General features: G+C 36.0%; 1 protein-coding gene across 1 annotated transcript; it reads left to right on the plus strand.

The window, feature by feature from the left end:
- Window positions 1–12,993: 12,993 nt before the first annotated feature.
- Window positions 12,994–121,676, plus strand: BCKDHB (branched chain keto acid dehydrogenase E1 subunit beta). The gene is made up of 11 exons (XM_021541604.4): window positions 12,994–13,153; window positions 15,592–15,669; window positions 18,212–18,280; window positions 35,744–35,877; window positions 36,554–36,709; window positions 40,725–40,833; window positions 47,181–47,278; window positions 48,075–48,185; window positions 76,358–76,444; window positions 116,219–116,371; window positions 121,238–121,676. Exons 1-10 carry the CDS (start codon window positions 13,009–13,011, stop codon window positions 116,357–116,359), a joined length of 1,128 nt encoding a protein of 375 aa, XP_021397279.2. The 5' UTR covers window positions 12,994–13,008; the 3' UTR covers window positions 116,360–116,371; window positions 121,238–121,676.
- The last annotated feature ends 220 nt before the right edge of the window (window positions 121,677–121,896 follow it).

The raw sequence follows: 121,896 nt of genomic DNA on the forward strand, positions 1-121,896 counted from the left end.
TGCAGAAGTCAGAAGGCTCTCACAGTTGCAATCTCGGTCACAACAGGTTGTGTCTCACACTTCCAGAATGATGTATAGTGCTGTAAACACTGAAAAATCAGTCTGTGCACACCTGAAGTGCAGGAAGCTTTCATTGACTCTAATCTAGGTGTTTTCATTCATCCTTTGTAAGAAGAACGGTGATAATAATGCCTTCCTTTTTTTTGACACATCTTTGAAGATTTTAATCAGTGTTTGTAAAGAGCTAAAAAATACTGTCCTTGAGAACATGAGGGAATCCCCCTGAAAATTAATAAATTCAGTGTTCTACACTAAATTGAGCAGCACAGAGTAAAGTGATGGAGAAGCCTACACACTACAGGGAAAGGATAAAAAGAGAGGATATTGAAGATCAAGCTTTAGTAAACACCAAATAAGGCAGTGATCTCATAGCAAAAGTAACATGACATTTCCAGTGGTGGGATCCATCTTGCAAGAGACTCACTGGGTTTTTTGTTTTTCCTGTGGAATACCTTTCTTACGTCTTTTGTAGAAACAAAGGCATTTAATTCAAAACCTAAAATTTCACTTTTGCTAGAAAGCACTTGCAAGTCATAATCTCAGACATAATTTTATTTGCAGACAGGGCACTGTTGTAGGGTACGGGTATGTGACATGTGCAGTTCTTCACTTCATATTAATACAGGCACACAAGGAAATATATGCTCCTTTTTTATCACAGGTCTGCTGATAAAAGCAACCTGGCTCAGGGGAAAAAATGGAGACAACTTTCTTCAATAAATGCATAGTATAAAAAAGTACCAAGTCCTGTAATGACAAAAAAGGGCCCCACTGAAGCCAGTGTTACTATTGTGCATAAATCCTCAATCTTTCCCAGTAGGCTAGGAGAGAGGAGGGTGAGTCAGTAGTTTGGTTTTGCTTGGGCTTGTTATCAACTGTTGTCCTTATGAGATTGTGATTTTGAAAGTACAAGTTGTCATTCTTCCTGTGTTCTCTCTCTCTTTCTCTGCCTGGGGGGGTAGCAGAAATGTTGCAAGATGAAGCACTCCACATCTCACCGGAGATAAGAGCATCTTCATCAAAGGAAGACATAGCCAAAGCTTTCTGCAAGTAATCTCACGAGCCAAGAAGGCAAAGCTTCAAGTAGCGTGGGAATGGTCCCATTCCAGTCACAGCGGAAACAGTGCAACACACGTCCATGCATAACCATAGATTTTTACCAAGAGGGAAAAATGGCAATCTAGTGGGAAAAATAAAGCTCTTATTTGTGCAGGTGACCTCACAGTGAAGTGTCCAAAGTTCTTGCTTTACCAGGATCTTATTAGCAATGAAAAGTAATTGGCTATACTCCTGTAACAGACAAAAATTTGCTTCCATATATTCAAATACCCGTTGGTGCCTTCGAACATAACTTGATGCAGTAGATGGCTGTGGTCACTACAGCATGAGCAGGGGGTTGCACATCTATTGAGGACAATGCAGCTTCTGGGAGCAAGACACAAAGTATGGTGACAGACAGGAATGGATACTCTAACGAGGAGGAACAGAGCACCATCTCCACTGTGCAGCATTGTCTAGGAACTCAACACAACCGGGAGGGCAACCAAAGATGTAAGAGCAAGTTGTCGTTCCTGGTGGCACGGTACACACTGGTGGTGCATCAGACTAGTCTGCCTCAAAACACCACAGTGTCATATAGAAGTGACTACAGAGATGTTGCATGTGGCTCCTGACCATGCTGCTGTGGCACCTGGACTGGCAGGTGTTGCTCCTATACTTCTGGGATCTTGAGTCCCCTTAGTTCTACTACATCACCCTGTACAGTCCTTGCATACCTAATCTACATAGTTTTCACTCTCTAAGACACTGAACAAGTGAGCTCTGCACAGCCTTCTAAGGGTGCATGGATAGGTGTGGAGCCCCTCACCCACACTCCAAGTTAGGGGAAAGCAAGCTAGTTCAGATCTGAAAGTCATGTATTTGCACAGGTTTAAAAACTTGTGTACAGCCCTGGGCCACTCCAGCTACACAAATTCCAGAAGTGGGTGGCATCCAGTTGGCTTGGAAAATGAGTGAGGCAAATGTGTGTCTGTCTGCACCTGTCCTGGTCAATACATATGAGTCAACAGCATCATTATTAGGAAAATAAGATTAGGGCAGGGACTTGGAAGGTCCACCTACAACATCCAATCTGGTCTCACTCATTGTGGATATCAACTATGTGTAGGATTGCATCCCCAGACTTATCAAGCTCCACCTGAAGATAATCTAGGATGTGTTTGCCTACCCTGTTCCTAATAGGACAGTACATAATGGGACAGAGCTTCCTGATACAATGGTTAGGAGCTTTCTAATTCCAGAATTTCCTAATTCCAATTCTAGATTACTAACATTTAATTATATGCATCTTTTTTCTACTACCAGTATCAATTCAAATTGCTTTTCCCACTCAAGGTGTTGGATATCCAAGATGTTTTTAGACAACAGTGGTGACCCCGATCCATCTGCCTCTTGCAGCTCCACCTGCCATCCCTACTCTGATAGTTTGCAGCTTCTGATCCATTTCTCACTCTCTTGGCTTTGACTGACGAGCTAATATTATGCTCACTTGACCCTCTGATGAAACTCTTTGATACAGAGGCGAATCTCAAATTTGCTTCCATCTGTTCTCTCCTTCACCTGGAGGTCATTTTGTTTCCTGTTCTATGCCAGTATCACATAAGGTTTCATTGCTCCGTCTGAGACTCCACCTCTTAGCTATCTCAACTATATCTCCCTCTCCTCTGTTGCAACAGTCTTCCCTAATTTTGTCTTTTGCCATTCCATCATCTGCCTGATTTTTCATATCCCTTTCCATTACTGCAATTTAATTTCTCAATTTTTTCTTCTCTATCAGTTAGTCTTTTTTTGTTTTCATTTTGCAACTCCATCCTTCTTTCTCTCTTATCCTTCAGGTAAATTTCCTAGATCCTAGCCTTAAAGAAAGGATGAAAATTCTCAAATCTCCTCCTACAAATTGCTACACAAGCCACCCTTGCTGTTGTTTGTTTTGGGTAGGTAGAAAATTCTTGCAAGAGTAATTTTTCCTTTGGTCTTGCCTGTAACAGTCTTTCACAAGAAGCTGAATGTGTGCAGTCGTAGGCAGTAGCTTTGACAATACATATGAAACCACCAGTAGGTCTTGTACCACCTCCTGGCACATTTGAAGGAAAACAACCTTAGGCATTCTTCTACTGCAATGTAAATCATTCCAGTATCTTCAGACCTGAGCAAAACCACTCGTGTTTTCTATCTCATCCTACTTCTTGTTATCACCTTTTTGGCATGCTAAGGAAAGTGTACTAGGAAAGCACAATTCTTTCTTTCCACTAACCTCATTTCTGGGTGATGTGAGAAGCCTATCAGGAAGACAGAGAAAGATGTTAGATAGTTTAAGTGTTCACGCAGTCACCATATGCCGAGGAAATACACTTTGTTCTGCTGACCTCCAGAATATTTTGTCTTCTCCAGCTCAATTGCTTTTACTGTGCTGCCTGAGATCCCTCTTTCAAAGCAAACTGTTTTCATTCATTAATCTGAATTAGTTCAGACCAATGGTTTTGCATTTTGAAATATGTTTGAGTTCACTGAGGTCTCTTCAAAAGAAAGCAGTACAAATCTACAGTTTATTATATGGGCAGTTTAAGAAAAACAAAACCAAACTGTTCGGTGCTTTCTATAAAAAGGCCATGATACAGAATATCAATAGGTTGGGGTTTTTTTTGAGTGAGGGGTAAGGGGGTTGAGGCAGATGATTTTTCAAGTTCTGTTTTATATTATATCCACCTCAGAAAGTAGATGGAAGATGCAAAGTCCTGCAAAGGGGCCTGAACTTTGTCCTCTTGGACACAGACTAGAAGAAATAAAAAATGTGGTTGTGCCCCCTCTTGCAAAATACTGTAAATTCTCAGTAGAATCCAGGGAGACCACTTGTTTAGGTCCTTACATTCTCAAAATACAACATCTCAGAATGTATTTATCCTCTTCTTGATCAGACTTTCACATCTGATTGTACAACAATGAAAGAACCAAAGGTACAAAAAGAAATATTCAGGATTTTGGCTCAGCTGTGTAAGCACCTCTTAATATTTCTGATAAAACTGTAAAGAACAACATAAGGAAAACAGGCTGATAACATATAAATAATGTTTCCTAGCTTCAGGCATATGGTAACCCACATTTGAATTGTGCAGACTGGAAAGACCTTTCCTTTGTGGTGATCCAAATACTTTGTACTACTTATCTGTGGTTTTAAAAGCATAAGGCACAATAAGTGATCATCTTGATGGTTATGATTTTTCCTCCCTTTCCCACAAAGATAAGTAAACCACCTCTGCCCCAGACAGAATCCCAGCATTAACCCATGTCCTGTTAGGCTCTGTGCTAGTGAAATCCCAGTAGAAGCATCAGGATAGGTAAACAGAGATCAGTTCATGCTCTATCCACCCCAGGGCTCACAGGCTTCTGCAGACTTCAGGGGCAAATTGCAATGTGCACATAGCTTGCATTGCATATTGCACTGCATGGCACCCACCTGCTCCCAGCAGTTTGTCCTTTGGCGAGCTTGAGCAGCCCCACTGAGCACAATTCCCTCTGAGAAACATACTTGCTTAGTGACTTATTGACTAGAGAGCCATCAGTCTCTCAAAGACAAACATTTTTGATTATTGAACAACTCACAATGCACCAGAAAAAATATTGCTTGTTTGATTTCACACAGGGTCCAAGCTCAATCTCCTAACACACTGCAGCTCCTCTTCCAGGCTATGCTGCATCTTTTCTGTAGGTCTGTAACCTACACAGATAGAAGCTAGAAACAGGACAGAGTGATCTACAGATTGACTGCTAGGCCGATCCAATGGGAGTACCAATACTGCTGTCAGATGCTAAGGCTGATAGCATGCTGAATTACATTCAATCCTGCTTGGCAGCTTTCTGAATTCTGTAGTTATTATTTGTGAGGGAAAGAAATTGCTGTTGAAGATGATCCACCTTTTATACCAACAGCCATGGTAGCCATGGGACTGTGATGTGCACAGGCATTGAGTGTTTATATCTGGAAGGAATCTGATTTCCTGCAATTCAAGTTAATACAATCTGTTGCTTAATTCATCTTCTGGTACCATTATTATTATTGGGTTTGGCGTTTTTAACTGCTGAAGGTTCCTGTTTGAGATAGTTTCCCACAAGATTGACCATGTCTGAACTCTGTGGATACAACACAACTATTAAAACTCAGAGACTTAAGACTAAAAGTATTGAATTCTAACTCAAGCAGACATGTGGACTTCACAAATAGTGAGGTTATAGCTTGTGTAGTTACTATCAGTGTTCTCAGGCAATGCCAGTGCTGAACAGGAGGAACATTGCTTCCAGAGGCAATTGCCTGACATAAAAGAGACACACTGTTAAGAGTTCTCTAATTTACTAACACACATGGATTTCCATCTCTTGACTGTCACTGCTATGTTAAAACTGCATTGAGCTGAATTTCTCTTCATATCAGACTAATCAATAACAAATCAACAAAGTATCTCTCTTGTGCTTCTCTTCCTTTCAGGTGTTAGCTTATCAAATAGGAATGGCAAACTGCAGCTGTATATTGCTTTCTGGAATTGTTATTTATTTGGCACTAGATTATCACATAAACATATGGGAAAACCTGCTTTGGGTCTTTCCAGCTAAGCATGTGTGACAATATCTGTGTCACAGTTCTTACCAACAGCGAGTTTGAGGGAACAAGAATAAATCTTTTATGGGATACCCTTGCAAGGGATTTAATTCCACATCTCTGGGAAATGCTGAGCATAGATTTCCTTATCTCCTACAGAGTCAGTCACTAGCAGTGCAGTTAACTTCCCATACATCAATCATTGAGTGAGTTATCAAGCAGACAAGTCTTGCCCTGTGATTGCTGACACCTACCCTCTCACCAGTGACATCCATTGCAATTCTAAAATCAGCAGCCAGCTAGATTTAGAGACATAAAAGTTGCTAGCAATATAAATTCCCTTTTTACTTGCAGCCATCTGTCTGTCAGCCTGGATATGTAAATCAGTTCAATCCTTTTGTGCCTATGCTATGTAAAAGGTCCCTATTTATAGCCAGACCCAGACAAAAGCATAGTCCTTACAACCAAGCCTCTCAAAAGAATAATAAACTTTCTTGCCTTCCACCAAAGCTTACCGAGTTAGACTGGCCTAGGAGCTTCTTCCAGCAGTCAGATTTAGCCTGACCAGAAGCAGAGATTAGAAGTAGATAGATAACAGTGCTGATGTTTAATTTTTGAGGAACTCCCAGTGGAATGAGTATGCCTTGGTTTTTTTATTTGCTTTTCCCTTATTTCACAAAAGGATTGCACAAAAATGAAATCTGAAGCAGTTTTGATGAAAGCAGTGAGCCCTGTTGGTAAGTCATTTAATAATTATCTAAACAAAGCTCTTGACAGTTCACAATAGGAAATCTGATTCAAAAAGGGTGGAGAGAACAATCTGATAGATTGTATTTCAACATATGTATTTCATCAAGTAAATAGTTATTGTTTCCTGCCACCTAATGGTATACATTAAAAATTACAAACCAGTAGACAATTCTCAATTTATGCTATTTCTAATAGATGTTGATATATTTATTTAAATATAGAGAAAAATGAAAGTAAGGGATAAAAATGTGAATTATTATTTCTGGCTTTCAGTGAGATCCAGGCTGCCTAAATTAGTCTAAATCCTGTGTTTTAGTGAAGCTGTATTTCTACATTAAATGCCTGTGCTGCCTAAGGGTACCACTGAAAACCTGTTTAAGTATATCCTATTCATCTAAATTAAACTTAGACAGAAGCTTGTAATATATGTATTTGAAGCAACCTTTTATATAAAAGTCAACTCTTTTACATAACAGAAAGCTTTAATGTACAACATTGCCACAAACTAGTTGTTTTTTGGTTTTTTTTTTTTTTTTTTTGAATGGGGCATAGAAATGCTGAATCCATCCTAGATTTTCCAGACACATGAAACTGCGTGAGTGTTAAGCATTCCTTCTCTTGGTGCTGACCCACAGAATTTTTAGGTACTCTGTGGTGATGAAAATTTTTAGTCAAAAGAAAATATAGAAAGATACACTCTATATTAAAATTAAAAAATGCATCTAGATATTTTTTGCTGGGATGAAGAAAATTTATTGAGTAAAGGATAAGAGAAGCAATAATAAATACCACAACCAGCTACTTTATTTAAAGACAGCTGCAAGTGTGTGAATGCAGTGGTGCAGACAGCAGTGCCACACTGAAAGCAACATTAGAATCTGAATGTGAACCAATACCTGAAACCTAGCCTAGAAAAAAATACCTAGAACATTCTGTAACTGCACAGATGGTCAAACTAAAAGGAAGAGATATGTAGAAGGAAAAAATCCCATGTAGTTTGGAATAAATTTAGGCAAACTGGCAGCTGAGTATGGGGTTTGGCTCTTATAAAATTAGCAGCACAGGTATCCCTAAAGTAGGATCTAATTTTGGGTAGCTTTGATTATTCACACTCTGAATACAGTTCTCTTCTCTCTCTACAGTTCTCATTGACAGCAATGAAACATGGGTCTGGATACTGCACTGACTTATACAACACTGCTTCTCTGGCTAGTGATACTAGTTCAGCACATGGCCATGTGATGCACAGAAATGGATGTCTCCAATGTAAAAGTTTGGCATATTTTACAATTATATGGCTGCAGTAGGACTTGTTCACTGTCTGGTAGAGTACACATTCGGTATGTTTAATTTCAGAAATTACCATTAACATTCTGGGGAGAGATTTATTACTTTTGTAACTGATCACAGCTCCCACTCTGATCAGCAGCTAAAGGCCAGTCTGTGGCAAAGTGAACATCAACTCAAACACTTATTTAAACCTCTTGAATGTGTTGCTTGGTACATGGCTTTCTCTAGAGTAGCACTGCCAGCAGCAGACAGAACACTGTGGAAACCTGTTGGGAACTCATGACATCCAAACGTGACTTCTTTAAATCACATAACCATTACTTAAAGCCATCTCTGTTTTTTGACCACTGCTTATAATGTCAGCTATATGTATATATATACACATAAACATATATACATATACACAAATACATTCAATATAACTGAAGAATCCATCACTCCACATATTTCTGAATCTATTAAGATTTTTGGCATACTTTCTTGACCAGTCAAAAAGCAATTTTCACTTTATTACTGAACAACAACAGCTATTTTAAAACTGCAAGGTATTAATAAGATTATTTCGGTATGACTTCACCTAGTAGTTTTGCTATCAAGATAATAATTTTTGCTTGAGCTACAGTACATCTTCTACAAAGAAATCTAGTTATGATTTGAAGAGTGGAAGTGATGAGAATCCAGCATGTTTTCAGGTAAATTGCTCCTACATTTAATTATCCCCAGGATAAAAATGTGATCCCCATTCCTTGCACAAATTGGATTTAATTATGACTTTTTTTTGGCATTAGAATTGTGAGCTGTCAAGTATTAGAAATCATTTCCCTGTACAGGTATTTCTAGATTAAGCTAGTAGAAAAAAAGAGTTAAATATGATCTGCAGTTTCAACTTAAAACTGATTGAATTAAGCAAAGTGGGACTCTCATCCTGTAATTATGAAACACTGATATGTCATATAAAGAAAGCTGAACAATGTCTCTATGGATAGACACCGCAGTTTCCAGCCTTGATTCATTTAATGTTATGAATTACTCATGCAATTTAAAATAGGACTGTCTTCAAATTAAGTGTGCAGTATTTAAAAATCTAAAAAGCAATTGGTGATGTAACACACAGTTACTAGTCTAGACTGAGTGGGAAGCTCTGTCTTACCACAGAGGTGGGTCATACAGCAGAAAAAATGGGATGATTTCTGACCTTACAAGAAAATGAGTGCAAAACTACGCCATAAAGGCTTCTTTTCCTTTTCCCCCCCTGCTCTTTGCCAGACTACAACTTGTCTGGTTCCAGACAGATTGCCCTGACCTGCTTTTTATTAAAGTGTAAAATAATTATTGGCGTTTATGCTACATTATTGGCATTTATGCTACCTAAGATGAAACCATTTATTTCTAAGTCCTGTTGATCAAAACCATTACTGCTCTGGTCTTGTTTAGTTTGTCTTACTCATTCTTAGGGGTAAGACAACCCTTTCTGTTCCCACATTTAATCTGTACAGGACTGACAATAAAACCAGCCAGGCCAAATGGTAAAACTCTTTTTCACATATCCAAGAAAGAAATGCCTGTCCCTAATCAACAAAAAACCCCATTTGTCTGAGGGAGGAGGGACGGGAGAAAACAGCTTCAAAGTATCAGCACAGAAAGAGAAGGACAAAGCAGACAATAATTAGGGTAGAAGGAAGACAGAAGACAGCAAACAAAACATGAAAATAGCTGTAGTGCCAAGACCTAGGATTAATGTGACAAGAGTGCTCACTAGCAGTTCCTATAAGAGGGGGTAAAACATCTAATCAGCTGTTGGGGTGGAAACATGCAACAAGATTCCTTCCATGAACCACAGAGCAGGGAGGAAAACTTACAGCAACACTATAACATGTCAGACAGAAGTGACAAGAAAACAGCTATGCTTGAAGGAATGCAACAGAAATTGCCTGGATGCTTCATCACCTATAAAAACATAATTTAAAGTAACACCTACTAGGAAATGTGATGAGTTTAAGGTTCAGCTGCAAGCTATGTAAAAATTTTGAGAGATTTTGAAACAGAATAGTAGACTTGGAGCCATATGTTTATGTCCAAATCCAATATTGCAGTTTGCTCACAGTTAGATCCATGTCAATCAGAGGCAACAACATGAACTTCAAGGGAGTTACATCTGATTGATGCTGGCATAAATATGGGCATAATCTGGTCTGGGACAGTAGGGTCTGCAATCATCAGATCCTCATTAATTGCTCTGTATGATTATTCACAAATAATAGTAATCCCTGCCAGAGTTTTTTAATGGCTGTCAACAATACTAAGGATGTGCAAAATGACTAATACACACAGATGGGGAATGTAGTTGATTTCAGCTCTTAATGTCTGCTGTACAGATTTAACAGAAGTGGCCCCAAGTGACTGAACAACTTCCAAAAGAGAAAAATGTATTCAAAATGTAATTGAAGTTGCTGGAATATCTAAGCATATATCAGGAACAACATGGATATAATTATTACCCCATCAGAGCTGGAAAGACATAAATGCTGGGACTAAACTCCACTAAAACATTGTTCAGCCAGTGTACATTTGGATAAACCTCTTTGATTGGCCCGTTAAAAAAGATTTATTTATTTATTTATTTATTTATATTACCAGTGCAAATATCCAAGGCCATGTGGACAAACCATTTTTTGTACTCAAAAGGCAACAACAATGCAGGTGTTAGTATCTATTTCCAGATATTTTTTTTCCCTTTCACCTATGAGGTGAACATCTTACTGCAGATATTTCTTCTTTCCACTGTTCCATCATAAATGCTGTAACTTCCTGTGTAAGATACTGGGCCACATGAGCATACTTTTCCTTTTCAAATTCCATGTATCACCAGGTATAGGAGACAAGAGTCCCAGCATGGCATCTACTAACTGTACATAAGCAGAATATACCTTACAGTTTATAGTATGAGTTTAGCAATTCACAGTAAGTGATACATTAGTAATAGATGTCAGACTCACATGTAAAATAATTCCTTTCTATACTATTGCTCTCCATTTTTAAGTTTTGCAGATCTTGCCACAATGATGTGAAATATAGCTAAATTCCTCCTACTCAGATACATTGTTTTCTGAAAGAAACACAAATATTTGAATAGTAAACGTGGATATTTTCCACTATTAGCAATACATATTACATGATTATGTATCACTTGGTGGTTATTATATTATTATGTTTTCCAGGTCCTAAACTTTATCAAACATCTATGTATTGCCTTCAGTTGAAGTTGGAAGCAACCTCAACTTTTGACATTTATACTCCTTGTTCATTGCAAAGATGGCATTCTATTGTTCGTTAAAATTCTCACCCCCTTTAGAAATTTAGATAGTGTCTTGTTTCCCTGGGATGTACTGGGATATGTTCAAACTTTGATCCCATGACCAATCACTCAAAATTTGAATGCTTTTTCAGCAGTCTCTAAGGATAAAGGGTGTGTTGAAGAGCAAGTAGATGGTCTCCTCAGTTAGCAGGAAGAGTAAGCCTTTTATTTTGCACAAATCTTAATGATTAAGAAATTCTAAATCAACATGAGAAAATATGTTTTCACAAAATACATAATGAAGCAATAGTCTTCAATGAAATTGAACTGTGGTCATTACAGGAATATTCAGTAATGGCTTGGAACTCAGATAGGAAAAAAAATCTAATCATCACAGCTATACATATTTTATGTTAGACAGGAAATCTATCATTCCAGTGTTTAAACTAGGCCCTGTTCATACAGGGTTACATATGAGCCCTCTCACTTGCAAGAGGTGATGCCATTTATATGTAATTCTAATTTCTAGCCTTTTTCTTTGAGGCACAGTACTGAGTTAGAGTTCTTGGAGCAAAGTAAAAAATGCTAGCCAGTATGGTTTGCCTTACAGATAATATCAAAACAGACAGGGAAGAACAACTTAAACAACTTAAAACAACTTGTCACATGCATTGGAGGCTGCATGACAGGGCTTGATGAAGAGGCATGCACAGGGACAAGATGTGAAACACTGACAAAAGGGAAAGGGGGAAAGGATTGACCTGGAGACAGCTGAAATGCAACAAGGATGGGTAAACAGAGGAAGAAATGGAGGCTGCAAAAGTAGACCAAGTAGACCAAGAAGATTCACCTGGATGATGGAAGTAATGTGAGGTTGTCATACTTTGATGAGGAGAACATTAGAAAGAATGTTTTTATAAAAGCTGACAAAGAAAATATGTGCATATGAAAGATCATAATTTCAATAAAATAATGTACCAAAGGTCTGAGCAAGAGTGTTTCAAAGAAAAGCCCTCAGAAAAAATTAAGTTAAAGCAAGGCAGACTGAAAGCCAGGATGGACAGTCAAGAGAGATTTTGAGAGACAGAGTGGAACAGGTAATATCTGCAGGTCTGTGAATTCCTTTCACCCTTCTGGGGCAGCTGCTGGGGTAGAATTTGAGGATTTCAGATATTTATGAAGGGAGCCTAGAAGAAAGATAGAGAGTTTTACAAGGACATGTAGTGACAGGAAAAGGGAGAATGGATTCAAACTGGAAGAATACAGATTTAGATTGGATATTTGGTGAATAATTCTTTACTGCAAGAATGGTGAGGCATTGGAAAAGGTTGCCCAGAGAAGCTGTGGATACTCCATCCCTGAAAGTGTTCAAGGCCAGGTCGGATGGGCTCTGAGCAACCTTGCCTACTGAAAGGTGTCCCTGCCACTGGCAAGTCTGCTGGAACCAGATCATCATCAAACCAGTCTGTGATTTGTCGACTCTGGGGTGGTGACACGACAACCCCTGCAGTGGAAGAAAAGAGAAAAGTTTAAGGGGAGAGGGGAAGCCTTTGGTTTCAGCTGCGACGGTGACAGTACCTAGGCAAAGCCTCCTGTGGCTGTGCCTATGACTGCGGCTATGGCTGTGGCTGTGGCTGTGGTCGCGGCCGTGGCTCGTGGCTGTCCCTGTCCCTGTAGCTGTGGGGGCGCACGGCAGCAGCGCGCTCCCGCCCTCAAAGCGCGCTCCCGCCCTCAAAGCGCGCTCCCGCCCTCAAGGCGCGCTCCCGCCTCCCGCGCGCCCCGCGCTCACCCGCACGCGCCCCAGGCCGCGCGCCCCCCGCGCAGGCAGGAACCCTCCCTCCCTCCCTCTCCTCCACCCACTGCGGAGCCGCCGCTGATTGGTCCGTGCCCCGGCGGCGCTGGCCAATGGGAGGCCGGCCCGGGACCCCGCCTCGTTAGTAGGCGCTGGCGGCGCCGGGCCGGCATGGCAGCGATGGCGGCGGCGGGGCGGGCGCTGCGCGCGGCGCTCCCCGCCGGGCTCTGGGGCCGCCCGGCCCCGCTGCCGGGCGCGCCCCGCCGCACCGCCGCGCACTTCGCTTTCCAGCCAGACCCGGCGCCCAGAGAGTACGGTGAGAGCGCGGCTGGCCGGGGTCCACCCCGCGGGCCGGTCTCAACCTCTCTCTGCCGCCGGGTCCGCCCTGTCGCCGTGCCTCCTTAGGCGGGGCCGCCAGCAGCCCGGTCCGGGATGGCAGCGGGCAGGCAGGGCCCGCCGGGGGCCCGCCGGGGCGCTGCGGGCCGGCCCCGGGCGGCGCAGGCATCCGCACGGTCGCGTGACCCCGCTGCGTCCTCGGCACTCCCAGCCGGGGGTTTTCCGCAGGAATCCTGGGCTGTGGGTGGGAATGCCCTTGTGGGCCGCTGGTGGGGCCGCAGGCCGCCTCGGCGGTGGGGTGGCGAAGTGTTTTGGGCTGTCAGAGCCAGAGCTGCGGTAGGTGGGCCCATCGTGTGCTCAAACCTGCACGGCCATCCTCGGCCCCTGTCCTCTACCAGGAGCTTCTAGAAGTAACTTACTGACTTGACATCTGTCCTGGTTTTTGTGTTGCATGCTTAGGTCATGAGTGTGATAACAAACATATGATGAATAAAGACTGCTGTCTGCTGAAAGATTGGAGGTCATCCTCGTGGTCACATGGTTGAGACTAAACACAGATAACTTGGAAATGAGCAGCGCATGGTGTTTGACTTTTATTTTTGGGATGTGTCCCTCCAAATGGCTAGTGCCAAGTTCTGAAAGAAGCCTGCTGGCTGCAGAACAGCTGCTTCTATCACGTGAACCTGAACCTAACTATCCTCTAGAAACCTTGTTACTTGGTTGGATACCTTGTTGTTGTATCTTGATCATGATCAACAGAAACAGAGTTTCTGCTAATGATAAAGATAAACAGGCGACCAAGGTCCCACATAGTGAAGCTTGTGTATGGCAGGTCCCTGCTTGAGGTCATGCGAAGAAGCTCTGGGGTGGCATGCCATTAATTAGTAGAAAGTTAATTCCCTGTGACTTAAAATACACTTCAAAATTCTGTGGAAAAGCAGTGGAAGTGAAATAAAATTATAGCAATACTGCTCCTGATATTGTTGAGATATTGCTTTTCCAACTTCATAGGTCAAATCTAAAAGATACAATTAGTTCCCCCTTTCCTCTGTGGGGTTTATATGAAGGCCTGTGTTATAAGCAAGAGAAGCAGGTTAGAACTATCGTAATACCCATTTATTTATATACAATACTGGAAGGATGTTATCTTGTAGAAAAGATAACCTAAGTACTAATGTGGATGGATGGCTAGGGAAAGAGGGAAACAGCTGCCATTCCCGAGCTTTTATTCTCTTTTTGTAAGTTTTGTTCATTAGGGCTTTTGTATAACCGGAACAGTTCTCATAACATTTTCTTTTCAGTATTTTCCTCTCCTTGAAGGGCCATGTAAAGTATAACAAGTCAAGTTACCAAGCACAGGAATGTGTAGGAATGCAGCTGCTCAGATGTAGCATGGCACTAGTCTTCAACAAAAAAATACTAACATTAATTAATGATTTAGAAGAAAGGGAAGCTGAATGTTTGTTGAGAGGTACTGTAACTACTGGGAAAAGGATGTAGTTCACCTTTCTGAATTCTAACACCTATTAGTTCATGTGGGATCTTCATCTAATTATCTTATTTATTTATTTAGCACACTGTGTGTGCTGGAGGTGGCATTCTCCTGGACTGTAGATTCTAGTCATGACTTAAGAGATTTTGCCAGTTAAAGAGCTACCAAATTAAAGAGCAGCCAAGCAATTTCTTACTTGGTTTCTTTTAAGAATTATTTTATTTGCTTGGAGAATCTGAATTGCTCATTGTAGTGAGGACTAGGCTACTGTTTTGGTCCATCTTTGCTTTCAGGTCTCCTTGTTTTTCACAAAAGTGCAGGAAGGAAGAAGGGCATTCTGGTAGCATTGTTCTAAATTAAACAACTTACTTTGCTTCAGCACCAAGTTTCTTTCTTTGAAGTATGAATTTGAAACTTCAGACACTTACTAACTGCAGTGCAGAGAGCAGGCCAGTGGTCTTGAAATTTTCTGATAATAATAGATGTCTGTAAATGGGAAAGGCTGGAGCTTAAAAAATGTGATTAAAGAATGATAAAGTAAATGTCAGTGAATTTTTTGGGGGGGAGGGAAGATCCCAGTCCTCAAAATGGTGATATGTTGGTTTCTTCTTTTGGAAAGGAAGACATTCTTCCCAGTGCTTGACTGAGCTTTGCAAAGCTTCATTTGCTGTAGGCAAGAGCATAGATTTTTGAAAAAAAAAAAAAAAAAATTGGAAGTGGAATTATAGTCCTTGGGAAGGCCAAGTATACAATGCTCAATCCCATCTATCCTATAATTTAAGTTTATTCAACAAATGAATCTTGGGTATTCCTAACAGGAATCTTGTTTTTGATGGTTAAATTTTTAGACATGTTTGCACCAGTGTTTTCTAATGTACTTCACGTTTTGAACCAAATTAAATTGCGGAATGATCACTTTCACACAGGGCAAACTCAGAAGATGAATCTCTTCCAGTCCATAACAAGTGCCTTGGACAATGCTTTAGCCAAAGATCCAACTGCAGGTACTTTATACTTGTTAGTGTATTTTGTTTTATATAAATTGTGTTTTGGTTTGCCTGTGTACAATATTTAATGTATTTCTCATGCCCTGTAAAGTTTGCTGATAAGTTATTACTTCACTTTGATCTCAAATCTTAAAAATGTGTTGCATTAACAGATTACTAATGGATTATATGGTCTAAAATGTAGTTGTATCTTCTGCATTAGCTCTGTGTATTTCACTTGAAAGTGAGGACAGAAGATACATTCTTTAACATGTTTAAAGTATTACTGAGGAGAACTGTCCTTGAGGGCAGCTCGAGTCCCACTAGTAGGAGTTTTAAAAATGTAAACATTACTTTTACATTTCTTAAACTTTCTGTTCCCTAAAACTGGTACGTTTTTAGAGACCATATATTCCTCTCTACATTCTGCTTTCTTCCCTACTCTCCAAAATGAATTTATAGGTTTACTTATTTCTGTTCATTGTTAAGCGTAAGATTTGCTAGGCTTTTGTGGTCTGGATAACCCATGACTTGGAATATGCTACTTCATAATAGCAGGATTTAAAAGGCTTATCGTAAACTATTACACAAAGATATTTACTCCACTTTTAATTCTTGTATACAGTGGGAGGCCTTTTGCTTCTGGTGTCCTAATAAAGGCATGATGATGGCCATTCAGAGATGCTTCATGCCATGAACACACCTGCTAAGGCTGCATAATCTTGTGTAATTTTGGGTTTTCTTTTTAGTTTGTTAGTAGCCCTTTTTGGCACTGCTTGAATCACTGCTCAACCTAAAGTTTGACTAATTGTCTAATCTGTTGGGACAAATTCCATCTTGTCTGTCCAGTACTGTGCCTGTGTACATTCCCTCTCAATCTCAGCTGTTTTAGATGCACCTCGATTAGATTAAATTTACACAATTTAGGGTAAATTAGGGCCAATAAAAGATTTTATTACCATTTCTGTAGAATCAGACGTATAAAAGCAAGTAGAATGTTAGTCCATCAGGAGCCTAGACTCATATATAATCTTGAGCCTTTAGAGAACCAGTTGCTCTAAGGTTCCAGTCTTGCTCCTCAGCTTTGCAGGGTGTAGTTTTTGTAAAGCAAGACCATGTTGGAGTTCTACAGTCCAGATATGAGTTCTCAGAATCACTGCACTTACTGAATTAATTAGGATTTTTCACAATGGAAAACATGTATTTCATATGTTTTTAGTTGTATAGGAATTGAGCAATTGTTGTTTAAATGTGGAAATCCTCATACTTGTGTTGATGAGTATTAGAATGTCTCCAGGAAAATACATTTCAGTGGCTGAACTGAATGAGTAAATCCATTCAAGTTTGTGGATATCAGCATTAAATGGGAAGATTTTTTGTAGATGCCAGCTGGCTCTAAAGTAAGGAGCCATATGGTAACAGAATGAACTTGCAAAGATTTTAAGTACGTAAAACCCCACTCAAATTATTGTTAAAAATGAGAGAAGTGATTTAGGGACATAGTTCAATCATACATTCCATGAGTGCATTCATTTTACATCTTTATAGAATTTATATTTTTTAAGTAGTGTCACTGATGTGATTAGCACAAGTATGTTAATCCCTTTTAGTGATTCCAATCAGAAATTAATTTTATTTCATTAAGAATAGTATTTGAAAGGCAAGAAGGTTAACTTATTATTTTGTGTCCTTTAGAATGTATAGAATATTGAAGAATTGTGGAATAATCAAAACTGACCCTGGTTCATGCAAACAGCTATTAGTGATATTGATGCACATCTTACATGCTTAGAAATTTGAAATGGGCAATAGTTGTTTCTGTGAAACAGATAATGGGTAACAAAACTGTTTTAAGAAAATTCAAAGAAAAAAACACAAACAGATTAGTTAATATGAAGCTAAGTTTTAAAGGCAAATACTTTTCATGATAAAACTTTATTGACTACAAGAATAGTAGTGTTAAATACTGAGAATTGTCCTAGTTATTAAATAGTCATCCTTTCTGTAGAGGAGTTCCTTTGAAGTCACTCTTCAGACTGCTTTGAAGTCTGGCAAGTATGTTTGGAGAAGACTTGACATATTGGATTGACATTTTGAAAAAAACTTCAATTTGATGGTTTTCAAAACATTATATTTATTGAAATCTGTGGATGGAGAATGAAAATGGTTACCAGTTGAAGCAGAAGGCTTAATTTCAGTGACTCACTTGTGACTGAGTGTAATTGCTTTTTGGAATTTTACTCATTTAGTTTTAGACACTATGTTACTATAGGATATATCAAAAAAGTAAATAGCTGATGAAAGCCTAACAGAATAATTTTCATTAATTCTGTTTTGAGACAGCTGTGTTAGTGTTCTGATTCCTAATTAACCTTGATTCTTCATTTGTTATTTTCTGGCCATGCATGAGAAATGTTTAGATCTAGATAAATCTTGAAGTGGAATGAAATGTTAGGAGTTACTTTTGTCAGTGTCTCATATAAAAGCTTTTGAAACATAATTATTTAAAAGTAAGATGTATTGGAGTAATGTTAGCCTCCCCTACTGTTCTTATTTTCAGTTATATTTGGTGAAGACGTGGCCTTTGGTGGAGTCTTCAGATGTACAGTTGGCTTGCGAGACAAGTATGGTAAGTTTATATAATTTATAAATCTGACATCAGTTTCATATTAACATCTCTGCTCTTTTTTTTTTCACCCATTTTGCTGTGAGAAGTGTTGTTACTGGAATGCTAAAAAACCGTAAAATCAATGTTTCATGTATGCAGGCTAATTAGTGTAGAGCATTTTACAGGTCTTGAAAGCTGGTTGTGGAGACAGTAACATGATACAGCTTTTAATTTGGCAATTGCTACTCCCCCACTGGGCTATTACAGAGAAGAAGAGGTTATAACATATTAAGTTTCAGCAGCTTACTTTCTTCAAGGTACAGAGATGACTTGGACCTTTTGAAGCAAGTGATTAAATTTACTTAACGATAATAATGATGTGTTACAGCCATCTTGGAGAACAAACTTCCACCTTTTTTTTGAGTAAACTAAAAAAGGGACAGGACAAAGACTATACTTCTAAGAAGTTTCAGAAACACAACCATATTTAGTTCTCTGCTTCAATTGTCTTGTGTTCTTGCTCTCTAGTTTACATGTTAATGTTCAAATAATTTGCATAGAACTTCTGTTAGCTGTGATCTTTAGTGTTGCTTGTTGAGACTGACTTACATTTCTGTAGCTGGTGTGATATGTTGACTGTGCGTACTAGACTCCACGTGAAAACCAGGCCTCTGAGACAGCAACCAGATGCTGGAAACATAGGCAACAGATGTTATTTGGGAAGTAAGTAACAGGAGCAGATGGTTGCGTAAGGGACCTTCTTGGGTTTTAGTTTAAAAGACAGAAGGGACAAACTTTATATTGTTAGGGTGGTGCTTTGAGGGTCATTTGATGGGCTTTTTTGATGTAAGACAGTCATATAATACTGGAACAAAGGAAAGAGGTTAAATAATCTTTGTAGTAGCATCTTATTGGTAGAATATTCCAATGTGCCAGTGCTGTTCAGAGACTCTATGATGGCCCTGACTGCCCTGACAGAGCACTGGGGGTTTGTTGAGGGAGTGCAAAGGACTGTTTGCACTGTGCTAATCTGGATGATAACCAGCAGTCACAGCACATCAGCAGCCTAGCTAGAGTCAGGTTTATTGCATGGGTATTATAACAAAGGTTTTAAATGAGATTTTTGAGGACGCTATGATGTGACATCAGGAATATTTGGAAAGAACCCCTTTAAAATATAAGAGGGAACATAAGAATTGTATTTATATGAAGTACAATTGTACTTATATGCATTGAACAAGGATTAATGAAACTAGTATTGCCATTTACTCAAAAAGGGTACTGACCTCTTCAGGGTGAATAAGAGGATAGGTTTGATGAAGAAAAAGTAAGTGTTCTTGTTTCAGGTGATTATAAAGTAAAATGGGTGAATATATAAAGTGCTGGTGAGATCAGATTGATAAGGTAAGAAGGTGTCTCTGCATTCATTCATACTATTGCAAAGATCATACTTGCTAGAGGAAAAGTGTTGTCAGCTAGAAGAGAAGGAAAAATTTGAGTAGCTTTTCACTGTTTTCATACATTAATAAAAAGTTTGTTGTACAGATTCTGGTGTTTAGGTCTAGTTAATAGTGATTAAGAGAGAAGGAGGTGGAGAAGGCACGACTTGATGTGGTGGTTTGACCCTGGCTGGAGGCCAGTACCCACCAAAGCTGCTCTAGCACTCCGCTCAAGTGGATGCAGGAGAGAAAATGTAATGAGAGGCTCTTGAGTTGCTACAAGGATATGAAGAGGTCACAAACTGATTACTGCCATGGGCAAAATGGACTTGACTTACAGAAATCGGTTGGATTTATTATCGATCAAAATCAGAGTAGGATAATGAGAAGTAAAAGTCATCTTAAAAACACATTCCCTCTACCCCTCCCTCCTTTCTGGGCTTAACTCCACTCTTGATTCTCTGCCTCCTCCTTCCACCCAGTGGCACAGGGAGACAGAGAATTGGAGTTATGGCCGGTTCATCACTTGTTGTCTCTGCCATTGCTTCTTCCTCATGGAGAGGAGTGCTTTCCCTGTTGTAACGTGGAGTTCCTCCCACAGGAGACAGTTCTCCATAAACTTCTCTAGCATGACTCCTTCCTCTGTGCTGCAGCTCTTCATGAACTGCTCCAGTGTGGGCCCTTTTCACAAGGTGCCCTTGTTCCTTCAGAACAGGCTGCTTCAGCATAGGTCCCACATAGGGTCACAAACTCTGCCAGCAAAGCTACTCCAGTATGAACTCCTCTCTCCACAGGACTGCAGGTCCTGCCACAAGCCTGCTCTGCTCTGGTGCAGGTCTTCCCATGGGATTACAACCTTTTTTTTTTTTTGGACATCCACCTACTCTGATGTGGTTCCTTGAGGGGCTGTAGATGGATTTCTGCTCCCCCATGGACCTCCATGGGCTGCACCAGCACAGCCACCTCACCTTGGGCTGCACCAGTCCATGCCATAGCTTTGTTTCATTCTTTAATTTACTGATCTTGCTGGTAGGCTCATCCTTGGCCAGAGGTGGGTCTGTCCTGAAGCTGACTGACATTGGCTGTGTTGGACATAGGGGAGATTTCTGGCAGTTTCTCACAGAAGCCACCCCTGTAGCTCCTTTCCCTTCTATCAAAACCTGGCCATACAAACCCAATACACAGGGAAAATAAAAGTTCTTTATGATGCTGCTGAGGTGCCCATAAGTAAATGAAAGACAATATCTGAAATACAAGTTTGAACAGAAAGAGAGTCTGAAGATAAGGTCCTGAATTTAGGACTCGTTTACAGAATGGGAATTCAGTTTTATAAGGCAGATAAGAGGACACAGTTTGGTCAGCTTCTTTCTTCATTGATAGTGAAATTCAGTAGAAAACAGGCAGTGGCTGAAGAGGGAATGGCAAAAATGAACTGAAGAATGTACTGAAAATATAGTTACAATGCTGAGGAGAAACAGAAAAGACTGAAAATGCAAAAAAACTGAAAGAATACAGTATTTTGAGGGATGTGTCTGCCTATCAGTGTAGTTTCAGAGATTAAATAAATTCTAGATGAAATGCTTGTTTTATAAAATACTAGACTCCCTGTAAAATAAGGAGGAATTCCAGATAGAAGTGACAACCAAACAACCTGATGACTCTTAGGAGGGAGATTACATACACTTAGTGACTCTTTCCCCATCTCCCTCCTGAATTTACCACCAAATTATAATAGGTGATGCAAGTAATGTAATATGAAATTATTTCTATATGTTGATATAAAATATGAAAGAATGAATGGGTTTTTTTCCTCCTATCCTCTCCTGGAAGAGAGACTGAGTTTTGTTTCATTTGTTTAGTTTCTTTTTCATTTTAGATGAGTAAAATCACTAGGTGGCAGTCTGTGCCTATAAGTTATTTTGATACAAACTGATAGTCCATTTTTAAGCACTTTATAGAGGTCAGGGTCTAAATATAATCTAATATTACAGTAGGAGGAACTTAATATAGTAATACTTAGTGGTAGTATTATAGAGATGTTGGCTGGTGTCCAGAATGTTACTGAAGTCTCTCTGGAGAGACAGAAAAGAAATTTTTCTATTAGAAGAAATTGGGCATTAAATATAAAAGCTGCTTTTTTTTTTTTTTTTTTTTGCAGTGGAATGTCACATTGTATAAACATAGCCAGAGGCCTGTACTAGTAAGTGAAGTTTGACTTTTTAAGGAAATAAATGCAAGCTTTTGATCAGATGAATTTTTAATGTGCTACCAGGAATTATGTTTAAAAATATTTAATTAATGAATTGTATGTAAATAAGTCAGTGTGTGGTAGTTTAATTTTCATGATGGTATGACTAAAGATAGCGTGTTTGTTCCTATACATCTTATGTCAAGGTCTGAAATACATTATTCCAGTTTTCTGGCATTGAGTTGAATGTTTAAAAATCTGTTGCTGTATAATTCTGAAAATGAGTAGACATTCTGAAATATTTATATAGAGTGCCCCTTTCAGATAAGGGAGATAAATGTTGTACAGTTTTTTTCCTTTGTCCCCTCTCTGTGGTCTGGTACACTGGAAGGCATATTCATGTTTTATTTTTTATCTTCTTCCCCATCACCCTCTGTCAAGTTTTTGATTTTCACTGTTTTGCAGAAGTTACATCCTCTAACCTCTAGAGTATCTTTATTGAAATAAGGAATGCCTGCTGTTCCATAGTCCTGCACTCTGGAGGTGTTTCCTGTTCTTAGAGCAGTGTGATGTAAACTGCCTACTGTATTTCTATAGCCTAGGTAATGCATGCAAACATTTTTAATTTTTTTTTTTTAGAGGGGAGTACATTATTATTATAATCCTTCAGAAAAAATGCTGTCCATTTGTCTTTGAGTCTGCAAATGGATTTGAAACAATGATCTTGAAATGGGAGTATATATCCTGTTGCTCCGCCTGAAGTGTGAAATAAAATTTCAACATGTAAAGATCAGTATAATCCACATGACAGAAATATAGAGGAGATCAGAGGTAGGAATTAGATAATAGAAGGTAAAGAAATGGGAGGAAAAAACAGAGGTAAAAACAAGGTAAAAGTGGAGAAAGTGGACAGAAGTGAAGACTGAGAAACAAGAATAGCAGAAATGGTGATGACAAGGGATGTAACTCAGAAGAATGCTAGGGCAGGTGTTTTTTGTGCAACTCAAAAAAAAAAAAAAAGACTTTTCTATCCTCCTGTGGCCAAGAAATGAAAATTACATAAACAGGGAAGTGGTGTGTGTGTGTGTATATATATATATATATATATATAATACTTTCCTTTAATGTTCTTTCTGCCATCCTCCAAACACCTACAGCTTATCTGTAAGTGCCTCTGTGGTGATTTGACCTCAGTGGTGATTTTTCTTTCATACCATTCTGGCCTGCACTTGAAGGGAGAATCTAGTGTGCACTTGCTGCCATGTCAAAAGATTGTCCTTAGTGAGGGTAAGGATCAGGAGCTTTCTGACTATTTCAGAGCTTGATGTTTTGAGAATGTGGAATAGGATCAGTCCTTCCTCAGAACTTTAAGAGTCCAACAGAAGAAAGGTGAGCTTGGCAGGTCTTTCCCCATAGCAGTGCTTGAGTAGGGGCTGAATTTTTTTGGGTGTATATGTTCACTTTTACAGATGAATTTTGCAAATCTTTGGAGGTTCTGCTAAATTCCCTATTGTGCAGCAACCTGCAAATCCTTGTCATGGAATGTCCTCCTGTTTGCCATCAAGGGAGTTTAGGTGACTGTGTAAGTTAGATTCCCAGTATTTGCAGGCCTGAAATGTTTTCGAAGTTTCTGAGCTATTGAAAATTATTTTTGACTGAAAGAATAGTGTAAATGAGTCTTTTACTTTCCAGTAGGGAATTCCTGAATAATGCCATTTTAATTGCCTTGCAACTATTTGCAAAGGCAGGTAGAATATGAATACTTTGAATGGGAGTTTTTATTTCAAAGATTCTCTCAGTTCCAGGAGGATGTCACTGTGCTATCTCCGACCAGAAGCAAATGCTTGCCTAGAGTATAAGAGAATTGGTCTAATGGTGTCCCTCGGGAGTTCTGAACTTACTCCACAAAGAGTTGACTGAGATTCCAAGGCTGACCTTTCTGGAGATAGAGCAGAAATGCTTTTTTTAGCAGTTGTTCTTTTGAGATGTTTTGGAATGAATTTGTCTTTTGCTCATGCGATTAATATGTCACTGTTTGGGATCTTCTGTGTGATTGCAGAGTGAACAAGAGGAAGATAGGTTTCTTCCTTTCTGGATTAATGCCCCATCACCAATTGGAGAGTTTTTGCCTCATGGCTTTTAATTTATCTGTTCTGTTTGGTCTCTGTTATTGCTGTTTCCCTCTTTTTGTATGTCAGTGCACACAGAGATGTACTGCCCACAGCAGCTTATGATACCCTCAAACACAGTCAATTAGAACAAAGTGCTTTTCCCAAGGTTTTTGTGTAACATTGCTGAAATGTTCTAGAGGGATGTTTGCTGCCATTATTAGCAATGCAGTGTTGACTGTCAGTTTGTGGCCTGACATAGTCCCCAAGTTTTTTTCTAATCTACTGCTGTGCAGCCACTAATTGATTTTTTGCTGGGTGGATGCTTGATAAAATGAAACTCAGCAAGAGCAGCTTGTGTCACTCCTATATGTACGTAAGATAAAACAAAATCAATCTCAGATCATTTCCTTTTAGGTAATACTGAGGTACATACATGGCCAGAGACATTAATACATGCAGATAGTAGTAAATGTGTAATAAGTAGCTTCATTTTTCTTTCTCCTTACTCATTTTACCGTTTTGTCATGTAGAGTGGAAGGGGAATGCACAAATAACTTGGAATTTAATTCTCTTTTTTCCCTAATATTTTCAAGCTTACAGGATTGTTTTATATATAATCCTTCATGTCTATTATTATAACTATTATTATTTTGATGCAGCTAGGAATGTAAATATAGTTACTAGGATTATTTTCTTCCAAACCATATTTTAAAGAAAGTGTGAAATAGATAGCAAGCAGATTGTAAATAGTAATTTCTGTCTATTCAGTCAGTTCAGGATATTTTCTTGCAAAATGATAAATCACATGCAAAAAAGGAACATCAAGAGAAGAGGTAACACTTGTATTGAATCCTATGAGAATAGGGAGAATTGAATCAGAAATTTCCCCTGTGGCAAATTTCAAACTCAGCAAAAAGCAAATGACTGAACTACATAAAAACGACAGTTGTAATTGTGAAAGAAAATAGTATCCTTATGTTCCTTATGTCAGGATGACCTAGCCACATTAGCAGTCAGCTGATGCTTTAAAAATTATTTTATCTCTTCCATATTTGTTTTTCTTTCCTTTTTGTTTGCCTTACAAAATTTTCTCTCTGAAGGACAGGGTATGTTTTGGGACAGATCAGCTGGCAAAGGCTGTTTTTAGCCTTCAGGGGTGAAGTTTCTCTGGCTTTCCTACATGCATGGTCCCAGTGCAGGATTATTGTTATGATTTGAAGCTTTTCTTTATTGATCAGTTTCTCTGAATGGTGGTTGCTGCAGCTGGAGGATATAGGGCATCCAAAACCGGATACTTTACTCTTGTATTTTACTGAGTAAAACATGGCTGCTTACAGCTGTTACATCCCATGATAATGCTATCTTGTCGTGCAGCAATAATGTTTATTTACAACACTTGATCCACTCTAATCCCTGATTGTTATTCTGTAGATCTTGTGTCTAAGGTGTAAACACTTGTGTGAGTTTTCAGGGAACACTTCATTCTCAGTAAATGGATCATTTATTTATAGTCCAGTAAACTAATTCATGAATCTTTGTTTATTTGACCAGGAGATGGCTGTACCTAGCTATGCCCAAGGGACACCAGCTTTTCTAAAAAAATAGTAGTAGTCCTTTGAAGATAAGTATTGAGCACGATATTATTCTGTGAGATGTAGCTGTAGAAAACTCCTAAAAGCAAGTTCTGTGTTTTAAGTGAAAGCCTATAAAGGAAAACATGGGTGGGAAGATAGAGCTGTCCCCATGTTGTTATGGTATTTGGTGAAGCTTGTTGGCTGAAGTTTGGATGCGCTTGCAAAAACTGCTTAATGTCCTGATGGCTTTTAGTAGCATGAAATGATGGGAGAACTTTTTGATGCTGAGCTAATAGAAGTAGATATAGTATAGGGTTGTTTTTAAAAAAATTCTGATAGTTTGCCTCCAAAATACATAAATTACCTTAAAATGTTTATATTGTAAATATTTTTGTTGGTGATTTCAGGACATTTTTTATTGTGTAGACTACACTTAATGTTACTGGTAAGGGAGCAGATATCTGTCAATAGAAATTCTGGGTTGTTCTGGTTGTTCTTGTGGTCCCAAATGTTACAGTAGCAAAGGTAAGTACAAGAACACAATTTGGATGGACTGTAATACAATATATTAAGGAAGTGTGTTCTGCATCCCAAAAGCTACTAATTTAGCTGGGTCTTAATTCAGCAAATGGGAAGACACTCTGAGGTTTTTATGTGGAATTTTGAATCAATCATGGTGTCTTTCACATTCTTTTAAAACATAACCGTAGGCTATTATGAGGAGGAGGAAAAACTCAGCTTAATGTAGCATAAGTGTTAGGACTTTACTGAATAAGCAGAGAGTAAAATGTTGTCTTGATGCTACAAAAGGAGGCTACAAGCTTGCTGGAGAAACATGGTGCTTCTTTGGCATAAGTCCTGGTCCTTCTTAAAACATTGCGTGTGGTAGAAGGAAGAAGTTCAGAATTTTTGACATCATGGACATAAGCTAAGGGTGGAACATTTTATTCAGAGTTCAAAATGACTATTGAGTAAATTGAGTAAAACTTAAACAGCCTGGGGTTTGGTTATTGTTATTTCTTTGTGCATAGATTTAAGTGGAGAATTCTGCAGCCTGCTTGCCTGGTTCTTCCAGAACAGTTTGGCAAGACCTGGATTTGTTCTGATTTATATAAATGTCTTTGAACAGTAACATCTGGAGAATGTGTTCCAGACTCATTACACAATAGTACATTTTGTTCATTTTCATCTTAAACAGCCAATTCTTTTTTGAAGATTTACATTTAGAAAAAGAAGAAAACTTGATAAAAAAACTTTCTACACCTTTTGTATCTCTGGGATAATTATATAAATCAGTCACTGTCAGAGCTACATAGCTTTTATTTTAGTTTGTTTTTTTTTCTTTCCTTTTTAATTGTTCTGATAGTGTGCCTGGTGTGAAAATTGTATTTTATTTATTTGGGGCTTGCTGATATTTATTATGTTTCTTTTCCTATGTTGTAAACCTGTTTCAGGGAAAGAGAAGGAATATATTTTTTAATATATAACTTGATACTCAGTGCAGAATAAAAAGAGAAAGCTGTTCTCACATTTTTAAGATATTTCAAGATACATTGCTGGGCAAAAAAGTATGTGCTGCTGAACTGCATAAAAATGGAATTTTCCACTTCAGAAAATACATGCAGTGAATCATGTAAAAACAATATTTTGATATGTCAAGGAGGATGAAACTTCATGTATTAAAGACCCAAGATGGAATTGATGAGTGTAACTAGTCTTTGCAGTCTGTATTAATACCAGGTCTGCAAGCACATTTTGCGTACTTTCTTTTAGACATCTCTATGCCTTTGCAATTCCTTAGGTGGAATTAAATGATTCTCAATTTCTTCGGTTAGTCCTGCATTTCATTTTTATGTTTATTTATCCCACTCATCAACTGCGGATATATACCATATGTCTGTTTTTTCAACTCTGAGTTTGGTGGTAAGAGGGTGGTAATTTCAATTTAAGAAGGTTCTGCAGGCTTTATTACAGGGAAGAAAACTCTCAGTTTTCTTGGAAGTAATTTGCTTGAAGCCTAAAAGGGTGAAAAAAATCAAGTCTATTATCCAAGTTTGGGAATTGTTTAACCAGATTTGCAGCAGAAGCACTTTGAGGTGCAGGTTAATTTTATTTTGACTTGATTCAGAGCCATCTTCCAGTGACCAGGTTGATATAACATGCTAGTCATTTATTATAAAAGATCTTTTTTCTTTTTAATTTGCAGAAGCATTAAATCATCAAAACCTGGCACAGGGTTTTCACACTTAGATGGAAGCACCAAGTATAGACTAATTTATTAAATTTTCTTTTGCACATGCTTTGTGTTATAAAGAGACAGGCATGGTTACCAGTGAGATTTGTGAGATGGTTTTCATTACTGAAATCCTTGCTGTTGTGTTGAGAATACTTGCTTCACAATTTCAGGTAGAGCCAGCATGCTTTCACATTTACTATAAAATACATCTACACTACTGATACTGAGGAATGTGACAGAAGGTAACTTGTATTTGGCATTTTCGCCTACTCCGTGATTTGTCATCCAGATTGTGTGTGCAGCTTATTACAGCAGAATTTTCATTAACATGTTGCAATACATAGCTTTGACAACTGTTCTCTGTTTCCTGTTGATTCTCTGTCATGTCATGTTGCAGACGATGTGAAAATGCATGGAACTGACCTAAGCCTTGTAAATTAAGCTGGTGTGTTGTCCTCTGCTTATAGCCACATATAAGTATTTGGTAGATGTCAATTTTGGGGCATATTTTTGCAAGTAAGCACTTGGTCATCTGGTATAGCTTCTTATATCAAACTGTGTATCAGTTATGCTTTTCTTCAAGTGTACTTCTCATGCAGTAAAAGTTTTTTGTAGTTGACAAAGGAATGTTATTAATCATAGCTGGAGGAATATTTGAGTGCTTTGTCCAGTTAGGCACTGCTCTCTTTTTATTTAGGCTGCAACTGGATGTATGAGCAGATTATGAGGAAGATATCAGTGTGGAGTGGGCAGTCTGCATGAATGTTTAAACTAGCAGTTCCAGCTCAAAGTGCTCTCAACAAGTCATTCTCTTACTCAAGATGATGTGATTTCCTTCCAAGAGCTCATTAGATCACAACTACTCATTCTGCATGAGTCCCTTAGAAAAGAAACAAGAAATTCTGGTGAGAAAATCTGCCACTGGGATATGAGCTTTTTAAAATGTTTTCCTAAGAGTGTGGGTCTGAATGAATACTATTTATCAATGTCATGAGTTGGACAGGTAAAAAGGACAAGCATAAAAAGTTCTGGCATGTAGACCTGCTTGGGGCTGTTAATAAACCATAGAGGATTATAAGGAGAAGACCTTGAAAGTCATCTGTTTCAAACTAGTCAGTACTCAATACAGTTGAGCTTAGTTTGTCTGTGGGTCTTGTCCAGGTGAGTTTTGAACATGTCCAAGGCAGGAACTTCTACAACCTCTTGGGACATCATATTCCACCATGTGTCTACTGTCATAGATTTTTTCTTTTTTATAATTTGTTTACATTTTTGCATCATTCTTTCACTTGACACTGTGTACCTGAAAAGAATCTGTTCTTCTCCATGTTCATATTCTTGCTTGGCTGCTCTTCCATTGTGGGAAGATTAAATGACTTGCAAGATTATCAGCATTCAATGCTAAAGCCAAAGCTTTGCATTAACCTCCCCCAACTCCTCCCACTTCTTCCCTGAGAAAGGGAGAGAATTACATAACATATTTTAATATTTTTATTTTATTCCTTAGCTTTTGTTGGCTGCTAGTTTGTCACAAATGACAGGAAATCTGAACTGTGGTAGAGGGCTAAAAATGTGATCACTCTTTGCTTTAGGAAGGCAGAGGTATCTATGGAGTTTTTCTGGGTCCTCTTTAATCCAAAATTCTGTAAGCCTGACAATAACATTATTAATGTTCTATTCATGCTGTGAACTTTCAGAATTTACTAAGTTTTAGTAGAAAGTTTTCCTTCCAAACCTGAAATTTGGTAAGTGTGCAGATTATAAGAATTTCTGTCCATGGTAATCTTTTCTTTGTACTTCAGCAGTTCTCCTGACATACTATTTATAGTCTGTGAGAGTGAGAGTTAAATGGAAATGTAGTAAACTGGCTTTTCTCCTGAAGGAATATTAGGGAAGAGGAGGTGAAAGTGTAGTTGTGATCTAATAAGCTCTTAGAAGAAAAATGCATCATCTTAGGTCAAAGAATGACTTGTTGAGAACACTTTGAGCTACAACTGCTAGTTCAAACATTCATGTTTCTTCAGATATATGATTTAGTAACTGGGGGAGACTTAAAATGTAAATATATATTTCAGCTGTTCCTAATTTCCAAATTACTTGAAGTGCTTTTCTAAAGTGTTTGGTATGTCACATATGACATGTGTTGTCACATATGACATATGTGATAAACCTGTGAAGAATTCCTGTTCTTACCAGTTGCCAGGAAGAATAGGTGTCCTTTACTTTGGGCAACAGAGTGGTTTAGAAGAATGCATTTTTTGTAGGATTTTCTTTTTTTGCCCAAATGAAGCATAATTAGGCCTCCTGTGAACAAGTGAAACCAAGTAAGAAAGACATATCTGCCGTTTGATCTTTAAAACTTCTGTCTAAAAACTTCTGTCTAAAACTAGAATAGAAAGTCAGCTCCTTTGTTGCAAAATAGAGCATGATAGTGGATTTTTCACCAACAAAATAGGAAGAAGATAATTTTGTTTAGTGTGTGCAAATCTCATTTCTGACCCTGTTGTCAGTTGCTTACAGATTTTGGCAGTATGTATCTTTTACTAACTTTTGTATCTTACTGCCATAATGTGACATTTTGGAATATTTATGGAAAATATAATGGGAATGTGATGTACTTAGTTGCTAAATAATCAAAATTTGAATTACTTTTTAATTCAAGGTAATTAAATGTTGAAATTGTTTTGAAGGCATAGAGACTGTATACACAGTGTGTGAGGATACACATATTTCTCCTGTTAACAGACCAACTCACTGCACTTGACTTGAGACTTTACACTGGTTTGACTGAGGGCTGAGACCTGGTCACTCAGCCCTGGGGTTGGCTGAGTTATGCCAGAGGCATGGCTGGGTCCTTGAAGCCTGTTATGAATGTTTGGGCACACACAAATGTTCTTGGCTTTTGCAGGATACAGGGTTGGGGAAGAATAGGAGAGGAGAGGAGTATAGCTAAATTCTGTGAGTTGTTATTCTACGCTCAGTAGGTAAAACTTCTAACTCAGAAGTTAAAAGCTACTTGCATGTGAAATCCTTTTCATTTCATATAATTACTTTTCATCAGTTAGGTGAAATAATGTATTTTAACATGGATAGCTCTGAGAAAAGCAACTTTTTTAACAACACAGCATGTAAATATGCAAAGTTTCAAGGCTGAGAGTTAAACCATCTCTGTGTCAATGAGCCTGAAGCCCTGCTTTGGACAAGTAGCTTTGAAATTTCTGTATTCAGGTGTAAAGTTAATGTATATTTACTGGTATTCCCTTTAGGCCTATTTTTTTAAAGCTGGAGAACTGTGACTAGATTATCAGTAGAAAAAATGGTAGAACAAAATGATTAAAACTAATAAGTTAGTAGAACTACTTTTTGTTAACCCAGGAGCTCCAAAAGAGCTGAGTAAATTTACTTGCTGTTTGTCTTGCCCTCTTGTATAGTAACAGAGAAATGGAAGACTACAAGTGTCACCAGTTGTAAAATGGGGCTTAAAAGGGATGGTGGGACCAAGAAGCTTAAATGTTGGATAGATTGTGTTAATTATGTTAAGAAATAAAATTAGTAGACTGATGTAGAAGTACATCTATGAAAAATCCTACATATTTTAAGGTTAAAAAAGGTCTTTAAAGGCAGAACTGATTTGAAATCAGTAATTCCTATTTGAATTTTCTACACAAAGTCCCTGGTGAGTACCAAAATAGTTCATCTTTTCTTTCCAGTCCATTTTAAATATGCAGACCTGACTTTGGTTGAACTCCTGATATCTTCTGAGATATAGCTTCTTAGACTTTTCTGTTTGACTTCTTATGGGTGTTTTAAATGGAAGTTAGTGAGATCATTGGGACAAATAAAATGCTGTCCACATATATGGTTAATACTGCTCAGTTCTGACATCTTTTAGGATGTGTTATGCATTTTTTTAACACCAGTGATGTAGAAGTATTTTGAAAACAAAGCACAGTTCTCCTTTCGCTAAATCACCAGCAGTACCCCTTAAACCACCCAAATGGTCCAGGGTGGACTCGTGCAGAGTGATATGAAATTACTCAGAGTTGGAGCATTGGGTGGTGTGTTAACATTATAGGAGATTTAATACTATTTGAATATCTCATTTTTGAAGTTAAATTAAGACAGGAACATGACTTGTTGCAGTTACTGAATCCTGAAATATTTTCTTCCTGATGGCTTGGAACAAATAAAGATGAAGCAGCCAAAATATTAATGCACAATAATCGATTACAAATGTCTGTAAACATGTTCTGTTAGGTTGCTATGAAACTCTTTATTCTTGGCAAACAAGGAGATGACTATGAGACTGCCTTAAAGCTTTTGTCTCACACAAAGGGTCAGTGGTAATTTGAACAACCACGAGCTACTCTTTGTTCTGAAAATCACAAAGATCACTCATTTTTTATTTAAGTAAAATTGAACCGAATATTGCTTTTTTCTTTAATGCTTGTTCTTCATAATTTCAGATGTTCCTTGTGAGGGAAGACTTCTAGAGTGTTTTTTTTTTTACTTCCTTAACGTGCATCTAGTCTTAATCCTGAGTTGTTGGGATGGGGGGGATGAGAAGAATCATCCTTTTTTTTCATGTAACCCTCCTTGTTTGCCGTATTGCTTCCCTCAGTAGCTGGCAAAGGGCACCGACCTGTTCAGATGGCTGAAACCAGGGATGTTTATAAAGCCAGGCAGGTTAATTGAAATGCACACCAGCGTAATGTCTTCCTGAAGAGGCTGATGCACCTGGCTCCAGAAAGTGCAGAGGTGCTACTTTCACCTGGGCTGACAAGTCAGCTCGTTGAGTTGGTGTTAGTTTGTTTTGAGCTGTGTGGCTGATGCAAATCATAGAACACATTTTAGAAAGTGTTTCTTTGTTGGTGAGGAAATGAAATATGGAAACACAAAGTATCTATGGGTTGTTTGTCTGCTTCAGTCAGATTTCAGCTGAAATCTGACTCAGCTGGTTTGCAGAGGGTGGTGTGAATGATGGTTTATAAAAATGGACTTCCTTTTCATGTTTTGAAAAAAAGTGAAAAATAAGAAAATGTGAAATAAAATAGATAAACATACATAGGCTTAATGCATATAACTGCTAAATGTTTAAATATTTAGTGCTATTTTTAGTAATGATTTTCATATTGTATCAATAAAAATAGAAGGTTAAAGCAACACCATACAATTTTTCATTCTTGGGGAAATTAATATATTTGTTTTATCCTAACAATGTGTGTGTTTTTTTGTCATAAGGGGCTAGATTTTATAAAGAAAGCCCTACTCCTTGAAACTCTGCCCAAAGTTGTTTTCTGATCTAATATATAGTAAAGTGCTTTAGGATTTGCTTTTAAGAGGCCAATATTATTGCTTTAATACTACAATCAAAACCATTCCTGAGTAATAAATTTCATTAGTTGAATTCCCTAACTCACTCTTCTCTGTTTTAAGTCCTAGTGCTTCAGAATTGTACCTTTAGTCCTGAAGCTCCAAATTAGGTGCTTCACACTCCTCGCATTACAGCTGTCTCGTTACACTTTTGCTTTAATGATTTTCACTTCATTTATTTCATCATACTCCATTTATAGCAGTGTGATACCTCTAATTTAATATTTTATTAGTATTTCAGCAGTTTTATTAGTATGTATTTTATATTTTGAATTCTAGTGTTACATGCTAGTGTGGTGGGGTTAACATGCTTTTAAATTAATTCACCACCCTAAATTGATATTAAAGAATTAATTTTCAAGTTTGTATCAATTATTAATTAAAAGCTCATTTTACAGGATTGTTCAAATACATTCCAATTTTTGTGTGAGGGTTATTTATTTATGGAACCTGTTCACTAGGCTATTTTAGTGTACTCTGAAAAATCTATTAATAAAGAATAAGGTAGGTAAGCTATAAGTCTTAGATCAAAATATCCTGTAAGCAAGTGAAGTGAAAAATAGTGATCTGCTAATGGACTTATAAGAAGCAGGAAAGTAGAAAGAAAATGACAAACATTACCAAATATCTTAATAATGTTAATTCATTTTTAGTTTATTATAATAAGATTTGTTTTAAGTTAAAATTAATTGTGTCAGTGCAAGAGAAGGTAATTGAGATGGCTAATTCATGGTATGCTAGATAAATAAAAGGGAGGGAAGGAAGTGTTTACCAAGTGCTTATGGTGTTATGGATGGACGTGGGTACAGGGCTTCTGCACCGTCACAATTGTGATGGTAAGGCTTTGGACAGCTGCATGTTTACACAGGAACTTTATTTTCCTCTTTTTTGTGGCCATGATGTCTGTCAACGGAGACAGTGCACCGGAGGATACAATATAGGAACTGAGATTACAGTGCCTTCAGGAATGAGAACAATTTACACAATAAAGAGTCTCTGTAGGGGAAGAATTAATCTTGGATTCTCTTTGTTTCCACTTTCTTGTATGAGAAATCTTGTATGGTGTGTCCTGCAATTGTGGCAGCTCTTTGGACTTGATGTTGGCTTGTGTAGCCTCACTGATGCCACCAATATTGTAGTATCACTTGATGGTATTTCTTTTTTTACTTGCTTTAAATGAATGTTCCTGGTGGAGGGAAAAAAAGGAAAGCAGAGAGAGAGATCCAAAAATGTATTCACTGCTCTGTATATACACATATATATATATTATATATATATATATATATTATATATATATATATATTTACATACACATACATGCATATGGACAGGATACAAGAGGAAAAATGTGAAAAATGAAAGATGTGTTCTTTAAAGATTTGTAAAACATACCTCTCTTTAGTATATTGCAAATACAGCCTTGAACAATGTTTTTTCCCTAATCATACCTTTCTGAAAAATGTTAGCTTTCCTTTTAATAGTTGAACTTACAAATACTGAAATTAGAAGTCCTTGTAGTAACAGCTTTCCCACTTTTTAGTTTAGTCTGTTTTTTTGGTAAGTTTTTTCATGGTTATTTTGTTATTGTTTAATTTGTTTCATAGCCACTGGTGTGCACTGTGTACATTTTTTCCATCCAATTTGAAGTCTTGGCATTTTCATGCATGATGGATTCCTATAGAAACCTACTGTCTACCCAGTGTTCTAAAGGGAAGAATTAATAGTAGACTGAGATTTTTCTGCTGTACTCCCTTGGCAGAAAATTACTGCTGGCAAATATTGTAAATATGTCTTATACACGATATTAGTAGTGGTGTTTCATCTTCTTCCTACTCCTTCTTGTTCTTAATTTCATGACCGAACAATTTTGTGTGCAACCATCTATTTGATGCATATATGGGATCTGAATTTACTGTGACACAGAAATATTTCAGGACTAAAGTAACCTTTTGCACTCCCACAGGGAAGAAAGGAAATCAAATGTTTTGGGTTTGTAGCAGGAACTGCAGTTCCTTGGAGACAAAGCAACTTATATAAATGTGTCCTTACCTTGGGAGAGAAGAGTGTTAAGAATGGGCGCTGCTGCTGGGGAGTGTGGACAAGAGGCAGTGTGCTTTTGTACAGGTGCTCCTGGACATCTGCCTGCCTTTGAGTAGGGACAGTTACTTGTCAGTGCCTGGAAAAAAAAAAAAGGAAGAAACAAGATCTATCTTTATTGTAAACTTTAAAAAATGCATGTTCACTCCCATATAAGCATGGGGGGTATGCATGTTTAAATCATGTTGAATATGTCAGAACAAATTTTCCTTCAAGTGTTCAGAACGTTGTAAATTATAGAAACTGTTCTTAACTTTCATTTAGTTTCTCCTTTTCTTTCTCTGAGTTGTTACAAGTTAAAGTATACCTATAATGGATGGCTGTTGTTGTTACACCTAAAAAAAAGCCCATCTAAACAGCCTTGTGCTTAATTGTATGTGACTTGTTTAATAGTAAAATATTTCTGGAACAATATTTTTCACTTAGAGCTGGTTGTATTAAAGGAATTTTTTTTTTTTTAATATAGGTAAAGACAGAGTTTTTAACACCCCTTTATGTGAACAAGGAATTGTTGGCTTTGGTATTGGAATTGCTGTTACAGGTGCTACAGCCATTGCAGAAATTCAGTTCGCAGATTACATTTTTCCAGCATTTGATCAGGTTAGTACTAAGAAATTTTAGAGCAGTTAAAATAAATCTTACAACTGTTTAAATTACTTTTCTGTTAGCATTAGTACTTGGTTTGAATATATAATTTTTGCAAATATAACCACAGCTGTATTACTAATATTTATGCATGCTTTAGGTAAACAGGCGTAAACTGCAAACAGTGCTAGTGCTGTACTCTAAACAGTAAATTGTACCATGGCCAATTTGAAGGCTTATTAAATAATGGAAATTAAAGATCTGGTTTGAGGCAAAATACTGTTTGTTTTAATTTTTGGTTTTGTGGCTGTGTTGGCTTCAGCAGCCATAAATTCAACAACCTATGTCTTCTGATCACAGTCTCATTTCTACATACAGCTGCAGCTGGCTGTGTCCACAGGACAAAGTACAGATCTAGACAGGGCTGACTGACAGTATAGAATGATGAAACAACTGGGTTATAAGGCTACCCCTGAGACTTAGGCATCTAACTTGAGCACAATAAATTATTGGTTTATTTGCCTTGGAAAAAGTTTTTCTTTGTGCTGACTTACAGTATTCCTTTGCTTCTAATTTCATCCTTTGAATCCCATGGAACAGATGATGTAGTTACATTGCATGTATTGAAGTGTCTTGATGCATAAGTAGAGGTATTGGACTGAATGTTATTTTTGTATATAAATCTTCCCAGATTGTAAATGAAGCAGCAAAATACCGTTACCGCTCTGGAGATCTATTCAATTGTGGAAGCCTCACCATTAGAGCACCATGGGGCTGTGTAGGTCATGGTGCACTATATCACTCTCAAAGCCCAGAAGCCTTTTTTGCTCACTGTCCAGGAATAAAGGTATAGTAACTCTTATTTTATGAAGATTTTTGTTTGTTTGTTTTGTAATGGACCTGACTAGCAATGACTCTGGGTGCAGACAGGGGAAGAAGAGTAGATGTCAGTCCACAACAAAATATCTGAATATGTTAATTAAAAACTGTCAGAAAACCTAAACTCTGTTAAATCTTCGAAAATTTATAGCCATTAATGAAGCAATCTTTGGTACACATCATTTTGTATTTGTCTGTTTTTTGAGCTACAAACACATATTTTACTTAGTTTTAGGTTCTCTACTATACTGTACACAAAACTAAGTACTAAGTACTTAGTACTAGTAGTACTACTTAGTAACTAGTAATTTCCTTTTTATTTATTAATTTTTAAATTTCTGCATCTCTCAAGTGCATTATTGAATTAATTTATATGAAAGACAGGGGTGAGCAGCAGGCACAAACTGAAAGACCAGAGGTTCTTTCTGAACATGAGGAAGCACAGATTGCCCAGAGAGTTTGCAGAGTCTCCATTCTTGGAGGTACTCAGAATTTGTCTGCATATGGTTCGTGGCAGCTGGATCTGCATGGCTCTGCTTGGTCAAGGGCATTGGACCAGATGACCCTCTGGAGGTCCTTGCCAAACTCAACTGCTTGATGATTCTCTGAGTGAGAACTTCAGGCAAGCTTTCTGCCTGAGATGGTGGCTTCCCTTGAAGTGAAGATGCTTAGTGCTTAGGTGGATAACTTTCTTAGAGAAAGCAAAATGCAAGATCTAGTCATCTCAGATCAAGAGAGCACTGTTTGTCAGGCTCTCTGTTTTTTCCTGACCAAATTTTTGTCCGTGAACTTGTGCTTCTGGGTTAGCTGGTATCCAGTCATTAAGAAATGACTCATGGCAGATTAATGTGGAAGATTTAAGCAGAACCAGTATTTGTAGTCTAAAGACACATGTTCATTGTTTATGTGCTGTTTATACTGTTGTCTCTGTATGATTTTGGTGTCCTAAAGCTTCAGATATTACTCATCTACAGGAGGTCATAGCCATTTCTCCTGCTTGTTCTTTTCTTAAATAAAAGAACGTATATTATTCACAGTTTATTTCATTATATTTGATGAATGAGATACATTGTCTTTGGGTGTGAGATACATTCTTGTCTTTGGGTGTTCTTTATAGTATTTGAGGTCCTCTTCTGAACTTGAAAGTATTCCTTGATTATAGACAAGCACTTGATTATAGACAAGCATATTCCTTGATTATAGACAAGCAATCTACAAAGTCTTTTGCCAGGTTATTGAATCAAATGTTTTCTAGAGCTTGTTTAAAACTAAAGTAGTTTATTATTGTATGAAAGCAAAACATAGCTTAGATAATAAAAATACTGACTCCAGGTCCAGCTAATTTCTGCTGATCTTGTAGGTCAATCTCAAATTTTTATATACTAAACCAGGGGATGAAGTTTAGTGGTCCACTCTGGTGATTAATACTCTTTCTGATTCATACCAACTACCTAGACTGATGGCTAGACTTATCAACAGGTTAGTAAGTCAGAATTTTATTTAGTCACTCCGTGTAATATAAATTCTTTGTTCCTAACTCTGATCTTTGTGTCAGTTTTTCACTTTCTTTCACTTTTCCTTGGGTAAAATGTTAAAATAGGTTGCTACCACTAAGATCTGTCATCTCAGTTAAAGGTAAAGGCACATTAATTCTGTGGAACTGATGGAGCAATCTTCTAGTTTTTTGTGCAGAGAAGTGTTTTAGACTCTATCTTTTGAGTATTATTGCTTTTTGAAAACAAAGTTATTCCTTTAATATTTTTTGCAAAGCTGTTTATTGGTGCAGTTCATAATGTTTCAAGATTGCAGGTATTTGTGAATAATCCTGACCCTTAAAAATGAAATAAAGAAGTTAAAATGAACCGGTGTTTCAGATGCATTTTCAAATGTCCCATATCTAAGCACATTTTCTTCATATTACAGGAGGAAAGTCAATGTCTTACATGCTGAGAAGAGTAGGGTTTGATCTTTGGAAAGAGTGGCTTTCAAAACAACCCTCTTATTAAACTTTATGAAAGGCTTCTGGCTTTTTATTTTATGTTTTTCTTAAGTGGCAGGTAGAGTTTGGATTGCTCAAGCCAAGGGGGATTTGTATAACTTTGGTTATTTAGGGGAAGGATTGTGGTCATTGGTACTTAGGCAAAGCTTATTGGGGTTTGAGAACACTACTGGGTGGTTGTATCTTCTGTCCACTGTTGTGAGGGTGTACATGGAAGACATTAATACTGATTCTCTGCATTCCATTGTACGAATATCTTCTCTTATGGTTAGAAGCTTTCTTTTTAATTTCCAGCCTAAATTTGTTCTTGACTAGCTTGTATATTTAACTTATCTGTCCTTCACCATCCCATTTATATCCTAAAGCACTTGTATTCTCTTTAGTCTTTTTGTTAGACTAAAGAAATCAAAGTATCAAAGAAATGTTGACAGCATCTGAAACTCTTTTGACATCTGTTTTATTCATTTTCTTTTCAAATGGTTGAAAGAATCATAAAGTACTCCAGTTGAGTTTATAGCAGCAATTTTTGCAATAGCACTAACAGTTCCTTGGCTATGTTGTTACTTTTTTTAGGACTTAACTGCATAGTATGCTAGTCATCTTTTGAGCAGATAATAAATTCACATCTGAACTTCTGCTCCTGAGTTCTAAATCTGTAACAAAAATTTAGTCCTTAAACATTTGACTTTGGGTATATATTTTTCAGTTTGTTTTTGTGAACTGAGTCTTTTTAGTATAATCCTCTCTAGTGTAGTGACTTCCAGCTTTGGAGTAGTCTTCATCACCTTGTTCTGACTTAACATCATGAATAAGGTAAATAAAGGCTGTCCTAAAAATGATTAATTCCTAAGGAGCTGTACTAGTGACATCCATGGGTAATTTCCCATGTATCTGTTACCAAATGCTTTGGTGAAATATTAATAAACTGCTTCTCCCTTGTTTAGAAAAATCACTTCTCAAGTTAATTTCATGTAATAGGAGACTTAGATTATGTTTTCACTCTTTTATATTATTTTTATGTAAATAAATATTACTCTCAAAATATATTTTGAAGCCATAGCTGTAGTTATTTTTTTTTTTAAGTGCTTGAACTAATGTTTTCAGTGACTTCTAATGTAACAGCTATAAAAGAGTTTGCTGATAGACATCATGCTGCATGTTCTAGCTCTTTGAGGTCTCTGGGATGGAAATCAATTGGTTCTTCTGATTTGAGGGAATTTGGCTCTTGGGTTCTATTTTCATTTAAACTGCAATAATTTGGTAATTTTCTTTTCATAATTGAAATTCTCTTAGATCATCCAAAGTTAGCTCTTCTATTGGCAAATGAATTATACTGTTTCCTTCCAAGTTTTTGAATTATGTCTGGAGGCCTTAGGTTTTTTTTTTTTTTTTTTTGCTTGATAATGATTTAAGGTATTTATTGGTTACTTATTTCCAAAATGAATAAATTTCAAGCTTCCGTCATAAGCAAAGAAAGTAATCTTTAAGTAACTATTTCATTTTGTAGCCTTCAAAACTTACTGGATTAAGTCTGAATACCTTTAAGGTCTGTTCTAATGAATCCTTAACTAAGTCACTGAGGATCACTCAGCTGCATTTTTTTTGTTGTACATCTATGCTAATTTTACTAAGTTTATGTATATATATATATTAATCTGACTGACATTCCTTTTTACCTCAAATGTTACTGTTAGGATGTTAGTTCTACCTTGTCTGAGCACAGTACCTTAGTATTTAAATCACTGTATTAAAGTTTATTAAAGCTATTATTAAAGCTATTAAAGCTTCAGCAATGAACAAAATAAAATTCAAAATTTGGAGTGTGCTTTAATAATGTAGCACTGATGTCAATTCACTTTGTAAGAACAGCTCAATCTGTACGTAGATTTATTTAAAGCAAATGATTGCTTAGTTTTAAGTATTATTGAGGAAATTTCTAGCAGAATTGCTATTTTAACAAATCTACTCTCAAATATTTTTACAGGTTGTTATTCCAAGGAGTCCTCTGCAGGCCAAAGGATTGCTGCTGTCATGCATAGAGGACAAAAATCCATGTATATTCTTTGAACCTAAAATACTTTACAGAGCTGCAGGTAAAGAATTGTATGTTGTATTTTCCAATAAAGCAACAATGTTTGGGTTTTTTTGCACATGCATGTTAATAGTCACAACTAAAACAATGCTTCAGTAGAAGTTTTGACTATTGTTTGGGCTCTAGCTATGTTGTGGGTTGGGTTTTTAGGGGAATTTTGAAAGCTGAATAAATTCTCAAAGTTTGACTGCAAACATAATTTATAGAATAATATATAAGAATATTTACCATCTGATTTATGCTCATTTAGCTTTGGAAGTGGAATGTTTTACAGCCTAAGATTAACAAAACAAGTAGAAATAAGAGGTATTATACTTTATCAAGTTCCAATATAAATTTGGCAGAATTTGAAATGCTTCCTTGTGGTAACTCTAAATACTAAAATAAGTTTCCAGATCAGTTTTATTTTTCCTAAAGAACTGAGCCCCACCATCGCCATTTTCTCAAAGTTAAAATTTCTTTGAAATGTTTAATTTCTAGGAATCTTCAAAATCTCCTCATTTAGCTTTCAACCTTATTTTAAAGGAAATATGATTGCCATTACTTTGTTTTTAGTCATAGTGAATTTCTGGTTCAGAGTAGTTTTAACAACTCTGTTATGCTAATGTATTGGAACAGTGGAAATTGACAATGATGGTGTTGTAATTTGTTCTAAAAATTAACTTGTTACTTCTTTGGACTAGAGAAACCTGACAGAACAGAAAATGGATGAAAAATTTTGCATGTGGAGACAGGCAGAGAAATAGGATGAGCGACTGATAAAATAGAACTGAAGCCCTGACCTACCAGTAGCATTTCCTTGTCCTGTGGCTTTATATGCAAACTATACTTGATCCATCAGTCCAGTTTATAAGCTGATTCTGTCTTGGCTGAATTTGGGTTACATACAAAATATTTCTATTTTGCTTTGGACCTTTTAACATCAGTTTTCCATCAGTGCATCCATTTTGTCAGTAAATTTATCCTCTTCCTAGAGAGACAGTAATAAAGGAAAAATTTAGAAAACAGACATCAAAGCTACAAAAAATAGTACTATAATTCAGGATCAAATAGGATATTTGGTAAAACTGCTTATTTGCTTTTATATTTTCAAAAAAGGCCCAGAAATACCATTAGCAATGTAAATTGAAAAGTGCAGCTGTTTTTAGTGTGGTGGGTGTGATGTTTCTGTAGGGGTGTTGCATTCCTTAAGTTCAGTGTGTTTTGAGGGCTTACTAAAATTCAACTACAAGGCCTCTGTCCATTCATTTAGAGGAAGTAGTTTGAAAAATTAACTTGAGTATGAGTAGGCCTTTATTTCTTTCCCTTTCCCCAGTATTTACAAGTCACAAGTATAGACTTTAGAGTTAATAAAATACTTGCTTTCATATTGGCATGAAAAGCTGCACATCAGTATCATACAGCTTTTGAGAATATAGGGAGGTTTTTGTGTTTGAGGAAGTGACTTGTAAAGCAACCCCACTGAATCATTTATTGAACATAAATCAGGCTTGTGATGGGTATCTTGAGTAAAGATGCGATGAAATAGTGTTTAATGTGATGTATGTGCTGGTCAGTAACCAGCTACAGTGTAGCTGTTGTTGGTAATTTCTGAAAGACAGTGATTTCCTGCGGTGTTCTGATGGCTATTTTTCAGAGACTTTACCAATATTTTTTCTCTTATAATTTCTAAGAACATCAGTTTAGTGGTGTAAGCTGAAATTTATAGTACATTTGCATCAACAAATGTACTATATGTACATATGACAGAGATGATTGTAACAGGTAACTTCTTTCATATACACAAATATTTTATTATTTCTACAATGTAAAGCAGGAATATTTTACTAATGGATAGGTTTTTATGTTTCATTTATTTTTGCTGTAAACTTTCTCTGTGTTATCATTAGTTTGTCATCTTTACTATCCTTTGTGGGTTGGGTCAGCTTGGACTGGATGATGACTGCTGTCTGAGAGTTTCTTCTATAAAATTGATCTGTCTTAGAGTTCATTCTTATACTCCTGCCCACAGTCAGGGTTTTTAGGAATTCCACCATAGAAACCAGGTGGCCTGGTGAATTCAGAAATGGACCAGGGCCAACATGATTAATAAGATCAAAATGCAGCAGCAATGAGACACAAGCCTGGTTGGTAAACAAGAATAAGATAAGTGGTGGAAAGAAGGATTTTAAAAATGTGACTTTCTTGTGTTTCCTAGAGAAAATTTTTACAATACTCCGTGTGAGTGTATTGATTCCAGCAGGAGAAAGAAAATCATACAGGTTCAGAAATTGACTTAGACAAGTAAGCTTGAACTATGTCTGTATTTATTGTGTCTTTCCATTAGTGTCTCAAAACAGTACAGGGTCTTCTGAAGGCTGGGAACATGCAGGCTTTCCAAAACAAGAACACAAAATGGTATCCATTCTCCTTTATTACTTAATTTAGCTTTTTTTTAATTTTTTAGCCTGGTATAATACTTCACCTAAGATTTGCGATCTTGTTGTTCCAGACGGAAATAATTTTCTTTATTTCTATGATGATGGCTCAGTAATTGAATAATGAAATTATATTGCCCCTTCCATAGCTATTTTTCTTTAGCTTTTTGTGAATAGACATATTTGTTCAGAGAGCTTTGTGACTGATGTTACAGTGGGTGTGTAGGGACTTAGTTGAAAAATTAAGGTATTGAGGATGTTAATGAGAAAGAAGATTTTCTATCTGTAAAATTAATGTAGGCTTTTGAGTCTTGTAATTTTCCTCTAATGGACTTCTTTCTGCCTATGAGTCCTCTAAATATTTGTCCATGATATTTTGTTTAGAGTTGTTGATGTATTTGAAATTACAGCTAAAAAGAAACTGTAGGTGGGATAGTCTTTAAAAAACAGGGTATCTGTCCTTATTCAGGGGGCCTGAAGCTAATAATGTTTTGTTTAAACAAGCAAGCAAAAAAAAAAAACAAACCTAACTAAAATAATGACAAAAATCCCACTCCCACTCCATTCCAACCACCAAAAATTTCTAACCTTTTCGGAGTGTTCCTGGCAAGGTTTATTTCTTGTCTTAGTTACATTTGTCTTCAGGTATATATCTGCATATTTTGTTTATAGCTTCTCCTTTATCTTTATCATCCCATCAGATAGTTTTACTGAAAGAAACACTCCCATATTCCCCATACCCTTATCAATAAATGGGACTGAGCAGTATTGATTCCTGTAACTGCAACCCTCAACCTTTGTGGTAAGGTTTGTGTCCCTGTGTGTTCTTCCCCATGGCTTTTCTCTCTTCCTGTTATCCCCTTTTATGTTGTAAAGATCCTTGTCTAGACACCCTTGGTGGAGCAGATGCTGTCTTCATTCACATAACCATACAAATGTTTATCAGAAATATTGTGTATGTTAATTTTCCTTCAATTACATTAGGAGGGAGCAAAGAAATGTAAAACTTTCTGAGTAAAAATATAGAGTTCAATCTGCAAGTACACGCAAAGAGAGTTGCTATTTAACTTACGAGATCATAATGTTATTGAAGGTGCCATAGTGACATCCCCCTAAATGTCAGAGATACTAAGAAAATATCTGAACTAAAGTGGAAAAGGAGGTTTTGATTTATAAAAAGTGTTAACAGCCTGTGCAGTGTCAAGAGAACATAATGGTTATGAATCAAAGGAGAAGATGAGTCACCTTGACATTATCAGGTTTAGACATCTTGTGGAGAACCTACTCTGATGTTTTTTGACCTTTTCAGTTTCATTTAATTGTACTATATATGACATTGGTGGTGTAGAAATAAATACAGCTTGCATCAGTGGTTGTTATAGAGACAAGGCAGGTAGGATGAGAAAACATGTATTTTCTTTCTGCTGTTCAGACTGCTCCTTTAGAAAATGCAACAGATGTTGTAACCTCTTAAAATTGCCATGGCCCTTTTTCACTGATAATTACAAATTTGTTAATTGCTGTATTTGAAATCTGTGTTTGAAACATTTGATTTCAAGTACTTTATTTCTTTAGTAATAGATGAACAGACTGCTTTGTATATAAACACTGTTATCCTGGATTAGATAATTATTATGAAAGAATATTAATAGAATAATTCCATATGCTATTTATCATCTCTATTAGTTGGAAAAGGGGTTTTTACAAAGGCAATCAAGAAAAATCCTTCCAAATTGGACTTTTCTATAATTTTTTGACAAGCTGAATTTTCTATTTTAAATTGTCAGGTATGATAGATGAGCTCATTTAATGGACATTTTGTTGCAGAATGGTTCAGCTATAGTAAGAAATTAGTAATTTGTGTAATTGTATGTTATATTTCATTTTCCTAAGTGGATAAAACCATTGCACAGTGAAAAAGCTTTTATTTCTGTATCATGTACATCTTCCAGTTCTTCCTCTGGCTTATCCCACTCCCTTCAAAACCTTCTCATTCATGTCAGTATCCTGGGTTTTCCCTCAAAGGTCCCATGGTATCTTTTTAAGTTTCTTGTTCTCCATGTCTCATGTAAGTGACCATTTCATGGCAAAAGCAGTCATACAATGCCAATTAGTGTAGTTGTGGGTTTAATTATCTTTCAGGATCTCTTTCTGTTGCTTGAGGGTTGTACAATATGTGAAATCCATAGAAACCTGGTCTGCCACTAATGTGCAGTGAGCAACTGCTGGATGTGCATTTCTTTCCCTTTCTTTCCCAGTCCTATATTTTTCTAGCCACTTGTTATTCAAAGGAATTATTACAGATCAGGATGCTTGGACTAGGTAATCTCCAGAGGTCACTTCCTACCTCAGCCATTCTGTGATTCTGTGATATATGTGGTATTTATAGATCATTATCAACAAGAAAAAAGAAAATTGTCTGCCAGGATTGAACATTATTTGCAACTTCATTTTTTGAAGTCACATTTGGAACTTGTAAGCCAGGAAAAAACCTAGGTCATTTTACTTTTGTTGTATCTACTATAACAGTGAAGGAAAAATACTAACCACTTCACTATTGGTATCACTCAGGGAGATTCTTTATTGTTACTTCAAGAAGCAATTTTGTTCAGCAGGAACTCAAAAAGTATTTATGAGCTATGAAATAAGTAAAAAAAAAAAAGGCATTTTCTTTATAATTTTTTTCTGTGTATTTAGAAGATCTTTTTTTCACTTGTCACTTGAATATGTTTCCAGAAGTATTATTTCAGTTGCTGGTGCATAGACAAGTTCATCTTTAGATCAAAATCAGTATTTCTTCTAAAATATGATATATAGATGTCTTTAATCATAGTTTTAGTCATTGAACCAGTGTATGCCATGTATAGTGCATTGGAGCACTGATTCAAAACTAGCACAACTGACCTAACATTTTTCCAGCTGAAAACTAGTAAATGAATCATGAATGGAGCTATGTTAAATGTTAAAGACGACAAAATGCCTAATTCTTGCCTTCTCTCTTGAATTGTGGTGTATTTTTGGTGACTAGTTAACATTTTTAAAGGAAAAAATATTTAGACTTATTTAAAACTGCTATAATCAGAAGTTCTTGCTGGCATTCCCTATGTAGGTTCTGAAAACTTTGCCTCAATTTAAACATAAAACTGCAGAGCACCATAATTGGATCATCAGGAGGATGCTGGCACAGATGATCCTTCTTGTCTCAGTATTAAAGTATAATTTCAAGACTCTTCTGATGATTACTAGAATAATTAAGGATTGTGATAAATTAGTGGTTATTTGAGATTTTTTTATCAACTGTAGTAGTGTCCATTTCCAAATCTGATGCTGATATTTTGACTTGATGTACACCAGAACTTATTACTATCTTTTGCGTGTGTATATATGCATAATCTTGTTGTGATATATAACATAAATTTAAACTCTACACTGAACATATGTGTAACAGTTTAATTAAAAAGAATTTGAATTGAACCTTTGAAATGAATGCCAATACTCAGTTATTTTGGTCTAATGCTAATAAAATCACACAATTCCTAGGGATAGAAGGGACCTTAGGAGGTCATCCAGTCCAACCCCTCTGCCAAGGCAGAGTTACCCTAGAGCAGGTGACACAGGAACACATTCAGGTGGGTTTTGAATTTCTCCAGAGAGGGACACCCGACAACCTCCCTGGGCAAGCCTGTTCAGTGCTCTGCCACTCTCAACGTAAAGTTCTTCCTCATATTGAAGTGAAGCTTTTTCTGGTTTTGTTTATGGTCATTGCTCTTCATCCTGTCACTGGGCACCAGTAACATACTGAATGTAATTTTAGTCTATTATTTTAGATGGCTTTAAGACTGAAGAAAAATTTTAATGTATGTTTTTTATGGTATAATATTGACTAATAAAGGAATCTAATACTTATTCTCCCCTGTTTCTCTTTTTTCAGTGGAACAAGTTCCTGTAGAGCCCTACAACATTCCACTGTCTCAAGCTGAGGTGCTGCAGACGGGCAATGATGTGACAATGGTTGCTTGGGGCACTCAGGTCAGTAACTCTCAAGCTATTTTGTCACCCATCAAAGCTAGGAGAAAAAGTAATTACTACTACCTGTAAATATCCAGTCCTGACCCCCACAATCAAGGCATATAGCAGTAACACGACATTGCAACCATTTATTATTATTGCTCTTCTAACACACAGTTTAACACCAGCGTTGCAAATGCTGCATTATCTGATTACTATAATTAACATTCTACTTTTTCTCCTAGCTGTTTATAAGATAATGCTTTGGAGATGATCACTTGGCTATGTTTCAGTAAGTTAGAGAAAGAGTAGTTACTGGGACTACTAGAACTGTTTCTTGGCTTTTTGGCTAAGATTAGATGTAGTGCAGTGTAGTATTTCTGAATGAACTTAATGAATCCTGCTTTTTGCAGGATTGCATGGGACTGCTACATTAAAATACATTACTCTGATGTATTTGGGTATTAGCTTAGTTACAGTCCTAACAAAAAATTTCTAAAACTCATTCAAACTGATTACACAAAAAAAAAAAATAGTGAGGACTGATACTATTCACTGAAAGAGACTTCTCTAGAAAGCAAATTTTGTTCTCAGTGATTCTTCAGTGAATTTAGTTTTTGGAGTGGTGCTAAAATACTGGGAATAATTAAGTACTAAATAAGAAGTATACACTAAATACTAAATGGTTATTATTGAATAGAAACATCTCTGCTCAACATGTAGGTAATAAGTTAAATTACTGCTTGTATTCCATATGTATAATTTAGATCAATTTGCATAATTTAGATTATTTGGTGATGATGCATTGCTTTTCCAGGTACATGTGATTAAAGAGGTGGCAGCAATGGCTCAAGAAAAGCTTGGTGTGTCCTGTGAAGTTATTGATCTGAGAACCATCTTACCATGGGATACAGAGACTATTTGCAAGGTAAGGAAGTGATGCATATTAATTTAAAAACAACCTAGGTTGTTTTAAAAAGACCAACATTTTTTGCTTTGTTTTGTATATATTGTTTGGCATTTTTTGTTCTGTATCATAAATGCAGAGTACATGCACATTACATGGACCAGACATTTGCTTTAGCATTGAAAGAGAATTATGTTTCAGGGCTCAAAATAATGTCAGAATACATGTTCTTTACTTTCAAGCAGAGGGTTAATCAGATTTCATCAGACTTCTGCCTGAAAGTTGCTTTTCCACAATTTCTGAGTCTTTGTCTTTCTGACATCCTTGCTGTCTTTGGCAAAATTTTTATCTTTTTTTTCTTGCTGTTTAACATCTTCATCTAGTTGTAGGTCTGCAGTATTGTGCCTTAGTGTTTATCTGTATTTTTAAAAATAAATGTTTTCATTTAAGGTATGAATTCTTGGGTTGGGGAGAAAAATCAGCATTTACTCTTCTCAGACTACCTAGTTTGAAATTCCTGGGTATTCACAAAAGCACAAAGAAGTGCTTCTCTTCTTTGTGGAAGTCTTTGATGTCACTAACAGAACACTTACTGCTTCTGCTAGAGCTGAGTGTTTCCTTAATCTGGCAAATCTACAGTCCTGCAGGATCATGGCTAACAACTCATTGGGTTCTAATTCAGCCTGAGCTTACTTGCTTATTTTATGCTCCTGAACAAATTACTCAGAAGATTGAGAATGTCTGCAGCTTTCTTAAGACAGACCTACTAACTGTAGTGTACTGAGTTAACCACAGGGATGAGAACAGCCATGGGCTTGGAAAAAGTTGTGTGATTCCATCAAGTACTTCATCTGCCTGCAGTTGCTAATTTAAGGCAATATGGTGTTGTATTCAGCTAACTGAGATTGTACAGATGTTTAAATAGGGCAGATCAGCCATATACCAGACTCTATATACTTGGAATATCTTAATTGTATAGACAAGTGTTTTGTCATTCTGTGTTTGCTTAGTAAGGGCCTTGCTTCTGGTCAGGTAACATATAAACACATTAAGTATGATAAAGGGAAAGATGGGCCATTGGTCTGCTACTCTATGGCAAAGCTTGTATTTCTCCTCAGTTTTATTTATCTGAGGGACTGCCAGTAGGATGGGATGGAATAGATTATGGGAGGAAAGATCTATGTTGTGCATTTGCTATTGGCTGCATTCTGCTGTCTGGTTGTGGATGTGTTACAAATTGTGTACTTATATGTGTAGCTATGATTTGTCTCATATAAATTTGATATTCTTGGTTGAAGAATTTGTTTTTTTGTTTGAAGTGTATTTCTTGTTACTTGGATGTACTTTCTAGTTCTAGCCGTAAAAAATGAAATGTGTTGAGTTACTGTCATCAGTATGAAGTGAAATTTTGGCCATAATCCTTTACAATTTCTTCTGGATAAGTAAAATTATTTTTTTTTTTTAGGTAATTCTTTTTCCTTCTTTGAAGATTTGAGATGTAATTCTTTGAAAATAAAGTATCTCTTTGAAAGAGCAGTTAAGTCTGTTTTGTTGGGTTGGATCTGCACTGAAATGCCATGAGGAAAAAATGTAGCTGTGGATAGGAAGTGCAGAGCTTTAGTTGTACAATATTTTGCAAATATATTTTTTAAATTTGGATATTCCATGAGGATTTTTAGCTCATGTTCTGTCCTGAGCATATTTTGATAAATAAAAATATCATATAATGGTTTGGGTCCAAAAAGATTTTAAAAGATCATGTAGTTTCAACTCTCCTGCCACAGACAGGGACATCCTCTATTAGATCAGGTTGCTCAGAGTCCCATCCAGGCTGGCCTTGAACACTTTCAGGGCTGGGGGATCCACAACTTCTCTGGACTGCTTGTTCAGTGCCTCACTGCCCTTGCAATGAAGGTTTTTTTTTTTTCCTAATATCTAATCTATTTTTTCCTAATATCTAATCTAATATCTAATAACCCTTCTCTCAGTTTGAAGCTCTTCCCCCTTGTTCTGTCAATACATGCTCCTGTAGAAAGTCTCTGTCCATCTTTATTGTAGGCTTCTTTCAGGTACAGGAAGGCTGCAATTAGGTCACCCCAAAACCTTCTCTTTTCCAGGCTGAACAATCCCAATTCTTAGTGCTTCCTTGTAGGAGGGGTTCTCCATCTCTCTAAAAGATGGAATAGATGGACCTGTTGCTTTAAATCTGCTAATAAGTTTATTATTAAGAATTAAGAGAGTAATTAAAAAAAATTATAGTGGCTGTTGGCTAGGCAGGTCAGCTGTTTATTATAATAAATACCAAACAGTAAATGTTTTTAGTTAGCACTGCTATTATGTTAGTTTGGCTGTATGCTGGCTGGTCTGATGGGAGAAATGTTAAATTCTCTTCTTTAGATCTTGTCTGTTTTGCTCAGCTGAAAATAATTTGTGGTTTGCATTTGTGCATTATTTGGTTACATTATGTAACACTGAAACTTTTTAAATTCAATTTGCATCTTGGATAGCTTTTAAGGTAATTGCTAGTGTAAACAGATGGATGGAACTACAGCTCTAGCTGCTTGCTCTAGTCCCAGCCCATGAGGAACTGCTTGTGGCAGCTGTTGCAGTTGACAGTGGCTTACAGCATCAGTCTGGGTAACGTGACTTGTTATTCCCATCCTGAGATGCCAGTGTCAAGGTCCAAAAGATCAGTAGAAAAGTTGGCCATTCCAGAGAAAGTCCTCAGCTGTCCATTGGTCTGCTTATGTTCTCTCTGTGGGGTCTTAAATGATAATGGAATTGCTTTTACTCCAGTCCAACCCATAAGCAAATTATCAGCTGCTACAGGTCTGACTATTTGCCTGTGACTGTTACTTATAAACATTAGGCCAGGTTTTTGTTTTTCCTTGTCACACATGTGCTTGAAATGCATCCGTTGTCTCTCTGTCCTGTTGGATGCAGATGATGGTGCACATAATATACTATAACCTTATTGCTCTTCTGCTGGTGCTGGAATGCATGGTCCATGGCTGATGGGAGCCTGCATGGTGGTGGAGACCAGGACTTTGGGTTTTGCTGTAAAAACACATCCCTCAGTTTCACTGCTGGGAATGGTATCCTTTGTGATCAGTAAAAGCTGTCATTTTATTCTAAGCTGGAAATACCTGCAACTTTAATTTGACAGCTGTGATGTAGGCGTGGAGAGGGATGGGCTGAAATTGTTAGTGCTTTGGAGATGAGCAGTAATACGCAAATTTTCACTGGAAATATAACTCCTTAGTTTGCTTTCTGTACCTTTTTTGAGACAGAAAATTATGTCATGAAAATTCATATTTTTTAGAACTATGAGAAGCTGTGCTTCACAACTGCCAGCAGAGGCCTCTTCTAGTCAAGTTAAGTGTCTGCTTTGACTTAGCACTGCTCCTATGAGCATGTTTGTGAATAAATGCCTCTGAGAGAAACATGAATAAAGAATGAATACAGTGAGCATAAATAAAAATTACTGTTTAATGTTACTGATATTTTCTTTGCATTTTTGATACTTTGAGATTTTTCTCAGTTTTGAAGTAGGTTAGCATTTGTCATCTGCATGAGGAGATGAGGTTGCACCTGCCTGGAGCAGACTGCCATGGACTTTGAATGGATCCCACCAGTGATAGAAACTTTTATTGTTACAATTCCTGGAATGGGTCAGCATACTCACAGGGGCTACATTTTTCTTTTGTTGCTCTTCAGATGTCTAAGAAGGAGAAATGAAGGTTGACTTAGTTTCAGGAGCTCATAGAGCTATTCTAGAGAAACAATATTTCCACAAGTGCATCAGTAGTCTTGTTTCTTCATGAGATAAACTGGCCTCTGGAATGGTCATGGTTTAAAAGTTTGGTCAAAAAAAAAAAAAAAAGGGAAACTGTAATTTTCCTAGAGTAAAGTTATGTGAGACAAATTGAACTCGTAATTTTGGAGCTGACAAATGACACCTGCTGCTGACGTAAAGGACATAAGTAGTTTAAAAAAAAATCTGACATTTTTACTAGGATGAAAGCAAAGAATCTGTGTTTTATATATGTTTCTGTACATTAAAATGCATGCTGATCTGTAATCTTTCTAAGGTCTTTTGCAAGAAAAATGGGGTAGATAGTACAGATTGTACATGCACAGACTCCCAGTATATTGCTTCTGAATGAGACATGAAGCAAAAGCAAACATGTACTTTTTCCTTGCAGGATTGAAAGTAAACCCAACATCAACTCCCAATATGTAGCTGTATAAATCAGCTTAAAAAGTTTTGTTGTTATGTGTCAGAAAAGTGACACAAGCTTGTTTAAAGAGTATATGTTGCCTTAGCTGCTTCCTTAGGAAGTGTAATAGCAAAGGCTTGTCTATGTATACATTTTCAAAGCACAATATCATTGTGGTCAGTGAGAAATTTGTTAGGTCTCTTGTTTACTTTGACAATCTTCACTGATTTCTGACTAAAGCTTTTGTTTTATTCATTAGGACTGGAGTATAAGACGTACAGCAGTTATAACTCAAAGAGATTAATTAACTGTCCATAGCATTGTTGGTTTTTTTTATTTTTTTATTTTTTGATGGAGAGAATGCTTTCCCTGTGCTTATTCTAACATTAACATCCTACATCTGTGTGTTTCATTCATGTATGAGTGGACTGGGATCAGGAGTGATTTGTTTTCCATTATACCTTCACCTGTAAACACGAATGCATGAAATGATTGTGTTTTTCAACATACCCTGCTGATAAAGAAGCCTCTGCCTTGAATGCCCTGCTGTTGCATGTGCATGCAGACATCTGCATTTAGTGCAGCCACAGCAAAGATGTCAGTACCTAATCCAGACAGATAACACTTTTCCACTATTTGATTGATTTGCTGCGTTATTATTGAAAGGCTAAGCTGCCATGAAGGACACTGCTCAGAAAACTGAAATATGAGCGATATATGAATTATCTATAAAAGTGGTTATTTATAAGCCACAAAACTGTTTCAAAAACTTTCTCCCTTTCAGAAATGACACTTTAAAACATAAATTTATTTCCTTCACTATACTTAACACATTTGCTTGGATACTTTGAATAGATTAGGCTGTGTGGACTTTCCTGTGTATGAACTGCTGGGTGATGTGGTATCGACTAAAAAGCCCATGGCACACTTCCCAGTGCTTCATTGGTCACATTCAGGGTAATATTCTGTAGTTGTTGTGGCTTTTATACTGAAAAATGTGTGTTACTGGAAGTAGGAAATCTAGCTCAGGATTAAGCACTCTTAAAGGATTGGGTAAGTTACTGTAGTTTTTTCACCCTGAATTAAGGCAAGAATGTTAATTTAGGTGTTGAACCAATTAGTATCAATCTGCCATTTTAACTGCAAATACACATTTTTATACTTTTGAATTGTTTAGAAGGCAAGTATTTGCCATGTACAGTGATAGCTAATTAGTCAACTGTCTCTGAATGGTTGCTACCTTCATGCAAAGAAATGTTGAGAATAGAATTTGCTTTTTAGGATACTATACTACAGTCAAGTGAAAAAGCATGTGTGTAGTTCTGGGCACTCCATGGTACTTTGCTCCTCTTCAGGAAGGATTCTGCAGACCCTTCATGGAGGTCAGCAAAAATGCTTGTCAGGCTGCAAATACATCTGCTACTCATTGGAAAGAGCAAATTTGAGCAAAAGAAATACAGAGTTCCACAGAAGAACCAGTGGGTAATACAGATTGGGCAAACTCTGTGCCTGTTTTCCATCTAGGCTCTTGACAGGAGCCTTTGTTTCCAGCATGTATTGAAGCATTATCCTTAATGCACAAGTGGCATTTTTGTCAGATATCATCAGTGATTAATTTTCAGTAGTACATCTTTCATGTCCTATACTTACTAGGCAGCATGTCCTAGCAGACCTATAGATCTACCAGCTTGTTCCATTCCTTTAAGTTTACTTAATCTATTTGGACTGTGAATAAAAGGAAAACCAAGATCAGCAACGGGGTTTTTTATGCATTAACTACACTCACCAGGCATTGAACTGTACAATTGTAGCACAGGTATCCTGGGATCAGATTTATGTTTCTTGGCTATCTGTTCTTGATCTTTTGCCATTTTATATGTTGCTCCTTGGATTTCTTATTGAATGGATCTTGTACCTATAAAATATAATTAAAGTTGTACAGCTTGCATGATGACAGTTAATTTTGTCACTGTTTCCATAAGAAACTTGTGCCTTTTGGTCTTGTAGTTTCAAGTTGCTAGACCATGCTGTGGACTGTTGCTTGGCTTCCAGAAGCAGAACGCTGGAGCCATACTTGGAAGCAGATATTTTAAAACTATGAGAATATTTACATAACCATTTTAGAAACTAATTATTGATATCTTTGTTCTTCTGTGTTTTAAGAAAGCTTTGAAGCCTTTTTTTTTTTTTAATTCCGATGCATCTTGTTTTTTCAGGGAAGTACCTTAGTGCCAAGGTGTTGTCTATTTATAATTCTGTTTTCTCCTTTCTTCCTCCCAATATAATAGTTCTCAGTCTTTTTGCCTATATATTGACAAGTGATACTTGAGAAAGACTCTGATTAGAAAAAAAACATAGGTAGAGAAAAGGCTTTTTTGTTAACATGTAGTATAGTGCTGATGATACTGTCCATCAGTTCTTCATCAGATCTTTTCCCTTTTGCTTACATTATGTATTAAAACCTTCAGATTTAAAGGCACTTATGCAAATAAATGGATAGTGGTACAGTCTATGGTTAGAAACTATTTTATGGCTCCAGTATGTGCATTTATTTTTTCCTTGCAATTGGTGCTGATTGAATTCTAATGGAAGTTGGGATGACGTCCCATGATGGTAATCATATATGAGTCATTCTTCCATAGATATAATTACTGCTTCCCTACAGTATTGCCTTTCTTTAGATGTCTGTAGCTATTTATCCTGCCATTATCACTTAGTTGAGCCAGCTGCTCTTTTAATCTACTATTTTTTTAAGATACACATGCTGTAGATTCTTTCTATTTGTGCTTTATTAACCTTTACCCCATGAAAATGTAGTTGTAAGTATTTCTGCAATAATTTTGTACTTCTAAAGATAATGTTGAAATTCATCATGTCAAGATTGTAATCTGTTTTTTACTGAATTGTCTAACAATATGCATTTATTAATAGCACAGTGCACTGTATGTAGCCTCTTGTAAGTATTTTTATGTTCACGGTGAAGGCAATCTGAAATGCTTGTAATAAAAGCGTAGACTACAGAGTTTTCCAAAGGTAAGTATTGTTGGAATGTTTTTTATAGGAAGGCTTTGTTTTTCTTTAAGATATATATACTCAGGTATTTTCCAAAGGTCTTAGAACTATACCTAGTATTACACTTAGTTTTTGTTATGCTGCTACCTCATCTGATACGACTACTGTGGGACTGGACAAATAATTTCCTATCCCTCTCATCTTTGTTTTGTGTTCAAGAATCTGTACTTGAAGATTGCTTTCATTTTTTGTCTGCCACACAACAGTGTTCAGCACAATCAATTTGTGATTGGGTTTCTTCTAAATAAACTCAATCTAATCTAGAATAACTTTTTCTGTCAAGCTATTATGGACCACTCCTAAAATCCCCCAAGTCTCTTGAAATTCTTTTAGGCTGTTTGACTCTGCTCTTTGCAACTAATGGTGGGCTGAACTAATGCATGAAATCCTGAATATCCGATTACCTTTTTGACTCCTTATGATAGAACAGTTACTTTCTTGTTATATGTATTATATCTTCTTGTTACCCAACTTTTGATAGCTCTAAGATACATTAAGACCTTTACCATATTGAAATGTTTGAAATTCTGGTTATATGTTAATGAGTCCTCTACTACTGTTTTTATCATATGAAGGTTGAACTGGTCTGAAAACCTTTCAATTTGCTTACTTTTTCTATGTATATAATTTGCACTGTCCTGAAATTTATGATATTTCACTTAATAATATGATAGAATAGTACAGAATTTGCTTGGACTTCTTGGATATTTCACTTTTGCATGTGGATATAGAAAACCAAAAAATTGCTGTTTTGTAATGTCACAGAAAATGTCCTAGAATGTGATGCATGTATTTAATTTTTGCATGGTTAAATAGTGGTTTAACATGGAAAAAAACCAGGCCTGCATTTTTTTTCTCTCAAGAAACAAATCAGACTAATTTAGTTTTCTTAGCTTTTTGTTTGCAAAATATGCTTTTGATATGTAAAGCTGTTTCTGCAGAAATAGTTTCGTTTGATGTGCAGTTTTGAGAATCCTAAACTTTGTACGTTTCAAAGTTCTTGAGGACTTTAACATAAAAGGAAATTATAAAACAAAATAATTAATTTTAATTTTCTGTGGTGCTACATTTTAGCAGTGTACTTCAGCAACTTTTCTCCCCTATCTGTGATTTCTGTTCAATTGTTATCTAGAACTAACCCTACAGAACTGAGAAGCTGCCTTCTGTGCAGAGTATTCTTTTTCAGATAACACACGACAGAATTTCAAGGGACAGATCTTAACTTTTACTCTTAGTCTCTTGTGCTTGAAATTTTGCTCCCAGCTAAATTACATATAGATTTTTTTGTGTTTGTATGTTGGATAAAGCAAGTGATTAGTGGTGCTGTGACACCGTGTGGCTTCATCTCTTGGGAGATGCTCATCTAATTTACCTTTAATATCTCTGGAGATCTTTGTGCCTGTTTTTGCCTGGCATCTGAGCATATTCTGTTTTCTGTGCTTAAAAAGAAAAAAAGCTTTGCTATTATTCAACTTGATTCTTCTAGGCACAAAGGGAAAAAAAATAAAAAGGAAAAGAAGTATCTGATTAGAGAGGTTGTCTTTGTCTTTTCCAGACACAAAGAGCAGGAGGAATGACTGTTGCAACATTTGCTACTGCTCTTGTTGCTCTCTTCAGGTACCCTTTTGGTGCACAGAGATGTGTTACAATAATTTTTAGCCTTTGTGCTTGAAGTACAAGCTAGTTAAAATGAGGAGCCAATTGAAAGGAAGTACTTTGAGCTGTGGCATGTATGCATCCTTACTTTGAGAAGAATGGAAAAAAATCAGGCCTTAAAAAAATTGGTAGGAAATGCAGGATGGACCAGTGACATCTGGGAAAAAGCAGGAGATTCCATTGGCAGTGCTAGAATGTTGTCATATGCTTGATTCATGTTTATTCTGCCAGTGACTTGACTAAAAACTACCTATCTGTGTAGTTCTGGAAGTGGTTTGATTTTACTTATCATAATGAGCATAATGAGTCTCACTACAGTGCTAAATCTGCTGGGAAATTGGGTATTCTCTGCTTTTTGTGAATATTAGTACAAAATAAATTTCCTGAACTGTCTTGACACTGTTGTTACTTACTTTTCTACTTGTGTGATTATTCTGCAAATGCTTTTGCCACTAATCAACCTAGTAGCTTGTGAGCTGGTGTTATATAGTTATATTGCCAATTTATGTTATTTAAAATAAGAAAGATTTATTAATAAAATTATAAAAGGTCTTTAGTGGGAACTATTTCAGACTGATTTTTTATCTCATTGATGAGACAATATGAAGAATAACATATAAGAAAAGTCAGAAATTAAATTAATAAAGTACTGGAAGTTCTTAATATGAAGCAATTTTAAATAACCATGTTAAACATAAAAATAATCATCAGTATTTTTTCAAATAGTGTGGTGTGAGGGGAATTGCTCATTCAGCCTACTGAGGAAGCTGTCAGCATTATGAATGATTACTATGATATAAGTTTAAGATTATGCAATTAATATGTTTTTTCAATTTGATTCAAATGTGAGGTATTTATTAACTTGCCTAAGCAGTATTCTGTTTAAACTGCAGTTGCATTACTTGGATCAGCAGTGAAGTGTGCTGTAAGTTGGAGCTGTGCTTTGGTTTGTGTCTTGTAGCTGAAGACTTGCAAAAGTTTACGGAGAATGCTAATCAAACTTTCCAGATGAGAAGAGAGGAAGTGGTAATTTAATACTACTTGGTTACTGTATAATCCTTGTGCTAGAAATGAGCATTCTGATTTCTCTGTCCAGCTGAAAACCCCCATATTGCCAGTTTTAATAAATTCCTTGCTTGCACATGACAAAACTGTAAAATCACTCTTTTGGCATGTGGTCAATAAGTACTAATGTATACGTACTAATGTATACTATATTATCACATCTGGCACTTGTGCATTTACTGACATGCTACCTAAACTTTGAAACTTACAACAGTGCTGTGTTTGGAAGGTTACAGATTTCTTAAGGAAGAAGGACATAAAAGGCTGCAAAATGGGACTCAGTTTTGAGTTTAAAGAGCAAGTGGCATCTATTTTTCATTTGCCATAAAACTGGTATGTTACTTAAGTATTAAAGGAAAAAGTTGATTTATTAAACTTTTTCAAGTGTTTTAAAACATTTCTCATAAAAATTTCAAATTTTAAATTTAGAAGATATGTATTTTCTTTTTGCTTTTTCTCACAGGGAAAATGGTATTGAGGTGAAAAAAACAAATTTGTGTTCTTAAGCTCAGCAGTGGGACCTAGTTTTTCATGTGTTAGTATGGAACTATTTGCAGTATGATGGGAACAATTGTTGCACTTTAACAAGCCCATGGAAACAATTTATTTCTGATTACCAGCTATGATGTTTTGCTGACATTAGAGAACTGTCTTGATACTATTGTTTTTTGGCTAAGAGCTCAGTGATGTTTTAAATAATAGATTGGCAAGGGGAAGATGTGATTTTTAGATTTTGAAACTGTCAGCAGTTTGTGGTAATACAGTTTTATTTTCCAGTGAAAGAAAATAAATATTTCAGAGTAATCTGTCTACATAGTCACTTGTAAATTGTCCTTTCTACTGGACAATCAAAATAGATTTGAAGTAGTTAATGCATATGTTACTGGGTATGTATATGTCTAGACTTAAAGTATCATCTTGATTGACATGTAAGTATCATCAAGATTGATGTATCTATGTTGAAATTAAACCTGAAGGATCTTGGCTGTTATATCTAATTGCGTAGATGCAATATTGAAGTGTTTCAAAATGTAGAGATTTTCTAGGGCAATTACTTGGGGTAATTGAAAAGCTAATATATGGACCCTTTCTTGTTTCAGAAATGGCTTAGTAACACACTGGGATGTGCTTAGTAGAAAACATAAATTTAGCTATATATTTTTTTTCTCTGTGACTTCAGTAGTTCTCAAATATTTAGTATAACTGTAACTTTTTTTCTCAAGTCATCAGTGTTAATTTTCTGACCTGTATCACACTAGTATAAAATACCTTTTTTTCCCGCCTCAATATTGGGAAAAAGTCAAAATAAATGTGGGTAGAAGTCTCACATTCCCCCTCTCTCCTGTATTAATTTAGTATTTATTTCATTATCACCTAAAGTAATATCAGAACTGACACAATTGAGTAGCTGATGATTCAGCAAAGTACAGAGGAAATTGCTGATGTGATGAAGTTTTGAGCTTTCACCATCTGTGTTCTAAAGAAATAAAGTATTTTTTGTCACTACAGAAATGCTGATCTTTAAATATATAAGAAACTGAGCAATCTAAAATTACGTAATTTAGGGGTTTAATGGTTTAATAAGTAAACATCATTAGAAACGTGGAAGTATAAAGGGAGAAACTGTGATTAGCATTAGTCAAATGACTTACAGATCCTTTAAGATATTTGTGAAATTACTCAATTTTTTTTAATGCTGTGGTCTTGCCTTATATAAATTTTGAATTCATCTTTCAAGTGTTGCCTGAGAAAAATACATTAATTATTTAGGTCCTCCAGTAACTTTTAAAGTTTTAGTTCTTTTGTCTCATTTTCTTCAAGGCATTACAATACAGACCCTTAGCTTCCTTTTCCAATTTTCTGAATTTAGCATGCTAACTGTTAAACTTTTGCTTAACCAATTCCCCTTTAAGGAAAAGAAGTGATCACAAAGAGTAAGCAACATTCTTTCTCTAAAATTATTACATTCCACTCAAGAAAATTTTACCTGAAAACTCTAGAAACTGTAATAAACTTGTTTCTGAAAAGCTTTTTGCAAACACTCCTCTGAAGAATATCAGAGAACACAGAATTTTTTTATGGGACAGTAAGTTGTTGAGCTTCTGTGAGAAGTGGTGTGCAGCAAGTGCTTTTCTGTAAGCAAATGTTACTCAGAGTAAAAAAAATGGAGAAACAGAAGGAAAAAACCTCATGTTTTTTGCTACCTACAGTGCTGGGTATTTGGTCTTCCCTCTGGCCCTTGCCCTAGCAAACCAAGGCTTTTAGAGATCCTTAACAGAACTACAGCTCTGCTAATTACTGCTTTCCAAAAATGAATTGACATTCTGGTTGAATATAGTTTTGCTCTGTTGACAAGCTTAGTTATGCTTCTTTCATTGTTACACTCCGAGATGTACAAAGCTCCTTGGTATTTCCTTGGATCTGTGTTTAATCTGCCTTCTCTCTCTGGTCCTGCATATGTAGAGGATGTAAATGAGGACATCTGTACAGTCATTTCAGTGATTACAGTGGTGCAGCATTAATTCCAGGCTGGGAATGAATGTTATTCAATAATATTGCATTTGGAAATTAAAGCTTTGAGACAAGAAGATCTGATTTGTGCCTTGTATGGTTCTTACAGAAACTTCATGGTTTATCTGTCTGTATCCCTCCTGCCACTGATCATAAAAACTGTCTTAGCGATTTGGGAGAAAAATATTATTGTGACACATAGTTGAAGACTATGACATTTCAAACTGCTTAGAGGAAAGACTGCCTCAGATATGCAAGGAGTACGAAATAAGCAGATAGGAGGGAACAAAGGCTCTTATTCAGCAATAGTCAGAGCTCTGCAGTGAATGAATTACAGGCTTTGATTATTTTTTGTGTCACATACAAAGATGACTGCTGTCTTTTAGTTGATAAACATTTAAAGGGTTCAATATCTTTTAAGCTGCTGATCTAAGTGAAAAAATGCAAATGCCTGTGTATCTTGTTGAACAGAAGCCAAATAGTTATTTCTTTTAGGAGTATACACAAAATAGATAAGGAATATTTGCAAACTCATATTTCCGATATTGTTTTCATGCTGCTGCTCATTGTAAATCTATGGTGATCAGTGATCAATTACAAAAATTTATACCAGGCTGTTTTTCCCAGATTACTTTCACAGTTTTTTTAGCTCACCAGGAGAGGCTATCTAAAAATAAAATGTATTTCTTGGTCTATAGATAGAATTTCTTTTGTCTACATTTTCAAATTACTATAATTAATTAGTGGGCTAGTATGTTAAAAGGTTCGATGTAGTGATTAAATGAAGCTCAGTTGTGTGTCAGGAAATACCTGTCTCAAATATGAGGCTTGATTCAGTGTGGGTTGCTAAAGAGATTTCCATTGAGACCAAGAGATTTCCATTGAGTGTTTTTGTGTGTGTTAATGTTTCATTGTCCTGTTCTAACCCATCAAATGTCATTGGCTTACTGTTGCTCTCAGTAGCCAAAAGACCATTAAACTTTATGGAAATTAATAATTGGAGGATGACTTTCATTGAGTACAAGTAGCACTAAGTGGCATATGATTCACCTCAATGTTTTTGAGCATTGGAAGAGGTTCTTATTTTAGTGTAGTCTAATCTTTTATTAGTTTTATCTTGGATATGGAAGACATGTGGACTGCTGGAAGATTATACTAGTGGCATTTGCCAGAAAATAGAATCATAGTTTCTAAAATTCAAGTCCATCTATTAAAGAAAAGATTGCTGAATATTAACCTTTTTTTTATATGACATTGTCAGACTTTTTGTTACATACAGTTGGTCCAGAAAACAGGAATAAGAAAACCTGCAGATTTATATAGACTTGAGTTATCATGTGATCTTATTCAGTTGATATTGAGAAATATTGTTTTATCTTTATCCCAAGCACTGCAGCTGTAGACCCTCTTCTGGGGAAAAAGAAGTTGTATCCAAATCAGTGGCTTCAGTGACAGACATCAAAAAGGTCAAATTAGTTGTTGTAAAAGCAGTAGAGTTCTTACTTAAATAGAAAACAGCTATTGTTTCATGGTATTTTCATGAAAATTTAAATGAAGAAATTATGGGCAAATTACTGAGTTTCTAAATCATCCACTCCATGTTGATGATTTAGAAATTCTAATGCCATAGTAGGACTGTTCCATGAAATGGAAGCCTGAAAAAAAACCTAGAGAACTCTCAGATATGTGTTCAATGGGTTTTGCATTTGGCCTTACCATCTTTTCCCTTCCAATGCAATGCTGTGAAGACACAAAAATGAATTTATTTCTTTACTTTGTCTAAGAACATTATGATAAATAATGAAAATTACTACATGAGGAATGAAACCTGTTTTTCTATGAATTTATATCCCATATTTCCTGCCTTCCACCATTCCATGTCCTCTGTTTACCCACATTAAGATGCTCAGCTCCGTTCTAAAATGGATGGCTAGACAAAAAGAGACAGGGACAATTTATTGGTGCTGACCAATAAAGAGCTGTGAGAGATATAGTGTTAAGTGCAGCTTGGTTTCATGAGGTTATGAAGTTAGTAGGGGTACTAATCTTCCTCATACAGACTGATTTTTACCAAGCCTTCAGGAATTTAATATTTTTAAGACTTGCATTTGGCTGCAAAATGTCTATCAGGATGCTGACAAATGGACAAAAAAATGAGCTGAGGTTGCAGGACCCTCATTTTTCCTGGCTGACAGGCAGAAAATTAATACATATCTTGAAAACAACTATTCCTTCTTCTGTAGGTTGAAGTAGGTGAAGTAGGGAGAGAGTGTAACTGATAGAAAAAAAATGGAGATTGTAGAAGAAATGACATGTGGAGTGCTGAGATGGTTTGAATGAAGAGAGCACAAAAGATAGAAGAGAGACTAGGACAAAATATGATGCTGAAAGAATGAAAGGAGAAGATGAATTGGTTGTTGATTTAGAAAAATAAATGGGAAGTAATACAGAAAAAATATATTAAGAACATAAGAGATACAGTAATTTTTAAAGCATAGATTTGAATGATACTTGGCACAAAATTTTGTAACAATCTATTATTCAAATTGTTATGTCTATCACTTCACCTGCTAATGCTTGTTTCTCAAAGGGGCTGAGGTGGCTCAGCTCTGATTTTCAGACCTCTATTTTATCATCCTGGTCTGCTTCATATTTTTGTTTGATTAGTTAGTGATTATTTTGCTCAGATCTTTCCCTTATATTGTCTCGTGCTTTCCAATGTAGTCTATGTTAGTTATTCAGATACTAAGTCCAATAAAGCCTAAGTGGGTTCAGCATCTGCAGTGAAATGAATTCAAATGTCTGTGATGAACTTTATGAATTTCTTCTATCAGAATTGAAAATCATTTAGGAAATAAGAATGAAGCAGTTGCTGGATGCAGAGATGTTGAAGCTCCTGCTTCTTTGAGATGTTTGGTGAAACAAAGTCTCACCGCTGTCCTGGTCATGCTGAAATTCCCAGTATGAGCCAGAGTGAAAAACGAGGGGTATACCACAAGTGGTATTGCCAGTACTTTCTCAGTTCCTTTCTCCATCCAGATATTTTCTTTCCAGAACTTGGCATGCCTTGCTATGGTATTTTCTTTTTTCTTGCTGTTCTTCATCAACATTCCTGTACTTTCCATTTTCCAGAATTCATGTTTTTCTTCTGTTTGTTCTGCCATGAACTTCTTATATTCTTACAGTCTTCCTCTTCATCTACAAATTTAAGAAACACCACTTTTATTTTGATCTTTCTCTTCAGGTCAAAGCAGGTTTTTTGCTGGGACACTCTAACTGTTGTTTGTCCTACATGGTTATTTGAATTGTGTTAAAAGCTACTGACCAATTCTGTGGGGGAAAATGAAAATATCATTGTCTTCAGCAATGAAATTTCAGTCTGTTTTACTTATTTTATTGGTGACCTGATGCTATTTTTCTCTTTTCTTTTAAAAACAGTTGTTGGCTTCTGACAAGTTTTCCAAATTATATAGTTACCTTCAGTAAAATTATTCTGAGGAGACTTGTTTTGTGGGCCATATCTGGCAGGATAGTGTTTTGCTTCTGGATGAATATTGCCAAGATTTGTTCCAACAGTGGTTTTGTGTGTGTACTGGGGCGTGAGTATGGCAGGGAATTAACTGGCCCATTCTTAGATCCTCCAGAATAGCTGGGGAAGTTCTTTATCTGGTGTTCTTCACAAAAAGTGTAGTACAATACTTGGATTAATAGAGGATTTATGGATCTTACAAATCACTGGATTGTCCATGCCTTTAAGAATTGCCCAGGATCCCATCTGTTTTTCTAGAATAAAAGAATAGCTGAGGCACAATTCATCCTCTTGTTTTATAACTTAGCTTCACTGTCTGCCTTTTTGATGTGACTCTACTTGAGAATCAGAGCATCTGGAAGAGCAAGCGTATTGAACAGAGAGAATGGTGGTGGTTGTGAAGAAGGGAGATAAATACGGCTAGCTAGAGGCTCTTAGTATTTCAGGGGTTTAGGTACCTTCATAGTCCTGGGGTTGATCCCTCTAAGATTTTAGGACATTTATCTTATGGAATGTGGGTGTTTTCCCTGCCTCTTTGGTTGTAGAAGACTCCAGTCTTTCCTCAAAGGTTATATTGGAGGAACCTCAAAAACACTCAGACTTAAAAGCTTGGATCTTATTTTTTTCAAAAAAGTATTATAAAGAATATGTACTATTACAGCCTGATTATTACAGGAATTTGAGGGACAGTTGAAATTTTCAAAACCTGAGAATATTGATAAACAATATGCATGTAGTTTCTGAAAGGCAAGAGGAGGGCTAGCTAATCTCAAATTTTAATTTATTAATAAACTTACAACATTTAAGGCCTAAAATAAGTGCTGGATTTGAACATGAATATAGAAAACTGAATATGCAAGTTAATTTACAAAGGCTCTATTTAGTATGTATAAGAATTAATTAAAACTCAGAAAAGGACTTTTCTACATGGAATATCAGCTGAATGTTGTGATGCCACACAGACTTGAAAGGTATCTTATGTGTCCATGAAGATTTTTGGGATGAAAAGGATTTCATTAGTTTAAAGGATCTCTTTGGTGCAGTATTGTTCATCTGTATTTCCTGAGACTTCCTAAAGACCTCCTAATTTTGTTCCCATAAACAGGGAACTAAAAGGTATTAGAGGGTGAAGGAAGGATAGGTCTATCCATGGTGTACTGGTGAAGGTTGGAAGCTGCTACAAAAGTTCCTGTTTTCTGAAGCCTTTGCTATTCACTGTTATGTTTTAGGTTATACACAAAGAAGGATTATTTGAATAGATGTATTTAATTGTGGTCAAGTAGACAAATACAGTTTAAAGTATTGAGGAGTCATGAGTTACCAGTCCAGTGGATTAATTAATATTTTCCTTGAGTTTAGTTGCCATTATACTTTAAATGTCTATTTAAGGAATCTGCTCATAGTTATTGCTAGAACACAATGACTGGGAAATCTAGAGGCATTTGGCTAAAAGAAGATTTTTTAGCATTCATGCTACTTGTTTCAGTAGTGTTAGCAGATTGTGTGTAGATTTCCTCAGAAGTAAACATACTCTTGAACCAAATATATATTAAAATTATTAATTGTCACTATTAAAGAGAGCTTCAAGTGCCAGCAAATAAGATGTGAAGAGGTAGAGTAAAAGAATGCAATAAAATCAGGGTAGTGTATCTGAAGTTATAAGAATGAGCCAGATGGGTTTTATTTTTAAATTTACTTTTGAATTCTGAATCTGTTTACATCCCTAACTAATTCAGTCTAGTTTGTATGTAGCAATTTGTCTTAAGGATATCAAAAATCCATGCTATGGAATTCCAGAAGTACTTTTTCTTTGCCCATCTCTTAATGAAGTTGATTAATGTGTTCTTAAATACTTTCAAGTTAAGTGGGAGTATCCATCTACATAAAACACCAATTTTCTTCACTGTCCCCACAATCCATGGCTGTTATTATCTCTTGTTTTCTCAGCAAATATCTGTTTTAGGTAGAATGATGTTATAAAATTATTACAATTTGTAGCAGTGTTTATTACAAGAGTAAGTTTACTGAAAGACATTGGAGAGTTAGTCACTACTTGACAGAATATTAGTCCTTTTAGCCTACTTTAACCCTCTTCTATTAAAAATTATACCAAACAGCCCAAACTTTATTGAGGTGCAACCTGCTGTGTGCCATACCTCATTTGTCTTTTCATGGTCTCAGCTATTTAAATTGCAAGTTCTTTGGAGAGGAATTTTCTGCTACTCTTCATATGCTACTTTACACACAGGGGATCTGTCTTTGGTTCTTGGCTTTGCAGGAGGCTTATAAATTTCAAGGTTGATCATCTCAGTCACACACTGATAATATTGTGTAGGACATAAAAGCCATGACTGTTTTATTATAATCTCTTCATTGTTTCTTAGGATGTTCAACTTAGCCTTGGAGCAACACCATTTGGTCTTGACTGCAATTTAAAAAATTTTCCATGTTACTTTGTAGTATCCCTGTGCTTGTTTACATTTTTCTTTATCTCAGCACCACCGTCTTTACACTACAGCATTGTTCTTGGTGCTACACAGGAAGAATCCACGTTAGTATTTTGGAATTATTTTTGGCATTTATAGTGTAAAATGATACATACTGGAATATTAAAATCCTGGTATGTTGAGTCAGTAAATTTATGGTTGTGTTAACATTTCTCTGCAAGATATTTCATATGTGCTTCCCTGCTGTGGTCATATTAGTTCCTTATGTACTGTTTCTGCCATACCTACAACTGGGGACAAGATCTGTTCTGATGTGGATTTCAGTATGCATCATCAGCATAACAATGGAAAGTCTGCCTCTGGGCACCACTGTGAAGAGCCTGGCTCAGTCTTGTTTGCACCCTCCCTTTGGGTGTGTACATACACTGATGAGGTCTCCTCTTCCCAGTCCCCTCATCCAGTCCTTTAATTATCTTTGTGGCGCTCTATTGGGCTCTCCAGTATGTCTATGTCTCTCTTACTGAGGAGTGCAGAACTGGATGCAGCATTCCAGGTGTGGCCTCACCAATGCTGAGCAGAGGGGCAGCATCACATCCCTTGTATGGCTGCCAGCACTGCTCCGAATGCAGCCCAGGATACCATTTGCCTTTGCTGCAGGGGCACATTTCAAGCTCATGGTCAATGTGGTGTCCATCAGGACATCCATCTCCCTTGCCAGGCTGCTTTCCAGCTGTGCAGCTCCCAGTGTACACAGGTGCCTGGAGCTGTTCCTCCCCAATGGCAGGATTAGATGCTTCCCTTTTTGAACTACATGAGGTTCCTGTCAGCCTATCCAGGTCTCTCCAGATGGCAGCACAGCTCCTTTGGCATATCAGCTGATCCTCACAGTTTGCTGTCATCTGCAACTCTACTAAGGGTATACAGTCTACCCCATTATTCAGATGCCCAAGAAGAAAACAGTAATATTTTCTAAATAATGATGTAGAATGCAGGTCTGAAAATGTGTATTGAGATTGCTGGAGTGCTCCCAGCTGTAGATCATCTTACACTCAGGCTGCTCACAGGTGCATGTCTTCTGCTTCAGTGAGTGCTTGGTTACCTTTTTGTGATCAAATGTAAGAAAATGTTATGTATTTCACAAAAGAGTTATCAGTACATGCTTTTAAGCTGTTTTTGATAAAACTATTGTACTTCATCCAAATGGAAAGTTTCGCGTGATTTCTGAGTGTGTTAATGAGATGAGGAAAAGTAAGCATGGCCTTGCTAAGGCTAAGTTGTGATTAATATCTGGATGTGTATGGATAAGGGATGAGCAGTGAATGACACCTTGACTGCAAGAAAGATTTTGATACTCTCAGAATACTCCTGTATCCAATGAACAGCTCTGGTCCAGTGGACAGCTGGGTAGGTAAAATACTCTTTGTGTGCTTGCATAGTCATAGTTAGTGGGTAGAGCACTATTTAAAGGACTGCAGGGATCTTTATCAGGGCCTGTCCTCCCTCCCTCCCTTCCTTCATCAATGCTACTGTTAGCATCATCCTCTTCTGCATTTGCACTGTTGAAATTATAGCCCAGCTTCTCTCTGTACTCTAAATTGTTTGCTTGTTTCTTCCCCTTCCTTTGAGGTCTCATTAGGATTTTCTTCCAGCTATATATTGCTAAGGAGTTGGTGAAAGAAGCAGCCAGGTAGAAGCACAGTTTGATTGATTGTTTAGGAGAGAACTGATTTAAAGGAGTGATGTAAAATAAACTTAAGTTTCTCTTTTTGAGCTTTGCTGCTTATTAGAAGCCTGTGTTCAAATGCATAGTATGCATTTTCAAAGATCTGAGTAGACAGCATGGCAGCTGTCTACAGCATATTACACTTGAGTACATGGTTTGATAATTTATTTGATGAAGCATTAATCATTTGGTTTCTGATAAACATCTTATTGGGCAGCAAATACACTTCTAATACTTCTCTTAATTTTCCTACATTTTTGTCCGTTGCAATAATACTTATCGTTGTAATGCATCAAACTTTGTTGATTTTCTCTATTATCTGGTCTTTTATTGTGATTTGCAATCAATTGGAAAGGAGGTTAGACTAACGAAATTTTGGGGTTTTGTGTGGTGGTTTTTTTATTTGGTTGTTTCTCTGGGGAGAGAGTGTTGTGGGTTTTGTTTTCATCTTTTACTCTAGAGAAAGCAGGTAAAGGTATAGAGACAGTGTCAGAGGAAGGTTGTGTAGCAGGACAGCTTCTCAACACTCTGTGACAAGGGAACTTTGTCACAGTTACCTGTTAGTGTTGTCTTGTTTGTTTTGCTTCTTCTTGATAGAAACCCAAATCAAAGTGTCTTCATCTTTAGCTCTTTGCAGTCTGGAAACCGTGAAGGATCTGCTTGCCATCATTCTTGACATATAAGTGAGTTATCTCAGATCATTTTGCTTTGGGGGAGACTCATTCTGTGCTTCCAAAGCTGGCAGCAGGTCTGAGCCTGTCCCAGCAACTTTGGCTGTGCCATCTGCAGTCAATGAATTCCAGACTTGTGGGTCAGAAAGCACAGACCTCGGTTGCGTCAGCTGAAAAAGGAGACAGGAGTGGATTAGAAGCCTCAATTTTAGTTAAGTAGTAACAGGAAGACTAAGATTTGTGCTCTGCTAATATGGGTTAGCTCAAATTGGCAACTGTTTAGCTGTTTGTCTCAAGCTAGAAAGGTGATGGACTTGTTTTCCATTCCTTGCTGTTATTCAGCATACTAGTTTCTTACAGAATTGCCTATGGTTTTTTCATTTTATTGTTTGAGAAGTTTTGGATAAAGATTTTTCTTTCCAATTAGATTTATCTTTGATCTTCATAGATGGTGGCCAGTGTTAGGCTAAGATTCTCTGCTGTACAATTTCAATACTGTGATATTTGTTATACTTAAGAGAATCTTAACAGAAGGAGGGTAAGGCTGACTGCCTTGTTACCAGTAGTTGAGAAATCTCATTCATGCTTTGGGCTGTTGAACTGTTAAAATAATGGTTTTTCATGTAATTTGTTTATCTGGGAATTTTCTTGGTTGTACTGAAAAATGACTCAATGAGTTTCAGTCAGTTTTTGGAAGTGTAGCATAGACATTGTGATAGAGTACATCTCTCATTTTCCTTCTCTGGAAATCTAGTTCTGTTGAAACCCACAGCAAATTGTTATTTTGTTTTCCTGTTTCATTTTTCCTTCAATGTTAAGAATTATTTTTTGTTGGTTGGAGCTTTAAAGAGGGCATGCTTTTCCTAGTTTTCCTGCTTCTATGAGAAGCCACTCTTGGGCTATGGTTTGCAAACTAGAAAATGTTTGTTAGGAAGTGGCAGGATTTTCTTGTGTCCAGGCTACTAGGACACAAACTGTTCCCCTTCCTTTCTATTCCTTTTCTTCAGACCCTAGGGGGAAAAAAAAAATAATGCTTGAGGATCTGTTTTTTTTGGTTTTCCAGAGATCCCAAAAATACAGTGGGATTTGTCCTCTGGGATGTCTGGAAATTGGGGATGGAATAGCTGCATTTTCTAATACTGTCAGTATCACATGCACAAACAATTCATTGTAGCTGGGATGTGTCATCCTGTGGATCTGCATGTGCTAAGTGAATGTAATCCTCAGTGATTTGTCTGGCAGATTATGTTACATATTACTCTGTGGGAAGTGCTGAAGAGAAATCTGGGATCTTATTTCTATTCCTGTGCTTGTGGTGTTCAGTACCAAGAATGCTGCTATGCAATTTGTTATTGAAATATTAAAGGGAAAGTAGAACTAATGGGTTGGGGAGAGTAGCCTCCCTCAGGTTTTATGTTTTCCAAGCACAAATTCATTAAAGCTGGTCTAAAAATGAAAAAGAAAAATGTTTTTCAAGACATTTGTTGAAACTTTACCAAGTAAATTTTTGTTAAAGCTTCCACATTAATTTGTTTTAAGCAAAAGTACATAACAATTAATTTTCTTTTTTATAGAGTTTTATAATTGCTTCATACATGCTCAGTACAAAATGGAATACAATAAAAATATAATTTCAATACTTTTCCCAGCTTTTAAAAAATTATTGTGGAGAGCTAGTTTTTTGTTTATGCAGGACATTTTTATAGTCTCTAAAGAACACAATCAAAAGTATGCAAAAATTTAAAGGGGAAAGTGAACATAATTTTAAAAAATCATTTTCTGTAAGAAATGGAAAATCTGTTTTTTTCTGAGAGCAGAATTTTCTTCTTAAAAAAATAGCTAGCTTACCATTGTGACAAAACAACAGCTGTTTATAAGAAAAGTTTGGCTTTGATAATTTCTCTAAAGGCCATATCTGTGTTAGTGAAGCAGCTGGTTACACTGGTAGTTGTGGTATTGCTGTATGTGGAGACCAGTAGTGTTACATGTGGCTTAGCATCAAACTCATTTTGGTTGGCTGCTTTCTCCTAAGTAAGGGAAGGACATGTTACTGGTAATGTCAGCACTTGGATTTCAAAGTGCTTGCAAGTGCCAGGCTTACGTTGTTTTCTTCTGTCATTGGTGCCTGTAGGAGAGGAGAAAACTTCCAACACAATGAATTGAGAGTTGAACAGAAAAGTGATTATAGAAATTCTTGGATAGAGAGTGTGGTCAGGGAGGTTGAAAACAATTTTTTCAACTGCCTCACTATAAAAACACTGGGCTGCATCTCAGAAAACCTTTGGAGTGCACCCTGAAAGCATTTGTTTTGCAGAAGAATTCGGGTTTTTTTTTTACATTTCCTTATCAGATTGTGCTGTTAGCCTTTTGCTCTGATGCACTGTCAATTGTCATTTTTGTGGATGACACCCATGTAAAACAGAAATGACAATGAAATTGAGGTGGAAAAGTATAGTCAGTATTGGTTTCTGTTTTTTGGGGGTTTAATTTAATTATTTAAAGCCCTAGAGTCTCTTCTCTACTGACTGAATACAGCAAAGGTGACATTGGTGTGCCATAACCTGGGTCTCTGCTGCCTTCCAGAAGGAGAGAGCACTGCTGAAGCTTTTTCTGTGCAAATCTTGATGTGCCTTCCATCTTGAAATCTGTCTCTGAAGTGGTGTTTGCTGCTCTGTGCTAACTGTACAGGATAAATCAGATTGTCCCCTTCAAGTGACTTGCCCAGTAACACTCTGAGTTGAGATGTCAGGGGTGAGCTGGGAAAGAGGTGTTCTGGGCAGGGTAGGACCTCTCCCTTTTGGAAGCCCAGGGTTTTATCATCTGAACTTGGCTGTGATAGCACAGAGTGACTATGGTGCAAAGAAAAGCCATGCTTTCTAAGTGCCTGGATGTTGCCTCTAACTTCCCTTTATGGTCTGTTACTGGACATGGCAAGAAAAAGACTGAATTTTCTTTTAATTTGATGAGATGTGATATACATGCAGAATCTCTTGGTGCCCTCTGAAGTATATGTGGACTTTAAAGATCAGCAAGCAACAACTTCTAGTTGTAAAGAAGAAGCATTTTTATCAGTGCTAATATTTTAAGCCATACCACACTTTTGAAGATACATTTTCAAAAGTACTCTTCATGAACTGCAGAATGTGCATACATTTCAAAACCTTAATTTTTTACTTGGGTAAGAAACTGTAAAGACTGTGGTTTTGGAAGACAGAATGAAAATGTTGAGAAAATCAGTCTCTTACAGAAATACAGGTTTTTGGTTGTGAGGGGACAAAATACATTGTTCTTTGAAAGATCATCCTTTTCTCTACCTAATCCAGACTAATAAAATCACTCCATCTGTCCACCTTCAGAAAAGGTGGTAAAATGATAGGATTCTATGCTGGCCAGTTTGTTACACTGTGCATTTTATGCAGTTTTCTCCAGTTTCATGCAGTGGTCTGAAGGAAGTCTGAAGGTTGAGGAGTCCCTTACCTGATGTTATTGAGCTGCATTTATTAGTTCTCTAAATGCTCTTCTGGATTTTGGGTTTTGTTTATCCTGGAGATGATCACCTCATCTAAATTAACAGGAGCTAATGTTTTGCCATAGATTTAAAAGGTGAAAAGAATGTCTTATAAAAGAGCAATGATACCTGCAAATAATCACTATGTCTGCTGTGCCCTGTAGATAGTAGAGCAGCTAGTTTTGAAATTTGCACTTTTAACTGGTAATTATTTTGCTTCCAGGAAGTAAGGTTAAATTTTCATTTGAAGATATAGAAATTAAATGTCAGCTATTCTAGAACACTATGAATGTATTTGCCAGGGTTTGCTCTAAGCTATGCTGACTGAAATATTTTTTCATTATAATAGATATTTAAAAATTGTGTCTACATGAATCCCATCTGCTATTGTCTGCTCTTTTTACTGTATTCTGCTGTCATACATAAGATAGAAAAAACAATGTAATAATTAAAATTAAGAGGGCATACAAAGATTAATATGTTTGCAATATGTTTGCTAACTGAAAGTATTTATTGACCAGGAATTTCTTAGTCTGATACCTTATGGATCAGTTTTTCCATCAAAAAACCTGTATTAAATTAATTGGGGAGAATGATCTGTAAGCTCAAAAGACACTAGCAAGAACAAAGCAGCTATTCAAAAATAATTAGAAACACAGTTCAGTGTTGAGAATATTTAATAGGTGCTCAAAAATAAATTTTCATAGTTTGAAAAGTAAGACATTAGTAGTGAGCTGATTCGTAACTGTGTGGCATAGAAAGGCAATGATAGTGAATGGAAATAGTCTCAAGGTCCTGCAAAGTTGGATTTTGCACCTGTTTTTAAAATATTTCTATCAAATATAAGGAAGACATTGTAAACATTACTGGTAAAAAGAAGTGTAAGAAACAGCTAAGAAACAGATAAAACAGACAGTTACTGATAAAGAGAAGATAAGCTCATTAACTGAGCTAAGTTCAGGCACATTCAGTATATCCAAATACGATTTTGTGTCTTGAAATAATAAAGGCACACTATATTTTCATCTTTATTTCAGGAAGCCATTATTTTAGCCTTCTTTCCCACAAGGAGGCAGTTGCAGTTATCACTAAAAGCTGGACTTTTCCTGTTAGGCTGCAGCTGCATTATCTCTGCATTTGATGGTGTTGTGAATAAATCTGGAATGCTGGTTCCAGATGGGTGTGCTTCAAGAAAGACATAGAAAACTGAAAATTATTCAGTGTAGGGTTTTAAGAATTATGAAGGAATTGGAAATGTGTTGTTTGCTGAAAGATTTAGAGCTCTTTCTGCTTAATTTAGCAAAATCATGGTTAAGAGACTATTTGATCACAGTCTTAATGTATTTATTTGGGAGCACAAATGTGGTAATAGAGAGTGCCTTCTTCTAGCAAACAAATCACGAAGCAGCAGCTTTGAAATTGTCAGACAAATTAATTTGGAAATAGGGTGCAAAATTTTAACCAGGAAGGAATGTAAAAATTGTAACAATGTACCAATAGGTATGACTCATTTACTAGAAATACTTAAGGTTGCTTATGTTCCTGAAAAACACTGGGTTAGTTTGGTTCTAAAACACTGAACCTCTGCATGATTTTATAGCAGAAGTGATACATATAGTGTGTTATAGTAGGGCTGAGATGTGGGCATGCAATGCTTGGTGATCACAGTTGCTTGTTCACTCTTAACAAGCACCCGCAGACATGGACTTCCTTGAAGCCTGTGGGAATCATATGTAAAAACAAGGATTTCTCACACTGTAGAAGCAGGTTACCAAGAAGAGATTATTTTTCCCGTCCCTCTGACTTTTCTTTATTTACATGTATTCAATTTGAGAACAGATTAAATAAAAGTTATTAATTATTCAGTATAAAATACCATATTGGATTCAAGAAACTGGAGATGCAAAAATAACTGGAGACTGAGACACAGTGAAGGAACACATTAAAGGTCCTTTTCTTCTTCTTCTCCCTAAACATTAAATTATCTCTTTGGGGAGATAATTTACTGGACTGAGGGTTTATTGGTCTGACCCCATGTGAATTTTCCCATATGCTAATAGTGTTTGTTTACAGTCTATTATCCTCTGAGAAATAAAATCTGTAACTTTAATCACAGCTTGTAATGTATCAAAATGAATGATACATTCAGTTCAAATAATGAACCTCTCAGAACAAGTATATGCAAAATAATCTTTTTTTAAAATAAAGAGGATTAAAAAAAACCTGAACAACTGAAATGAACTTTAACATTGATTTGTTGTATCAGTTTTACTATAGCAACTTGTGTGATAGCAATGGATTGTATCAGTTTTAATCATATCAACTTAAAATGGAGCGTACATTTTGTTCATCGAACTGTTGTTCTGATGTACTGGACAGATTTATAGTGCAGTTAATACTGCTGTTCCTTTAGATATGAGTTTCCAGTGCTGGAAAAATACCCTAGAAATCAGCCTATGTAACTGGATTATGTTCCAGCTGTTGAAATTACTTTTTCTGTCTTGTTTAGCTCAGAATGTTTTCAAACCACTTTGTAGTACAGTATATGGAACATGTTCGTAGCCTACGAGTTGCCAGTACATCTGTGCATGAGCTGCTTAGAGCCACTGATTGAGTCATTGGTAGAAAAGCAAAAGAATTAGTAAAATACTTGAATCAGAGAGAAAGCTGCGTAATTAGGGCATTGCTTTTATGTATCCTATCATGTAGATTACATGGAGCTGTCTGACTGAGAGTGTGCTGGTGTAGACATTAAATTAAAGATCACAGAATTCAGAAGGTCTGATCTGATACCAAGCACTGTCTTAGGCTTTTCCACTTGATGGATAATATTAGACCAGCAGTACACTATGTACTTATCTTAAATATCAGACTGTAACTGTTCTTGAAAGATAAACATACACAATAATCTGATTTTTTTCTGACATACATATCTAGAAGTTTATGAAAGATTTTGTGTCTTTTTATTATAACAAATTTAAAATGCATATCATGGAAGCAGAGACTTTGCTATCATATTTCTTATTAAATGCATCTGATAGTATTTGTTTCAGGCAATTTAGCATAGTTCCAATAAACATCAATATATTTATGTGCAGTGAAGCTTTATATTTCCCATCAGATTAAAAATATTTTGCTTTCATTGTTACCTGTTGCAATCAACACAATTTTGTTTTTTTTGAGCAAAGATGGTTAGGTCATCTATATATATACATAAAAACTGCACAAATATTGACATCTAAAATTAGAAAATGGTACTTCTACTTGCCATGTAAAATTTAAATATGCAGCACTAATCCACATATTTCTTGCTAAAAATTTTACTTAGCAATTTAACTTTCTGGAAAGCAATAGTTCATGACTTTATATAGGATCTATTTGTGCAGCAATATCAGTGAAGAATTTCTTTGTATATGTGTACTTTAGTATTTTGAGGACTGAATTTTTTACTTGCTACTTGTTAAAATCCTTATTCTATTTCAGAAATGTTACAGTTTGCACTGATAGAGTAAATTAATATGAAATGGGTTTACATTTATTCTTGATACTTGCTTAAAATTGAGTGGAAAATGTGAATACTTTTATAGTGAGTATAAAACCATCCTATGAATGACTCAGTTGAGTATTTTAGGATAATTTATTATTCACTGGAAATGCAAGAGGGGAAAAGTAGCTGTGTTCTAACACTGTGAACAAATTCACATATTTCATATATTCCACAAGTAGTACAAGTAAGAAATCACAAGAGCTGTAATTTGATGACATTTTGGTCATTTGATTTTTCTTTTCAGTCGGTGGCAAAGACTGGGCGATTGCTGATTAGCCATGAGGCTCCCTTGACAGGAGGATTTGCATCTGAAATCAGTTCCTCAGTTCAGGTACACAGATTATTTGTTTTTAAGTGTTCTGTGTGGATGAATATGTTTCCCTGTAGAAGAAGTACTTAACACTACATTAAAAGCTTTTGTGTTTTTTTTAAATTATTCTTTTGCAGTTTTGTGGATGCTTGTCTTTCTTTATCTGAACAGCTGAGAAATCATGTATCTACTAGGCACTGTGCATAGTGTCTGCTAAGCTATAAATTTAACTTTCACTGCAAAGCAGGGACAATGTGCACTGTGAGATGTGGGGGAAAAAACTTCATGTGTTGTCTGGTTTTAATGTTTTTTTTTTTCTCCTCATATGCTTATCCCTTGAGCTTCTTAAAAATACATTCTAGGAATGTTGAAATCAGACAGAGAAAAAGCATTCAGGTCCAGTACAGTATAACATCGAGTGACATGCAGTGTTCAGAGGCCTCCTGAGAAAAGTCTGCAGAAGTTGGCAAGTTTGTGGTGATGCTCATGCATGTGTCAAGCTCATATGCACAGAACAGCTTGGAAAGGCTGAGATGTACATCAGTATCAGTTACAGCTGGAGTATTAGGTTTTGGAAGTCCTTTTGAGCTTTCTGATGTGTTTTATACCTGTACCTCCTTGGAAATTTTCCCCTTAACTTGATTTCTTTCCTGTGCACATCAGTGTTACTGGCTTATATAAACATCTAGATTAAGTGTGTCCAACACTATCTGATGACTCCTTTTTGATTATCTTAGGATAGTTAAATTATAGGACTAGAGTGAAATTGGATTGTAAAATTCACAAAATATAAACTATGTAGGCAGTAACTAAAGCTTGGTAATTAGCCTTTTTATGAAAAGGAATAGAGTTATTAGTTCTGGGAGTGTAATTCTGAATTAAATATGCAGAAGGCATCAGAATATTATATTTTTTTGTCTTTGTGGCATAGTTTCTTTTAAAGAGTAGTTGTACTAGTGTACTACGTACTAATGTATTACTACATTACTTTTAATGTAATTATATGAAGGTAAATTCATTTTTTTTCTACCAAAATGTTTACTCCATTAAGAACCAAATATTTGATTTCATGGATACCTCATAGCAGCCCTCCAGTGTCTGAAGGGAGCTTACAAGGAAGCTGGAGAAGGGCAATTCATCAGCAACTTTAGTGGTAAGAGTCACGGATTCAAACTGAACAAAGGGAAATTCCTGTTAAATATATAAAAGAAATTCTTTATTGTGAAGGTGGTAAGGCACTGGAACAGGTTTCCCAGAGAAGCTGTGGATGCCCCATCCCTGCAAATGTTCAAGGCCAGGTTGGATGGAGGAGCTCTGAGCAGCCTGGTCTAGTTGAAGATGTCCCTGCCCATGGCAGGGAGATGGAATGAGAAGAAGGTCCCTTCCAACCCAAACCATTCTATGATTCCATTATTTTTCATCTTTTTAAATAATCAGTATTTGAACTCCTTTCTTTAGTAGGTAGCCTCCGATTAAACTAGGACTAATAATGCCTGCTAATAATAATGCCTACTAATAATAAGGTACTGCCTGCTGTGAGTGCAAGGAATTAATTTTCTTTATAAAATCTCACAAAAATGTGAAATAGGCTCAACAAAAAGAACCTGTCTTCTAGCATCTTGTATTATTATCAACACTTGAGGAGAAAACTATTCTAAGGTGAGCAGCAAAGTCAAAATCTACGATACAACAAAAGAAAGCATATGTGGTGGATAAAAAAGTGAGCTGAAAAAAACAACTTATCAGGAAATATAATTGGAAAAATATTGAATGTCCAATATATTGCTAAAATTACAATATAAGTTTTTAATTCTGACATACACTGAGAAAGACACCTGATTGATCCTTCTAGAGATAATGTTCTTCATATCAGAGATATATCTGTCACATATCACTTGTTTAGAAAACAAAGTTGAAAGTGCTTTAGTAAAGGGCTATTTATCTCTGTCAATAGTGAAAGAAAATACTTGTTTTATTATAGTTGCTCATAATTTTATAGTTGTCTTTCTTAGTAAACTAAGTTGTTTGTCTTAAGAAACATTGGTGTATTATGTATGCTCCTCAGAATAAATTTTAATATAACTCTTTGGCATTGCATTTGTCCATGACAAGTTTCTTTCATATAAATTGCTTGACTTGACTCTGTGTTGTAACCATATGGTCATTACTCTGTATATCCATTCTTGAAGATTCTATCATCCATACTAAATTGGATTATATGAGTACTTTATAGTATTTTGATGAGTACTTTAAAGATTATACTGCAAAAGAGATTAAAATAAAAAGTTACAATTTTTAAAAGAACAGTATTGCTTTAGGCATAATAAAGACCTTGCTTTTCTTATTCAGTTAAAAATCTTGATCTCTTAATGATCAAGTTAAGTCTGTATGCCTAATATCACTGTGCTGTAAAAATTAAAACAAAAAGTGAAATTCTCTTTTGCTGGATACAATGCATACTGAGAATGCCAAAAATTGGGGATTGCAGTTGGCTTTAGTTTCTTCTTACACATGGAAGCAATAAAACTTCAATAAAATGTGTTCAGTTGGATTAGATGGTTAGTTTCCATATTGTTATTCCATCCATGCTGTGAGGTCTAATCACAGAAATAAGGTGAATAGAAGTATATAGGCTATTTTAAAAGTTAGTGGTCACATACACTTGATGTGATATACAATTCAAGGAAAAGAGATCAAATGGTTATGATGATGGCTTTCACTCACGAACTATAGGAAAAAATGTATTGAATGCTTTCCTTTTTGCATATGAGAGATTAAAAGCAGCATTTGGAGAGCATGTTAAATCAGATTTGTTGTGTGTTGAGTACAGGATATTTTAAAGGGGTATGTTACTGCACTATGTGGTCATTTACTCTACTTAGACATAAAACTAAAACCAAGAAAAGATGGTGTACTTAAAACTCTACATGATACAACTTTGCCCTTTGCTCTCAAAGGGTATTCTGAAGTGAGCAACAGATACCAGCACAAATTAAATACAGGTACAGTTAAAAGTCCCAATAGTTTATATTCTGTATAAAAGCTTGCAAAACTGTCATATTCAGCAGAGGAAGTATTAAACTTGCATAAAGCACGGTTTGAGAAGCATTGGGAGAGAAGCCCACTGACATGTCACTTCCAAACTAATGAAGAATTGTGTGTGGAAATCATCAGTACATTAATCATTTGTAATACACAGAAATATAAACCCAGTAACTGTGTCCTGTTTAAAAACAAAAATTAAAAAAAAAAGAAAAGAGAGAACCAGGCAGGATGGAGACAGCTAGCACAAAGAGTAAGAGACTCTTTGGATTACTTCACAGGGTTACTGTCTGCCATCACTGGGAACTTGTTACGGCATGCAGGAGGAAGCATTTTGGGATCATATAAGCCTTGTGGTATGTTTAGAGAAGGAATCAAAGCTGGAGAGATGTGGGGGCCAAGGTGGATTGGGGAAACACAGATATGGAAGAACAGAAAGGTATAAAATGGAAGCTTGTATTGTGGCTTCAATAATATGATGGTTGCTATTTTCTGGTAGGGCTGAAATAAATTCAGGGAAGTAGCATATACTCTCTGGCAGTGATCCTGCAATACAGGAAATGTACATCTCAGGAAGATCTTGGTGGTTTTATACCCATTCTCTACAAGTAATGGCTAAAGTTTGTAAAAATAGAAAATTACTCTAATAATTTTTAATGTTTTAATTTAAGGAGTTTAAATTTTCATTTAGGAATTTAGATTTTTGTGTACCTTGATGCCATTATAGCTGAATACACCATGAAAATATATGCTCTTATTAAAGAAATGTGTAAGAGTAAAGAAATTTGTTAGCTGATCTGGTAAAAGTCATTGCTGTCTATACAGTAATAAGTCAGCGCATTATTTTTTGGAGACAGGTGCTCAGATGCATCATTCTTGCAGGAACTGAGCAATTCTGATTTGTGTCCCTGTCTTTAGCACAGTCTTTTCTTACTGCCTGGTAAGCACTTTGTCCTTGGGCATCTGCCTGCACAGGGGATATTGGGTCAGCTACCAAAGAAATGTTCAGGTGGACAGGTGAAGGCAGCTCAGTCCTCAGGAGCCTTTCCAGAGGACTCAGCATGTTTCTCAGAATTACACAGAAGTATCAGTCTTCCAGAAGACTGGTATCAATCAGAAGATAGGACTCAGAAAACTCAATGAAATAACCTATTTCTGAGAGCTGAGTTACATGATCTTATTTTTTCAAATCTTGCATTCTGTATCTACAAATTGGATATAACAGTATTTGACTGTTTGATCAGTGGTGCTTTAGATTTATTCCTCCTGTAGCAAAATAAGGCCCAATCTCCAGTAAGTGGTGTAATTTCCTGCTAGAGTGTGGCATTAGGGAAAATTATTAGATGAGCTGGTTTTGTGAGAAGCATTTCAGGAAAAGTGGGTTTATTGTGAAATACCTTTCAAACACATAAGAGTTCCACAGCAGTTTTATCCTAAAGCAGGTTACCACAGGAAAAAATGTGCCCAAAAAAGTTAAAGAACAAGAAAAAAAAAAAGTAATTATTTCAGCAGTATGAACATTTAAAATAAAATAACCTGGTACTGACTGATATTAAACAGGAACTGTGTTGAGTAACTATTATTTTACAGAATCCTAATGAAAAATTTCACCTTTCCAACAAAATGCTTTCAGAATGTTTGTCCCAAATACTTCTTCATACCAGTGCTTTATCTATCTTTAGAATTTGGGATGTTGAGATATTCCAAACAGTTCCATTATTTTAGTTTTCTGTGAGTAGAAGTTAAAATGGGATTTCCCAAGGAAGTCCTCTGTGGGTCTCTGTGGTGCTTTGAGGAAGTGAATGCAGTGCAGTACTTAAAAATACCCATGGGATCAGGTTTGACTTTCAGATTATGTAGCTGTGTTTGTACTTAGTGCCAAAGGAACTAATGAATAATTTTGGGATTGATTTTGAAGTTATGGTGAATAGCATCAGATTTTGTGTTGGTGCTACTTGAAACCTTATTTTAATGAACAGGCTGTAAACTGGTATTAAAGTTGGACTTTATTGAAAGCAGTGATTCTGGTGTAACTGTTATTCATTTATAGGTGACTGTTTTCATTCTCACAAGGTGTATTGGAGCAAATTGCCTTTTGAGCTGACCTTTGAGACATAATGGAATGTGTATGTGTTAAGAAGCTGGAGGAGCTTGAGGTACAAATTGTTAGAACTACATAATTATGGAAATGAAGGAAATTTTAATTGTTCTCTATTCAGCTGGAGAAATAATAAGACTCAGATGTATTTCTCTGAGTTGATTAGAAAAATAATTGATGCCAGCCTGGACAACTTTTCATAGGACACAAGCCCTTTTCACTGAGTACCATTTCATGGAATGACTAAAGAAAGAGGCTCTGGACTAAATGTTGCATAAATATCAAAGGAAAAGTCTCACTAAAACATGTAGGTACAGCAGTATGGTTGTTCATCTGATGTAAGAAAATTACTACATCTAAATTGATATTTTTTAACTCCCTTTGTCACAATTACAATACAGTTAATCACAATTACAATAGGCAGTAAAATTGGAAGATATAAAATATTGACACAGTGTAGTCCTTCATTTGTTATCCTATTTAACTTTCACTAGCATTCTTTTGGCACATCTAGCAGCATAAGCTACAATATAAATGTCTGGTTTTATAGATCACACAATAGTTTCTGACAGTAGGAGTGATCTAGAGAATATTGGTATAGATATAAAGAAAAGCTAAAATAAATACAGGCAAATAAATCCAAGGTGGTCATAAATTGTTCAGCAATTATGAACTAAAATGAATAAGGATTTGAAAGAAAATAAAATCAAAGTATACAGAAATAAGCCATAATGATGAAAACCAATAAGACTATTTCTTAAGTGAGGGATTGAGAGCAGTAAGGGATATACCAGCATAAAGTTGCCATTCAGTGACTGGAGACAAAGGTACATGAAAATGTTGCCTGTGTTAATTAATTGTGACTCTAAACAGTTCAGCAAACTCCCAGTTTATGAGGTAGGATGAACTAGAAGAATTTTTTGCTATGCAAATGTGAAATCTTGCATAGGACTGAATGTCAGCATATTTTGTTACACAATGTAGTAAATAAGGGTGAATAGACAAAATGTTACAAACCCAGGGTTTCTCAAAGGAAATGAAGCTTTGTTATTCATCTATTTAAAAAAAATGTTTATACTCTATGAAAAATATTTGAAAAATAAGATTCAAAAGTTCAGTAAAATTGATATTTAAAAAATCCTCTTTCAGTTTAGGAATTTGATGTATGAGTTTAATGTGAATCATTTTAAGTAATTATCAAGCTAGGAGTTATTTTTTACGTTAAAAGAGCTTTCCAAAGAGCTTGGATATAGCAGTAAATATTTAGCAATTTTTTTGTTTGTTTTCTTTTGTAAATAAGAAAGAAGAAATTCTGTGCCTTGTACTACACTGTGTGCCCTGTGGAGGAGCATTGCTCTTCACTGCTATAGTGCCTACGCAGTCCTGGGCTTGTGAGCAGAACTGTTGGAATTTGGTGGTTGTGTTTGTCAGGCAGAGATGGCATTTTCCTGAACTTCTATCACATTTAATAGAGAATCAAAATCTAACAAGCAATGCCTCTTCACAGGGTAGTGCCTGGGATTTTCTTCACACTAAATCTTTGAGGCCAAAATTATTTTGGATGTTACACAAAAGTCTCTTATTATAGTTTGAATCAATGCATTTAAGTGTCTTAATTTTCATTTGCCTTATGTTCTGATACCTATACCCATACAGATGTCTTGGTTAATAACTAAGAAATGCAGTGGAGGATGTGAGAAATTCAGAGGATTTTTTTTGATGTTATCATGTCATAAAGTCCAATTTACCCATGAGAATTTATGCATACATATTTAATTTTAGTGAACATAAGGAAGAACAAATTCTACAATGAAAATGGCAAATTATTGTAGTAGTGGCATATGTTATACGTTCAGCTGCAAAGAACTGTTGTGTTCTCTCTAGGCTGGAATAAATTCAATACTGAGCAGAGAAAAGTGATTTAATGAATTCATTCAGCCAAATATTGGACAGGACACACTATTCTGTACTGTGCAAACCTCCCAAATAAGTTTCTTAAAACAAGCACTGCCCCCCCCAGCCCCCCAAATCCTGAAACAGCATTCAACCTTGGGAAATGAAGTGCTCAAAAATGGTGGTGGATTTTCATAAAATCAGCCCCAGAATACACCCTCTAAAGGTGTAAACACTATTTACATGTCCAATTAGTCCAGTCTCTATACATAACAAATATCGAAATGTCTTTATTCATCTGCAGCTTAGCTTCAAGTGTCTCCAGCTTCTGTGAAGCACTCCATGAAGAAGTCCACACAGGAGAGGGCATGTGGGCTAAGATAGTCCCAGCCATGAGGTTGCTTGTGCACACTCGCTCCCCTTGGCTTTGGGCACTGTGGCATTCCATGTGTGAGAGGACATGAACCAACGCCTTGCCTTCAGGTGGTGTTTCAGTCTGCCACCTGTGGCATGTCCTTCTGATAGCAAATGATTAAACCTTGTTTGAATCCCACTGGCACTGATTTGGACATGGATTTCTGCACTATGTGATTGTGCCCCATCTACTTGGCTTTGGGTCTGTTCTGTCTAAAAAATATGGGTTGGGATAAGCTTTTCTCATGTGCTATGGGGCTCAAACTGCTTCTTTACATGAAAAATGGGACAGGAGCTTGGCAGTTTTCATAGGCACGCAAAGGAGAGGAGAACTAGGTGCTGCCTCACTAAAAGTCTGTAAGTGAGAGAACAAGTCCAGCAGTAAGGTTTTGAGGGACTGTTCCCAGTATATGTGGATAAATGCCCACTCTTTTGGAGTGTGCAGCACATGCCAGCTTTGCTGCTGCAGGACCAGAGTTCACAGATGGAAAGGATGGGTTGGAGGAGAGTTGTGTTCCCATGAATGCCTCATCATGGATAGAACAGGGAAAGCTCAAGCCAGTGATCAGCTTGTGGCTGCCTGCTTCTCCAGGCTATTTATGGTAGGCAAAACCCTGCAAGATAGGCACTTTTAACAAAAGCATTAAACTGAGGAAAGAGCATTTTAAAACTTGGGGTTAAATTGAATGTTCTCTGTGGAGTTACTTATTTTCAAGTAAGTAATGTACTGAGCAAGGACTTTTGTGACTGAAACAAAATAACCCTTTCATGTCCTACTTTCAACTATATTGTGTGTTAGGCAGAGGGCAGAATTTCTTCCAGTTGCATCAAACTCTGTCTTCACCTGTCAGAACTGGTTTTCCTTGCATTAGTGGGGTACAGAAGTGTGCAGCCAAGTACTTTTATTTTTAATTGCAAATTCCTGAAGAGGCACAAGTTTATCCCTGTTCAATATGAAGTGATAAAGTGGCAGAATATGCTGAATGTCATTGTGGTTCAGTGAAATCAAAAATTTTAAGTATTGAACAATTCAGTGTTTGATTCACCTTAATTAATCAAGTGTAGAGTATAAACTGTTCTCTTAGTGTATCCAATAAGGACATTTTTTCCATGTTCTGATATTTAATTTGGCATGCAAATGTTCATATGCCTGAGGCTGAGCTCCAGCATCATTGTCCTGCTGATACATCCGTGTTCATTCATTGTGATTTATAACTTTAAACAATGTGTTTAGTCTTCTATATGGTAATTCTGAAAAAGGCCAAAAACATGGGCACTGAGGCAGAATTACAATTTTCTCTTTTCTGTGCACTGCCCTCCATTTGCATTTCTATCTCTCTAGCTATCAGGAATTCTTCTAATGGAAGGAACCTTATTGTGTTTTTACTTACTCTAAGGTAGAGTTTACCTTTTCTTTTATGGTAGAGTTTTACATTTAGTTTTAATACAAACTGTTTTGATTAGAATCATGTTGTTATTCTAACATTTATGCTCTGTGATCCAGTGATATTTTTCCTTTTTTTTTTTTTTTTTCCCTAATACCATATTGTAGTTCAGTAATGTCAGCATTCCAACTGATATGTAAATACAGCTAATGATGATCTAGGAGAACATCAAAACTATGAACTTCCCTCTAGCAATTTTGGGTCCCTGATAAGCCTATTACTTAGCAGACCTTTATATTACACCCTGTCAAATCACTGACTTGTTGATTAATGAAATTTAATATAAATAAAGTTTTTTTTTTTAATTCTGACTCTAGTCTGATAACAGACGATCTTTGACAGGGCTCTGGAATAAGGCAACTACTAATTCAAGGATATTCAACTTCTCTCCTGCCTGAAAACTGAACAATACCGTGTGTAACTTGCTTAATTTTCTTTGCATTATCTTTAATTCCCACTAATTTTTGAGTTGCTTTAGAACTACTGTTAAGTGCTTTGAACAGCAGTTTATGATAGGGAGCCCAGGAATCCCCTGTAAAAGTGCAATAATGACCTTTCTTTCAATTTCCAATCCTCTGGAGCTATAAAATCTTGAGTGGTGAAAATCGCTTAACCTTTGTCATAATTTCTCCAAATGCTTCAGTGGGATGCTAGAATCCTTTACTAGCCACAGGTATAGCAACTTAAAATGTACTAAGGCATCTTGGCAAGCCAGGGTAAAGAAAAATGTGGAGGTTTTTAATTGCACTGTAAGTCAGGTTTACTTTCTTAAGTAAACCATACAATCACTACCTTGTATTATTTACTAAAAAAATTAGTGTGTTGGTTTGGGGCTGTAAAGTTCTGATTCCAGCAAGTACATTCTGCTTTTTCCCTGGCCTTTCATATTTTGATATGGCTGTTAGAAATGGTCTGACTAGACTATTAGTTTAGAGCAACAGACATAGTTCAGAGTAGCATGATTAGAGTAAAAAATCTATGCAGAATAGGGGAAAATTATAGAACAACACAGAAGAAACTATCCTTCTATGTTAATGGCTCAGTGAAGTTTTAAAAATAAAAATAAATATGTAAGGAACTTTGTCTTTTTAAATTTTCTTGCAGGTTTAATTTAATAATTACATAAAAGGCCTATAAAACAGTGTGTGTGTATTTATTGATGTTTTATGTATGCTCACAAGATTATTTCGGTTCTGTGGTGAATGTATTTGTAGGAGGGGATGTAAAAAGAGCCTCTTGAGCTCTTCTGAGCTGTGCTCTTTCAGAGTATTGTGAATTTTATACTGTTGTTGTTGGCTACATTAAGATTTTTAATATAGAAGACAAAATGGAGGGTGCAGTTTTGCTACCTCAAAAAACTAGTCTAGGAGTTTCTGCTGCTTCCTTGAGAAGGGAACTGCCTGATCTCCCTGGGGTAGGAACAGCTTCTCAGTGCCCAGAGGTCAAACCTGGCTTAAAGGCTCAAATCTAGATCTACAATAGTAGGATAAGTTATGACAGTGCCAAGTTTCCATGTTTTAGGTAGGTACAGAGGAAGAAATTTTCAAACAGTCTTATTTGTCCAGTAGTCCTTTTGAATGCAAATGGCTACATGTTCATTGCAATCATGGAGGGATCTAGGAGTTACAGTGATGTAATTAAAGAGCTCCAAAAGTGATTAAAGCTAGTTAAATGCCTGAATAGCAGATGTAACCCTGGAGCTAGTTTCCAAGGGAAGAAAATGTTACAGTCAGTTACATGAGAAAAATTACCACACTGGGAGAGAACCTTGTGTGTCCCTCTCTTCCTAGGATCTTACTTGTGACAAGGTCTGTGCTAGAGAAAGTTCTATTCTGTAGTGTAATACCACCAAAAGAGTGAGCTAAGGTACTCATAATTGTACATATAATTCATATGCTGTATATCAATGTGCCAGTGATGCTTTATGTAGTTGTGCTGTTTGCTACCACAGTGGGATTTTGAAAGGCAGCTTTATTGAAAGAGCTGTAATAGTACTGGCATCTGTCTGCATCTTGTTGGAAATGTTTGTTACTCTTACCACACTTAACAGTGATCATGGTGAGCAGGAGACAAAGTTCCAGCCACACACAGCACAAATCCTTCTAATGACACTTATCTCACAAGCAGAAAAGGCTGGTGAAGAGTTAATGCTCATTGTAACTGAGGAAGGAAGGAAGGGCTGCTTCCTCTTTACCAAATACTGAAGTAATAATTTTATAAAATAACATTCAAAACTGAAAAAGTTTCTCTATGAAGAGCCAAATCCATCTTTTATTAATCTATATACAGAAGATTCCGAAGTTTCTAGAAAAGCTGATCTGTGTAGCTGTAGCTGGAATTGTTCCTCAGATACATTTGTTTGGAAATAATATTTGGTTCCCTGTCATCACTGAAGAAGTGCCTTTTATCCGTGTTCCAGCATACAGCATGCTAATCACCCAGCTGTGTTTTGCTGAAGCACTAAGCATGCACAAATGACTAACAGTAACTTGGGTGTCTAAGGAGTGCAAATGTCTTCTTGAATAGAAGTTTGAAGTGTTTAACTTTTTCCGTATATCTAGTGAAAACATGCAATTTCTCCTGTATATTTTAAAGAAACTGCTGTCCTACATTTGGAGTAATGCAGATTAGGAAGGAATATAGATAAAATGTGACTTTCTACTCAAAATAACATTAAAAAAAGACCTGACTCTTCTCCCAGGGGGTGATAGGCAACACAAGTTGCACAGATTTGGGTCATTATGTGGATACCATATCCTCTCAATCTTCACGTATCTCTGGCATTATCAACTTGGCTCTGAGTTGCCCACAGTGAAAATGTAGGTCCTGGTGATGAAATATGTGGAATTAAGATTTCATTCTTAATACCTCATTTTTAGTATTCCACTTGTTTTACATGTCAGTGCATGGAGAGGATAGTTTGCCCTAAGAATCACCTGTTTTCTTCTTTAACTGATTGCACATGTGTACAATTGGAAAGCTCTAGTTCTTTAAAGCAAAGACTTTAATGCTTTGCTTTGTTGTACCTTCTTTTTTCCAGCCAACAAGGCTAGTTCTGCTGGACATTTGCAATAAGTAAATAGCTGAAAAGTGCCAAGAAATAATATGCCAAGACTGTGTTCTAATATTACAGTATTAGGAATAATATTGATGGATGTATTAAGTATGTCACTGTATGTTCTAGACAGGAAACATTTCATGGTTTTGCTCTGATTTTGTTGATTTCATCAACATTAGAATCCTATATGGCTTTGTACTTTACATTACATAAATATCCAGTACTTTGTACTGAGAGACCTAAATGAGTCTGTATAGCAGCCAACTGTAAGAGTAAACTTGTAGCTTGGACACACTTAATTATAAGCTCTATTATTCAAAATTAAGTACATTTTTTGAGAGAACTCAGTGTTCCTCAACACAATGATTCAATTCAAAATTGCACCCATGCCACATGAAATGGTAAAAGCAGCAGTAAAGAAGGAATCTTCATTATCCAGTGTGTCTTGCCTTGCTGGAAGTTTTAAAAAGCAATGCAGTATATTTATGCAGTACAAATATATTACATTTTATACATTACAACTATCTAAAAAATATGCCACAACTATTGTGGGTCTGTCACAGACAACCAGAAAGGGAAATTCTATTACTTTAGCTTTTGGTTTTAAAGCTATTTGTGAGACTCCTCTGTCTTCTGTTTTCCAGTCCTTCTCATACAAATTTTCTTTTTAAAGGTGCCTGTTTTTTTTTTTTTCTTTAGAAGATAACCTGTAGTTAGACTAAGTAATCTGTATTTGGTTACCTAAATATATAGCCTGACTTAAAAAAGAAACAAAAAGACATCCACATCTGTCTTGAAGCTTACTGAAAGAGTCCTGCTTGCTTCTTTTTCTTAGTGGTTTTCATTCAAGAAAAACTGAGTGAAAAATGGTTAATCTAATCTACTCTAAAATAATCTAATCTCCTAGTTCTTCCTTTTAAAGTTTATAGGCCATAGATCATCTGAGGATGAAATGAGAGAAGAATGTCATAATCACAGTGATAATCACTTTTTCATAATACTTACCATAATATATAATCACTTTTTCAAATGAAAGTACTGAAAGCAAAAGGAAGGGTCTATATATAACTTTTCTGTTCAAATGTAATTGAACCACCGAGATCAACAAGTCATTAGTTAACTTTGGCTTAGCTAGCAATTCAAAACTTCTTTAAAGAAGCTTTTCTACCTTTTCTACCTTTTCTACCCTTTTTTGAGAGAGATCTGATTTTTACACAGCAATTTTGCACTCATAATTGTGTGACTGAAAACGTGTTGGGTTTTTTGTCCCTCTCTGCACATTTATTTATTTTCAGAATTTGTTTAAATTTAGAGTGCTTTAGAAATAAGAAGATAGGAAGTTGTGTGGTTTAAAAGTTTCTCTTAAAATGGATTGTAGATTTGGGAGTATTTTATTTCCTGAGGCAGCAACACTTTTGTGTTGAACAGTGATGTGTTTCATGGTTTGCAAATTTAAATGATGAAATTTGCCTCCCCATGGACAGAGATTGACACTTGGCTTACACGTGTATTATGCCAATAGATACAGAAATCTGTTATGGCAATATAATGAGAATTTTTAGAAATTGAGATAAAATTAATACTTAGAATAAAAGTTATTTTTCCTGTCCTTTCCTCTGATTTATTTCCTTACCTGTGAGTTGAACTTGCCCCTGAGCAAGCATAATTTATGGGTGGGGGATGGCTTGCAAAAAAGGATGGCTGAGAATTATTACAAACTATGTTTCAGAAATCTTTCTATACTGAATTTCATGTCCGGGATGTGAACCTTTCAATCACTTAACTTTTAGAAAGTTGTATGACTTCTGTGATGATGTGAGTATATAATTTGAGTCTCCTGTGGTTAAAAACATGACTTTCCCAGGAATTGTTTTATTTGAAAGATATAGATATAATAATCTTTACCACACATATAACATTTGTTGGACATAGGAATATCCACTGTGATAAAATAAGTTTTTTTTTCTGTTATACTGACCATGTATTTTGTATTTTATGTGTGCAAACAGTCTAATAGAAAGTAAGCAGGAATAATTGAATAATAGTTGATGCCATACTGAGGCTATTCCTCATTATCGCTTCTTGTGAACATCACAGGTAAATACACTCTAGATAACATAATAAAACTAGCTGCTATGAATTTCAAAGAAAATCCCACATCTCAGAGTTGTACTGTGAGAACTGTTGAAATGATTGCAGCCAAATGACTTCATATTGCAGAAGTGAATTTCAGATCTGAGTTGTGGTAGTACATGATACTACTCGAATTAAAGATGAAAGAAAAATCTGCTACTGAAACCTGCATTCCAGTGTTAGTAACTTAAACTATGACCAGAATAAAATGTATTTCTAAGCATACAAAGGTGAATTGCCAAAGAAAATATCTTCCCTAATCTGACTGCAGCCAGTAGTTAAATAAAATTGCTGAATAGCTAAAATAAAATGGTTTTACAGTGTTAAATAAATTAGAATTTTGGTTTGTTATTGAAGTTCTATATGGTACACATTTGTATAATTATGTGGGCCCTTTTTCTTTAATTAGCCCCTAAAATATTTATCATGGTAGGTATATTTTACATTATTAAAACCAGATCCTCCTCACTGATATATTCCCGGGAAAAAAAAAACCTGGCTATTTGCGTATGTTCCAGTGCTTTAGTGCTTTACTGTGGGATGTAGTTCTGCATAAGTTAGTCCTACTCTGAGTCATGAGCTGGGAGTGCTGCTAAAAATATGATGAAGATCACTTACACCTGTGGAAGTAAATCAGATTTATTTTGCTTGAAAAGCCCTGTGCAATATCTAAAATTCATTGCAAGTGTGAGATCTTGGTCCTTTATTTGTGTGCTAACAGATATCGTGCCAGCTGCAGGCAGCAGCCCTCTGCTCACTGCCTTGTGAATTACCTGGCATTTGAGATTTAGAGGTGTGAGGGCCAATTATCAGCCCTTGTGTAGCATCTATCTTAATACAGTCCTGCTTTGCAATAGTTAAGGTTAGTAGCATGAGAGGCATAAAAATAGAGCCAGTGATTGCCGTGTATCAAAAAAAGGTAAACACTTAAAATGCTGATTGAAACCATCAGGAAGAAAGAGCTATAAAATTTTGGGGTAACATTAGGAAAGGCTGGGCTTCATTATTTACTGGATACACAGATCTGACAAGCCATTTAATTGTGACTGAGTTACACACGTGTACATTTCCTTTACTTTCCTCTTTGTCACAGAGGGAGGAAAGTCTCTTAAATTCAGCCATAGGGAGTGATATGGAGCGTGTTCTCCCTGAGAGGAAAAATACAGCCTGAGTAATATCAAAATATCCCAAATCTGCTTTCTATCATAACGAAAGTCCTCTCTGATACTGGCTAGAATGGAGTCTCACTGGATATCACAGATGTGTTAACTTGAATAGAGCAAACAGCATAATTTTTAACAAAACCTTAAGGTGGTATCTTCTCCCTCTCCCCCTTAATATCTGTTAAGGGCTGGAAGGAAACCTCCTGTTTCTCTTAGAGAATTGTCATTTACACGCACTTCAATTGCTGGAGCCTTAACAATTTGCTTGGAAATAGCTGCACTGTGCAACAGCTTTATTCCTTGTAACTGGCAGTTTCTGCAAAGGCGTAGAGACAAATTTCTGATAGTATTCAAGGAAGCTTCACTGTTTAGGAGTCCTAGATGTTCATCATACCCTTCTCCAGTCAGTTGCAAAATTCTCTGTGTTTGCTTTTAATATTGTCGTAATTTACTAGCAGTAGATATATTAAAACATGATGCAGTTGAGAAAGATGGCTGAGATAAGGGTTTTAAATTACTATTAAGTTTGGCTTGGCAGCTGATGTGATTAAAAGGAATTATATTGTAACATGCCTTTGTATCTCCCCTGAAGGAAGTGGCAGTGCTTGTGCTTCCTGAAACCTTAGGGGTACACAAATCAGAAGGAAAAAGAATGGAGAAGTATGGCTGCAGATTTTACTGGCAATTTTCAAGTTTGAAAATAGTAAAAGAATATTGTTTTGATGCTTCCAAAATGGAAGAATAACTCTTAGGTTTTTTGAATGGTAAATTTTTTTTCTTTTTTTTTTTTTTTTTTTTTTTGGCGGAAGGTTTTGTTCTTAAGTTCCTGACTGGATAAAGTTACATGAATGATGCTGAACTGCTGGTATACATCAGTCATGAAAAATCAAACCAGTTATCACATTAAGTTTCCTATATAGGTGACTTTGTTTTCCTGTCCATTTTGACGAAACATTATTTTTAGATAACAAGAAATAAGAGTAAAAACCAATTTTTGGGGAGATACATGCCAGCTTTTACACTCTTCTCTTACTATGGTGCTTGCAAAACCCCCAGGATTACAGTAGCCATTCTGCTAAAGGGTTATGTCTGTGTGTTGCCCTAAAGATGAATGTGAATTGAATTTTTGCTCCATAGTTTCTTTGGGGCTGAAAAGGATGTGTTTGTGCTACTGTTCTTCTGGACTGTTTTCCCTGCTTTCTCATTTGTACTTGGCAATGTGAGCTGCAGCTCTTGAGAAGATTATTAAGATCATTAACAGATCCTGGAGATATTTTCACAGCCGTGGCCACTCTTCTTTCCATTTTTGTGTGCCTTGGCAATGGCATGGGAGAGAAATAATGGCTTTTGATTAACAGAGAAATGCATAATCTGGTCCTCTGTGTTTATGGATTTTAAATAATCATATGTTGAAACTCAAGAGTGTTACATCAACAGAAGGCATGATACCTCTGTCACACGGTGCTGGGGACTCTGCCTACGATAGCAAAGATTGTTAGAGAAAGCAGAACAATGAAGACTTAGAATTTTCTCAGTTCTCACAGTAAATCTGTATCTGTTATTTTAGAAAGTTTTCAAATCATAAAAGCTTTTTGCAAAAGGTTGGCCAGTGTCTAATAACCTACAGTCCTGATGTCAGTGCCTACGCAAGCAGGCTTTCTGGTTTACTTTGCACTTCCCCATATACAATGCAAACAGATAGCTAATGACTGGGTAAATACAATGGGAATGTACTTTGTGCACTGTGTGTTCTGAGCTTGAGTGTTTTGGTCTTTATTTTGTTTGCCTATTTTTATATTCTTTCACAAGCACATTTTGTAATGATGGGATATTACAGAGTTTCTGGTACAGTACAGAGGAATAATACAAGGCATGTATTGTGCTCACTCTCTTTAAATCTGAAATCTTTGCTGATGCCAATTATTTTTGGCTTTTATTCTTTTGAACTAATATAGTATGAACAGGGGTTATGTGCTATGATTCATTAGGACAAGAGTGTTCATTTAAGGCAAAAAAGAAAAAACGAGACAAAAACATAACTGTCAGACTTTGGCCTATCTGTTTTCCTTTCCTGGCTTTTAATTTATTTTTTAAATAAAAATCCATGAAAAGTCCAAATACATGAAAGAAAGGACAGAGAGAGCTGAGGAAGAAGTCATTAGCTGAGAACTACTTCCAGTTGTAGTATTAACTCACAAGGATTACATTTGTGTTATGTAAGGGATATAATTTTCAAAACCACAAAGCAAAGACATTGAAAGCAAAGTCTTTAAAACCAGTCTGATCTTGGACTTGCTAATACAGCCCAGAATGCCATTATCTACCCTTGTTGGAAGTGCCTGATTCTACCTGTCTTTTTTTCTGACAGGATTTCCAACATCTTTTCTGGAGAGCTGCATTCCTGACAGCTGTCCTCAGCTTGCAGTGGTGCTCAGGGTGCTTGGGTGCTGGGTGTAGGGCTTGTTGTGCTCCATGAGGTGCTTGTCTTTCTGTTTCTCTGTGTGATGAGGTGCCTCTGAATAGCTGCTCCATGTCCCAGCTTATCAATCCTTTTCCTCCATGTTTGTCCCCCCTGTATTTTTGCTATGTGTACTCCATCCCTGAAGATTGAGGATAAAGTGTCGGTGAACACTGATCTCCAAGGAAAATGTCCACTAATCACCTGTCTATTAGATTTTGTTCTGCTGATCACCACCCTTTGAACGTGACTGATCCAGACAGTTTTCCACCAAAGCTCATTTTTGCAACTTGCGTCTCACTCATGTCTCTTCCTTTAGCTTGACTAAAGGAAGGCTATTGACAGCCTTGCTGAAATCCTGGTAGAACAGTCTACTCTTCTCCCCTTTTCCATTTCTTTGATATCTCATGTTAGAAGGCAGTCAGATTGATCAGGCAAGATTTGCCCTTGTTTAATTCATGTTGACCATTCCCAAACAACTTTTGCTCCTGGACATGTCATTGAGACCCTATGGTGGTCTTGGATATGGAATCAAGAACGATTTGCTAAGTCTTTCTAGAAACTTGATATTAGGCTGACTGGCTCACAGCTGTAGATTCACATTTCTGTAGATCCTCCTTGCCCTGCCTAAAAATGTGAATTAATTATATTGCTCTGTAGATCATGTCCCTACTCTATCTGATTCCTGCAATCATACAGGATTTGAGGAAGAAATCACTTTTATAAATCTTTCTGTGGTACCAGGGAGTCCCTCTAAGCAAAAACCCCAATCCAGTTCAACCACCTGATTTAGTGGAAAGGTTATGCTGGGTTTTGTTTATACAGTACCCAGTGGCCTGAACAGAATGGATTGGCAGAAGGGCATGGGCTAGTCTATTCTTACATAACTAATTTTCCTAATTAATTTAGAATATTATGGTGGAAAGAAAAGAAAACTAATGATAACATTTCTGAAAAAAAACCCATAGCAACTCAATGCCTGGCAGTTACTCTGTCGATATGAAAAGCTGCAGTGACCATATGAGACCGGAATGCTTTTGCTATGTATTGTGTTAACATCTTTCACTACCTAAATTACCTCTCATCTGGTCTGTCAAGACCAGTCATCATCAAACAGGTCAATTTGGATTTTCTTTGAACATTCTTGTGACATACTTTAAGGTTCAAACAGTGACACTTTGAGATACTTGGAAAAGATAATCTGAATTAATATTTTATTATTTTTGAAGGAAGGAGGGTATTTATTTTGGAAGTCTGGTAGGCTTTGTATCCTGCAGAGATGCATGGTTTTCAGCATCAGCTTTCTCTGTAGGTTTTTTTTGCACTGCATTCCTTTGCAACAGTTGGAATTAGACAAAGTAGACAAATTGAACAGTGCTCAGAAGGAAATCTGGAAGATTTTCTCTCCTAGATTCCTGGTTTGTATATTGCTGGCTGATTTAGATAAAAGAGGACTTCAGTTTGGAAAGGTTGGAACCTGTTATGTGTTTGGGAAAAATTAACAAGAAAAGCAGCAGAGCATTGGAGCATGGGTGTCTGTCTCTTATCTAGGATTGCTTGACCATATTTCTCCTGATCCCTGATGCTAGATGAGCCTTGACTGCTGTTGACAAAAGGCTTTTACTTTATCTCTTACTTCTTGGTGTCACATAGTTTCCATAAAGTCTTAGTGTATGAATCCACTTTATCTTTGGGATTACTGGAAGCTATCTGTGTGAAACAGAATGGTTCTGTGTGGGGCAGTGGACTGGGTGTTCTGAAGAACAATTCAGATCTCCACACTATCAAGTTACATGACCCTGTTGCATAATTAAAGATTAGTTTTTATTGTTTTTTCTTACTCTCTGTTTTTAGTGTATCTTTCTTATTTTCATTTTTGCCTTTTCTCATATTCAGCGTTGTTCAGTTATTTTAGCAGCTCTTTCAAATATTCCTGGAGGGAAAACAATCATATGGTCTAATTTACAAGAAAATATTTTAAAATGAGCTAAGGAAAACCTGTAATGGTAAACTGATTTGTTTTTAACTCAGGCCATAAAAATAATTAGAAAAGCATTTTGAAGTTGCAAGTAAACCTGTTACTGTCCTAAGATGCATTGCAGAGTGAGCAAGGGCACACTGTAAGGGATTTTGCAGAATGCAGCACAAAGTCTTTCCAGAAGTTGCAGAGGTTCAGTGACTTAGAATGTCCCCTAAACTATGACAATATTGGCAAGTAGCTAATTGTTCTTGCTGAGACTTCTGCTCTAGGTTGATGCTCATCCACAAATACTGTGTAGTTACATTGAATTACTGCTTAACTGAACTCCACTGTCATGTAATTTACCTCCACTTGGCATCAGTGCAGTCAGTAAAAATGTCAACAACTGAAAATAAGTTCTTTAAATTTTGAGTTGTCATATAAAACTTGCTAGCTTCACTTACAAATGATAGCAACATATGACCTTCATAATTCTGAGGGGTGTTGATTGGTATCTGTTTATTTTTCATTACTTAAAAATTGTTTAGTAACGGTCAAAGAAAATTTTGAATTTATTACATTTGTGACTGTTTTATATTCTTAAGCTGTATATATCTATGCTTGACTGGGAATGTTCTCCAGAGGCAAATGTGCTGCATCTGTAATTGAAAATAAGCCAATAGTTTACATTGTACTGTGGATAGATAATTTCTTAATGCAAACTACTTTGTTAGACATAGTTTTAATTAAGGTCAGATTTTTATCTATTTCTTTAACAGCAGATGAAACAGAATTTTACACAGAAGAGCTGACCCTTCTCTAAAACTGATTGACGTATGCAGAGCATGTTTAATCTCTGCTGTATCTTATATTTGATGTTAGGTTAGGATGCCTCACTTAAACTGAAGTTAGCGAGAAGTTCCACTCTTAGAGGGAGTAATAACAGACAGCTGAACTGTCTGCATAATTTACAATAGATGATTTATGAATTCCATGTCTGGTAAGGATTACATGCTGAAAATCCCTCATTTTGAGTAAGGAGTACTAATATCATCTCTTCAGACAATTCATAAACATTCATAAGACAGCACATTGTTTTCAGAAGTACTTTTTCGGTTTTACTGTTTAAAGTTTTAGGGTTAATAAATTATGTGTGATTAGCACTTAAGGACACTCAGGTTTGTCTATTCAGAATCAAACAATTTATCTCCAGATAAATGGTTCCTTACTAAGTAAAGGACTATGGTGCTTTTTCAAAGAACAGTTGTTTATTTAGGATAATTCAGTATTTCTAATAAGATAAAGAATGTATTTAAAATTAGATTAATGTTCTTACCTCTGAAGATGTGATGTGGAGATTAGCTTTAAAATGCAGAGGTGATTAGAATTTAACACTGAGGACAATATCTAATAGCTGCATACCCAGCCCTCTGAGCTGGAAGGCAGGAAGGGGGATCTGAATGAAGATCCCATAATCCAAGATAAATGATCAGTGACCTCCTACACCACATAGACACACACAGGTTTATGAGTCTGGGTGGGATCCACCCAAGGCTATTGAGTGAACTGATGGAAGTGATCACTGAGCTCTCTGAGACCTTGTTGCTCTCTGCAACTACCTGTAAGGAGGTTGTAGCCTGAGGGTTGGTCTCTCCTCCCATGTGACAAGAGGGTAGGACAAGAGGAAATAGCCTCAGGCTGCACCAGGGAAGGTTTAGGTTGGGTATTAGGAAACATTTTTCCACTGAAGGATTGTCAAGCACTGGAACAGGCTGCCCAGGAAAGTGGTGAAATCACCATCCCTGGAGGTATTTAAAAGATGTGTAGGTGTGGCAAATTGGGAAATGGTTTAGAGGGCAATGCTACGTTAATGGTTGGACTCAAATTATCTTAGAGGTTGTTTCTAACCCTATAAATTCTGTGATTCTGTGAACCCATTAATAAAATGTAAGTGAAGCAGAAGGACCAGCTACCCTTGAAATACCTTTGAATATATCTACATACCTCAAGATTGCTATAAAATAAGGATTCACACTTAAAAATCTCAGTGAGGGAAAATCTGTGAATAAGTACTTACGGTATCATAACCCAATCAAAAGAATTATTTAAGCTGCAATAGCATCTTTAATAAAGATCTTGTATGATCTAGCAAGATATAGTTTCCCAAGTATCCAGAAGCCTTAGTTTTATATGCCTAAAATTCACCAGATTGTAGGAGCACCTTGTAATGGTGTCTATGAAAGGAAGAATTAAAGGCTAAAGATATCTTTTTCTGAAGATAACTACAAAAACAGTCTCTTCCCCTATAATAGCAAATATTCAGTGGGAGGTTTATAAGAGATATCAAATGAAATTTTCAAATCCCAGCCTTAAATTCTTAACAAAGTGGTAGTGTATCCTTTTAAATATTACTACATACATAAAGAGTAAGCAATAATGTTACCCACAATACAGCTGAGAAATGTGAGCTTTAAAAGGTTTTTTTAAATGACTTAAATAATAATTATCTCAGATATTAAAATACAAGAAAGTGAAATAGGTCTGTCAAAAATCTCACTTGTTTTAGTGTAGTGCTATAGATAAAATGAAACTTTATCGAGTGAAAGGAAGCAGAAATTCCTTCAAATTTTTAAGTATTAGTAAGAAATACACTTAACAACATGAGCTTTATGAGTATGGTGTGTTTCCTCAATGCCTGAGTTGTCAAATATCTTGAAACAGTGGCAGAAATTTGGATTTTAGAATTGCTCTAATTCTAATTTTCCCACTACCAGTACTGGAAAGAAATAGTATTGTAGTTCAGAATAGAGTCCAAAAGGAGGACTGAGTTCAGGGGATTTCAGGAGTGTTTGCAAAGTTCAGAATTCATAAGAAGGAGTAGATATGCAATCACGGTGGTAGTCTTCAAAATGACAGATGACATTAATTCTAGAGGACAAGCCTCTGAAGCATGAAAAAATAAGTAAATGTGATTGAAGCTCTGTAATAAAACTGGCATTACCTGTGACTTACTATCTTTAGTAATTAAACAGACTGAGAGGATTGCATACACAAAAATATTCAAAAATTGTTATTTTAAAATGCAAGAGGACTGTATCAGGAAAATTATTCTGTTGTTGAGAGTCATTCTTCCATATCATTCAGGCTTTTCCACAAATATTTTGTTACGGAGATGTGTTGCATATGGTTGTAATTATGTTTACACTTTATTGGACTTCCAATTTTTTTTTTTGTTCTTCATTGTGAACACAATTTCTAGAGAATTAAAATAAGATTACAAATAAACATACTTAATTGAAACTTCAAAGCTTGTCCTTAGGTTTTTGCTTAGGTTCATGAGATCTACATTGCTATGTGGGTGCCAGATTTTGCAATTGAGCACATTTTACTATTCGGAATAATAAAGAATTATCTCCTGCATTTGAATATTTGAAAATCCTGATGTTTGCAATAATTTGCTCTGAAATGCCTTTGGTGTTTTGATTTTATCATGTGCTGCAACCTCTAACTACTCAGTTGGTTGGAAAAGCTGATTCAGACTTAGCAGAGCAAAGTGTTTGATCCGATTGGAAGCGCTGATGGTTTTGTTTCCGTAGCTGGGAAATGGTGAGTGACCCGTTACTCATTTTTCTCCTGCCAGTCTTCACCCTTGAGTATTAAGGAGAGAAAGTTCTTTCTCAGCTCAGAAATGCTTAGCAGTTATAGCAAGAGAGTTGAAAGTTAGGATTTTCAGCTGCAGAACATGGGTATCTATGTTTTAAACTGAGGGAGACCAGAGTTATTTATCCCAGATGCACTTACTTCATCTAGGCACTGAGTGATGCCATAAAATGGTGAAGTCCTGGAGCCAGAGAAAATATTTGATCTTTGATATAAGACAAATATATCAGATAAGCAGATAACCATGCTAATAGGCAAGTGTGTTACAGTGTTAAAAGCTGTTGAGCATTTCCTCATCACAGAGTATTTTTATACTTTTCTTTTAACCCTGTAGCGCTTTTTGGCAAGTGGGAGATTTTAGCACCGGTTCTTTGCAGTTCTTTGGCTGGATAGTTTTTAGGTATTCCTCAGTGGCTCTCTTGATTTAGACATGCTTTGTTGTGTCATCTGCCAGCATGATTTATTGCACTGTATGATAAATAAAGGTTCACCTCACTATGTAGGTAACCGTCAGGATGACCAAGGCTCACGGTAATTGTGTACTCTTTGTATACTCTTTATGGCTAAGATACATTAAGTTAGTGGTTATAACTCTTTGTATAAAAAGGAACTTAATTTTTGATTTAATTGTTGCTTGACTGGACAGTTGTCTGAGCTGGGGTATGTGAAGGGACTGGGAAGTTTTGGTGCCATAAGCTCTCTCTGCAGTCACAAAGAAGAAGTCTCAGTCACACAGAATGCCCAGGGTCTGCCATGCCCCATGGGGGCCCTCTCTTCTCTAACTGTGAGGAAGTTTTGGACAACTGGCTTAAACCAGCTGCTGGCTCTAAAATAGCCCAGTTGAGGTTAGAAACTGCCTACTCTCTTGGACCGATTTCAGACATTTTGTTGACAAAACAGTTCTAAATTGAATATTTTACTGTCCAAATGCATCTTGAAGTCCTTTCAGGTAATACTCAACTGTCATTGTTGCCTTTTTCCTCTGGGTAGTACACTAACACAAATTTATTCAGTGGCTTCTGAGTAAAAAAAACTACTTTTAGGTGTTTTAAACTGGCCAAACCTGGCATTCAGTGTTTGCTTTGTGACTTGAGGGACAGAATTGTACTGCCCAAGGCTGGAGAGTGATCATTAAGCCATCCCTGACTGCTCAGTGGAGGGGAGGGCTCTGTGCCCCCTGGAGATGTCCCCTTACTGTGGGGGCTCCACCCTGAGGAGCTGCCAGTGACTGCAGTGGTGCACTTACATCTTGAAATGTGTCCTGATGGAAGTGGGAATTTTGGATCTGGAAATTGCCTGGAGGATTTGCAGGTGTTTGGCACTTGAATTCAGAAATAAAAGTGGAAGAGGGCCCACAAAATTGATTTTATTGAGTGGAACAGATGGCTTTTCTCAGGGCCCACTTCCAAAGCAGTGGTTGGAGCAGACTGGTCACTGTCTTCGAGTGAATTGAATTACAATAAGTATAAAGTAAAATCAGTTGTTTCAGCTCTTACAGTTTTTGAGCAGATACTGCAGCAATGTGAATATTTGATGGCATGGATGCCTATCTTCCTATATAGCCAAAATACCCAGGGAGCTGAATGGGAGTCCTTGCCTGAGGGCACGAAAAGGAGTTGTTTTAAAAATGAAATGTTTCTTGCCTTTAGTCTGCAGTTTAATGGGCTGTAACATGTTTGAGCAGTAGAATAAGTAATAGTAAGAGAGTTTAGTGCCTTAGCATGTTTTGTACTGTTTCTTTCACAAAAAGTTCACGCCTAACCTTTTGTGTTATTTATTGCTGTCACCTCTGACTGAAATCTGTGTTTTAAGTAAACATGGGAAAGCATTTCACTTCTCACAGGGCTGGAATTGTTAATGTCTATGTAACTTTATTTTTTTTTTTTTTTGCAATTTTGACGCAGTCATTTTGTTTACATTGTAGAAAGAATTCAGAATGGTGATTAGTGGAAGTAATAATGAAAGAATTTTGTGAGCTTATTTATATAACTATTAATAACAATTATGAAATATATTTCAGAGAAAATGTATGGGTTTGCTTTTACTTCAGTATAATACAGTATATTATAATTCACTATATTATAATACAGTATATTTCTTTGCATACTTTGATACTAAAAAATAATAGATTACCTCTAATTTTCTTTATGCATATCCCAAGCATATTTGTGAATTAACCACGATTTTAAATAAGATTTTGTAAAGCTTAATTTTCTATAAACACAGTCAAAGATGGTTGTAATCTAAGTTAATTGCTTCCATGTACTCTGGTTTGTAGTAGCAGTACAGTTTTAAAATCTGAAAGTCATTCTTATGCCTATTTCATAGCATGAAATTTAACAGTCAATTATGGAACATACATTCAGAACTTAAATATGGAAATGTTATTTTAAATAATTTCTTTTTGTACTAAATTGACATGTTTATAATTTATTACTATTTAAAAAATCATTAAATTTAATTTTAAAGATCAGAAAAATGTTAACCATATTAGTAATTGTCCTTCAGAAAAAAACCCCATAACTTTTGATTTAAAAAAACCACTGATTGGTACACTGTAAATCTTAAAAATTAGTTTTCCATACCTTAAAAATAATAATTATTTTATGGGATGTGGAACTCTGTATATTTAATTTTTTACATTTTAACTCTTATATATAACTTATGACTAAAGGAAAAATTATTCTACAGCTGTCCATAGGTTTTATAATCAAAGCCAGGTTTAAATAATACAATAGAAATGTAAAGGACTACATTTGTATTTTTGCCAAATAATGTAATTAATTCATTGCAAAATACATTCGTGTATAATATAATTATAAAAATTCACAAACTTTAAAATTAAGTGCAGTTGTCTTAATTTAAAACAATTTACTGTATATGAATAGCCTGTTAGCTGAAGCTGAAACACAAGTTTAGTTCCCATGTGCTTTATAATCTATCTCAGTGTACAAAATCTTCGGGGCAATATAAACATATGTGTAAATGAATTGTTTTAACATTCAATTTTTATGATATAATTGCTCTGAATCATGAAACCTCAGACCTAAGATGTTCCATCAGGGAGGCAGAAATACTGGTAACACTGATATCCAAAAAGCATACAAGAAGTAGTTGATGAGGCCAAAGACAACTCACGTGGTGTTCCTGCAAAAACCTGAAGGGAAAAAAAAAAAAGGCAGAAAAGCCCACTCCTTAAATCCTTCATTATAATGTGAAAACTCCATGCTTTTGTTGGACAGCAGAGATGGATGAATTGTATTTTAGGATTGGCTGCTGCTCTAAATACAGTCAAACTTATACTGTTCACTGTTGCTGCAGAAAAAAGTTATCTGCAGGCCCGAGTTTCGGTAATTAAATCCTGGAAGGCCCCTTGGGTGGTTAGCATTGACTGGTGTTATTCCAGAGAAACAAGCATTTATGAAACATTGAAGTAGAAATATGATGTCTCTGTCCCTTTGCCTAACATAGTTTCAATATTTTTCTTCAAGATGAACTGTAAAAGATGTTCAGACTCTTATGTTTGAATACCTCGGTAAGTCATAGTTAGATCCGAAACATTAATGGTAGAAGACAGATGAAAGTTACTGAGGACCTGGAGGGAGGAATAACCAATTCGACTGGGGCTGCTAATATTTAGTCCCTGCTAATCTATTTTTTCAATCAAGTTGGAAGCTAATTACATGCAACACTTCCATTCTCATTCTTTAGCCAAAAAAAAAAAAAAAAAGCGCCTCTATTTTAAGACTGACCATGGTCTTTTTGCTTTTTGGCAAAATACTGTTCTGTCAGAAAATGCCAATGTTAAATCTTTTTGCCAGTTTCAGCAGGAAGTTTTTCAGGGAATACTAGTTCTGTCTTTCCAGGTGCAATTTCTGACAAACTTGATGTTCTTGGTTAAAAGTTTGAGCTTCTTCCCTGGACTGTTTTCTGTTTTGTGTTCATGTCCATTGGATAAAATGCTTATGTGAGGAGCGTGGGGGTTGGGAGCTGCCATCCCTGGCCATGGGCAGAAGTGCCCTGCTTGAGCTCCCTTCTTTGGTGCTTGGTGGCAGTGTCATTTTTGGAGTGCCACAAAGGAGAATGTCCCTCTCTGAAATTTTACCCATCTCTGTGGTTATTTATTATTCACGGGAGTACTTAAAAATTAAACTTTGTTATTTGTTTGTTTATTGTTTATTTGCTTGTTGTAGAATAGCTTCAGATACCTTAATTGGGGACTAGGTTCCAAACATCTGTTTCTTGCTGGCCTGGCCACCAGCTTACATTAAGAATGTTGTTTGGCTGAGAGTAAGAAAGATTGATTATAAAAAACTAGCACTGAATATAATATATTGTAGGTGTCACAATACACATTCTGTGTATTGTAGGTGTTGAGTTCAAGTCTCATATGCACATATCTGAGTCAACCACAAAATATATTTATATTGATGGAATTAATGTGGTTATATGCTAATAAATATATTGATGGATGTACCTCTATTCAGTCCAAAGGGCAGAAGTGAAAGGAGACAAAATTTCTCTGAAGTATGAGTTGTAACACCATATATTGGTGTTAGTCAGAAAATTGTTCCCACTTATTCAGAATGCCTCAGGTAAGCAGTTTGTCTCCAGAATGTATGGGAAATATTTCAGCTGTGCAAGGAACCTGGTAAACAATACAGAGGAGGCAGTCCACCGTTACTCAAAAATCAAATTACATCATCAATATTGTCTTACCATGACAATTTTAGCAGCTTTTCTCTGAGAGGAATCCTACTTGGTTGAACCAAAATTGAAAAATCTACTTTCCTCTGAGGCAAAATACTCTAATTACTATGTATTTAATCACTGTCTATATTCAGAATACTAAGAAAAGGATTTCTTATATAAGTAAGCATGATGGGATTATGTGAATGAATGTGGATGTTACCATCTTTGTGCAAGTTATAAAGAAACTTTTACTGTTGTTTAAGGATTGAAATTCTGATTTAACTTTGAGTAGGAAGATCTGAATTTACCCCATTTTCATATGGAGTTTTTAGCTAGTGAGGGAAACATTTGGCTCTAAATACTATATGTAACATTATATATGGATTTAGAAGTTTCAAGAAGCCAATGGGTTTACCCAAATCATAGGAGCAACTTCAGAAGTCACCTAATGAATGGCATTGATTTTCCTTTTATATATTTGATTACCTGCAATCTTCATTCACCTGTAAAGCTGGATATTATACCAACTTGGAATTCCAGGTAGTTAAGAAACTTGAAAGATCTGAAGACCTTTTACTGTCTGTGTACTGACAATATATGTCATCCTGTATTTTATGTCCAGAAAGATTTTACCATGTTTGGCAGTGGATCAGGCCTGAAAGAGAGGGAAACATGCATCGATTTTTCAAGTATCATTTCACTGTTGCTGATGGACACTCTTACTGGATACCACAGATTTTGTAGTGGTCTACCTTCTCCAATAATTCCATTTAATTGTGAACATTTGTTTCCTCTCTGTGACTGCCTGTGTAAAGACAGCCACTGCAATGAGGCAGCATGAATTTGAATTTTTAAAATAATTACTCAGTTGGGATTGATCTGAAAAGTTTCATCTCTAATCTATGCAGTACAGGCCTCCTTTATAGTCAGTAAGGATTAATATTTTCAAAGGATGGTACATTTCATTTTAGAGTAAATATCCCTTTGGAGAGATTTGAAACATTTTAGCAGTGCCTGAGAACTAGAGATCCTGTTGAATTGTCTCCCTTTTAAGAACATAAATAGCATTACTTGATTTTTAATGGTAACAAGCTAATGAATTACACAGAACTGCCTATTTTACCCCTAAGTGATTCTTTGGTTGGGGGAAATCAGAAGGAAAGCAGTCTTGAAAACAGCTGTAATAATTTAGAAAACTTATATCAAATAATTAAGAAAATTTTCAAAATATGTTTGAATAAAGGAAATTATTGTATTCAATAAGAAAGCAGCAACTTGAATTTCAGCATGCTGTGGTCACTGTGTTACAGCAAATTTCAGCTCCTGATCTGTTCAGTCACTGGGTCTTCTAGGCTGAAGTTGTTTATTAACCACTACAAGCTAAGCTTTTCTTTCTCTATATAATTTGTGGTGATCACTAAAATAAGTAGAAATGCCTTGAAAAATTATATACTGTTCAGAAAAAGATGCTTAAACCTCTATTTTTGTAGAGTATTCAAAGTAATATTGATTTTACAATGGATAGGAAACTATGAAGCCAACAAACCCCATAATTTCTGGAGTATTCCTGAATTCATAGCAGAAACAAACCAGGAAAATAGTGTTACGTGTGAACTTCATTTCATGACTTTTTTAAAAGTCAACCACAAAAGAAGACATTTCTTGTCTTGATCAAGAAAAAGTACAATATCAAACACTTAAACTGGATCTTTAGGGATCTAAACCCATATTAGCAGTGTCTGCATGTTTCATTCTTACAGTTGTTAGCAGGATTGGTTGACTGTATTTTTACCCTCTGACAAGTGAAAAATCTCACCAAATACAGTGAAAAAAGCCCCATAATAACTTCTGTACTGGCTGAATTTTTTGGAATACTGTTTTTCAGTCTTGACAGCTAATAATTCACTTCTAAAAGCATGAAGTACTAATTTTCTTGTGTTATTGTGCTCTGATAAAAATGTTGTCAGCTTCATGTTTTTTGAAACTTGTCAGTGAATTTGCTGGTCTTTAAACAGTGAGTGTAGATTTTGGCAGATTAACCTGATAGATTAGATCCTCACTTTACAAAATCTTTTCAGGACAAGAACTGCAAGGTATATGATGGGGGGACTGTGGTATGGTGAGCTCTCAAAAATATTGCCAAGTTGTAAAGAGTAGCATTTTTTAAGGCTTGTTTAGATCTTAACATTCTTGTAGTTTCTTAGTTACAAAACCTAGAATTCTGAAGTCACAACACCAGTCTGTTGTTGGTATAGTAAAAATTAGAATCCTATAATGAACCTGGCTGATATTGAGGGTTTCAGAAGCAGAGTTTCAATATAGTTAGGAACTAATAACTTTTTAAGCATAAGCTTATAAATTATTTGTTTGGCAAAAGAGGAAGAGCTGCTGTATCAGTTGGCTTCAGCTCAGCTGGATAAAAATAAAAGTGTGTTTGGAGAGGCCCTTATGGTAGAAATCGTAAGGACTTTGTTGTAGAAGACAGTGGTGTGGGGAAGTAGTTTTTTTTTAAAAAAAATTGAAACCAGATGACATAAGTCAGGAGGTGTTAGGCTCATCAGAAACTGTGGAGAGCTTGCTCTATGAAAATAGCTTAACAGTGCCTGCCTTCTTCCCACTCAAAAGGAAGACTAAAGGCATGTAAGTCCTGTTTATAATTTTACTGGAAAAGTTAACAAAGGTAACTAGGAGAAAAATGTTTGCTAAAGTAATACTGGGGTAAAACGATATATGAATGAATCTGAAATGAATAGCTTGAAATTAGAAAAAGTTTCAAATGTCATACAGAAGGAGTGTGGCTAAAACAGCCAATAACCATGCTACAGCATTATCACCTCAACAGAGTACAATACACTCAATTTGTGATAGAAAATGTGGCCTTCTGTAATGGCAGAGACAGAACTTCAGTTCTGAGACCTTGCCAAGTTTTGTATCCTTACTTTTCATCAGAATTTTGGGGAAAAAAGCCCCAGTTTCAGCTGTGCATGGCCTGGTGGTCTCATTTGTTGAGAGGAAATCAGGCGTATGGTCTGGTGGGCACAGAAATTTCCATGACTGGAAAGCTGTTGCTTAAAATGTGCTTTGATTTTGTGGTTGCCCAGCTGGGAGAGCACATCAGTGTAAGTGCACCTAATCCCTTACTTCTGACATCAGTAGTGGCTTTAGGTGAGAGGAAACATGACTCAAGCAGTGGTGAGTTTGGTCACTAGGAAAGGAAATAAAAATCTCAGACTTTCACAGAATTCTACGTTTTGGGTTCTCCCTTTATGCTTCCTGTTGCCTGTCATGTATCACAGTCTCTGTGATTGCAGGAGGCTAGAGTTGATGCTGCTGTACAATCACAGTACTGGATACTGGATGAAACCAGAAACCCAATATCAAGGGCTATGTTAAAATCTGGAAAAAAAATCTGACATAGGGAACACTAATTTTCAAACAATCCTGCATTATTATAATAATGATGGAGTTTTTTTTTCAGGCAGATGTAAATTAGGATTGCTGTTTAATAATTAGCTTAATAAAATCAGGCCTTGCAATTAGTAAATCAATGTCCATTTGTACTATAGTTCTGTTTTATATTTATGATATTCTGACAGATTGAGATCTCCAAAATTTTTAGTTAGTGAATAAGTTGAGAATTTCTGTCAATTACTTACATGAGGGAAACACTGCTTTTTCTACTGTTTAGCAGATAGGTGGAAAAGAAAATCTCAATTTGAACTCTATTGCAATTTTCCTTTTGCAGTATTACCAATAGCTTATTTTTGTATTTCATTCATGACAATTTTATGTTGAGTGCGAACTGAAATGGAAAAGAAGAAAATTATGAGAGGTGCTTCACAGTCACTAAAGGCAGCTGTGTAGGTATTTTACTTTGTTTCCTCATTAAGAAATGTCACTGTATAATTGATAACATTGGTGGAAGACATAGGTTAGGTTATATAAAAGATTTATAGTTTTGACTTAAAAGTAAGTTCATTAGTGGGGTGAAAATTAAATTTGTGGGAATGATTTAGTATAAAAGTAAAGTTTGCATAACCATTTTAAGTATGAAATTTATTTAAATGATCTAAAACATAGACCAAGTTAAATATTTGTGTCTAATTCAATGAAAACTTCAGTGAGACTCCTAAAATGTACATTTGACATCCACTGTTATGTTTCTCTCTTGTATAAAAATACTTAATTCTTTTATCCGTGTTTCTGTGTGTAATATTGCTGAATATGTTGCAGGTCCCACACATTTGTTTTTATACATGCATTTCATCGACTCTTCAAAATCAGGGCAATAATTTTGAACTGTTTGTTCTGGCATAAAAGAAACTCAAAATTTCATAGCCTCTGAAATGTGTTATTCTTCTTCTTCATTTTTGGATCATTTTTTAAATTAAGAGATGTAATGTGAGCTGTTTATGGTCTTATTAAACATTTTAAAATAAAAGTATTTCATTTGCAGCCCATTTATTGGTCTTTTGTAACAGAGTTGCATTTACTATAGCTGCAAAAATTAATGAAGTATTCATTTCTTATTTTCTTATAGGACTTGTTTTTGTTTGTTTTGTTGGCAGTTTTTCATTACACTGGAATATCAATGTAGCCTGTTTGAATAGTAATTTAGGAAATTATGTGTAGAATGATCAAAACTATAAAAAATTGCATCTCTCTAGGAAAGAAGAAAAGCTAATTAGTCTAAGAATTTGGGTGAAATACCTATTTCATTTAGGTTAGCCTGTACCCAAAAGCTCAGTCTCCAATATAATTATTTTAGTGTTTCTGAATACTTTTTTGCATAACCTTTTATATTAAAACCTCATTATATTTTCCTCCAACTTTTTAAACTGTTTCTGTAGGATAAAATTATGTCTGTTCTTACCAGTCAGATTTCTTAACTGTTAATTTTGCCTTTATATGAGAGAATATTTATTTTTCTCTTGAAGCTTTTCACTAGAATTCTTCTACCTGAGGGCTTGAGCCATTAAGTGGCTTCTGATAAACTAAATTTATAAGTAAAATTATAGCTTGTTTTAAATAATACACCATGAAATTCCTTACATCTTTGTGTAAAGTGATTTAATAATCTCCTCCACTCTGAGCCTGTTTGGCGAAAGTGATCATGTAAAAAATCTAGAAAGATATTAGGTAAGCCCTAACCTTTATATGGGAGGACAGGATAGTTCTTTTGTACTTGTGTCTCCCTGGCTGCCTGGCCAAGCTGTAGGTTTGCCCCGGGGAAGGATTTGGTGACAGTCACAGTGACAACATCATTCTCACTGCACAGTCCCAAAATGCAAATGCTTTGATATACAAAGGGAAATGTGCTGGTTTAAATTGTTTAGTAACAGCAGCTGAAATTGCATTTCCTTTGAAGTTCATTAGTGCGTGTTGAGCGAAATACTTCTACGAGTATTTTACTGTGCCAGATGCATAGACTGACAAGGCTGTCTTTGGAAGAATCTCTCAGCTGCCTCAACAGCTGTAAAAATAAAAATACCGCTCACTGACTTTTAAAACTCATAGGAGCAAATCCTTCCAGTCACTTTTGGCATGCTGAGCTTAACCAGTAGATGTTTTTACAAAATACTTATATAAGTAATTAGAATGGTAGGTGATAAATGATGATTGAAAAGTATAAGGCTTGATTACATTGGTAGCATATTTCTAGCTTTGTTATTAAAAGGTAGGAAGTAATTAGAGTTGGGTTAATCTTTACTGAAAAGCTTAACAAATGTTTGTTGTGCAGAACAACTGCTCATTCATGCAGAAAAATGACCTGTGATCTGCAAACATTTTCACGTAAGAATAATTTTATGCAGGCACTTCAGCTCTGTTGATTTCCCTTGGACTATTCAGCCATGTTATTGTACGTGTAGCAGTTTGCAGGATCATTTACTGAACAGATCAGTTAGTAATGCCAAGTAGCTAAATAAAACAAGTATGTTCAGATACTTATGGGCCTGGGAAATCATTCTAGCTCTAGGGTTTTGGGCATGCTTTTAGAAAATATGTGGGTCCTGCTGCAAATATTTCTAATTGCCACTTACAAAAGTGCACAGGAAACTTGGAATATCCTATAGAATAACATAATTTGTAGTGACTTTGCTGTAAGGTGGTTTGCTGCTATATAGAGGAACAGCTTCTGTTAGAATAATATTGACATATTATGCATATCTAACATAATTGCCTGGGAAAAAATAGTATTTCTAGTATTTGTAGCAAAAAGGTGGGAAGTGCACATCTAGCAGATTGCAATTAATTATCAAAAACCTGACTTGCCAAAAGACATTTTTATGGTTCACTTAAAGTAGCATAATCCATAACCTGGAAGTCATTCCACATCCTCTTGAGGGTATCTGTCTTGTCCCCTTTATTTTGTGGAGAAGAATTTTGTGGCTGCTGTAACTCATACCCCAAACAATGCAGATTATACATTTATTAGGAAGACCTTAATTCCTGTCTGTTTCTTCTTCTGAATTGAATATATTTCAATTCTAGTCCTAGATTCTACCCGAATAAATTTAAGTGATGTAATATTTTCATAAAAATTCTTTGCCTTTTTTGCTTAAAACAAGATAAGTTGTGAAGAAATAAAATTTACTTTTTATTCATTTTCCTCCTTGTTAAAAAGATAATTATTTGACATAAATAAAGTTTTGGGTTTGTTTGGTTAGTGGGGTTTTTTTTGTTTGATATTGTAAATACCTTGGGAATGCAGTGCTGATTTCTTTGTGCAGTTCTGCCACCAGGACAACTCAGCTACTGACCAAGTCTCTATTTCAAACAGCTTCTAGTTAATGTTCATGCTGTCAGTGTTTGTTGGAGTGGTTCTGTTGCTACCCTGATAAGGAAAATTTAACAGACCATGCCAGTTGTGTATTGGGTTATTAAAGATTGTTCCATTCATTTTTGAAGTTGGCTGAAATGAAATTTGAAAGCACTCTTCAAGCTGGTGTATGAAGTGTTCATTTTATGTTATAATATTTTATCTTTTATAGAATAAATTTTACTTTTTCTATAAGTACTGTTGTATGTGATTTATTACTGCAAAGACAATATTTGCAGTTAATTGCTTTTTAATAGTAACAAGGCAATGAATTACACAGAACAGACTTTTTTCCCCCCTAAATTTTTCTTTTTTTTATAAGTACTGAAGTATTTTGTAAGTAAAAGTATCGTCTCTTTTGGAAATTACAAAATAAATAATTTTAGCAGCTAACTATTTTTCTGTATTTGACAAGATATTAATTCCATAAATTCAAAGAATCGGTAACAAATAAAACGGATCATTATTAATCTGTGCTAAGTTATAAATATATAGTCTTAAATTGATTTGAAAAGGAGAAAAATATTTGACAGAAGTTAAAAGTTTAAAACGTACATCTGCAGAGTTCTCTGAGGAAAAATTGTGTCATGGCTGTAACTATCAGGAAAAGATTTATAAAAGTACTTTAGGACAAAAATGGCTAGGCTGTTGGAAAAAAAAGTTCCTCTAAAGAAAGCATATATAGATCACTACTCATATCTCAACTTGAAAATATCTTGTGTGTGCATTGTATAGTACTTACGTAGCTCATAGAAGTGACTGTTCATAGGAATGTGACTTATATTTGTTAAAACAAATCGTGTTTAAAATGTGTAGCATTTGGTGCTTGCAGCTGTAAAGTACTGTACTGTGATCAAGAAACATATGACAACTGAAGACGCTTGACTTTTCTGTTATAGAAAGTACATTTTTTAAAAAAGACATTATTTTTAAGCAGAAACCAGGGAAAAAGATGTTTAGTCTTTATTTAGTGTCAGCTTTAGTGCATGAAATCCACATTTTATAAAATGAGGTTTGATTGACAACATCTTTGGAAAGCTTCTTTTGAAAATCTAAGGTCTGAGTTGAAGAACAGATTTTATTGTAAATGAGATTTCCATATTCATTATTAAGCTATAGTAGGATTGATCTTATTTTTACGATAATAGGTAATTTACAGTTGAAAATCTGTATGTGGAAGTAATAGATAATATAGATGTAACAATCACAAAAAAAGTGATCTGAAATAAATTTTCTTAACTGTTTAAGCCCCACACTTTAGTTTATGACAACAGCATAAATACATCTGAATAAAAATCCAGAATAGGAAGTGAAACTCTGATGCAGTAAGTTTTCTGTCTGAAAAGTTCTTTAATTAAATATGTGGTTTTTAAAATTTTCAAATCTGTAGATGAGATGGCAAAATTCAGAATTCTAATTGACAGAACAAACCAAAATTTAATTAAAGCTTTGCAATGTGCGAGTCATTTGCAAATGAATTGAGTCTAAATTTTGTTGTTATTGTCAGCCAAAAAATGTGTATTCCTGCATGAAACATGTTCCTACCATTTGCCTTGTGTAATGCACTTTATGCTTAGTCTTCTTTTTATTATAATAACTGTAATACCAAAATAAACATCAAGAGTTCTATCTAACTCTTTGTATTCATATTAGCCTTTAATATAAACTTTTTATCACCCTTCAGAAAGTAAATTCCTGTACTGAAAAAGGAGTTGTAAAATCAGTGGTCTCATGTAATAGCCATCTGGCATTCTAGTAGCTGTTATTTCTTGCAGTATACTTGTAGTGTTGCAAAACAAAAATAATGTGGGAGAGACTCTGAGGACATAAAATGTTGCAGAAATAATTTATTTTTACAGGAAAGCTTTCTCACTTAGGAAGTATTCTACACACAATAGAAATAAAAATTTTTTAAAAAAATCCTCTTTATGAATTTTAATCCATGCCAGCTATAGGGGAAAAACGAAATAGATCCAAAAACTATAGAAATAAAGTAATTAAGACTATAATGGGGCAAAGACTGAGTTTGAATTTGTCTGATTTGCTAGATATGCATTAAATAGTCTCATTTACCAGTACTTACTTACCAAAGTGTTTGCATTTGAAGGTCTGTTTACTGTGACTGTGGAATTGTAGAGATTCCCTTCAGATGAAGGACAGACTAGAGCAAAAAAATTCTTTTAACTATGTTCTTCTTGACCAGATGCCTGAAAGCACTTCCTCCAAACAGCAGATGAGCTTGCTTTATTTTTCCATACATTGCAGATGGATGAGTAATATTTTCTTGTAGTAATGCCCAATAATGAACTGGATTTTTTATTTTATCCTTTCTGTACAACTGTATATCTCTGTAAATGTCTGCAGTTCTCACTTAAAGATTTTTAAGAGTTTTTAACTCAGAACCCTGATTTAGCAATGAGTACTTGAATCTGATAAAAGTGTACTTTTAAATAGAGCTAAAATAAACTTGCATAAGGTTTTCTATATTAGCATACTAGGATACTGTGATCTGGGGAAATAGATTGAGTGTACCACATACTGGAGGATCCATTTCAACATACAATTATGCAACATCCAGCAAGTCCTTGGTTTTAGCTCCTATTCTAAAAATCAAGGCATGTGATTGATTTCAAGTGTTGCATTTGACTGCTGTGAATTTCAATACCAGATTTTTACTGGGACCTGTGCTCTTAAGTTGTTTTGAAAAGTCTTAATAAGAGTATATTAAGCATCAAATGTTGAAACAGAACTGTGTGACCAATTATAGGCCTTTATATTCTAATATAATAATATATTTTCCAGAAAGCTTTGAGTGAAAATCAGGCAAATGAAGGAAAATTGGCAAAGGTCATATTGAATAACTGAGGCCAGAATTTGGTCTCTGCAGTTAGGAAGCAAGGCAAGAACAGCAATTTAATGTTTTGTTGGACTTTTTTTTACATTAAGAAAAATGTAGATAGGTTGAACTAATAACTATAGCTGTGGATTTGTAAACAATTTTCTAACAAAATAATAATTTTTTACTTTATTGAATGTTGAAAGTTATGGCTATCCCGCTAATAGAGTATGACTTTTTCATACATGTTTTCAAAACTAAACATTTACACTGAATCAGAAATCCCATGCTGACTACTTTACTTTCAAAACCATTTAACTTTAAATTTTTTTCCTAATGTCTTTCCTGGAGAGATATCAGTTTGTGTAAACAGTCTGTCTTCTAGATAGTGGTCTGTGTTAGATACTTGAAAACAGCACTGTGGGACTGGGAGGATGTGGGTCTAGAATATACTTCCATGCTTTGTTGTAATGCAACTGACAGGTGCATTGGGCAGTCAGTTTTGGGATGGTCCAAAATCTATTGCTTTGTCTTATTGGTTAGTTACAAGATGGGAATCAAGGTCTGTTTAGTATCAAAATTACCCTTGCCAGCCAGTCAGAGTAGGGCATCATCATCTACCTCATGGACAGATAAAGGATTTATTACAGTCTGCTTAACAGGATTTTGTTAGTTTGAAATTTTTGCTTTGCAAAGAAATAGTGCCTGGAAATGGAGCTCAAAAATATTTACTTTGTTTGCTTATATCTTTTACCTCAGACCTACTCTGACTATGAAGTATTCTGGGTGAATTAATGGGCTATTAAATTCAATTGATGCTGTGTGCAGTCACACAACTTCTTGGACTTTTTACTTTGTTTCATTGTTCACAAAAACCCACTTCATGATGCTGGAGTGAAGGGTTGTGCTCTCAGTGTGTTACCAGTATGTTCTATACTGCCAAAGATTGTGATGTATAGAAAGCACAGTAAGTAGTGTGAGGCTGCCATGGACTGCAAGGCAACATGCATTCAAGACAGTTCATCAGTCTGAAAAAATCCTTGGCACTCTTTTTTAGAAAAGCATTTTAAGTTTTTGTTAAAGCATTTGTAGAAAAGCTTTTTAACTATTTTCCCTGTGGGCCTGGCGGGAAAGAACTGGTAGATAATACTTCATCTTCCATTTTGCTGAGCCAAGTACAGGGGAAGTTGGCCAGGATTTCTCAGTTGCTGCACTCCATAAAGGAGAGACCAGGAGGAGACATGTTTTATCACTTCATTTGTCTGTTTTGGAAAGCAAATACCTCTGCTAAAGATACAGGGAGAAAAGGGAGCTGATGATTAGCTTTAACATGAGTTTGGTCTGGCTAAGTTATTTCTATATCCACTTCTTGCAGATTTTTGTGGTCCATGCCATCATTCTGGTACTTGAGAATAATAAAACGGAAAACCCACTATTTATTTGGTTATTAAGGCTGATAATGTTACATATTTACAGGTTACTTTCAAATTAATGTGGCATGTGTAATATTTTGTGCCATTCTGGGTCAAGTAATGAAACTCTCAGGGTCCTTATCAAATCTGATCTCCAAGTAGAACACAAATTGTGTGGAAGTTGAGTAGAGCATGGATTTGACTCAAAGGTTGGAGATAGGCAAATCCACTTACTTTTCCTAACTGCTTAATGCTTAGACAGAGTCTTAATAATCTAAGAATTCAAAGAAGTTTTAATATGATATTCCTTTATCCAACAAACAATATGCACTCTTAGATTATATAATTTTTTATATATGTTTAAAAGTGACACAGGAAAGAGACTCTTACTCCTTTGCTCCTAAAATATTTGCTTCCTGGCAGCAGTTGTTTGAATGTATAGCAGATGTATTAAATATAATCTGCCTATGATTTAATGCAGCACACATGCAGAGAATGAAAATAACATTAATGCAATTTGTATTTTTAATAAGGACCTTTGTGCAAGAGGAAGCACTATTCTGGTTATGACTACTTATTCAGTGATATAAATAGAATTTTTTGAGTTTCCAGGACAGTCAGTCTAGCAAAGTTCATATGACCCCAATTTGTGATGCAAGACTCCTGAGAAGAATGTCCTCACTAACATTTATTCTGTATTTTTGTGAACAGGAAGAATGCTTTTTGAATTTGGAAGCTCCTATTGCAAGAGTATGTGGCTATGACACTCCCTTCCCTCACATCTTTGAGCCTTTCTACATCCCAGACAAGTGGAAATGCTATGATGCTCTTAGAAGAATGATTAACTACTGAGCAGTAGTACAGGTGAGAAATAACAACTTGTACTGACAGGGTACCTGCAAGGGTTCTGACAGGATTACTACAAGGTTTGGGCCTATAGTACTACTTCTTTATTTAATTTATTTATTTATTATTAAATTATTTATTTGGTTTACTAGTTTATTTAATTATTTATAATAAGAATTGCATCTTACAGCTTTGGGCCTTCAGTCTTAAAGGTGTCTGAATATTTTTGAGTACTGCTATTGAAATCAGTGTTTAAAATTAGTGAAATCAGTTTTTAATCAATTTGAAAATTAGGTGTCTTGTATCCTGAGAAGGGAAAAGAGTATAAAGTAAGGGGTGAAAGGAATGCTTATGCAGAGATTATATTTTCATCTCTATTAGAATGCTCAAGAGTTACTTTATAGTCAAACCACAGTGTTATATTTTAAGATTTTTCACTCTTCAGCGTGGCCTGTAATCCTGCAACATACAAATAACGCCCAATTTACTCTGAATATTGGCTCTGTATTGTAAACATACAAACCATATTTTTCCAAACCATTGGAAATACATGAAGCATCTGTAGTGTCTTACAGTTCTGTTGAAGTACTACTATTTAATATTTATTATAAAAATAATTTTTGTTTATGGTCTTCAATGTAATTGGATCATGCTTGATGATTTCTATTTGCAGAGCACAAAGACTGAAGTAATACATATTTCTGCATCTGTTACTCAAAGTCTGTAACATCTTTTGTTCCATTATAATATTATACTAAGTAACATTTGACTGTGGGTTGGGCTGATGGGGATTTAGAATTGTGCTGTGGGAGAACTTCTGGTGTATAATGACCAAAGTTTAATGACCACAGTTGTATAATGACCACAGAAAATGTGTTAACACAATGTATTCTGTGCTTCCTTTAACTGAACAAAGTAACCTAGTTTTTGAGATACAGTCTTGATGAATCTTGAACGTGGAAAATAAAAAGAAGAAAACAATAGAATCTGTAATGGACAGGCAAGGGATTTTTAGCTGTTGACACCAAAGACAGGAGGGCCAAGATGGGCCTTATATTAGGAGCACCATCTTCTCTCTGTTCTAAATTAAACTCTGAATTAAATTTAGAACCATGGATAGAAGGTTACCAATACCATAATGTTTATTTCCTTTATATGCACAGTTACTTTCAGGAGACTTTTTTGACACTCCACTCTGATTCCCTCAATAGCACATAGCGGAGTTTCTTTATGAGAAATCGGATTGCTACTAGTGATGCAATGTCTCCAAAAAATAATGCAGTTCTACTTTTATCAAAAATCACTTGTTACTGACATGCCAGAACATTTCATAGAATCACAGAATATTCTGAACTGGAAAGGAGCCATTAGGATCATTGGGTCTAACTCTTAGCCCTGTGGAAGACAAGAGTCCCATTACGTGCCTGAGATTGTTGTCCAAATACTTCTTGAATTCTGTCAGGCTTGGTACTGTGATCACTTCTCTAAGGAGCCTGTCCCAATGCCCAGCCACCCTCTGGGTGAAGAACAGAAGCTTTTCCTGATATCCAATGTAAACCTTCCCTGTCTCAGCTTCATGCTGTGTCCTTTAGTCATGCCTTATCATGACAGTGAAGAGATCAGTGCCTGTCCCTTCTCTTCCCCTCTTGTGGAAGTTGTAACTGCAGTGAGGTCTCCCCTCAGTCTCCTCGAGGCTGAACAGACCCAGTGCCCTCAGCTGCTGCTCACACAGCTTCCCCTCAAGGCCCTTCACCATCTTTGTTGCCTTCGTTTGGAAACTTTCTAATAGTTTGATGTCTTTCTTACATTATGGTGCCAAAACCTGCACATGGAACTTGAGGCAAAGCCACCCCAGTGCAGAGCAGGACAATCCTCTCCCTTGCCTAGCTGGTGATGCGGTTCTTAATGCACCTCATTTCCTTGGAATTAAAAGTAAAGCTGTTTTCTGGCCTGTCATCTTTTTTGTAAAATATGTAATCAGTGCTCTCTTTTTTATTACAATTCCCCTTGCCTTTGATCTGGGTTGAAGTAAACTCAAGATTTATTTTCTTTTTTTGTTTGGCACCTCTGTAACAAAGGGTATCTTACCTAAGGAGAATTGGTTTGGGTATCTGTTCATTGAGGCGAGTTACTAGATAGCCTCTGATTTGCTACTTTTCAAGGGAACCCAAAGGATCAAATACTGTTACCTCTGTAAGAAAAGGGAGACAAACTGACAATGTTTGGTGGTTGAGAGACTTAGTTAACCCCGTGTTCCTCTATAGGATGGTAAAATGAGGAAGGTGTGAGATGCAAAAATGGGTTCTGAGAGTGCATTGAATTTACACACAATCCAGTTTTGACACTGGAAGTCCACGCTAAACCTGGGCTAAAAAATTTGCCTGGATTTAGCATATCAAGGGGCAGGTTTATGAGGGGCTGTCTGAAAGACAGTGTCAAGACACAGAAAACTCTGCTTTCTGCTTTGTCTAACAAAACATCCAGATGTTAGGGCCCATAGCACCATATAGTTGGTGTGGCTAGATGCTTGTGTCACAAAATGAGCTGCTCAAAGTTTTTCTATGTTTTTCTATGAGAGAACATTAATGTGCCTTGTTGTAAGGCACATTTCAGGGGACTATTCCCTGATTTTTCTGTCTGCAATGCATTGGTCTTACATACTCGACACAGTATTGCAACAGACCTCCATTCTGCTGTCAACTCCACAGAGTTTGCCTGTAAGGTAGCCCACTTACATTTTTGAGAAATGGAAGGATTGCTTTACATTTGCTTATTTTTGTACTCATGGTAACATTTGTTACTTGCCATTGGTACGGAGTGATGAAGTTATGTGTTCCAAACCATCTCATATGTTGTTCTAGGAAATGGTTGTACAGTTTGTGTGAATTTGAGCACAGTCAGTCCTTCTGGATGTTAGGAGGGCTGGGCCCCTTCATGTCTTACTTTTGGAGAGACACGGGAGCTAGGAATTCCCTGTGGTAAAGAGGGCTGTAGGGTTGGCTTTTGAGTTACAGAAATGGTCAAGCTGGTGTTGTGTTTTAACCCCAGCTGGCAACTCAGCCCCACACAGCCTCTCTCATTTCCCCCCGGTGGGATAGGAGAGAGAGAACTAGAAGAGTAAAAAAAAAATCGGGTGCTGTGGTTAATAATTTCTAAATTTAGTATTATTATCTTAATGTACATTTAGTTTTGTTCAGCCTATGTTGACAGCATCTCTCACACAGGTAGTTGCTTATCTTGAGTTTGTCAGTACAGATGGATTTCCTGCATAAAGACAGTGTTTGTTAATATGTCCTGTGTACCTAACCAACGAGACAGGCAAGAGCAAAGTCTCTATCTTTCAGCAGCTTCTCTGTTCTTAAAATTTGTAGCTATGTTAGGTATATGAGCAATAACTTCCAGATAGGCAGCTGTGTTCCAGATAACTCTCTGTAGTTGGAAAACAGATAAAGATAAAAAAAAAGTGAGATTTGGATGAATATACATTTCCTGGGTAAATAGAACAGTGTCTGGCTGTATGTTTGAGGAGGGAAAAAACCCTAAAAGAATAAACAGAAGATAGCCATGAAATGGAAGAAAATAGTTAAAAATTTTATAAAATATACTCTTGTTCGCAAATATGTTGAGGGCTGACTGTAGCATAGAAATTACAGGTACTTAAGTGCTTTTCTGTTATATTTTGCAGCTTTTACTACCACATTTGCATATTTTGTTTTCTTGTCATATTCTGAATTTTAAAGCTATTCCTTGCTAGGTTACATGAGAGTGTGTGTGTTCATGGAGAGCCATTGTTACTCTTACAAACTTAGTCTCTAAAAATGCAGAGTTATCACACTGAACTTCTTTGCACAACTATTTCATGAGAAATTTAATCTTGGTGCTTAGAGGTTAGGTGATGTTAGTGAATCTTAGGGGGCTTAAATTTATTTTTCTTTCCAAGCTTGCATTTGAAATTGGTTGTGCTGGGAAACAGGAAGGGACCTGGAAGTACTTTAGTTATTAATTGTGTCTTCCTTGCACTCCTGGCTGTTTGGCAGGGCTTCATACAGGTTAGCTTGAGTACAGGACAACTGTTCTTCCTCTCCCTGATTGATAAATGAGATATGAGAGGCTGTGCAAGATCTTTTTAACCTGAGAATAACAGCCAGTTTGTTTCAATACATAAGTCACAAATATGGCAGGCTAGACTGCCTGCTTAATAAGTGCTGTCTGTAACCCACTAGAATAAACAACCTCCAACAGCTTGAGTAGGACACAACATTCCTGATTTATAATATTTTCCTTCTGGATGACCAAAATCATACAGGTGGTCAGTGAATCATGTCTTACAACAAGTGAGTAGTCCACATATAAGATATCACTCTACTAGAGCTATGAGTTAGACTGTTACTATGGGTGCTGCAAGTCTATACTTGGATTCAGACATTGCTGAGAACTCATGCAAGATCAGTAATGAAATTATCTTTAAAAGAATCCGTGTAAACAGGAAAGGTGTTGACTATAGTTTCTTTAGCAGACCCCTCTTCCCTGTAACAGTAGAATGATAGTATATCTAGTAGAAAAAATACAAAACATTTGCTTAACATTCTAGAGTAGGAGGGGGAAGGTAGTTCATCATAAATGGCAATAATTAGTGTTGTGTTGACTCTAGGTATCATTTGCAGCATTTCTAATTTCTGTGGGTCTACCCTGGCAGCTTTAAAGATGTAAAATAGTATTTAATACAAAATCAGTAAGTAATTCATAGTAACTTGTTTTAGTTCATACACCTTGAAGTTATGAATTTAAGAACTAAGATTACCCTGGAGTGTGCTGTCTGTTTAATGTGCAGGTATTAGTTTCAGTCTTCAGATTTATAATTTATTTTGTCATCTTTTTCTGCAGAGGGAGAAGAACAACAGGGAAATACAGAAGCTGCCTTCAAAACTCTTGACATTTTAATCAGATCTTTTGGGTTTGGAATTTAAAAGCAGACCTTTCTTTTAACTCAGCTATCCTGAATGTTCATCTTGGCTATTCTTCAGCAAGTTCAAATTTTCCTTAATTATGAAATCAGTGATGGGCAGGTGATTGTTACAGTAAGTAGTTTCAGATGTATTTAAAGATATTCCAGATGTTAAATGAAAATTGCACATTGCCATGCTTCACTAGGTTACATCTAGACTTCACTGTGTAAATATTAGAAACAGAATTTTATTCAATAAAACACATTATGCTCATGTTGTCTCTTAGTTTTGCTATTGTTTTGGAAGAACCCAAAGAAGTTATTTGAATGTGACTCTGTTTTCAGAAAAACACAATAAACCTTACACAGCCAGACCAACTTGTGTGATGGAGACCTGCTGTAACTGCTGGCAGCAGTGTTTTACTTGAGTGGCATAATGCAAAACAGTCCCTAATACTGATTTCCCTTTCTGCAAGGGGAAGTCCATTTTTCTTGAGAGGGGAGGAGAGCTTTTTTGTTTTGTTGCTGTGAGTAAGAGGCTTAATTGGTACATCTTTGCTGCAATATCCTTCCTTCTAGAATTGGAATGTGTTTGCTA

This window comes from Lonchura striata, chromosome 3 (assembly GCF_050655825.1).
Source record: "Lonchura striata isolate lonStrDom1 chromosome 3, ASM5065582v1, whole genome shotgun sequence".
Taxonomy (NCBI): domain Eukaryota; kingdom Metazoa; phylum Chordata; class Aves; order Passeriformes; family Estrildidae; genus Lonchura; species Lonchura striata.

Excerpts from the sequence above, each read along its gene's own strand:
- BCKDHB (XM_021541604.4), top strand. The coding sequence starts at position 13,009 with ATGGCAGCGATGGCGGCGGCGGGGCGGGCGCTGCGCGCGGCGCTCCCC. Across the intron at positions 13,154-15,591 it reads CCCGGCGCCCAGAGAGTACG|GGCAAACTCAGAAGATGAAT; the intron begins GTGAGAGCGCGG and ends ACTTTCACACAG. Across the intron at positions 35,878-36,553 it reads TTTTTCCAGCATTTGATCAG|ATTGTAAATGAAGCAGCAAA; the intron begins GTTAGTACTAAG and ends AAATCTTCCCAG.